The 144179-nt window shown below is 38.9% G+C and overlaps 1 pseudogene; it reads right to left on the reverse strand.

Annotated features, from left to right (window-relative positions):
- Positions 1–5748: 5748 nt before the first annotated feature.
- LOC149194348 (SART-1 family protein DOT2-like) lies at positions 5749–67378 on the reverse strand (annotated as a pseudogene).
- Positions 67379–144179: the final 76801 nt, after the last annotated feature.

The following is a 144179-nucleotide window of genomic DNA, read 5'->3' on the forward strand; positions in this document are numbered from 1 at the left end:
TATGATCAATAGAGTAATATCATACACAATATGTGACAACTGATAGTCTTGTATTCCATAATAATTATCTTCTTACCTCGCAATATGTTTCTACTCTTGTCTATAGCATTTCAATATGGATGGTTGTTTGCAAATAGTCTGGTATGGTGATGTTTTTGAACCACCACAAAAGTAACTAGAGCTTGATAATTTGGTGCAAGAGATGCACAGGCATGCAATTACCACCACATAGATTCAACTCACTGGATGGAGATAATCGTTTCAATATGGATAAGATGGATACATGGATTTTCCCACAATTAGAAAAAGAAAAGGATTTTGAACCATGAATTTTGAATGTAACAATACAATGGTTCTCTTATAGTTATAGATAAATAGTGACTTTGTACAAAATAAGGCATAACAAGGATTTTAAGAGGATCTTCCTCAAACAAGAAATAATGAAATTTGATCATTTGCAAAAATTAATCTTAAAAACATAATTCTCTTTATGCATATCCCCCACCTTATGAGGACACTTATTTATCTCTAAGACCTTAAGCCAATGAATACGCTTATTGATCCTACAGTGAAAAAGTATGGTGCATCTATTTATTACATATGGAATTTGGGGGTTCTTTTCTTGCCATTTTTTCACAAATTATAGTGCATGATTCTTTTTTCATTATTTTGGATGGTGCATGAGCATGTAATCATGTAGACATGGTGTAAACAAAAATTTCATTGGGCTAAGAAAGTTATATGGTTTGGAAAGACACTACTAGTTCTCACAATGAAAACTTAACAACTAACAATTAACTCTTCTCATGGAAACTGACAAATTTATAATCTCCCAGCTTTCCCTATTTGTCTCCTACTTTTATCTCTACAAAATTTATCCTTTTTTACTTCATCTTTACATAAGGAAATGAAATTTCAAGTCATTATATATTGTCTCGGTATGTGTTATAAATTGTTTTTGTCACAGGCTCCACAATTATGCCCTCACCTGCAGGGAGTATTATATAAGTCTTCGATTTCCCAAACATAAATTATGAAATTCTCTTGCAAGAATTCAAGAAAATAATAATTTATACATATCTAAAATTCCATGAAGACTTACATGTATTTTGGAAGGGTGAACTCAATAAAAGTATCCATAATTGATGGAAAAAAATGCATGACTATAAAAACTTTTTGGAAGGGCAATTGATACCTCAACCTCATTAGTTTTGTCTATAAAAATCATCTCCTGAATATCCACATACATCAAATTTCAACTTTCAAAGAAATTCAAATATTCAGAAAAGATGTCATACCTTGTTTATTTGGAAAATTTGTATTCAACTATGTTGTCACCCTAGTCACAAGAAACTGTTTAATATATCCTGAAAATCCTTCTAAACTTCCCATGTATAAAAAGCCATTCCCGACTAGTGGAATTGGTGGGTTAGAGGAAAAAAATTCAATACTAGGCACTCTAAAACCTTGATTGAAACTCATGTTTCTCATGGATGAGACATCCAATGAGGATGGTTGCATTAACACGGGCACTTCCATGACCCTTTCAACATGATTAATGTAAACAATTGGGTCTGTTTTTAATTGGTTACTTCAAATGCAGAGCATAAAAAGCATTGGATCACAAAAACATGTACATACTAACAAGGAGAACATAAGCTAGCTTTGAAATCTTACTTTCCAAAATTGTCAAGTGAAAAATGTGTGATCTTGTGTGTAAGTTGAGTAGAGAGCCCACTAGAGACAACATAATTTTTCTTTCTTGTTTGAATTTGTGGTTGTTGATATATGATGAGTGTGAGTACACTTTTTCAATAAGATTCTTGACACATTAGTTGTTATATCATTAAAAATTTGTGAAAAATAAACTAAATGAAACAGCTAAACAATTATGAAAAGCTAGTTCCATGCCAAATCCTAGTTGAACGCATCAAATTATTTACAAAATTCATGTGTTCAAGTATGGAAAAATTGAACATAATCAGGGTTGGTTAATTACTTATCAAGCTCAAGTCTTGGTGCCTCTACTTTGTAATTAAATAGAGATAGGATAATACCTAGTGCCCTTTCCATCACTATGAGGTGGTGTTTTTTTCCAAGTAAATGGTTGAATAACAAGATCTTCTCTTTTACTTTCAACCATATGTAGCAATTCCTGAAAAGTTCATTGTTTTCCCTCTCTAGTCTTTTCCACACTATAAAATTCAGTAACAATTTTCATGTTAGGTTTAATGACACAAGTAGAACATTTAGGTTTTTAGAAGACTGGAAATTTTATCGATCATGCCTTAAATACTTTTATCTACATGTTACTCATCCTATTAATCCACATTAAATGCTTTTGCGCCAAGTTAATCAATAACAAACAAATCAATTCCTCAACTTTAATCACATTGGTTGAATTTTGCACATTCATTACCTATTCTACTAGTCTTCCAATTTTTGTTTGTGTTTGTGGCAATAGTGCACTTTTTGCAAGTTAGGTTCTTGTGATGCCCAACCTTGTATGAAGTTATGGGAAAAGGAATGTAATATGTGACAAATGAAAAGGGAGTAGAGCTAGAATAGTTAAATGACTATTAGCTAGACCAAAATAAAAAGGAGATATTTCAAGTTGTAGATAATTCATTACATAGGTTAATAAGTATGTATTCATACATAACTTCCAAAGCATATTATGTATGAGTGAAAATGTGTAAGCATAAAAATTACAAAAGTTATTTTCTAGAAAAAAATGTGATGCTTGACAGCTATTAGACATACCGCTTGAATGTGATTGGCAACTCCAATAGAATCCATGCATAGGGGGATTACATTTCCCAAAAGGAAATTAGCTACATTAGTTCCTCGGCCTATGATATCTAGCTGGAAAAATACATTAAAATCACATCACTTTCACAATTCCATTCAAAAGAATTACAATACTATAATATCTTCAGCTAATTTTTGTAACAATTTTACCTTTGTAAACATACCTATAGCTTGGTGCTCTGCCCTGAAGATTTATGTTAAAAAAATAGAATATCCCAATTTACTATAAATATAATAATGAATATTTTTCCATGAAACATCTAGTAAAACATCCATCAAAGCATATATGTCAAAACGAAAACAACTAAACTCACATCTCTTTTTGCATCTCAAACACCCTACAAATGTACTTACCATTAGGATCAACAATTCTTGCCATATGAAGTGCATCAAAATTTGACAAATCTGCATTTGCAAGTGAAAATGATAGAATTATGCATGTTTCATGCTTGATGTATGAAAAAAACATTGCTTTAATCTGAGCTTCAATATTAGAAGGTTGATCACCCACTAGAACCTTTGTTATACCAGGAAATTCCACACGAGTTATATTAAGAACATTTGGAGAAAACATTTTCAATTGAATTCTCTTATTTGAGACACCCTTGTTTGCTCCAACTTCCCCATCTATTTCTGGTTGCACCATTCCAACAGTAGGCCTCACCATTAGATCAACCATCATGTCCATGAGTGGAATACCTGTTGCATCCAAAGTTGAGAATCTCATATTTGATCACCTCCTCCATGAACTAAAAAATGACAAGTACACTCTCTTGGATTTGGAAATATTGATGGAGAAGCACCTGGAGTAGAAAAAAAATGATGATCTAATCTAGGCTTCAATATCGAAAGGTTGACCACCCACTAGAACATTTTTTATACCAAAAAGTACACAATAATTATATTAAGAACATTTGGAGAAAATCATTTCAACCGATTTTTTTTATCTGAGACGCCCTTGTTTACTCCAACTTCACCCTCTGTTTCTGATTGCACCATTCCAACAACAGGCCTCACCATCAGGTCAACCATCATGTTCATGAGTGGAATACCTATTGTAGCCAAAGTTGAGAAGCTCATATTTGATTTCCTCCTCCATGAACTAAAAATGACAAGTACCCTCACTTGGATTTGAAAATATTTATGGAGAAGCACCTGGAGAAGCAAACAAACGATGGATGGAATACTTTCCATCAAAATCATCATCCACTTGTCATTGGGTGCAACCCAATCCCAAGGTTGAGAGACCCTCCACCTTACACAAGATTTTTGTAGTTGTGTAGTGTGTATGTCTATCCTGAATATGACTATGTTTTAATTGGTTTAGGCATGGCCTTTTTCCATATGATTTATTTTTTCACTTAGTAATTTAGTTTTTCATAAGCCCTTGGGGATTTGACTATCCTAATTTTGACTAGCATGTGAGGCACTACATTATTTTTGGCTTGTGGACACTGCTTTGTGGCCCACTCCTTTTTGTTTGAATTTTTCTACATTTTTCTTATAATGTTTCGAGGAAGCATTTTATCCTAGAAAAAAAGGATAATGTGGTACATAAACAACAATCCCACTAATATCAGGCTCAACTAAATTCTCAACTTCCATTGGGACCACTACATGTAGATGCATGTCCTACTAGCACAAAGTCAAAATGATTTCTTGATCATTAATAAATTTGTTCATCCTATTTAGTGTTCACCCAATCCTTCATATAATTTGTGCCCCATACAACACTCTATAGGAAACAGATGTATTTTGCATGCAAAAGCACAAATATCTGCCAGGTGTTTTCCAATTGATCCATAGAATGATAACGAAATTCACATAATAAAAATAAATGGCACAACTGGTTTAATTCTAATATAATGAAATGAGATGTTGTTAGTTCATAAGACACTAAAGAAAAGGTGAAAAATGGACAAGATTTCCTATACCAAATGTTAATTCAGTAATGTTTCATCCACTAGATTCTAATGTTTGTAAAAACAATAGTACAAAAATGCAGGAATTATATAGAAATATATAAGGGAAAATTCTAACTTGCTTATTTCCATTATGACTTCCATACGACCCCACATCAAATACCAATAAAATTAAAATTGATATTGAGAGGTGTTATATAAGAAAGATACAACCATCTTTGAGTAGTATGTTTTTTAAAAAATGTCACCCATCAGATTAAGAAAAACATTACTTTTATTTTAAAAAAGGAGTCATGATAGTTTCTATAGAACCTGACAAGCCTATGGAACATTTTCAAAAATGCATATCACCACCAAACCACAACTACCTAATGTTGAGAATAGACAAAATGATACTAGCAATGTAACCTGGGTAAAAATTTTATTATATAAATGTACTTCCAAACTAGATCTTGAAAACTTAAAAGGTGAAGCATCGATATGGAGTCAAAGGTTACAAAATTTTTCTAAAAATTCCCAGTAAAATTGGTCATGTACATGTGGATATTTTTATTTCTTCTCTTTGTCCATAGAATATCCTATAAATGCATGAAAGGAAAAAAATAGTCTACACCATAACAATTTCCTCAAAGTTCAAACTTCAAACAGAACTCTCTCCATAATATCTAAGTTAAAATTGATGCACAATATCCATACATATGGCCATTGAGAATTTCAACAAAGAAAAAATATTTTATATTCTCTATACATAATATTAACCTACAATATCAACATTTTGACACCTTATTTCCCACCTGCTCGATCTGTGATAGCCCATAAACTCATTTGAGAAAATACGGTCCCACTCAACACAAATAATGATATTATTCTTGAATTTTGAGCTTGCTATTGGAATAAAAGCTAAGAACCTTAAGGACCATATCATATATGAGGACTTCAAACACCTTTGCCAACAGTAGTATTCATGGCCCTAAAAAACTCAATCTTCATGAAAGAAGTGCCAAGTCTAACTATATCATGTCTTTGGTTTTTTCATAGGACCCATCGTCCCAGTTTCATATTTATGCTTGATTCCTAAGAAATTCTTAACCTACAATGCAAAAAATCATGTCACGTATTTGCAAAACTAGAAGACACAACATATAATGTACTACATAATTGTCATGAACAAATTTCATCTAAAGGAAGGAAAGAGGAAAATTATATTCAATTCAATGCTAACAACCTTCCCGTCACCAAGCATTAGAGTCAGGCTTCCTAGAACCTCCTTTTCAACAGTAGAAAACCCACTTCTTGTGTGACTTTTTTTCCTATAGCATTAAAATACATGGACAAGGTTGTACATTAACATAAGCCAATACCAGTGAGATAATTCTCAAATTAAAAGTACTCGTGCCTGAACTAAAAAGAAGATAAGAACACCCAAGTTTAATTTGACCATTGAGAACAATATAAGGAGTATGTAATTTTGCTTGGATGTCACACATTTTTTCCATGGACATCAATTGGGTGTCCCCGATATTCATTTTCTTAAGCTTCAATTCCTCCTGATACTCTTTCATATGTTTTTCTTCTTTCATTATTCTAGGGCCTTTTCCATGCAACTTACGTGACAACTTATAAAAAGCTTCTTTAGGTGTCGTCTGCAAATATATATGGAAAGGAAATGAATTTCTTGTTTCTATGAATAGATATTAAAGAATTAAACTAGGGTATTGACATGCTGAAGCACAAGACAACTTTAAATTTCAAACAAAGAAACTTACAATATGACCTAACTCATCTAAATGGTCTAATTGTATCTCTTTTGGTCCATCAGTATGTCGTAGTCCAACAGGTTTTCTTTCTTTCATCTCCATATTCCTTCCGCCCCATTCCACATAGTCTTTCAATGAACCCCTTTCCTTCAATAGTTGCAAGGTCCCAGCCAAACCTTTTCCTAAAGAATCTTCTTTAATTATGTAATCTGTCATTATTTCTTCATATTTTGATTTTTTATAACTGACATCTATATCCATTTCCTTCACCTTAGTCTAACCACTTATGGTTTTGGTAACATCATCTTGTTTGACAGGACCTGAACCCTCATCATCCTCTTTAAAGACATCTTCAATTACAGGCTTGTGAGTGTTCGACTCAATGAGCACAAAATTAGAATTATAAAACAATGAGGTAATACAATGACACATCAATTAAAAAATCAAATATCTACTATAACTATGATAACTACATGAGACAACTCAATACAAAAATAAATTTAAGAACTCATATCATTATTTATAACTTCCTTTTTTTCCCACACACCTTCATCAAGCTGTAAACTCCACGCAAACTCCTCCATCTCCATAAATATAACTTTATTTTCCTACACTTTGTTTGATGATTGAACATTTCCTGTGCCTAATTTGCATCTACTGCTAAATGAGCTACTTCCTGGTGGATAGACCCACTACTTTGTTCTTACCTATTCAATGCCACTTTCCTGGCCTTCTCTAGTGACTTGTAAAGATCTTCATCCTCCACACTAAAAACAACATCTCCATCTTCATTGACCTGCATTGCATCTGACGACTTCTCATCTCAAAGCCCTCTAGAAGCCACTTTTGCTTTATTATATGCATTTTGATATGCACTTTTCCTTACTTCAACTTTTGCCTTTTCTGCATTTTCCCTGGAAAACCTTCGTTTTTTATCATCCCTAGAACCAAGATCCCCAACACCAAATCCAACAACAATTTCTTCTTCTTCCAGTGCATCAATGTCTATTTTATCCTTCTTACAAAAAAATTTCTTCATCTTAGGTTTCTTGAATTGAAGCATTTCCTCTTGAGTGTAATAATAAAAAATAATTGTTCTTGGTTGTGCCCGTGACTCTTTAGCTCAGTTAGTCATAGTTTCACCTTGCGGTCTCTTCTGTATCTAGAGAGACAATATTACACACACATAAAAGATAATATCAACATTTGACTTTTTTAAACAGAAAAGTTTACACAAACATAATCGGTAATATCAACATTCAACAACACTTTAATCCTCCTTAAACTAGTGTGGTAGCATTCTTCAAAACTAACATGAAATATAAAACATGATTAACAAATGTCTCATTAATAGATAAACACCAAATAAAAATTATGATGATAAGGTTGCAGGAGCTTCAACCAGCCATGAATCCAACATATGTTTACAATTAGGTGTCCATCTAGTGTCCCTAGGGTCTCTTTCAATAGGTCTAATGTTCATATATAGCTCTTCCTTAGACGATCAAGGATATTTTAAGGAGAAAATGTCTATTCCCAACTTCACTCATTTTTCATTGTTCTTTAGGTGATCAAGTGCTCAAAAAATAGCTCAAAATTAAAAGTTTTCGAATTAGTGTGGAGCCTAGACGATTACGTAGTGCTCATCATCCTGAATCTAGTGCAATTCGTTTCACACGAAACAAACACCGTATGCTCCCAGAATCATGTTTTGTTCACTTTCCCAAACGGGGGAATTTTTGAAAAAAATTAACATCCCAGACAGTGGTTTGTACTACTAATGTGGTGCTGACTGTGCAGGATGAGGTGGCAGAGTTGACTGGTCAACATCCTCTAGCGAATTGTATGATTCCAAGTGGCAGTTATGGATTGGGTGCATTTGGCGATTTCTTATTGGTCGAAAGGTGGCCAACCATAGGTTGACACGTGGCCCATCCAAAGGCCACCACGTGGCAGTCTAAGGGCCACCAAAATTTTGTTTGATGTCTAGGAAGAGGCAGTGGGGGTTGAACCCACAACCTCCAAGCACATAACCAACACCTCCTACCAATGCACCACAAGAATGGTTCTTATTAAACCATGGGTTCAGCTTATATTTGAATACAAAGAGCACGCCAATTTCGAGAAGGGGCCAACCCACGGGGTCTTTCCCTTGGTTGCACAACCATCACATGAGCACCAACCAGATGGGAATGGGGGCTCGGACAGTGAGGGCAGGCTGTTGGTCTTAGCCTCGGGCACGTGGCCCCCCACATGGCCACATTTTTTAGAAAAAAGCGTTAGAGGACATTTAACGCATCTAGCAAATTTGCCTGATTTTTGGCGAAATTGATGCTCTGTTAGAGTGTTTTGGGGAAAATTTGTAGGATGGTGCCAAATTTTGGGGAATTTGCGATGTGATTAGTGGGATATTGGGAAAGGCCATAAGTTCTTCAGTTTTTTACCAAATCAGGAGCAAAAAGAGGCTACACAAGAATTTTTGGGCATTCGAGAGCCATTGGAACAGGATTCAGATCTTTTTGAGCATTAGAAACATATGTATTGACACTTTTGAGAATAATAGAGAGGGCCAAGCCATTGTAATATGGACCAAGGAGTCGTAGCCCAGGAGGGGTGAACTCCTTTATCATGTGTTGTTTTTATACTATTTATGAAAAGTTTAATGTTTGTTATATGTTGTTGTTGTGTCACTTGTTTATGTTAATTTGCACATAAAAAATACATAAAAATAATCAAAAACCCATGTTTAAACTTGCAAATAATTTCATAACTCCTCGAGAATATTTAATATAATTTGAAAAGGAATTTTAGCACGGCAAAACTAATTTTCTTAATCAAATCAAGTTTGGTATCAGAGCTCTTAGTTTTATTTTTGCAAGAAGGATTTAACTATTTGCAAGTGAATGTCATGCTTACAAGGCTGAAACTCAGAAGAGGAGAAGGGAAGATGGTTGAAATCCCTGAGGTTGGGTCAAGGGGAAGGAGGGAAAGGTTGGCACAATCTCCACCACTATTTCTTCCTCTAGTTGTTGTTGAGACTCCATTGAGCATGTCTCATGAAGGAGATCCTACAAACATGACAGCGGATGAGAAGGCCTTTAGAAAGGCCTTCTTTGATATGAAATAAATGGTGAAGGTCCTCTATGAAGAGAGGAATACCATACTACAAGGTGAAAGCTCCAAACCTCCCAAAGGAGAAGTTTCTTCACGAGGAGGAGGTAATGGAAATGGAGGTAAACCTCCACCCTCTCCACCATCTTCTTCATATTCTTCTTCATAGGCATCTTCGCCCTCTTCCACTAACATAACCCTTACTCATACTCATCAACTGATCTGGAATTTATCCAGGATAAAGAATGAAAGGTATTACAAACTCAAGTGCATGGATGTGCCTATGTTACTTATCCAACGAATTGATAAGATTGCTAGAATACATAGACCCTGAGGAAATTATAGAAAACATAACAGTCAAACATGTAAACAAAACAAGTTTAATAAGGAGTTCACCCAATGCTCCTAGGTTATGTCTCCTAGTCCAGCCTTTTAGTGGTGGCCTCTCTATTATGTTTTCGATCAGAGTTTTTAAAACAGTGAGCTCGATTCGAGACTCACTAAACAGAATGAAGTCAGTAGGAATGGAGTGCACAGACTCTCCTTACTGAAACTCGACCTCTGAGGGTCATAGTAGTAGGACAGGCCTATGCCGAGGAGTTTGATTGAACATCTCAAGCCTTTAATGGAGTACACAGACTCTCTGACTCTCTCTAGCTCTATCTGGCTCGATGCTTCCTTCAGGTCATCTTGGATTCTACTCTCTATTCTCTACCATTAGCTTTTTGCGTCTCTTCATTGTCTACCTCTGTCTTTTGCTTCTGTCAGTTCATGGCTTTAAAGCCAGTCTGTTCTTTGACTGCTCGTTTCTGCTTCCCAGCCTTCTGGTTTCCTTTCGCCTGTCTGTTCGAATTCCTTTGCTCTGCGTCATCATCACTGGGTAATGCCTCGCAGGGAGGTGGCAACTTGTTTTCTAACGAACTAGGTGTCAGATTCCGTAAATCATATTTGAATGGTCGTTAAATCTGTTTGCTTCAAGATCGCCTGCTAACATGAATTGTTTGCCAACTCATCATCCACGTTGGACTTCAAATCCCCTATCATCTTGCTTTTTTGACCTGTCAAATACAGTCAGTCATTGGGACACATCTCCGCCGTTGATCTGGGCCCCCCAAATCCTACGGTCATCCTTCATATCAGGCGGACAAGTCGCACGGTGTTTACGGGTGGGCTCCAGTATTGTAGCAATAATGCTACAACTCCTGGAACTCCCTTCTTTAATTTTATCAACCCGGTAGTTCGTAACAAACTTGGAAGCGACGATGTTGTATGCACAAGTACTAGCTCTTGCCGCAACTGTCACTTGGTCAGCTGGCACAAGTCCACTAGGAGCTTAAGCCAACTTCTATGAGCTCTTAGAAGAAGCTTTTTAATTGATGGATGAAAGCTAACTCGAAGGAAGCTAATCTAATTGCAAAAAGAAACTGAAAGCCAAAAAAGAAACGCAAACCCTAATTCTACCAGCTAGTCCTACTGACGCAAACGAGAGCATGCAAACTACTGAAAGAGATGCTATTACTTCTATGAAGGTAAAATACATGTGTCTAGACTACCACTATCTGAAGAAAACATCTTTTTGTATTTTTGATTAAGTTGTTAGAATTATCATGCATGTACTTTTAACTATTTTTTACTGTGCAGAGGTGGATCAAGGAGGAGAAATTCTTGGGAAAGGTTGGGAAGGTTCATAGAGGGTCTAAGGGGTCCCTAACACCCTTCCAGAGAGTCTCACAAAGTTTGGCTGCCAAGAAACCGTGTTTATGAGCTTCTACAGGAAGTCTGCAGGGGTTCTACAGGATGTTCAGAATTTCTACATGATGTTCTGTAATTCTTTTACGGGATGTTTTGAAATTGGATTTTGGAGGATGGGTGAGTGAGGGTAGATGCATGAATGGATATGGAGGTGAAATAGGGGTGTGAAGAGGTCCAGGACTTGGGGGATGGAGTTGAGGAGAAGGTGTAGATGGTGAGATTTGTTCAAGGAGGGATGAAATGATGTTGCACAAGAAGATGAGAATCATGGCAAAGTAAGCGAATGAGGTAAATGTAAGGTAAGGGTTCTAAGTGAAGGATGAAACAGGTAGGTTGGATGGGGTATGTGCAGGTAAGGAAGGGTAATAGGTACTCTGCAAGTGGTATTTCAAACTGAACAAACAAACACTTATAAAACCTATGACCTAGTTACTTTACTCTATTCTGACCTAAGTAACAACAAAAGGAAATGAACAAAAGTTTATTCGAAATGAAATGCATGAACTAACTTATGCCACTAAGAAATCATCAACTGAAGCATTTAAATACTACTAATATCAGCATCTACAAAAGAGGATTCCAACACTAAGAATTGCATGGCAAAGCAAAACAACGTTTTTGTTGGCAGCAAAGTCACATTGGTCCCAGCTCATGATTCCACTGAGGGGGAGGTGAGATCCAAGGTGTTTGGTAGCCTTTTTCTTGTTATTATACTACCAATCTATTCTAACCATGAGAAGCTACTTTAACCATCAAAATAAATCCAAATAACAAAGCAAGATTTAAATACAAATAGCAGATTTTATTCTAAGAATGCAACAAAAACACATAAAGATAATCAAAGGAGGTATTGGGCGCTTGAGATAGGCCCAACCCCAAGAGCTACAGCCTCCTAAGAGAGATTTAGAGTTGGTGAAAAGCTGGATTCATCTTTATTGATCAAGAAATGAAGAGTTACATCAAAACTGTCCACAAGGAGAACTTGAAAATGAGCTGACAGCAAAACTAATCTATTGCCTAAAAATTGAACTACAAAATGACTACAACAAGACTATGAAATGACTAAATACCAGCTACAAAATGACTAACCACTAGCTAACCAAAATGAGGCCCTAAGCCTTCTTATTTATACAAATTGAGGACCCAACAGTCCTCCTAAACTTTAGGGACTCGGCTGCCCAAAACTTGTAGTTAACAGCAGTCCTACTTGACTTGCTTCGCTGCCCTTGTGCTGATTGATTTGGTGGCCCTTGAACTCCGAGCTGATGGTGGAGAATTTGAGGTAAGGGCCCATAAATGAAGGGAACACCTTCCTAAAAATACTCTCCACGAATTTGGCTGCCAAGTGCTCATTTCAACCATTGACTTTGTCTCCAAATTGACCAAAAAGGCTACACAAAGCACACATTATACTTTTTGGCGTAATGACTAACCCAATTCACTCTATTAGCCTAAATATAATCAAAAACATGCAATAAACTAATGAGAATGGTGGATTAAGTCGAATTAGGAGGTTGAATGAGCCCAAATAATTATCCTTTTTTGGGGCTCATCATCACCCCCCTACTGAAAGTGTTGCTCATCCTCTGAGCAACCAATCTATCTCCTCACCTTTGATGGCCCTGGTGGCCTCCCTGTCATGCCAAGCTTTTGAAGTGATGCCCTCTTCTTGGTCATGAAACCATGCTTTTCTCTTTGCTTCTTCCCACTGCCTGTGCTTCTTTTTCTAGAGTATCTGCATGCCCTTTCTTGCCTTAAAATATAGTGGAAGCTCCCTCTTTCACTTCTCCTTCAGCTTGGGAGAGGTACTTAGGGCGGCCAGCACAGTTGCTGCCTCCCTAGCTAGGATTTCAGCCAATTTCTCCTTATGCTTCCCTTTTTCAGGACTTCCTGTAGAAATAGTTCTCTGTCTTCCTATAGAAACAGTCTGTTGGCTTCCTGTAGAACCAATTTTCTCTGATTTGGCGTGCTTTGGTGGGGGTGCCTTCTCCTTGACTTGTGATGTGGTTGCTTTGGGTGTATCCCTACTTGTTTGGCCTTTTTCAGTCTTCTCTGCTCTATTCTGAAATCTTTTTTTTCTTGGGTGTTTGTGCCATTGTTCCTCCCACAGTTTTAGGCTTCAGCAATTTGGCCTTTGCCCCTTTTCCTCTCTGTTCTTGCCTTGCCTGAATGTCTTGCGTTTCTTCATCATTGGTTTTCTCATATTTTTCAATGTGTTCTTCTTCCTTGCCATCCTTTATTTTTCTTCAGCACTTCCACTAACTCATCAACTTTAGTTCTTTGAGTATCCAGCCTTGTCCTCCCCCTCTCGCTTTTATTTGGCTCCTTGTATTTCTCTTGATCATGTAAAACATCCCACCTATTCATTGTATGACTGTACTATGACAAGACACAAACTTACTATTCCTGGTTGGTTAATTACATGCCTTGAATGGTCCAACCTACGACTGATTTCCACCTTACACTTATTTCATCTCATTAGTCTTATGGTTTAAGTCGCACCAATGTTTGCTAAACCTTCATTTGTACAATTTTGGGCACCTTCAATTAATCCTTCTTGCTGTAGCTGGTTGTCAACTGCCAAGCCTGATCCGTCACAGTAAATAAATTTTGCGTTCCCAGCCTGATCACTTTTATAAGCACTCTCAAAGTATTGTTCCCCTGTTCTCGATTTAGACAGCTTCAAGCTAGCTTGGATCTGTGACATAATCTTCATGTCTCTCCTTTGATGTGAGACTCTAATTCCATTCTCAAAGTCCCTTACCAACTTTAAGATTTCCATCCCTTTACAATCCTGGATCACCTGCATCAAATTTTGATATGATACCTTACTCTGTCTTAACAATTATGTTCATGCATGCAAAAGACCCTAACCAAGTTTTTTCTTCGGTTCTCTTCTTTTTTGGTAGAAAGAGATCTCAAGGACATTAAAAATGCTTCAGCTATCTGGTTATGAGAGGAAGAGTTTTGCTTCTACATATAGAGGAAAGAGACCAAGTTTTCTTCTTAGGACACATTCAGATATGCAAATTTTAAAATTTTCATCCACAAGCTGGCTCTCACAGCGGCATATGCCTTCCTTATAAGAGAATTTTAGACCGGAAACATGGAGAGATGCAGAAATGAGAAATTCCATGCAACACACAATCACACTGCTATTTTTGACTTACAGGCAAACTGGTCTCTAATTCTCCTGCTCTAGATAGTTCAGTTCACCACCTTTCAAAATATACATCATGAATGGAAGAGTGTTTTCGATCCTACCCTTCTCGGAACTCCAAATCTAACGAGGGAAAGCTCAGGTTTCTTTGTTCCAGAACGCTGTGCCATACTTCCTGTAGAAGACCCCTCCCGTTTCCTGTAGAATGTTATTCTGCCTTTGATTGAGCCCGATACACTAGAGAAATTTGAACCAGGCCGCAAAGCTCAGTGGAGGACAATAGGTTAACCAATCGTGGGAGCAAAGGACGCATACTTCATCTAAGAATGCTGCAAGTGTAAATTAATCAGCGGATGGTGAGAGTCAACCGAGCATTTTTAATTGTGGCGTGATTTGTGGTGAGGTGGCAGAGACATGCGTTGGCCCATGCAAACTGTTGGTCCCCTGCAGTGCTTAACTATTTTTCTCTGCCTGTAATTTCGTCCATCAATCATGCTGAAGTTTAACTGTCCATTACTACCTGTTTTCTAATTCCCTCTTGAGATGGCTGAGCGCACGTGTCTCATTCACCCACTGAGTGCTATTGAACTGGATGACAGTGTTCAGTTAGTTGGCCACTGATTTTTTTAATCTCGACCATCTCATTGCTCATGCAGTTTCTAAATTACATTCATGCAATCAAAGGAATGAGTTTCAGTCACATACCTGGAAGTCCAATGGCTGCTGTGAGCTGCTGTGGCCTGTCATTTGCTGCATGCACTGGTTTTTGCGGTTGCATGTGGCTTGGCTGCTGATTTTTTTGGTTGTTTTCCTTATGCAGGTGTCCTCTGACCAGATCTAAGCTACAAGCATTTGTTTCCACGTTCAAATCTGCAACTTCATGCTGCTGCTGCTGAATTTCACAAGACCAGAACTTGTTTTCGCCATTTCTCCCAAACGGTAAACCGGATTGATCTGAAACTTGCTGAGCGCATTCCTATCATCATTATGCACCTCCCATAGCAAAATCGTGATCAATGGATGCACGGATTTCGAGAAAAATGGAAAATGGCTGAATATTTCAGAGAGATTTCTCGGAAACCATGCATCAGAATTGGCTGAAACTGCTTGGGTAGGTTACCATCACTCATATGCATATCCCCATGAAACAAGTTTTGAAACGGATGCACGGATATGGAGAAAATGCAAAAATGGTTGATGGTGATGGAGGCTGATTTCTTGGAAACCGTGCATCGGAATTGGCTGAAACTTCTCAGGCATGTTGCCATCACCCTTGTAAAATTTCTCATAAAACGGTTTTTCAAATGGATGCATGGTTTTCAAGTTATGGCAAAAACAAATTTTGTTCTAGGTATTTTTGCTTCAAGGCATTTTGCATTTTTGTTGCATGGTATGAAAAATGAATTTGGGCTGTGATGCAGGTATGGAGATGATGGAGGAGGAGTTGGAAGATTGCATGAGGACTTCTGAACCTTTGAGGAAGCTACCATGTTCACCAAACCACTTTTTTCAATCCATTTTTAACTTCTTGTAGTTCCTATAGGAACTTCCTGTAGAAAACACAGTTTTGAGGAAAGAAGCACAATGACATGAAAAAAAATGATGGAAAATGGGTGAGGGACGGAAACATGGATACTTGCAGGCATAACCAATAGATTCCAAGCTTTAGATTCCCTTCCAAAATCGAATCTGGCTCGCTTGAAGGTTCTACAGGATGTTTCCTATAGAAATACAGAACTTCCTGTAGAAGGCACAAAACTCCCTTGGACTTGGTTGTGAGTGATCGTCCTGTCTTGCAACGTCCTTGCTGCAACCTGAAATTAGCCAATAGAAATTAGTTTTATTTCTCTTTTTCTTTTTCTCTTCTTCTTTTTTTTTGAAAAACAACTAGGGTGCCTCATGGAGGTTTTCACCCTAATTGTCTGCCTTGGGCGCCTCCAAGGGAGGTTTTCACCCAAGGATCTTATTCCCTTTTATTTTCTCTTATTTCCAACCCATTGACCGCCTCATGGAGGTTTTCAATCAATGAGACAATCTAAGGCGCCTCTCAGGAGGTTTTCACCTTAGATTTTTATTTTCTTCTTATTTTCATTTTTTCTCTTTTTTTTTTTTTTTTTTTTCTACCCTACCCTACTTGAAAAACAAAATCATTTTCAAGTATAAAAATACTTCCAATGGAGCCATGTGCACATCGATATTAGATAAAAAATGATGTGAAGGCTCGAAATGCATGCTTGGACAACTATCCGGACTTTAGAGACCAAATGATCTGACTTTGAAGGGATCACACATGGCTGAGGAAGAGAGTACCGCTGCAACTTAGTCACCTTCTGAAACCATATCTCAATATAGCTTTGATATCCTTCGTCCTTTTGTTGATCTGGATCATTCTTCATGTCACCTTCTATCATGACCTTCTCATCTTCCTCTTTTTGTTGATCTTTCTCTTGAGTACATGGAGGATTTGATGGTAACCATGAAGGAACTCTCTCGATCTCTGATTCTGATCTCTTCTCTTCATCAAGTGCAGCCCATGGTTCTTTGATCTCCTCTTTGGAATCTTCTTTTTCCTTTGGTCCTTCAATGTTGTCAATATAATCTCTATTTTGCAACACTCTTCCTGAGCTTTGGTGAACATCATTGAGCTCAAAAGGAGTCATTTGCACATGTTGTGCCTTAGCTTTGCAATTGGGTTGAGCTACTCCATTGTATGGTTTTGGAAATGGTACGGGTAGTTGAGTGGAGGTGTGAAATTGAGATGGAGATGGATGGCATTGTGGTTGGGTAGGAATTTGGGGTTGCCTTGGTGGAGGAGGAGGCGATGGTTGTGGATGAGCAGGTGGTGGAGGAAAATGAGCGGGATGAGAGTTGTACTGGGGCCTCCACCCCCGATGAGGTGCATTCCACTGAGGTTGTGGCTGAGCATAAGAGTGAAACGAATGAGCAGTTGGTTGGGCATAATATGGATCTATGAAGGAACAAGGAGGAGGTGTGAACCAGGAAGGATGAGCAGGGGAACCACAAGAAGGCATGAAAGTGGCTTGATAGGGGTCATAATAGGTCTCGAATGTCCCTTGCAATTCCTGCTGATAAGATCTAGGTTCATGTGGCCTCCTGTGGTTCATATAATAGAGTGATTCAGTGGATCCTTTGGCTCTCTGATATGCAGCTTTGATTTTGGGTAAGGAAGGGCACTGATCTGTAGGATGGTATTCTTCACAGATGAAACACACTTCTAGGGAGTGCATTGAACATTCGTTCCTAGGATGCTTTCTAGTGCACCTGGGAAAAAAGATGACCAAATCCCTCTTGGCTTCCTCTTGCTTCTTTTGGATCCACAGGGTATCCAATTGCATGGCAAGAAACTGCCTCATATCACTCTTGAAATCTTCTATCTGATCTTCAAATTCGTCTTTGGACAAGGGACTGCTCCCAACATTTCTGCTTGTAGCCATTTGCTCCAGAGGAATGGTTTCTTCTTCTTCTTCCCTTGAGGTTCTTCAAATATGTCTTGTTGTCCACCTAAGGGTTCTTTAATCACAGCCATCGAAGAAGAGAGAATGTTGGCTGTGTGAAGCAGTGGGGGTGTTGTGCAATCATTTTTCTAACTTATCTCTACTCCTACAAGGCATGAAATGAAATCTTTTTGGTTGATTTTTGCTTTTTTTCTACTTCTACTTGCAAAATTGAAATAAATTGAACTTCAACTAACTATCTTTCTAAAATGAACATGCGGAATTGAAATGAAAGCAGGAAAGGACTAATCTATTTTGCTCAAATGAAATTGCAGGAATGAAATGCTAGTCTACGCTTGCGGAATTGAAATGCTAATCTACGCTTGCAGAAATGAAATTGCGGAATTGAAATGCTAATCTATGAAAGCGGGAAATGCTAATCTACTTTTGCATAAACGAAATTGCATAATGGAAATGAAATAAACTACTTAGCAGAAGATTGTAGTGGAAAATAGAAGAAAAGCGGCAATCACCAATACTCTGACGCTTCCCCGACAACGGCGCCAAAAAGATGGTGGGCTCCAGTGTTGTAGCAGTAATGCTACAACTCCTGGAACTCCCTTCTTTAATTTTATCAACCCGGTAGTTCGTAACAAACTTGGAAGCGACGGTGCTGTATGCACAAGTACTAGCTCTTGCTGCAGCTGTCACTTGGTCAGCTAGCACAAGTCCACTAGGAGCTTAAGCCAACTTCTATGAGCTCTTAGAAGAAGCTTTTTAATTGATGGATGAAAGCTAACTCGAAGGAAGCTAATCTAATTGCAAAAAGAAACTGAAAGCCAAAAAAGAAACGCAAACCCTAGCAAACCCTAATTCTACCAGCTAGTCCTACTGACGCAAACGAGAGCATGCAAACTATTGAAAGAGATGCTATTACTTCTATGAAGGTAAAATACATGTGTCTAGACTACCACTATCTGAAGAAAACATCTTTTTGTATTTTTGATTAAGTTGTTAGAATTATCATGCATGTGCTTTTAACTATTTTTGACTGTGCAGAGGTGGATCAAGGAGGAGAAATGCTTGGGAAAGGTTGGGAAGGTTCATAGAGGGTCTAAGGGGTCCCTAACACCCTTCCAAAGAGTCTCACAAAATTTGGCTGCCAAGAAACCGTGTTTATGAGCTTCTACAGGAAGTCTGCAGGGGTTCTACAAGATGTTCAGGATTTCTACAGGATGTTCTGTAATTCTTCTACAGGATGTTTCGAAATTGGATTTTGGAGGATGGGTGAGTGAGGGTAGATGCATGAATGGATATGGAGGTGAAATAGGGGTGTGAAGAGGTCCAGGACTTGGGGGATGGAGTTGAGGAGAAGGTGTAGATGGTGAGATTTGTTCAAGGAGGGATGAAATGATGTTGCACAAGAAGATGAGAATCATGGCAAAGTAAGCGAATGAGGTAAATGTAAGGTAAGGGTTCTGAGTGAAGGATGAAACAGGTAGGTTGGATGGGGTATGTGTAGGTAAGGAAGGGTAATAGGTACTCTGCAAGTGGTATTTCAAACTGAACAAACAAACACTTATAAAACCTATGACCTAGTTACTTTACTCTATTCTGACCTAAGTAACAACAAAAGGAAATGAACAACAGTTTATTCGAAATGAAATGCATGAACTAACTTATGCCACTAAGAAATCATCAACTGAAGCATTTAAACACTACTAATATCAGCATCTACAAAAGAGGATTCCAATACTAAGAATTGCATGGCAAAGCAAAATAGTGTTTTTGTTGGCAGCAAAGTCACATTGGTCCCAGCTCATGATTCCACTGAGGGGGAGGTGAGATCCAAGGTGTTTGGTAGCCTTTTTCTTGTTATTATCCTACCAATCTATTCTAACCATGAGAAGCTACTTTAACCATCAAAAGAAATCCAAATAACAAAGCAAGATTTAAATACAAATAGCAGATTTTATTCTAAGAATGCAGCAAAAACACATAAAGATAATCAAAGGAGGTATTGGGCGCTTGAGATGGGCCCAACCCCAAGAGCTACAACCTCCTAAGAGAGATTTAGAGCTGGTGCAAAGCTGGATTCATCTTTATTGATCAAGAAATGAAGAGTTACATCAAAACTGTCCACAAGGAGAACTTGAAAATGAGCTGACAGCAAAACTAATCTATTGCCTAAAAATCGAACTACAAAATGACTACAACAAGACTATGAAATGACTAAATACCAGCTACAAAATGACTAACCACTAGTTAACCAAAATGAGGCCCTAAGCCTTCTTATTTATACAAATTGAGGACCCAACAGTCCTCCTAAACTTTAGGGACTCGGCTGCCCAAAACTTGTAGTTAACAGCAGTCCTACTTGACTTGCTTGGCTGCCCTTGTGCTGATTGATTTGGTGGCCCTTGAACTCCGAGCTGATGGTGGAGAATTCGAGGTAAGGGCCCATAAATGAAGGGAACACCTTCCTAAAAATACTCTCCACGAATTTGGCTGCCAAGTGCTCATTTTAACCATTGACTTTGTCTCCAAATTGACCAAAAAGGCTACACAAAGCACACATTAGACTTGTTGGCATAATGACTAACCCAATTCACTCTATTAGCATAAATATAATAAAAAACATGCAATAAACTAATGAGAATGGTGGATTAAGTCGAATTAGGAGGTTGAATGAGCCCAAATAATTATCCATTTTTGGGGCTCATCATTTACCTATCTGATGCAGACGGTTTTCTCTCTCTTCCGCTGGATGCGTGTCGCTCGATGTGTGGCATTGGCGGGACTTAGTCAAAAAGTGCTTACCGCCTCGAAGCCTTCTAATATCCTACCGATTTTGGGGAATCCTACGCTTCGGAACCGAAACAGTTACTTTTCCAAATTTTATAGCGTTTTCGGGTTTGGGCACTTCGGGGCTCTCCTTCACTAAGGGGGATTCCCTGCAATACACGATTAACACTTAGCGCTAATCGTGTATCAGATTCCACCTCTGTTTCTTGACCTGGCATTCGGTTTTGCTAGTTTTGCGCCATTGTGCTTTACCATGGGCCAACGGTCTATGCGCTCAACCGAGGGTCCTCGTTGCTCTGCACTGGCCACAACTGCAATTGTTATGAGGATTGCTTCTGATAGCTTCGATCTTTTCTAGGACTTGAAACTTTTAGCATAATTTGAAACAACCATGAAAACTTAGAGAGTTTTTAGGATCCAATTCGGATCACAGCCGTCCCACTGAAAAAGATTTTGGAGCACCAAAAATTGGTTTTCTTTTAAACATCAATCAAGTGAGGGTATTGCTTCCTCGCTTGCTCAATTTCTATCCATTTCTCACTACTTGGCTTTGAACCTTCGAGTCTAATCCTGAGGTACTCGACATTTCCTCTGGGTGTAGTTCTTACCTTCCTGTCTAGAACTGTATCTTTCTGCAACTCATTAAGATATTCAGGTAACAGATCATCAATAGAAGGCAATTGACTCTGCTCTTTGGTATCTTCAATTAATGAAGGTTTAAATAGTCTGATACCACTTGATCTGGAATTTATCCAGGATAAAGAATGAAAGGTATTACAGACTCAAGTGCATGGATATGCCTATGTTACTTATGCAACGGATCAATAAGATTGCTAGAATACATAGACACTGAGGAAATCAGAGAAAACATAGCAGTAAAACATGTAAACAAAACAAGTTTAATAAGGAGTTCACCCAATTCTCCTAGGATACTGTTGATGCCTCAAAAATCGTTGCAGCAACAATGGGGGATAACCACCCGGTCCGGACCTTAAAGCAGCTCCTTTTTCGTTTGGTGTGGTGGCTCTGACTGGTTTAACTAGGTCCAGTTACCTTCTTCCTATAGCTATTGGTTTATGATGTATCTTTCACTACCAATAGTTAGGGATATCAGATCACTTCGTCTTGCTGATCAGGCAAGAGAATGACCCTTAAGCTGATTTGGGTTCAGCCAAGCCACAACTAAAGTTTTTCCTCCTTGAGGAGAGGACTTAAAAGAATGTAGAACTTACTCTAAATGCAAGCTTATTCTATGATACAAGCAAAAGAAACTAATCTAAATCCTATCTTAATTAGGCAGATATAGATCTAACCCAATTAAGAGCAAGATAATTAAAGTATTGGGATTTAAATATGTCTTGTTTATAATGAATATCAAGTTAATGAAGTAGTTCAATTAACTGATATTATGATTACCAAAACACATCCTATTAAGACCTCTTAACTGAAATAATAAACCAACAACATTCAGGAAGTAGTTCACAAAAATGATATTAATTATCAAATCAGTAAATCCGATAATTAAACAATAATATGTGGAAATAGTTCACAACACATTACCATTCAATAAATCAGTTTTATAAGACAGATTTCTGAGTAAATAGTTACTCAGAAATCAGATTTTAATTCATAAGAACAGAGATATCTAATAACAATATTGAGACAAATTATCCATATTGACAATAGTGCACAAACATGAATAAAATGAGACATTCCTGTTACCATAAAATGAAACTAATATTTGAAAGAATAGTATTAGAAATACCAATTTATTGCATCAATTTCTCTGATCTTGGTCTCCAACAGTCCTTTACATTGCTTGAAATTCTGCCTTCAAAACTAGAGTCACAATAGTGCAAACTCTGGCCCCTCATACATAATTCAAGATACAAAAGAAAAATCCTCAATAATCCCCAGATCTGAGATTTTCTCTCCTCTCTCCTACCACTCTAAATTCCTATTACAGTAGTGCTTTTAGAAGTCTAGAATTGCAGAGGAGAGCCACGCCTTATTATATTTTGCAATCTATTACTTATACTATTTGTGAAGGAATTCTTGAGAGGAAAGTTTAGTGAAGAGAAATCTGCCAAATCCAATTTTATTTGTTCAAAAATCTTGATCGTCAATAGCTGGAGCATTCTCATTGATTGAGATCATTTTCTCCATATTTCTTCCACTGTTTTCCTGCAAAAAGAAATCAAAATAAATTAAGATGCAATTAAAATATCATTTCTGGCAATTAAATCAAATCCAATCAAATTCTATTTAAATAACTAATTAAACATAAAATATAAGCTCTCTATTGATGTTTGGGGTGGTTTAATTGGCCAAATATATTATTAACCAATGGATTTGGCATTAGAAGAGGCTTTGGATAAATGAAAATGAAGAAAATAATTCAGAAAATTGATTTTGTTTTTAAAATTCGGAGCTTGATTTTCTGCCTGATTTTTGACCCAATAAATGATTAAATCTGTTAGTGAAATCTTCTCAAAAATATTCTCCTTGATTTTCTCTTTCCAATGAGCCGTCTTGGGCCTCATTTGGCCAAGTATAACTCAATTTATGAGTCTCCAAAGTTGATAGGGCAAATCTGACATGAATTTGGAAATTCTGTTGCTGGGCTAAAAATATTATAATTAAAAACTAATTCTAAATTAGTCTCTAATTAATTTTAATTTAATTTCTAATTATAAACTAAACTAATTATTAATAAACTATTTATTAATTAATATCTAACTAACTATTATAATTAACTAATTACAAACTATATATTATTAATCTAAATAATAATTACAATTTAATTTATTTAAATAAATTATATTGCATATATTAATTAATTTAAAATTAATTATTTAAACTAATAAAAAAAAAATATAAACTACCCTCCACTTATTCGTTCCATTCCTTTCTTTATTCACTCACTCATCGTAAGAGTGAGTTGAAACTTTAAAACAAAGTTTATAAAAGAACTTTTGCTTAAATGACTTAAGCCATTCGGCGATCGGGGACATGAGTGTATTGGCGATCGGGGACATGAGGGTATCGGCCATCGGCATCGGAGGTATGGCAGGTATCGGGATTTGTTAATATGTGCGATCAAAATTTCCGATGCGATCTACCGATTGCGAAATAAGTTTTATATATATATTTTTTATATATTAAATTTTAATTTAATTAAATTAATTATATATTAATTAAATTTAATTAAATTAAGATTTAATATTATTTTTTATTTTAGTTAAGTTGTGAAATTATTAAAACTACAGCCACTTAAAAAAAAAAAAAAACTACAGCCACTTGAATGTTATGGGTTTTTAAGATTAGTAATTGATTTGGAAATTGGAGTATATTTCTTAAAATCCCGATAATTAATGATTTGACTGCATAACTAAAAATGGAAAAATGTTAGTAAAAGCTCGCTATGGGTTAATATTTAAAATGAATGCGTTATTGAACTAATTTATTTACGAAATGCAATATTATACAATTTATGCATTTTTAACCCAGGCCAGATAAATGATGAGACTTCAAAGGAGTGTCATTTGCAAACCAGTTGACCAAATGAGGCGAAACAAGCGTCAATGGGAAGCTTATAAAAAACGATTCTAACAAAGCAATCAAAACAAGAATCCAAAGAAAACAAAAAATTAACAAAAGCATAGGACAATCAACTAAATAAAAATCCAAAAAGGTGTTTAGCCAAAATTTTAATAGAAAGGGTCCCCATTATTTGAAGTGAACACATCAATAATGGGGGGGTTATGTTTTTACCACAACAATGGCGACACACGGGAGAAGAACCAGTTATCTCTCTTTGATATGAATGAGATTTTCCTAAAATTAAAGTAAAAATAATTAAAGAAGAGAGAATTATTTTTTGGAATGTTTGACTAGGTTCATTAATCTTCATAAAAACAAGAATCATCTAACTGTACTTTTTCTCAAAATTTCTCATAAATTAAAATATTTCAAAACTCTATATCAGTCCTTAATTAGTTGTAGAGATAAAGCAGAGGTCACTTTACAGCTTAGCTTTTAAAATATACTCCTTTTTCATAGGTAGAGCCACTGCTGCTAGCAAACATCTATAGTTTCGACAGAGTTACCTTTTAATCATAAATGATTCAGAATCCCATCTATTTAAGAATTATTGATCTAGAGATAAATCCATTTATATATGTTTATTTTCTTTGAATTTTTATTTTTTATTTTTCTTAAAAGCCATTGTCCTGGTTTGGTGGCCAGATAGTTGACAATGCCATTCACTGGTTATAATCGGACTGAACAAGCTGGTTCGTGATGAGACCCCTTGTCTTATAATTGTTTGCAATCATAAGCCATTACCCTGTTTTGTTTAGAAGTGTTGGTAATGTCAGCCTATTTTTCCCCTATGATCATGGTAAGCAGGCTCATGATGAGACCTCTTATCTTTTAAGTTTAAATATATTTCTGGATTATACTCTAGAAAAATAAGATTCTTTGGGACAGGGAGAATCATTGACTCCTTAAGAGTTAAGAATGACAATTTCAGAGTTAAAGGTGCTTTGCTGTAAAATGTCTTTACATGGTTGTAAATAACTTTTCTTGACTGATAATAAAACTTTGAAAGATCTTAATAAAATATTGAAATCTTAAAATAACTACAATTTGATGAAAAAGAATTTCTCCAGATTTTATGATACTTTGCCAACTTCTCTTGATTGGTAATCTCTTCCTTAAGTATGTCTACTTTTATAATAAGAAAATCAAACTTTACTAAGAGATTTAAGAAAACGCTAATAGGTGACTATTAACAATTTTTCTCCATGAATGCTGACCATAGTTAGGTAACAAGAAGGCCTTCCATATAAATCACGGCAAAGTCACCAAAATCAAAACTAAAAACCAAAAGAAAAGAATTCTTATGCTAAAGTGAGAAAAGAAATCAGCAAACAAAACAAAAATGAAGAAATTTTTAAAAGTGGAAAGGAAAATCCAAGTTTCAAAAGATAAACTCAAACAAGAATGTTTATACCAATGTCTCAACAATATGAAGAAAAAGAAAATAATCGTGTAAGCAATCTTTCTTATGTCGAGATTTAGGAAAATGATACCTTGCAGGGTTGTGAGTGTTTTTAGGCTTCAGTGATGATAAAATTCAGTCATAATGAAAACTTTCTGTCTGATGTCAATCTTCTTATTCCAAAGCATCATTTTAACCATTTTCTAAAAAGGAATACTTAAAGAAACAGATTAAAAGTTCAGAAACATCCTAGTGTAACTGTTTCGATGAAGATTATCGTTGCTTGTTGAAATAAAGCCAGGAGAAGAGTATGGACTTTGAAAATATGATCTGGCAGAGGATTGAAAGATTTTATGAAGCGCTGCAAAATAGATTCATATATCAGAAAAAAAAAACTGAAACTAAAGTAACGAAATGGAAATTAATGAAAGTGGGCACATGAATCTTACCATTGGATAATTGCTTTTGATCTTACCTGAAAAGTATCAATTTCTACAAACTAGTTGACTTCTTATTTTAATTATCATTTAAAAAACATGAAGAAGTCAAATTAACCAAAATCCTTATAACCCAAAATCATTATTTATTTTATTTACACTAAAGCAAGCAGTAAAATGTAAAAATGAATGCTTAGTGCTCAAGGGAATTGAAATTAAAAGAAATGCATCAGAAATGATAATGAGAATTTGCAGTAACGAATGTTTCTCAAAATATTATAAATTTCATATAAACTCCATGATTTTATAAATTGTCCAGAATCAAGACCAAATGGAAGATAATAAAATTTAAATATGAAGATGAGAGGTCCTAAATTCCATTTTTAATTATGGAATTATATATGAAACTAAAATGTATGAGAAATTGAAATGATTTTTTGAATGCTGCAAATTTGTCATCAATTGCTTTTTTCCCATAGTGGTTACCCAGGCTCGCTTTTAAAATAACACATCGTTGTGTCGGATGATTCACATAACATGTTTCTTCACCATGCTTTAAGTTTAATTTGCAAGACTTCACTTTTGTTGCTATGCCATATATCGATTAAATTTTAATGGCTCAAAGGCATGCATTGGAAGCTATTGCATCAGTGGTTGAAATATCAAATTGCAGATATGAGATCATGCGAAGAAAATATGTGCGATGAGACGTAGTGATCGCACTATTGAAAAACTGTTATACCACGAATCGGGGACAGTCATGCTGCAATTTGGAGATCGCGCACTGCATCTTGCGATTTGTATTTTGCACATTACGCATTGCAAATTTGGAATAGTGATATGGCCATAAAAATGTGATGAAGCGATTTGATATCGGTGTTTCGGAATATCGAAGAATAATCATGTTGGAAATGGCAATATCGGCGATGCGATGGATGATGCAGCGAATTGGCAATCGGCAAACTTTGGGTACCCGATGTAACACAATATGATTCTTGTGATGCCGATATGCAATGAAGAGTGGACCCGATAAATTTATGATGGGATTTTAATAACATATCGGATCCGAGACATCGGCCCTTTTAAAGTTGTGCTCCTACCATTATTGTGATTAAACGGACGCGATATTTTTTTATGAATTTGATTTGAATTTCATATCGGGTCTGGAATTATGTGGTCATCGCAATATCGGTAAAGTCGATTATCAGAGATCGGCGATTCACGATAATGGAAGTATACTTCAACTGCAAAGCTCTGATATGCGAAACGTGATATGGCATATGAGTAAGATAATACATCGAAGGTCTTTGATGAACAATTTGTTATCAAAAGAAATGCTAAGAACTACTTCCAATGAAATTTTATGATGCAAATGGTCTTATGATATTTCTTGAAATTTCAATTGGGTTTTCTAAGTGAATAAAAACAAAGTTAAAAAATGCTTAAATTCTAATGAATCAAAAGTAAAATTTCCCTGAACTTGTTGCAAATTCGAAATGGGTTTACTGTTTACTTCAAGTTTTTGAAAACAAATAAAAACCTGTAAATAAAACAGAACATGAATAAAAAAATAAACTAAGAAAAAGAGATGAGGACGAATTTGTAAATGCGTACCTGGAAGGGAATTGTCTGCAGATTTTACCTTATAAATCTTCAAATTCTTCCTTTGATTTATCAAAATTTTTCCTTCGTTGAAAATCATCTCATTATTTATTCTAAATATAAGTGTGCAATCAGCCTAAATAAAATCTGTTTATTCATGTTCAGGAAATATAAACTTTACCAAAAATAAATATAAAAATAGGCTCCCCTTTTGAATTGAAACAACAATTTATTATCTCTGCTTATTCTGAATAACTTGAGAAGAATCCGTATTGTTATAACGACTGTTCAATAATGCCTTTAGTAAATGAATATGATGTGTTTTGTAGCATCAAATAATAAACTAAAGATCAGAATGGGATAAAGCCACTAATTGTGGAAAAATATCAAAACAAATTTGAAGGTGTGCACACAGTAGAATGGACATCCTTAACAAATTTCGAGGAATATGAATTTCATATGATTACCGCAAAAGATTAGATTGACTACTAATGATTGAGTTAGAATTAAGATCATCATAGACAGTCATACATTTCATGGGATAATGAGATCATGAAGCTCTTATATCCTTAACCTTTATCATATAAATTCCAAAAGAAAATCTTAGAAGGAAATCTTGAAATGAAGAAAAGTGGCTTTGAGGTGATTGATGCCAAGTGCAACCTTAATTGAATTTAATCAAGACATTATTCAAAATAAGCAGAGTAGAGGTATTGCTGCAAGAAATTTAAAAAGGAAATCAAGAATTAAAACTTTCTGATGAGGAGAAAATGTTTCAGTGAACATGCATGAGAAGGTTGATTGCTTTGTTTTATTTTTTAATCTACAAAACTGTTAAAACAAATTAACTATACAAAACAAACTAACTAAATTAATTCTACTCCTATTCTAACCATATACATGAAAATGACTAGGTATAGTCATATTTCCAGTGTAGCCATTTTCTCATTTTAATTGCTGCATGTATGTACAGTTCAAATGTTAGTAATAAAAATACAAATCTAACTAAACTGAGGAAAATAAATATGAAATCAGAATGTAGAGTTATTGTTAGCAACTTAATTAAAATCTCTTTCTCTTGAAATTTCCTTTCCAATTGAGTACCAATTGGATCATAGAAATCTAGATGGATTTCCATTAATGATTGGGAAACGTTCAAAAGAGGAGATGACAGGCCGAATTGTGGATATGAGTTTTCAAATTCAAAGGCCTGGAAAAAATTGTTAGTGTTATGTACAAATGTTAATCTATTAAAAACCTCCTTTGAGAGAAAAATTTCCAAATATTTTTCAGTTGAATTAATGAAAAATGGATGGAAATCTTTCAAATGAAATGGAAAATTATTAATTGAATTAGAATGTTGGGCATATTGTAAAAATACATTCTCTTGTTGACATTGCCTTTGAAAAAATAGAAGCTTTTGATAAAACCTTAGCATTGATTGAAATTCAAATATTAATATCTTTTGATGCTCATGATTATAATATGAAACTTCAATTTCCCAATCGGGAAATGCATCAATTGAGTGTTTGATAGTAAGGTGTTTAATATGCCAGCGAAAAGTGTGAAAATTTTGCAAAATAAAATCAGAAAATAAATCTAAATTTAAACAAAATAACTGTGAAAGAAAAACTAAAATGAAATCACTATTTGTACAACTAATGTTACAGCACAATTGGGATTGTTTTGAAATAATTTCTCTTTCACAAGGATTGGCTAGATTTATGAAATTTGGGTAATTTCGAATTCCAACTTGTGAAATAGAAAACGAATTATGATTATGAATAGGAATGGGAGTTTGATCCTGATATGAATCATAAATTGGAATGTTTTCTTGAATGGTGAAATCATGAAGATAATTTGCTGCTCTAAAATGAGGATTAGTTGGGATAATTCCTAAATTGAAGCATTCCTCATTCTCAGATGTTATTTGAATTTTCTCGTGAAGATTCTCTTGAGAGGAATAGAAATCAATATTCTTAATGTCAGAGTAATTATCATAAATGACTTCACAATATTCTCTGCAATTCCCTTCTATCTCATCCAATATATCCAAACAAGGCGGAACAAGAATTTCATGTTCATTAGTGGCAAAAGAATGATCAATAATTGTTTCTCTATCTTGATAAAAACTTAATGGTAATTCATTTAGATTAGCCTCTGTATTTTCTGAAATATCATTAATACCAAGAGGGGAAAAATTGCCATCATTAAAAATATCAGGATAAAGGGAAAAATGTGAACCTAAAACAATACATTTAAAACTGTCTCTGTTTGAGAACTCTTATGCATTATGCTCATTGTAAATTTCAGATTGCAAATCATTCCTTTGTATGCTCATGCTTTCTTGAAGAAGGCTACTTTGCTGCTGTGATTTCGGCATTTCCTCATTATGGAGAAATTCAAAAATTTGTACAACAGTTTGCATTTTATTTACTTTGATTGCTGCTTGTACTTGCTGATTTGTGATTTGATTTTCCGAATTTACTTCAAAGTAGCTTTCAGATTTCAAGGCGGATTTTTCTCCAAAATTGTTGTTGTTGTCTTCTTGCATTTGAATGGAAATATTTTCCAAGCTTTGTAAAATCACTTCGTCACATTTTATTTGGACATCCATATTGAAATTCTCATTTACATTGGAAGGGGATGGAACAAAACTTGAACTAATCCTTCTTTAGCTCTATCTGGCTCGATGCTTCCTTCAGGTCATCTCGACTTCTACTCTCTATTCTCTACTATTAGTTTTTTGTGTCTTTTCGTTGTCTACCTCTGTCTTTTGCTTCTGTCAGTTCATGGCTTTAAAGCTAGTTTGTTCTTTGACTGCTCGTTTCCACTTCCCAGCCTTCTGGTTTCCTTTCGCCTGTCTGTTTGAATTCCTTTTCTCTGCGTCATCATCACTGGGTAATGCCTCGCAGGGAGGTGGCAACTTGTTTGCTAGCAAACTAGGTGTCAGATTCCGTAAATCATATTTGAATGGTCGTTAAATATGTTTGCTTCAAGATCGCTTGCTAACATGAATCGTTTGCCAACTCATCATCCACGTTGGACTTCAAATCCCCTGTCATCTTGCTTTTTTGACCTATCAAATCTAGTCAGTCATTGGGACGCATCTCCGCCGTTGATCTAGGCCCCCCAGATCCTACGGTCATCCTTCATATCAAGCGGACAAGTCGCACGGTGTTTACCTATGCGATGCAGGTGGTTTTCTCTCTCTTCTGCTGGATGCGTGTCGCTCGATGTGTGGCATTGGGCGGGACTTAGTCAAAACTGCTTACCGCCTCGAAGCCTTCTAATATCCTACCGGTTTTGTGGAATCCTACGCTACGGAACCGAAACAGTTACTTTTCCAAATTTTATAGCGTTTTCGGGTCTGGGCACTTTGGGGCTTTCCTTCACTAAGGGGGATGCCCTGCAATACACGATTAGCACTTAGCGCTAATCGTGTATCAGATTCCACCTCTGTTTCTTGATCTGGCCTTTAGTTTTGCTAGTTTTGTGCCATTGTGCTTTACCATGGGCCAACGGTCTACGTGCTCGGCCAAGGGCCCGCATTGCTCCGCTCTAGCCACAACTGCAATTGTTATGAGGATTCCTTCTGATAGCTTCGATCTTTTCTAGGACTTGAAACTTTTAACATAATTTGAAACAGCCATGAAAAATTAGAGAGTTTTTAGGATCCAATTCGGATCACGGCCGTCCCACTGAAAAAGCTTTTGGAGCACCAAAAATTGGTTTTCTTTCAAACATCAATCAAGTGAGGGTATTGCTTCCTCGCTTGCTCAATTTCTATCCATTTCTCACTACTTGGCTTTGAACTTTTGAGTCTGATCCTGAGGTACTCAACATTTCCTCTGGGTGTAGTTCTTACCTTCTTGTCTAGAACTGTATCTTTCTGCAACTCATTAAGATATTCAGGTAACATATCATCAATAGAAGACAATTGACTCTGCTCTTTGGTATCTTCAATTAATGAAGGTTTAAATAGTCTGATACCACTTGATCTGGAATTTATCCAGGATAAAGAATGAAAGGTGTTACAGATTCAAGTGCATGGATATGCCTATGTTACTTATGCAACGGATCAATAAGATTGCTAGAATACATAGACACTGAGGCAATCAGAGAAAACATAACATTAAAACATGTAAACAAAACAAGTTTAATAAGGAGTTCACCCAATGCTCCTAGGATACGTATCCTGGTCTAGCCTTTTAGTGGTGTCCTCTCTATTATGTTTTCGAGCAGATTTTTTACAATAGTGAGCTCAATTTGAGACTCACTAAACAGAATGAAGTCAGTAGGAATGGAGTGCACAGACTCTCCTTACTGAAACTTGACCTCTGAGGGTCATAGTAGTAGGATAGGCCTATGCTGAGGAGTTTTCTTGAACCTCTCAAGCCTTCAATGGAGTACATAGACTCTCTGACTCTCTCTGGCTCTATCTAGCTCGATGTTGCCTTCAGGTCAGCTCGGCTTCTACTCTCTGTTCTCTACTATTAGCTCTCTGCGTCTCTTCGTTGTCTACCTTTGTCTTCTGCTTCTGTCAGTTCATGGCTTTAAAGCAAGTCTATTCTTTGACTGCTCGTTTCCACTTCCTGGCCTTCTAGCTTCCTTTCCTTTGTCCGTTCGAATCCCTCTACTCTGCGTCATCATCATTGGGTAATGCCTCCCACGGAGGTGGCCACCTATTTGCTAACGAACTGGGTGTCAGATTCCCTGAATCATATTCAAATTACTGTTAAATCTGTTTGCTTCAAGATCGCCCGTGAACACGAATCGTTTGCCAACTCATCATCCATGGTGGACTTCAAATCCCCTTTCATCTTGATTTTTTGAGCTATCAAATCTTGTCAGTCATCGAGACGCATCTCCACCATTGATTTGGGCCCCCCGGATCCTACGGTCGTCCTTCATATCGGGCGGACAAGTCGCACGGTGTTTACCCATCCGATGCGAGTAGTTTTCTCTCTCTTCCACTCGATGTGTGTCGCTCGATGTGTGGCATCAGGCGGGACTCAGTCAAAACTACTTACCACCTCGAAACCTTCCGATATCCTGCCGATTTTGGGAAATCTCGCTCTACGGAACCGAAACGGTTACTTTTCTGAATTTTATAGCGTTTTCGGGTCTGACTAAGGGGGACGCCCTACGATATGTGATTAGCACTTAGTGCTAATCACGTATTAGAATCCACCTCTGTTTCTTGATCTAGCCTCCAGTTTTTCCAATTTTGTGCCATTGCGCTTTACCATGGGCCAATGGTCTGCGCGCTAGGCCGAGGGTCCTTGTTGCTCCACTCTGGCCACAACTGCAATTGCTATAAGGATTCCTTCTGATAGCTTCGATCTTTTCTAGGACTTGAATATTTTAGCATAATTTGAAATAGTCACGAAAACTTAGAGAGTTTTTAGGATCCAATTCGGATCATCAACATACCTCAAAAGGAATTGGTAAATCACCCTTATTAAAAATTGATGTTAAATTTGAATTGCCCATGTATAAGGGTGAAGTTAATGCAGAGAAGATTGACAATTGGGTTCGACAGTTGGAGATCTATTGCAGAATTCAAAACCTTCAAGAGGATGACATAAAGATTCAATTATCTTCCTTGAGGATGGAGGGTGCAAAACTAGTATGGTGGGAATCAAAGACACAAGAAGAGATAAAAAAAAACATGGTAATATCTCAATTTCTTGGCTTGATTTCATTACTGCAATTAAAAGAGAATTCTACCCTCTAACTCATATGCAGAAAGCCATCATGAATTGGCAGAACTTTAGAGAATTTAAAGGTCAAAATGTGCAATATTACACCCAAGAATTTAGAAAAATGTCTCTAATGTTAGGTGTACATTTTCAATCACAAGACACATTGTTGAAGTACATAGGGGGATTTCACAATTAACTTAGGCATACTATCCTTATGTTTAATACCAATAATATAGATGAGGTGTGTTTGCAAGACACTCTTCTTGAGGCAAGAGGGAAAAACACTCCAGAAGAGGGTAGTAAAAATCCATTTAAGAGTAAAGGAAAATAAAAGGGTTTCAAAGGGAAGGGAACTAAAAATGCATCCATTAAGAAGGAAGGAGAGAAATTAGCATGCAAACATTGTTTGAAAGAGGGTCATGATGAAGCTCATTGTTGGAAGCTTCATCCCGAGATGAAACCAAAGAAATTCAATAACAAGGGAAAACAAAAGACAACTGCAACCACTCAACAGTTTTGGGATCTGATTCAAGTGATGAAACTAAAATTACAGCCATGGGTATGAAAGGAAAATAATCCATTGCTAGCACTAGTACTTCAAATTCACACAATGAAACTCCAAATAAAAAGAAGAGGATAAACCTTTTTCACATAAGGGTGATCTCAAAACATAGCAAAATTGATACTCTTTTTTATAGTGGCTCTCAAGCCAATATCATCTCTGAAAACATTGTCAAAAGTTTAAACTTGGAAACCATTCCACATCATATACAATATCCATTAGCATGTGTGTGTGACAATTCACAATTGCAAGTAACTTGAAAGTGTAAACTGAAATTCGCCATTACTGCAATTTTCATAGATGAAGTGGAGCTTGATGTTGTCCCATTAGACATATTTGATATAGTTTTGGGCAGCCAATATATCTATGACAAAAAAGCTATCTTCCATAGACATGAAAATAAATACCATTTGCTCAAATATGGAGTAGAATATATTGTGAGAGCTCATAGCAAGAAACTAAATCTTTCACTTGTTAATGGGGGGCAGATGAAAAGACTAGTGAATTCAAGCAATAATTTTGTGCTTCTAATGATCAAACTCGCGAATGATGTTGATAATGAAGCTTTTCAAGGTTTTGATTCAAGATTAAAATTTGAATTGGTTGATGTTGTTAACCAATATGATGAGATGTTTTAGGAACCAAAAGGATTTCCTCCCAAGAGAGGAATCCAACATGAGATACAGTTGCAGCAAGATAGTCCTATTCCTAACATTGGTATGTACAGGATGTCAGTGATGGAAAGTGCATAAATTAAAAAACAAATTCAAGAATTTTTGGATAAAGGGATCATCAAGCCAAGTTTTTCGCCATGTGGTTGACCTATTGTTTTGGTGCCAAAGAAGGATGGAACATGGTGCATGTGTGTGGGCTTCCGTGCATTGAACAAGATTACGGTAAAGAACCGTTACCCACTACCTAGAATAGTTGATTTACTTGTTCAATTGAAAGATGCAAATTATTTTACTAAGTTCAACTTAAGGAGTAGCTACCATCAAATTAGAATTGTTGAAGGAGACATTTGGAAGACAACATTCAAAACAAAACAAGGTTTGTTTGAATGGCTAGTTATAACTTTTGGTTTATGTAATGCTCCTACTACCTTTATACGTGTGATGAATGATGTGTTGAGGCCATTTCTTGAAGAGTTTGTTATAGTCTACTTAGATGAAATCTTAATTTTCAGTAAATATTATGATGAACATGTCATGCATGTGAGAAAAGTACTTGATGTCTTAAAGAAAGAATAGTTGTATCTAAATATGTCATAGTGTGAGTTTGGAAAAACTTCTTTAGTTTACTTGGGTCATATTGTTGGAGGAGGTGAGTTAAAAATAGATCCCTCCAAGGTTGATGTCATTTTAAATTGGCCAAGGCCCAAGATATTTACTGAGGTAAGAAGCTTTATGAGATCATCCCAATATTGGAGGAAATTTATTTCTAACTTTTCTTCTATAGTAGCTCCTTTGCATGCATTGAAAAGTGTGGAAAACGTTTTTCAGTGGGGAGACAAACAACAAAAGACCTTTGATGCATTGAAGGAAAATATTAATTCATATCCACTACTTTCACTTCCAAACTTGAGACAGTCATTTGAGATCCATATTGCTACTAGTGACTACGCCATGGGTGAAATCCTCATGCAACATGTTAAGCCTATCTGTTTTCATTCAAAAACTTTCAATGGTGCAGTGATTAATTATCCTACATATGACAAGGTATTGTATGCATTGTTCCAAAGTGTGAAAAAGTGGAAATACTACTTGATGGGTAAGGAAACAATCATTCACACTGATCATTAGCCATTACAATACTTGCAATCTCAATCTAAGTTGCATCAATCAAGGCACTTTCGATGGATGGGTTTTCTTCAACAATTCCACTTGGGAATAAGGTGTAAGAAAGGTATCTACGATAAAGTTGTTGATATGTTTTCTAGGCATATTATTAGTGCAACTACTTTACTGAAGCATAATTTTGTTTTCCATGAAAGTTATATTGAGAAATATGCATTAGACAATGACTTTTAGGATGTTTATGCAAGCTTGAGTCAAGGTAACCAAGTAGAAGAATTGGATTATCATTTGCATGATAACTTGTTGTACCATCTTGGCAAGCTTTGTATTCCATAGGGAGAAAGAGTCAACATCATAAGAGAGTCACATACTTCTCTTATTGCTAGTCATTTCGGTGTAAGTAAGACGGTGGCACATTTAAAGAGGTGTTGTTATTGGCCTTGTATGCTTGAAAGTTTGTCGCATTTTATTAAAGGATGTTCAGTATGTGCAGTCAGTAAGCCTAACAAAAGAAGTTCCTTCACAATCGTGAAAGAGTGTTTCTATGGATTTTGTAGGAGGTCTTCCATTGTCAAAAAGAGGTCATGATTATTTGTGTGTAGTTGTGGATAGGTTCAACAAAATGTGTATTTTGATGCCATGTAAAAAGCAAATTACAACTAAACAAATTGCTCGGTTATTCTTTCAGAATGTATGGGTGAATTTTGGATTGCCCACATCCATTGTTAGAGATCGAGATTCTTGCTTTGTTGGGAATTTTTTATCAATCTTGTGGGGATTCACGGACACCAAACTGAAAAAGAGTACAACATTTCATCAGCAAATAGATGGTCAAACAGAGGTGGTGAACAAGACAATGATACATCTTCTTCATGGGTATTGTAGCAAGCATCCTAAGTTTTTGGATGAACATTTGCCCTATATTCAGCATGCTTAAAATTGGGCCGAGCACTCTTTAACTCAAACATCGCCATTTTAGGCATGTTTGGGATACTTGCCTAAGTCTCCTTTGGATTTCGTTTTTGGAAAAGATGTTACAATTGATGGTCATAGTGGCATAGACAGAGAAAGAAGGTTCATTGAACAAATCCAATTGGTACACCAAAGCGTTCAAGAACATCTTGCAAAGAGCCCAAGCAAGTACAAAGCAAGGCACAAAAAGCATCATGTAGATCACAAGTTTTAAGTCAGTGATGAAGTTTGGATTCAAATTATCAAAGAGAGGCTCCAAGGAGAAGGTAAAAAGCTAAAACCAATTAGATATGGTCCATTCATAATTTTGGAAAAGATTGGTAACAATGCCTTCATGTTAGATTTGCCTCCATATATGCAAATTTATGTTGTTGTTAATGTTGATAACTTAAGGTTGTATGAGCCTCCTTTGGTTGAAGATCAAGGAGAACATGTCCAAATTCCTTCCATTGAGGATTTTTTTCCTAAAAATCTTTATGAACTACAGAAAGACACCATTCTTGACAAAAGAACAAGGTCTTCAAAATGAGGGAATGTGGATAACCTTCGAGTGGGGCTTAAGTGAACAAATCCTTCTGAGGCTAAATGGATCGAGATTGGAAAGGTGAGGGAACGGTACCCTCACTTGTTGGACAACTGAAAGTGATATTTTGGGGTCCAAAAGGCTTCCATTGGGGAGGAATGATCAGGTGCTAAAAAAGAGCTCAAAATTCAAAGTTTTTGTATTGGTGTGGAACCTAGATGATCACGTAATGCTCATCATCCTAAATCTAACGCAACCCGTTTCGCGTGAAACAGACACCATATGCTCCCAGAAAATTGTTATGTTCACTTTCCCAAACAAGGGAATTTTTGAAAAAAAATTGAGAGACTAGTCAGAAATTTGTACTACTGACGTGGAACTGACTATGTAGACTGAGGTGGAAGAGTTGACTGGTCAACATCCTCCAGTGAATCGTATGATGCCAAGTGGTGGTTCTGGATTGGGTGCATTTGGAAGTTTCTTATTGGTCGGAAGGTGGCCAACCACAGGCTAACACGTGGCCTAGCCATAGGTTGCCACATGGCAACCTAGGGGCCACCAAACCTTTGTTTGAGGTCCGAGTAGAGGTAATGGGGGATGAACCCATGACCTCCAAGCACATAACCAATGCCCCCTACTAATGCCCCACAAGAATGGTTCTTATTAAACAATGGGTTCAATGTATATTTGAATACAAAGAGCGTGCCAATTCTGGGAAGCGGCCAACCCATGAGGGCTGGCCCTTAGTCGTGAACCCATCACATGACCACCAACTAGATGGGAGTGGGGGGTTGTTGGCCTTAGCCCCGGGCACATGGCCCCCCATGTGGCCACATTTTTCAGAAAAAAGGCTTTAGAGGACATTTAATGCATTTGACAAATTTGCCTAATTTTCGGTGAAATTTTCACTTTGTTAGCACATTTTGGGGCAAAATTGTAGGAAGGTGTCGGATTTTGGGGAATTTGTGGTATGTTTAGTAGAATATTTGGAAAGGCCATAACTTCTTCATTATTTTACCAAATCATGAGAAGAAAGAGGCTACACAGGCATTTTTGGGCATTCTGGAGCCATTGGAATAGGTTTCAGAGCTTTTTGAGCATTTTAAACTGATGTATTCACACTTTTGAGCATAGTAGAGAGGACCAAGCCATTGGAAGTTGGACCAAGGAAATGTAGCCCAGGAGTGGTGAACTCCTTTATCATGTGTTGTTGTGATACTGTTTATGGTGATGTTAATGTCTGTTATATGCTATTGTTCATTCATTTGTTTATGTTAATTTTCACATAAAAACACTCAAAACGCATGTTTAAACTTGCAAATAATTTCATAAATCCTCAAGCATATTTAATATAATCTGAAAAGGAAGTAAAATTGTCTAGTATGTATGATATAGCAATCTTAAATCTATTGATATCCCTGGAAGATGGCGCATCTGATGAACCCGCACAAAGGATTAGGTTAACTAGGGTTTCACTGCAGGTTTCTCCCAACCGCAAAGGTGCCCAGCTAACCGACATTCCCTGTTTCTATGTCGTTGTCATCGGCTCCTAGCGGTCGCGGTGTCGGGTGAGTTGCCCAAAAATGGAGGACTGCATGGATACTAAAGCGTTGGATTACTCCCTTGACCTGTATCCTAATCAACCTACATTTTGCAACCCTAATCTTGGCCTTGCATCTTCTGGTTTTTTCTTGCAACGCGTATTAGAGCCCTCGTGCACTAACCCGGTGGTCTCGCTTCCATCCTTCTGTGCATCTCCTCATACCTCTGAACCACCTCCTCTGGATTCCTCAGGACTGGACTACCCCCCACTCTTTCCTGGAACGCTGCATCTTCTGGCTGTTATCACTCTGCCCTCCCCATCTTTCTAGCCTCATCCATCCGAAGCCCTATCGAACCTGTCAAACCCTAGGCATTTCTCGGCCCCCCCTACTGGGTTTCTACATAGCTCCATCCCATCTTCTCAGGCCCCTCCACCCTCTGGTTTCTTTGGAACTTTGGTAATTAGGGTTAGACTGACCATTCAGTTAAATTAGGAGGGCTGCAAATTAGCGGATCCACTACAGAAACATCCATCTGTGCCGAGGACTGGAAAAAGGAAGGAAAGGCATATTAAAAATTTGTCAAAAGACCTCACAATCTCGTCCGGGGAAGATATCACGATGGGTGAAGTCACGGATAAGGCAGGCTCGGTCCTGGTAGGGCACGGTAGGGATAGGGCTGACATAGCCGATAGATTGATCAGTTGGGTCCAAGAAATCTGGGGCAACACCCTGTTATAGACATTTTTGGGCACTACAACCCTGAGCATGAAATGTCCATAAACTAAGGGCTCCTAAGTCCCTAAAAGTGTTTTTCTAACCCCTAAAGGAACAAGGTCAACTGATTACAGCTTCTCCCAGAAGTTCTCCATGAAAAATTGCTCAAAACTGGTCAAAACAGGATCATTTCAGCTGCTCCATAGGCAAAGTGCATTGCATCTCACCTAAATACACTGTGGGGGTGCATTGCATTTCAAAAAACCCTTCTATGGGGTGCGATGGGTGAGAAATGACAAATGGCAGTGTCATTCCGCGAGGTGGAGAGGCATGGAATCTTCCAGAAACTACTCCTGTGACACTTGCCTCTCTGAATTCGACCAAAGATGAGTAAGAGATCATCAATCTCCAAACGGAAGCAAGAACTATCAGAGGGAAGACACTAATCAAATCACAAGCTGACTCATCCCCCTTATAGATATCTATATATGGATCCCTCATCCCAGAGATCCAGAGGCTGGAATTTTGGATATTATAAGGAATTGTTGTTGGTTTCTTGAGACAACATCATAAGTGTTGGGTGACCTAAGCTTTGTATGAGGTGAAGAAGGGCTTACTTGCTAAGAGGATGATGCTGGGTCAGAACAACTGGTTGTAACTCCCTTGGCTCTTTCTCTTTTATCAATAAAAGCTATTCAAGTTTTCCTCCATACTCTTGTGTCATTTATGTTTTATGCATTTGTATGGTCAATTTACATCTGATCCTAGATTTTTTATGATTATAGATCCATGTTCTTATATAGTGTCATGCTACTGTGATCCTATAGGTACTCTGTGAAGCTGGGCATACAAGGGAGCAAGTAGCGAAAGGCTATCAAGAGAGAGAGGAATCGAACTAGGAGATTAGCGCAAGACAGAGGTTGGTCTTCTTTGTTCTTCTCTCATCTATATTTCATAAAGGAAAAACGAAAGTAGCTTTACTTTGTTTGCTTCTAAGGTAGCTACCACACCTTAGTGGGATAAGCAGTTCTGTGTAGACACTTTTCCCTGTAACAAAATGGCGTCTCCGCTGGGGACGAATTAGTTTGTTTGTTTATCTTCTTTGTTGTCTATTTTATAAACTTACAAACGGAGCCTGAAGTCGAACCAGGTAGCTTTCGAACTGCATTTGCTATGCAAATGCAAAGTAGATAAATGTCGCTTCAGTCAATCTCCGGGTTTTGTTTATAAATTAAACAACTGATTTACAAACTATCTGATTGCCCTTGTGGTAGCTCTTGGAACCTCCTTAGATCTACCCCTGATTGTTGCTTTACTGATTGCCATTTTCTCGGCCAAAACCCATGAACTGAATTGCAAACTGTGACCCGGAACCCAAGAAAAGTCTCGTCTCTAGCCCAGCGCAGGTACTGTTCTGTGAATCTGAAATTGAGCGCACTTCCCGAGTGTAGTAGGTGCACTGCATTTCAAATTCCCTGTGTTACAGGTGCGCTCATCAGACTAGGCATTGTTCAGTTTTGGTTTCTGCGATTCATTCTTTTCAGTTCTATTCATGAATTTTGCTACCCGTAATCAGTATATCTTTGTTTGAAACCCCTTTTCCTTGCTGTTATTCTGCCTCCATTGTGCAAAAGAACTGTAACTGTTTTTGTGTATTTGTTGAGTCATTTTCAGTTCTTCTTTCAAAAAAGTAATGTAATTGTATTGTCGTCCTTTGATTTGAAAGTGTCTCAAGTGTCATTTTCAGTCATAGGAAAGAGTTTGGTTGCTGTAGATAGTCGATTACCCTGTTACTATTGTATTTGGTTTGAATTTGTAGTTTTTCTAGTGTCGAAAGAAAGTATTCATTTCCGAATCATAAAGTGTTGTGATTGTCTCCATTTTTTATTTCGAAAAGAAACTTGTTAGTAATTGTCGCTTGAAAAGTAATTCAGATTTGTGCATTAGCTTTCTTTTTACCATTCACATACTAAGAAAGCCGAAAAAAAATACATGCATGTGAATTTGCATTTAGACTGTTTGATTGGTTTGATTTAGGACAGTGCATTTAGTGTGTGCTCTTTGCTCTTTGTGAAAGAACACTGTCTCTCTTTCCTTAGTAGCTAGGATTTTCGTTGCACAAAGAAGATAAAAGATTGTTTATCATCTTAGATTGCATTTTAGGAATTATACATCTACATCTCGCAGTGAACCTGAAAGGAAAATTTCCTAAGAAAGATCAACTATAAAATAAATTTAATGAATCTAACAATGCTTTGGAACCTAACGCACAACATCTAGAAGTCTAGGCTAGAGACGTATTCCGGCATCATAAAGCCTGGTAACTATTGTTCTCACTGGTGGTTGGGTGATTCCTCCACTTTGAGACGATAAGTGCCAGTACGGACTTGTGCTCCCACGTACCGTCGAGTATATTTTGGGAGACCACAATAGGCTTAATCCTTTATCCATAGGAAGTCGTGTTTGCCGCCCTATCGATCGCAATGCACTGAACACAGCATTCGGAAAGATTGACTGTCGTACCGTAAAAAGTATTCTGCAGTTTTGCGATTGGTTTGGTAATCCCTCTAGCTATATTTCCCGAGTATTGCCTTTCGTTCCTTTTCAGACTCCTTAACGGAAAAGGTCCATCTGAGAACTTGTCACTTCAGTCTCATTAAAAATCGAAGGCGACTAGAGTCATCTTTTGTTTTTTCTCGACTCTTAAAAATTGAAAAAACAAGTTGTGTCAAAGCATCTAAAATTCATCTAATTCAGAAACATACTTCCCCTTGATTTTTTGTTGATCGAGTAATCCGCAATCATGGAAGAAAGTCAATTGAAACCCCGTCGTTCGCGGAGGCTTACGAGTCAACCGTCTTTGTCTCCGGAATCGAAACTATTACGGACAAAGCGAACTCGTTTAACGAGTTCCAAATCTCCTGGTAAAGTTAGAACAAGTGTTCCAACAACATCAAAGACTCCAGTTACTCCAAACGTTTCTGGTATCCCTGCCTTTACAGAAGAAGTTCAACAGCCACAAAAGGACAGTAGTACTAATCCTAGTCTGATGGTAAACACTTGTATCACTGAACCAGTTCCATCTACAACTGGTTCGGAGAGTGTTGTTCCTCAAACATCAGTCGCTGCAGATTCCATACCTTCTTCGGCACCAGAAATATTCTACGGACCTGACGGTCTACCCCTTCCACCTGGTCTGATTGTTATAGAAGAGATTGTGGAAGATAATCCATCTAGTACTCCATCGCAATTTGGAGTCGGGATCACTCAGTATCCTTCTTCATCAGAAATTAGTCTACCGCCAGCGGAAGTGCCTATAGAATCGCTAGGTAATCTTTTGGATAGACTAGAAATGTCTAAACAACCGTCAACATCTAGGACTGTGTCGTCTGACACAGCGACGACAGAGCTTCCTGCTATCACTCCAACAATGTTTGCTGGTATACCATCTGTCCCAACTAGCTCTCAATCACTATAAGGAGCCCACTCAGGGGCTATTTCGACAGTATGGTCTGTTCCTGTTTGTTCATCCGGAATAATATCCAGAAACTCTTATGTTGAGTCTCAACAAATTGATCCATTTGGAGGTCAATTTGGGCAGTCCGGCCCTCAAGGGCAAACCAATCCCTTAAGTACAAGATTACCATCATATGGGGAGCAGTATACCCTTTCATTATCCCCTCCGGGAGGACAGACATACCGGAGTTCACAACAAAATTCGGGTTATGCTGGAATTACGTCAAGCGGTTGGGTAACAATACTACCTCAACAACCAAGATTTGTATATTCGATGCAACAATGCTTACCCATATCAAGTATACCAACTACACCAGCTATTGTGATGGTGTTGCAAGTTCAAGCACTACCTGTTGTATGCCAACCTCAAGTTTCTCAGGTTGTAATGCAACAACCTCTTGAACCTACAACTCAACCACAATCGCCGACTGGTGGAATGACACAGGTTCAAACGGGTACAATCACCCCTCATCTTGGTCAAATAGTTAGTATCGGGAAACAGAACATGGATTCACAACCATGGCTAGTGCAATACCAACAACTGCAGTTCCAACAAGTATACCAAGGTTCTGAGCAACAAATATTTACAAATAGTGGGCAACCGTATATGCAAAATGGTCAAAATCAACCATTCTACAATGTTCATGCCCACCAACCTTACCAGAGTTACCAGCATCAAATGCATTATGCTGGTATGCAAAGACCAATTGCTCAAGAAATCCTATCTTATCCTGGGTATGCTTCACCTAACCTGAATCAACAGTTACCCTTCGTGGCGAATTTAGAGTTATCTGATTTAAATCGGTTAACAAACGATCCAATCGCTTACGCCCCTTGGTGGCCAGCGATTCCGCATAAACTTCCATCAAATATTCCTAAATTTAATGGAAATCCGGGTGAAGATCTGTCGAATCATGTGATGACCTTTCATCTGTGGTGTTCATCAAACACTTTAAACGATGATTTGATTAGGCTTCACCTTTTTCAGAGGACGTTAACTGGTCTGACAGCAAAATGGTATATCGAATTGCCTAGAGCTTCATTTGACAACTTCAGTACCCTAGCCACAACCTTTTTAACCCATTTTCAGTTACCGATAAGGTACAAAACGGGAACGAAACTTCTTACCAATTTCAAACAAACAACGGCCACTCACATATCTGATCATATACATGAATGGCGACGTCGTCGTAGAATGGTAAAAATGTATGTTCCCGATCAGCTTTTAGCTGAATGGTTTATTAAGTCACTATTGCCTTCCATCACAGAAGATGTGGCAAAAGGGGGAGTCGTCACCGAAGAGTAGGTTATCCCTCGTGCACAATATTTGGACTTGATTTACACTCAGTTTGGCACGCTCTACGATAAAATACCTGACACTCCTAGACCGGAATTCTCAGTCCCTCCTCCTCCTAAATCAAACAATGACTCTCATGTCGGCGATGGTGTGATTGGAGCAACAGACACGAAATCGACAAAGGCTACATCTAAAAAGGCCCGTAAGATTTCTGGTCAAAATGAAAAAGAGGAACTTCTTGCCTCGGAAGTAAATGTCGTATCGACAGACAAAGACAAAGAAACCAAGCAACCAGGGGGCAAGAAGAAAAAGAAAGGGAGAAAAAAGAAACAGGATGAGTCATCTCCTGAAAAACCTTCTGCAAACCCTTATGGGCAAAGGAAACCCCCTACGGGGTGTCATATATGTGATGAGGATCATCGGACGAGAGATTGTCCACATAAAGTTGAAATTAAGAAACTCTTTAAGAGTTCAAAAACCTCAGCATTTTTTACTGATCCGTTTCCAAACCCGGGAACCAAACTGGTTGCTAATGAAAATGCTTCCCGATCCCAAGTGCTTATGTTGTCTATCTCAAAGCAGAAAAATAATGCTTTGACAAGGAATAAAGATTACGGGAATCCACATCTATCGAATAACAAGGTTAATGAACGACCCAGTAGTTCGACAACAACTTTGACCGAATTTGTGCCACCCATCATTCCTGAACCAATGATAAACCCATCTAAGGGAGTAGTACACAAATCGACATTTAATCCTCGTGCAAAAGTAGCACAGAATTATAATATAGTAGAGGACCTGGCCCAATCGTTGTCCGCTATGTCGACACTTGAGGTATCGCAAATTGCCTCTCCCAAAAGCAAGATATATTATCATTAATAGGTGGGATTGACCCAACAGATTCCAATCTTGTATCCTTTAATAAAAAAGGATATGACCCTCAGTTACCAGCTCAACTAGCTTTCCTGATTCAAGTGAAATCCCTCAACAAAATTGTTCATCGAACAATTATTGATGAGGGGGCATCTACATGTATTATGTCGATGAGTTACTGGAAAAATTTAGGCTCACCACCCTTGTCGCGATCGTCAACAATGTTAAAGGCATTTGATGGACGATCATACACTCCATACGGGATTTTAAGTAACTTTCAAATTGAACTAGGGTGAAAAACAGTAGAAATTGATGTTGAAGTAATCGACGGAAGCCTCAATTACAACATCCTATTGAGAAGGCCCTGGATATATGCCATCGCCGCAGTTGTGTCGACCTACTTCAGGAAGATTGCATTTCCCTTTCAAGGAGGAATTACAATCATCGACCAACAAACATTTCTCCCCAACAGTTCACAAGTTACGGGAAGCATTCCAATGATCCATGGAAGCAATCATTCGCTTCAAAATATCGGAGTAGGCCACCTAAAATACCCTGCCTTAATGGGTACTTTTTCCCTACCGCCTCCGAGAAATTTGGCAGAAGTGGCCACGGTGGGAACCTGCAACATGATATCTTCTAAATTTAGAAGATTCCTTAACATTTTGTCAGCATGGATCATCGCCCTAATAGAAATATTGTAGCAATCAATTTTCTTGGCCTGGGGGGAAAACTCAAATCAACGCTCATCGAGTGTTTGGATAGATAGGTCTAAGGAATATGGCACCTCTTCAGATCCTTGGTCACATGTACATTACACAGATGAAGGAATTGTTCAGTCAATGATGATTGATGGGGCACCGTGGGAAGATTACCACCATCGTTCCCATCTTCCGAATTACCACGAAGATTATTCCGGCAACCTTAATCATCCTTCAGTTTTTGATTTTCTATCAAATACAGTAAATACGGTGGATTCCCAGGATGGTTCTTATCTCGTGTCGACCTCGTTAAAAAAAGAAACAAGGAGTCGTGAGGATAGTTCTTTTACTGTGTCAACCTCATTAAAAAATGAAACAACTCCCTTTCCAAATCGAGTCTTTGATTACGATCTCGTAAAATCAAAGTCGAGTCTTTCAAAGATCTCGAAGGTAAACCTTCATTCCAACCACCGAGTTGAATGCAATGAAGATTGGGGGGCATGCACCTCTATTTGTGTTATTATGTTGGGGGCATGCAAACTTATCACGAGCAGTGTTACTGCAGGGTTCAAGCTCGTTAAAAAATAAACCCGCCACGAGCAGTGTTACTGCAGGGTTCAAGCTTGTTAAAAAATAAACCCGCATCGAGCAGTTTTAACGTGGACTTCATGCTCATTAAAAATAAATATAAGCAATGAACAAATGTTTCCCCCAGCGTTTAAGCTCAGTAAAAAATGAACCAAACCATCGTGAATGTAGTACTTCAGCCTTTAAAGCCTTGGTCGTGTTCTCATCATCACCTCCACTCTGTATTGGCCGATCATTCACCTCCATTCGATTGTTTACCCCTTTTGAGGAACAGCTGCAAAGAGTGATCCCACTAGACATCCTTGTAACACTGCCATGATTGGAAAATTCCAAACCTTACCTGGAATCAACTGCTACCCAATTTTATCACTCGTTCCTCAAAAGACGAGTCTCCTTTAAGCTCTTTGCAACTGACTCGTAAAATATGAAAAGATTGTCGAGCCATTGGCCTCTCCAACTCATTAAAGGGACTGGAAGTGCTATCCCTCCTTTAGATTTTAATCTTTTTGGACCTGAGGGATTATTACACAAAAAGATCGAGCGCTTGTTTTGTTCGGCTCGTTAAAAGTATCGAAAATTCATCCCTTCTGTATTGTTTTATACTTTTTCGGACTTAAGGGATTAGATGATGAAAAAGGAATTTTGGAGTTTCCTTTATGTTCCTTTTCAGACTCTCTAAAATTGAAAAGGACCAAGTTATCTTTGTCGTTAAACTCGTTAAAACTTAATAGCGACAAACTTGTCCATCGCAGACAAGAACGAGTTTCACTATCGCTAGGCTCGTTAAAACACAGCGATGGATTTTTCCGAAGGGAAAATTACAGAACAAGCATATGTTATCCTCCTCAAGCTTGACAAAAATAAAGAGGTATTGGTCAGCAATGACTGGGGAAAAATTGGGAAGAAAACTTGAATAAACTTTGTTGGTAGCAAGTCGCTCTTGAACATGACACTTTCACTCTACATCCAAGTCGGGTTGGGTTGTTTCATTCATCGGTCACATCACCATGGTCCCATCACATCATCCACATTTGGGGTTAATGCTACCAATCCATCATGTCAGTGTCGCCAATATGTGCAAGAGAAGTCATTCAGAGAATTCACCCGTGTCTCACCCGCTACAATACATTTACATTCCATTCTTTCATGACCGCCACCCTGAACCTTATGTCATCAGATCGTTTTCACCTCCATTAAAATCATTTGCTATGTTCTGTGTCATTGATGTGGGATTCATTAAGGCCCTCCTGTGATGGATCACTTCTTGTCGACATCAGCTCATTATTCAAGAAGTCGATCTAGGAACACCCCGTTCAGTACTTTGAAGCTTGCATGCCTCAATGGCAAGTTTCTCACTTCTGGCGACAGGTTTACATCAATGAATTTCGATTGAAAGATTTTGTGTGGTTTTCGACACCAAGTCCTTTATTCACACCACGTGAATTGTACTACAGTACCTTGAGGGTCATTATCATTATCGGTGATTCCTCTCGCGCCTGTTAACAGCTTACATCATTGGCTGGTAATCAGGCAATGTCTTTCCATGTTCGACTCCAGAACATCTCTCACATGGATAGACTTGTACTTCGAGTGAAGATCGAACGAGATTGAAGACCTGGATCTAGTTTCATCCATCCGGGCTGCGATATATATTCAGGGAAATAAAGACATCAAATGTACATTATTGCTGCACAGATAATCATCCAATCAAAGGGATGATGACTCTACCAGAATCATCAGTCTACACTCAGACGATTGTCTGTCCTATGTACATGAAAATGAATTTATAAAGTTGAGTATGGGAACGCCCGCCTCAGCTAGATCATGAAATTATTATGAAGATAATGTATTGTATTGTATCTTATTACAGGTCTCCTCCCAGCTTGAAAGAACTTTGGATCCTCATAATAAATCATTTCACCCGACATCAAAAGATTAACGACCTCATGCTTTATGGGGAAACTGTTATAGACATTTTTGGGCACAGCAACCCCAAGCATGAAATGTCCATAAACCAAGGGCTCCTAAGTCCCTAAAAGTGTTGTTCTAACCCCTAAAGGAACAAGGTCAACTCATTACAACTTCTCCCATAAGTTCTCCATGAAAAACTACTCAAAACTGGTTAAAACAGGATCATTTTAGCTGCTCCATAGGCAAAGTGCGTTGCATCTCACCTAAATACACTGTGGGGGTGTGTTGCATTTCAAAAATCCCTTCTATGGGGTGCGATGGGCGAGAAATGACAAATGGCAGTGTCATTCCGCGAGGTGGAGAGGCATGGAATCTTCCAGAAACTTCTCCTGTGACACTTGCCTCTCTGAATTCGACCAAGGATGAGTAAGAGATCATCAATCTCCAAGTGGAAGTAAGAACTATGAGAGGGAATACACTAATGAAATCACAAGCTGACTCATCCCCCTTACAGATATCTATATATGGATCCCTCATCCCAGAGATCCAGAGGCTGGAATTTTGCATATTGTAAGGAATTGTTGTTGGTTTCTTGAGACAACATCATAAGTGTTGGGTGATCTAAGCTTTGTATGAGGTGAAGAAGGGCTTACCTGCTAAGAGGATGATGTTGGGTCAGAACAACTAGTTGTAACTCCCTTGGCTTTTTCTTGTTTATCAATAAAAGCTATTCAAGTTTTCCTCCATACTCTTGTTTCATTTATGTTTTATGCATTTGTATGGTCAATTTACATCTGATCCTAGATTGTTTATGATTATCGATCCATTTTCTTGTATAGTGTCATGCTACTGTGATCCTACAGGTACTCTGTGAAGCTGGGCGTACAAGGGAGCAAGTAGCGAAAGGCTATCAAGAGAGAGAGGAATTGAACTAGGAGATTAGCACAAGACAGAGGTTGGTCTTCTTTGTTCTTCTCTCATCTATATTTCATAAAGGAAAAACGAAAGTAGCTTTACTTTGTTTGCTTCTAAAGTAGCTACCACACCTTAGTGGGATAAGCAGTTCTGTGTAGACACTTTTCCCTATAGCAAAATGGCGTCTCCGCTGGGGACGAATTAGTTTGTTTGTTTATCTTCTTTGTTGTCTATTTTATAAACTTACAGACGGAGCCTGAAGTCGAACCAGTTAGCTTTCGAACTGCATTTGCTATGCAAATGCAAAGTAGATAAATGCCGCTTCAGTCAATCTCCGGGTTTTGTTTATAAATTAAACAACTGATTTACAAACTCTCTGATTGCCCTCGTGGTAGCTCTTGGAACCTCCTTAGATCTACCCCTGATTGTTGCTTTACTGATTGCCATTTGCTCGGCCAAAACCCATGAACTGAATTGCAAACTGTGACCAGAACCCAAGCAAAGTCTCGTCTCTAGCCCAGCGCAGGTACTATTCTGTGAATCTAAAATTCAGTGCACTTCTCGAGTGTAGTAGGTGCGCTGCATTTCAAATTCCCTGTGTTACAGGTGCGCTCATCAGACTAGGCATTGTTCAGTTTTGGTTTCTGTGATTCATTCTTTTCAGTTCTATTCATGAATTTTGCTACCCGTAATCAGTATATCTCTGTTTGAAACCCCTTTTCCTTGTTGTTATTCTGCCTCCATTGTGCAAAAGAACTATAAATGTTTTTGTGTATTTGTTGAGTCATTTTCAGTTCTCCTTTCAAAAAAGTAACATAATTGTACTGTCGTCCTTTGATTTGAAAGTGTCGCAAGTGTCATTTTCAGTCATAGGAAAGAGTTTGGTTGTTGTAGATAGTCGATTACCCTGTTACTATTGTATTTGGTCTGAATTTGTAGTTTTTCTAGTGTCGAAAGCAAGTATTCATTCCCGAATCATAAAGTGTTGTGATTGTCTCCATTTTTTATTTCGAAAAGAAACTTGTTAGTAATTGTCGCTTGAAAAGTAATTCAGATTTGTGCATTAGCTTTCTTTTTACCATTCACATACTAAGAAAGTTGAAAACAAATACATGCATGTGAATTTGCATTTAGACTGTTTGATTGGTTTGATTTAGGACAGTGCATTTAGTGTGTGCTCTTTGCTCTTTGTGAAAGAACACTATCTCTCTTTCCTTAGTAGCTAGGATTTTCGTTGCACAAAGAAGATAAAAGACTGTTTATCATCTTAGATTGCATTTTAGGAATTATACATCTACATCTCACAGTGAACCTGAAAGGCAAATTTCTTAAGCAAGATCAACTATAAAATAAATTTAATGAATCTAACAACGCTTTGGAACCTAACGCACAACATCTAGAAGTCTAGGCTAGAGACGTATTCCAGCGTCGTAAAGCCTGGTAACTGTTGTTCTCACTGATGGTTGGGTGATTCCTCCACTTTGAGACGATAAGTGCCAGTACGGACTTGTGCTCCCACATACTGTCTAGTATATTTTGGGAGACCACAATAGGCTTAATCCTTTATCCATAGGAATCCATGTCTGCCGCCTTATCGATCACAATGCATTGAACACAGCATTCGGGAAGATTGACTGTCGTACCATAAAAAATATTCTGCAGTTTTGCGATTGGTTTGGTAATCCCTCTACCTAGATTTCCCGAGCAGTCCCTTTCGTTCCTTTTCAAACTCCTTAACGGAAAAGGTCCATCTGAGCACTTGTCACTTTAGGCTCATTAAAAGTCGAAGGCGACTAGAGTCATCTTTTGTTTTTTCTCGACTCTTCAAAATTGAAAAAACAATTTGTGTCAAAGCGTCTAAAATTCATCTAATTCGGAAACATACTTCCTCTTTATTTTTAGTTGATCGAGTAATCTGCAATCGTGGAAGAAAGTCATTTGAAACCTCGTCATTCGCAGAGGCTTACGAGTCAACCGTCTTTGTCTCCGGAATCGAAACTATTACGGACAAATCGAACTCGTTTAACTGGTTCCAAATCTCCTGGTAAAGTTAGAACAAGTGTTTCAACAACATCAGAGACTCCGGTTACTCCAAACATTTCTAGTATCCCTTCCTTTATAGAAGAAGTTCAACAACCACAGAAGGACAGTAGTACTGATCCTAGTCTGAGGGTAAACACTTGTAACACTGAACCAGTTCCATCTACAACCGGTTCGGAGAGTGTTGTTCCCCAAACATCTGTCGCTGCAGATTCCATACCTTCTTCGGCACCAGAAATATTCTACGGACCTGACGGTCTACCCCTTCCACCTGGTCTGATTGCTATAGAAGAAATTGTGGAAGATCCTCCATCGCAATTTGGAGTCGGGATCACTCTGTATCCTTCTTCATCAAAAATTAGTCTACCGCCAGCGGAAGCGCCTATAGAATCGCTAGGTAATCTTTTGGATAGACTAGAAATGTCTGAACAACTGTCAACATCTAGGACTATGTCGTCTGACACAGCGACGTAAGAGCTTCCTGCTATCACTCCAACAATGTTCGCCGGTATACCATCTGTCCCAACTAGCTCTCAATTGCTAGAAGGAGCCCACTTAGGGGCTATTTCGACGATATGGTCTGTTCCTGTTTGCTCATCCGGAATAATATCCGGAAACTCTTATGTTGAGTCTCAACAAATTGATCCATTTGGAGGTCAATTTGGGCAGTCCGTCCCTCAAGGGAAAACCAGTCGCTTAAGTACTGTATTACCACTGTATGGGGGGCAGTATACCCTTTCATTATCCCCTCCGGGAGGACAGCCATACGGGAGTTCAAAACAAAATTCGGGTTATGCTGGAATTACGTCAAGCGGTTGGGTACCGATACTACCTCAACAACCAAGAGTTGTATATTCGATGCAACAATGCTTACCTATGTCAAGTATACCAACTACACCAGCTATTGTGACGGTGTCGCAAGTTCAAGCACTACCTGTTGTATGCCAACCTCAAGTTTCTTAAGTTGTAATGCAACAAGCTCTTGAACCTGCAACTCAACCACAATCGTCGACTGGTGGAATGACACAGGTTCAAACGGGTACAATCACCCCTCATCTTGGTCAAACAGTTAGTATCGGGAAACAACACATGGCTTCACAACCATGGCTAGTGCAATACCAACAACCGCAGTTCCAACAAGTATACCAAGGTTCTGAGCAAAAAATCTTTGCGAATAGTGGGCAACAGTATATTCAAAACGGTCAAAATCAACCATTCTACAATGGTCATGCCCACCAACCTTACCAGAGTTACCAGCATCAAATGCATTATGCTGGTATGCAAATACCAACTGCTCAAGCAATCCCATCTTATCCTGAGTATGCTTCACCTAACCTGAATCAACAGTTACCCTTCGTGGTGACTTTAGAGTTACCTGATTTAAATCGGTTAACAAACGATCCAATCGCTTATGCCCCTTAGTGGCCAGCGATTCCGCATAAACTTCCATCAGATATTCCTAAATTTAATGGAAATCCAGGTGAAGATCCGTCGAATCACGTGATGACCTTTCATCTGTGGTGTTCCTCAAACACCCTAAACGATGATTCGATTAGGCTTCGCCTTTTTCAGAGGACGTTAACTAGTCCGACAGCAAAATGGTATATCGAATTGCCTAGAGCTTCATTTGACAACTTCAGTACCCTAGCCACAACCTTTTTAACCCATTTTCAGTTACCAATAAGGTATGAAACGGGAACGGAACTTCTTACCAATTTCAAACAAACAACGGCCACTCACATATCTGATCACATACAGGAATGGCAACGTCATCGTAGAATGGTAAAAATGTATGTTCCCGATCAGATTTTAGCTAAATGGTTTATTAAGTCATTATTTCCTTCCATCACGCAAGATGTGGAAAAAGGGGGAGTCGTCAACGAAGAGCAGGTTATCGCTCGTGCACAATATTTGGATTTGATTTACACTCAGTCTGGCATGCTCTACGATAAAATACCTGACACTCCTAGACCGGAATTCTCAGTCCCTCCTCCTCCTAAATCAAACAATGACTCTCATGTCGGCGATGGCGTGATTGGAGCAACAGACATGAAATCGACAAATTCTACATCTAAAAAGGCCCGTAAGATTTCCGGTCAAAATAAAAAGTAGGAACTTCTTGCCTAGGAAGTAAATGCCGGATTGACAGATAAAGGCAAAGAAACCAAGCAACCATGGGGCAAGAAAAAAAAAAGGGAGAAAAAAGAAGCAGGATGAGTCATCTCCTGAAAAACCTTCTGCAAACCCTTCTGGGCAAAGGAAACCCCCTGCGGGGTGTCATATATGCGATGAGGATCATCGGATGAGAGATTGTACACATAAAGCTGAAATTAAGAAACTCTTTAAGAGTTCAAAAACCTCAGCAGTTTTGATTGATCCGTTTCCAAACCTGGGAACCAAACTGGCTGCTAATCAAAATTCTTCCTGATCCCAAGTGCTTATGTTGTCTATCTCAAAGCAGCAAAATGATGCTGTGACAAGGAATAAAGATTACGGGAATCCACAGCTGTCAAATAACAAGGCTAATGAACAACCCAGTAGTTCGACAACAACTTTGACCGAAGTTGTGCCACCCATCATTCCTGAACCAATGATAAGCCCGTCTAAGGGAGTAGTACACAAATCGACATTTAATCCTCGTGCAAAAGTAGCACAAAATTATAATATAGTAGAGGACCTGGCCCAATCGCCGTCCGCTATGTCGACACTTGAGGTACCGAAAAATTGCCTCTCCCAAAAGCAGGATCTATTATCAATAATAGGTGGGATTGACCCAACGGATTCCAATCTTGTATCCTTTAATCAAAAAGGATATGACCCTCAGTTACCAGCTCAACTAGCTTTCCTGATTCAAGTGAAAGCCCTCAACAAAACTGTTCATCGAATAATTATTGATGAGGGGGAATCTACATGTATTATGTCGATGAGTTGCTAGAAAAATTTAGGCTCACCACCCTTGTCGCGATTGTCAACAATGTTAAATGCATTTGATGGACGATCATACACTCCATACGGGATTTTAAGTAACTTGCAAATTGAACTAGGGGGCAAAATAGTAGAAATTGATGTTGAAGTAATCGACGGAAGCCTCGATTACAACATCCTATTGGGAAGTCCCTGGATATATGCCATGGCCGTAGTTGTGTCGACCTACTTCAGAAAGATTGCATTTCCCTTTCAAGGAGGAATTACAATCGTTGACCAACAAATATTTCTCCCCAACAGTTCATAAGTTACGGGAAGCATTCCAATGATCCATGGAAGCAATCATTCGCTTCAAAATATCAGAGTAGGCCACCTAAAAGACCCTGCCTTAATGGGTACTTTTTCCCTACCGCCTCCGAGAAATTTGGCGCAAGTGGCCACGGTGGGAACCTGCAACATGATATCTTCTAAATTTAGAAGATTCCAGAACATTTTGTCAGCATGGATCATCGCCCTAATAGAAATATTGTAGCAATCAATTTTCTTGGCCTGGGGGGCAAACTCAAATCAACGCTCATCAAGTGTTTGGATAGATAGGTCTAAGGAATATGGCACCTCTTCAGATCCTTGGTCACATGTACATTACACAGATGAAGGAATTGTTCAATCAATGATGATTGACGGGGCACCATGGGAAGATTACCACCATCGTTCCCATCTTCCGAATTACCACGAAGATTATTCCAACAACCTTAATAACCCTTTAGTTTTTGATTTTCTATCAAATACAGTAAATACGGTGGATTCCGAGGATGGTTCTTATCTTGTGTCGACCTCGTTAAAAAATTAAACAAGTAGTCATGAGGATAGTTCTTTTACTGTGTCAACCTCATTAAAAAATGAAATGACTCCCTTTCCAAATCGAGTCTTTGATTACGATCTCGTAAAATCAAAGTCAAGTCTTTCAAAGATCTCGAAGGTAAACCTTCTTTCCAACCACCGCGTTGAATGCAATGAAGCTTGGGGGGCATGCACCTCAATTTGCGTTATTATGCTGGGGGCATGCAAACTTATCACGAGCAGTGTTACTTCAGGGTTCAAGCTCGTTAAAAAATAAACCCGCCACGAGCAGTGTTACTGCAGGGTTCAAGCTCGTTAAAAAATAAACCCGCATCGAGTAGTTTTAACGCGGACTTCATGCTCGTTAAAAAATAAACATAAGAAATGAGCAAATGTTTCCCCCAGCGTTTAAGCTCAATAAAAAATGAACCAATTCCCGGTAAATAACCATCGTGAATGTAGTACTTCAGCCTTTAAAGCCTTGGTCGTGTTCTCATCATCACCTCCACTCTATATTGGCCGATCATTCACCTCCATTTGATTGTTTACCCCTTTTGAGGAATAGCTGTGAAGAGTCATCCCACTAGCCATCCTTGTAACACTGTCGTGATTGGAAAATTCCAAACCTTACCTGGAATCAGCTGCTACCCAATTTTATCACTCGTTCCTCAAAAGACGAGTCTCCTTTAAGCTCTTTTCAATTGACTCGTAAAATATGAAAAGATTGCCAAGCCATTGGCCTCTCCAGCTCGTTAAAGGGACCGGAAGTGTTATCCCTCCTTTAGATTTTAATCTTTTTGGACCTGAGGGATTATTACACAAAAAGATCGAGCACTTTTTTTGTTCATCTCGTTAAAAGTATCGAAAATTCATCCCTTCTGTATTGTTTTATACTTTTTCGAACTTAAGGGATTAGATGACGAAAAAGTAATTTTGGAGTTTCCTTTACGTTCCTTTTCAGACTCTCTAAAATTGAAAAGGACCGAGTTATCTTTGTCGTTAAACTCATTAAAACTTAATAGCGAAAAACTTGTCCATAGCAGACAAGAACGAGTTTCACTATCGCTAGGCTCGTTAAAACATAGCGATGGGTTTTCCCGAAGGGAAAATTATAGAACAAGCATATGTTATCCTCCTCAAGCTTGACAAAAATAAAGAGGTACTGGTAAGCAATGACTGGGGAAAAATTGGGAAGAAAACTTGAATAAACTTTGTTGGTAGCAAGTCGCTCTTGAACATGACACTTTCACTCCGCATCCAAGTCGGGTGGGGTTGTTTCATTCACCGGTCACATCACCATGGTCCCATCACATCATCCACATTTGGGGTTAATGGTACCAATCCATCACATCAGTGTCGCTGATATGTTCAATAGAAGTCATTCAGAGAATTCACCTGTGTCTCACCCGCTACAATACATTTACACTCCATTCTTTCATGACCGCCACCCTGAACCTTATGTCATCAGATCATTTTCACCTCCATTAAAATCATTTGCTCTGCTCAGTGTCATTGATGTGGGATTCATTAAGGCCCTCCTGTGACGGATCGCTTCTTGTCGACATCAGCTCATTATCCAAGAAGTCGATCTAGGAACACCCCGTTCAGTACTTTGAAGCTTGCATGCCTCAATGGCAAGTTTCTCACTTCCGGCGACAGGTTTACATCAATGACCTTCGACCGAAAGATTTTGCGTGGTGTTCGATGCCAAGTCCTTTATTCACACCACGTGAATTGTACTGCAGTACCTTGAGGGTCATTATCATTATCAGTGATTCCTCTCGCACCTGTTAACAGCTTACATCATTGGCTGGTAATCAGGCGATGTCTTTCCATGTTCGACTCCAGAACATCTCTCACATGGATAGACTTGTACTTCGAGTGAAGATCGAACGAGATTGAAGACCCCGGATCTAGTTTCATCCATCCGGGCTGCGATATATATTCAGGGAAATAAAGACATCAAATGTACATTATTGCTACATAGATAATCATTCAATCAAAGGGATGATAACTCTACCAGAATCATTAGTCTACACTCAGACGATTGTCTGTCCTATGTACATGAAAATGAATTTATAAAGCTGAACATGGGAATGCCCGCCTCAGCTAGATCATGAAAATATTATGAAGATAATGTATTGTATTGTATCTTATTACAGGTCTCCTCCCAGCTTGAAAGAACTTCGGATCCTCATAATAAAGCATTTCACCCGACATCAAAAGATTAACGACCTCATGCTTTAGGGGGCAACTGTTATAGACATTTTTGGGCACTGAACCCCAAGCATGAAATTTCCATAAACCAAGGGCTCCTAAGTCCCTAAAAGTGTTGTTCTAACCCCTAAAGGAACAAGGTCAACTGATTACAGCTTCTCCCAGAAGTTCTCCATGAAAAACTGCTCAAAACTGGTCAAAACAGGATCATTTCAGCTGCTCCATAGGCAAAGTGCATTGCATCTAACCTAAATACACTGTGGGGGTGCGTTTCATTTCAAAAAACCCTTCTATGGGGTGCGATGGATGAGAAATGACAAATGGCAGTGTCATTCCGTGAGGTGGAGAGGCATGGAATCTTCCAGAAACTTCTCCTGTGACACTTGCCTCTCTGAATTTGACCAAGGATGAGTTAGAGATCATCAATATCCAAGTGGAAGAAAGAACTATTAGAGGGAAGACACTAATCAAATCACAAGCTGACTCATCCCCCTTACAGATATCTATATATGGATCCCTCATCCCAGAGATCTAGAGGCTGGAATTTTGCATATTGTAAGGAATTGTTGTTGGTTTCTTGAGACAACATCATAAGTGTTGGGTGATCTTAGCTTTGTATGAGGTGAAGAAGGGCTTACTTGCTAAGAGGATGATGCTGGGTCAGAACAACTAGTTGTAACTCCCTTGGCTCTTTCTTGTTTATCAATAAAAGCTATTCAAGTTTTCCTGCATACTCTTGTGTCATTTATGTTTTATGCATTTGTATGGTCAATTTACATCTGATCCTAGATTGTTTATGATTATAGACCCATGTTCTTGTATAGTTTCATGCTACTGTGATCCTATAGGTACTATGTGAAGATGGGCGTACAAGGGAGCAAGTAGCGAAAGGCTATCAAGAGAGAGAGGAATCGAACTAGGAGATTAGCGCAAGACAGAGGTTGGTATTCTTTGTTCTTCTCTCATCTATATTTCATAAACGAAAAATGAAAGTAGCTTTACTTTGTTTTCTTCTAAGGTAGCTACCACACCTTAGTGGGATAAGCAGTTCTGTGTAGATGCTTTTCCCTGTAACACACCCTAAAAGAGCTACCGGAGTCCAAGTTCTCCAAAGGGGCTGGTTTGCTCTGCACTTCTCCAAGGGAGAGTACACAGATTTGGATCTTCCAAGATTCTGGCACATTGAGATGGCGTTGGTCCTTCTAAAGCGATGGAGCCCTCTTTTCGACCCTGAACGAGAATAGATAGGGGCGGGACCTATCTGGGTAAGATTTCCAGGACTCCCATTACATTTTTGGTCTGAAGATGTCTTTGTCAGGATTGGGAACACTCTGGGTACATATCTTGACTATGATCAATCCTATGTTCAATCCAATAATCGGATGATGGCTCGCATCCTGGTTCACCTGGACACGAGAGAGGGTTTGGAGGAGAAAATCACCCTAAAATGGAGGAAATATACTAGGATTCAAATCCTGGACTACGAAGGAGTCCCTTTCCACTGTAAGCAGTGCCACAAAGTGGGGCGCATCTTCAAGGATTTCCCTCTTAACAAAAAGACAGAGGATTCCCCACCAGCTTCTACAATATCAAATGGTAAGGCAGCTTCCAATCCTGGATGTGCCCCAAATTCGGCCCCTCGAGCTTCAACTTGGGAAGGTACTTCTACAGCCACTGAGGACTCATGCATGGCTCCATCACCTCCAATGACTCAATCCCGAGCTGTTGCCAAGGCTGTAAAGAAATCAGGTACTTCCTTCTCTTTCTTCCCTATTTCATTTGTTTCTGTCAATCACAGTGCATTATAGGACTCTGCATTCATTGATAATATTTCTCCCTCCATTACATGCACTATCTCCTTGCCCCCCCCCCTTATTTCCACCACTACTCCATCTGTGCCTTCCCCTACAGCCTCACCTCATTTGTCCTCCCTGGAGCATTCGGATCCACCTCACCCGTATAACCTTTGATCTCGCCCTAACCAGGAGAGCTATACCCCTTAAAATTTAGTTATGGGCTCCTCTATCACTGAACATGTGCTCCAATCTACTTGTGGCTGAAAATAAAATCTTAAAAAATCCATTCAAAGGGTTGGGGCTGAAGTTGTCTCTGGAAGACAATCCACACTTGAAGGGGTTCTTAGAGCTGTGAACACCCCTGGGAAATTTCCACCATGAAATGGCTTTCTTTTAACTACAGGGGTATGGCTAGTGCCTCCAAAAAACTAGCACTTCGTAGGTTATTTGATGAAGAACCTTTGGACATCATAATGCTGCAAGAAACCCTAGGAGATGCCGACATAATCAGCAATACCTTATCTTCCCTTAAACCTGGCTGGCATTTTATCTCCCTTGATGTCGCGGGTAGATTAGGAGGCTTAGCCATCATATATAACCCTCGCTCCATTAAAGTTACTACATCTTGGGGAGGGCAGGGTTTCTCAACATGGAAACCTTCTTAGCTGACCTAGGGTTAATCATTAGGGTTGTCAATGTATATGGCCCTTGTCAGCAGAGAGAGGGGTTCTAGCAGCATTTCCTTAACATGGAGCTCACTTTGAAGGATAACTTGATCATCGATGGAGACCTCAACTTCTCCATTGGATTTGGGGAATTGTGGGGTTCCCATGCTCAGGTTGACCCCCTATATAGATTTTTCATGAATTCCCTGGAGCAGCATAACCTCTCTGATGTCCCCATGATCAAACCCGTGCCCACCTGAAGGAATCAAAGGATAGGGGAGGCAGCTCTGGCAAGAAGGCTAGATAGATTCTTAATCAAGGTGCCCATGCTACAACACCTTCATCGTTTCAGATAATGGGTGGGCTATGGGGGTATCTCTAACCACTCTCCCATATACTTGGAGATCCTTGGGCCTGAATCAAAACCAAAGGCCCCTTTCAAATTCAATCATATCTGGCTAAAAGATCAGGATTACTACAAGATGATCTCTGATTATTGGAGGGCAAAACCTCTCTCCAGACAAAGATCATTGGCTGAAGGGTTCTATCGTAATCTCTCTCAACTCAAACAATTATCCATTACCTGAGCCAAAGAGAAAAAACAAAGGAAGGAGTAGATTCTCTTGCAGATAGAATCGGAACTAAGTATGCTTATGGATGACAACAATAAGGGGTTCTGATCTGGAAATGACAGAGATCATCTTATTATGTTGGAGAAACAAAAGGAAAAGATTTTGAAGGACAGAGAGGAATCCTGGAGACTTAAAAGCAGGGCTATTTGGCTATAGGCAGGGGATGATAACACAAAGTTTTTCCAGAGCTATGCTAAGGGCAGAAAGGTATCAAACACCATCTGGAATTTGCCCAGACCTGATGGAGGAGTGGCTGACACCTTCAAAAATCTATCTCTCCTTGGTGCCTCTCATTTCCAAGACCTCTACAAATTTCCCACTGAGACCAATCTAGCTTATATAATTAAAGTGGCAGGCCTTTTCAACTAGTTTGTAGACAAATAGCAGGCAGCAAAGCTCAACTCACCTGTCACCTTAGCTGAGCTATAAGAGACACTGAAGTGGTTTAAAAAAGATAAAATCCTAGGCCCAGATGGATGGTCTATTAAGTTCTACTTGGCATTCTATGAGATCTTGGGAAAGGAACTGCTTAATGTATTGGAGGAATGCAGGTCCTCTGGCAAATTATATGATGCCATCAACTCTACTTTCATTGCCCTCATCCCCAAATCGGACTCCCCTTCATCATTCAATGACTTTCTTCCTATCTCCCTCTGCAACTGCCTCTACAAAATCATCTCCAAGATCATAGCCAATAGGATCCGACCTATTCTCTCTCAGCATATCTCCCCTAAGCAATTTGCTTTTCTTGAAAATCGCCAAATTCATGAGGCCATTGGCACTATGCAAGAATCCATTCACTCTATCAGATCCAAGAAGTTAAAAGGCGTCATTCTAAAGATTGATCTAGCGAAATATTTTGATCGAGTTAGCTGGCTCTACATCAAAATGCTCCTGATTCATCAAGGCTTTCCTCATCTTTTTACCACTTGGATCATGTCATGCATTTCTACTACCACCTTCAATGTCCTCATAAATGGATCCGCCTCACACTTCTTCCATGCTGAAATGGGTCTTAGACAAGGTTGCCCCCTATTGCCTCTTCTTTTTCTTATTGTCATGGAAGGGCTTAGTCGATTAATTGCTCAGGAAATCTGGAATGGCTGGTTTTATGAGCTTAAAATTGTTGATCACTGCTACCGGCAATTGGCATGCTGGCAAGTCAAGGAAAATCCACCATTACCCTGGCTCACACTTCCATCCATGAATCCAGGTTTGCTCAGCTACATTTTCCCTACCACATTACTCCACTTGATTAGGGCTTCAAATATCTCGGGTTCTGGATCAAACCCCTGAGTCAGAAAATCGTTGATTGGATCTAGTTGGTCATCAAACTAGAGAAAATATTAACGAACTAGAGCCATCATTTTTTATCCTAAGCAGGGAGGCTAGTGCTAATTAAATCAGTCCTAGAGGCTACACCGGTCTTCTCGATGGCCCTAGCTTGGATTCCCAGAAGTATCCTTGCTCGCCTATAACAAATCTGCAGTAGATATCTAAGGAACGGGCACCAAGACAAGAAAAGTTTCTCCTGGGTCAGCTGGAATAATATTGCATTCCCCAAAAAGTGGGGGGGATGGGGATTAAAAGACTTACCACTTTTTTCATAAGCCCTGGCTGCCAAAATGGGTTGGACTCTCCTCTCCAATCAAAACCTTTGGACCTCAATAACATATCACAAATATATATGGCCTCTTCAAGTGATGGAATGGGTCAAGATGCCTCGATGGAAATCTACAGGTACTTCAACTGTTTGGAAAGACCTGATAAATGCTCTTTTGATTGTCTGAACCCATCTAGCATGGCGAATAAATGATGGATCCAAAGCACGCATTGGATTAGATCCCTGGATATGGGGAGAGGAACATTTCCAGCTCCCGAGGGAGCTAATACATCACCTAAATCAAAGAGACACATGACTCTATTTGGGCATGCTTGGAAATCTGCAGATGATCTCAATATCCCACTACAGTGGCATCAGTTGTGGCATGACTACATCATTGCTTTAAGAGAATCCCATATCAGAATTAAGGAAGGGCCTGGTGAATTAATGTGGTGCCTCGCAAACAGTGGAATTTATTCCCCAAAGGATGGATACCTAGGTCTAATAAACAACAGAAAGCCTAAGCAAATTAGTGACTGGTGGCAAGGCATATGGAAAATGAATTCACCACCGAGAACCAAACTGTTCTTTTGGTGCGTTCTCAGCCACAAAGTCCCCACGGGGGATGCACTAACTTGAAGATCCATTCATGGACCACACTGGTGTGTCCTCTGCAAAAAATCATTTGAAACTATTGAACATCTCTTCATAAAATGCAAAGTTTTGATAAATATATGGAGATCCATTAGACCTGGAATTCATTATACGGCAACTGGGAAGGAGACAGCATAACACAACCCTGGAAATCCTGGTACAAATCTCACTAGGGTTCCAATATGCTCTGCCTCCCCTTGATTATCTGCCGGTCCATCTGGCTAGCCAGGAACAGGATCAGTTTTTAAGACCGAACAATCAGGTGGCAAATCATCACTGCTAAAATTATTTCTACATATCAAGAGCTCCCCGAATTCACTCAGCCCAGGTTGCGTAGACCAATTGCACCTGAACCTATCAATCACTCCATTCCTTGGGCCTTCTTTGATGGTGCGGCCCAGGAACATGGATGTGGGGGAGGATTTATACTACATCTCATTGGTCAGCACCATTTTAGAGTAAAGATGGGACTTGGCGAAGGGACAAACAACTATGCTGAATTAATCTTCCTTCGTCATTTACTGCACTTTGCATTAAGTCATGATTGCATTAATTTACAAATCTTTGGGGACTCAAATATCAGCATAAATTGGTTTAATAATGTTACCTCATGCCACTCACACACACTCAGGAGCATATTGGATGAAGTTAACATTTTCATATCTCAGTTTTACTCTATCACATGTCGCCACATTTACAGGGAGTATAATGACAGCACTGACATGCTTTCCAAGGAGGTCACAATACTCCTCAGAGGTCAGTGGATAATACAGGAGCAAAGGGGTACAAACCAGTACCAATTTTACCACAGGCCTTACATAGACCAGGATTATCATAGGGCGGGACAACCCTAATTTTTGTTGCATAATAACATAGGACTATTTACTCTATTTATATGTTTTGATGTATATATGCAAAACTGTTAAAGGTGTCACCTTGCGTGGTGTAGATATTGTAAAAAGCTCTGGTGTTTTTCTTTTTTCAGAACTTAATCAGGGAGTCACCCTGTGTGTTGTACTTGAAATTTTTGTTTTTCAACAGACAATTTAGGAAATATCCTGAGAATATTTTTTGAGATAGATGCCTAGATTAGATGAAAATCAAATGAGGCATATGTTGATAAGCATCTACTATATGTATTTTTTCACAATCTAATGAAAGATTACTATTTTTCCTTGGGAAAAAGATAATATGAAAAGGAATTTTATCACAGTGAAACTATTTTTCTTAATCATATCATTAGGATAGTTGAAAATAGGAAAGGACTCCATAATCAAGTTGAATTAGACGTTGCTTAAGTTTGGAGCATTTCTCACAATTTGTGTCAGTTTGAAGATTTCATAGGATTGTTTCCAAAGGAACCCTCCAATGGATTGTAAAGGAGTGGGGTAACTTGAATCTTAAGACTTTTTCCTTATTTTGTTGTGGAAAGTGTTTTTTTGTTTGAAAATAAGGAATATCAGATGATAGTCTTGGATAAGGTCCCATGACTCTGAGTTTGTGCCAAGTTGTGAAGCAAGATACATCCAAAGGAAGAAAGCTTTCATGGATAAAAGAAGCAATGACCCTCATTTGGGATCTTCTTCCAGAAGGATGGACAAGGGTAGAAAAGATAGGTCATAAACAAAAGAAATCAAATGAAACATGCAAAACCTAAAGAAACTTGACAATAAAAAAGGAAGAAGGGGATGAATAAAATATGGAATACTCTAGAGGTAGAACTTCTGGAGTACATCTATGACATCACATCTAAAACACACCTCTTGGATATGATCATTAGAGCCACAATCCTCTATTGGTCTAAGGTTTGGGAAACAAAATGATTCGAGTTCACTAGGCTTGAATGTAATGAGTACAATTTCTTATGTTACAATGTTTTCATTAAATGCATGCAGAAGATCCTTAGTCCATCATCCAAGCAGATTTCAAAGAACATACTGTGTACCTAGAGACCATTTTTTCAGATCGGTCTCTTCCTTTAGTGTTCGAACCCTTGGGGATTCTACTTCAAGGAAACCATAGTACCCTTATCTTGCTCTCTATTATTTAGAATTTCCCATTTCTACAAGCCCTGCTATGTTGGTTTAGTGTTGATTTTATAAAGCCTCCAAGGTGCTTCAATCTATGGCCAACTCTCTTGATTTCCTCCCCACTTTCAAGTTCTTTATAGACACTTTGGGCCACTTTGGAATTTTGTCTAAATAGGACCTTGACAGGGTAATGAAAGAGGACATTGATAGAAAATCCATCCAAATCACTCTATTGCACCTCTTTGGGGCCTCAACCCTAAGATAATTTTCTACTTTGAGCACTTCCTGGAGTTGGCAGATCATGCCCATTGTGACAGATAAGGTAGGTTTCCTCCGCACTAATAGATTGTTTCTTGGATTCTCCTCTAATTGATCGACACTCTTGCAAATCCATTATTCAAGGATCATGATCTGTACTCCCTCATGGCAGGAATAATTCATGGTGGGAAAAGGAAAGGAAAATAGTTAGGGCCTCCCCCAAATGCCATTTTAATATATCTCAATAGACTATAGATAAGATGTTACATGGAAAACAATTTATGCATGACAAAATGTAGCATTGGAATGGTATCAACTCTGAGGTGATTGACATGGGGATTTCACTTACGTATTCAGTTCATTTAAAAGTTTCATGAATGTCCTTTTATTTATTTCTTTATGACTCGATTCTTAGCTATTATATATTTTCTTGTTAATGGAAGCTCAAAGATCGAAGTTTCTTTTGCATTCCCACTTTTGAACTACACAAATTTTATTTTATTTTATCCCCATTGACCCACTTTTGTGATCATTTATTGGAAATTAATAAAATTATCTTATATTATCTTTAATTATCTAGAAATTTTTAAAGATTTTGCAAGTGAAAAACTTGGAAAAATTATTTTTACAATGAAAGAAGGAAAAATAACCAGGGCTATGAATCCTATAGAGGACCTTCTTAGTCAGCAAACAACAAAACAATCCTTTAACTTTACTGTTCTTCATAAGTAAAAAAAAATTCTTCATAAAGTTGTAGGCTGCTGTGAAATTTTGGTATATTTTATTGCAAATTCTGAACATAAACCTTTCCTAACAAGTAGAAAGCAGGAAGTCTCAATAATCATGGTCAGCTAGTCATTGAGTAGTTTTTTAGTATTGAAGCCACTGGTTAGCTAACTGTAGAAGTGCCAATTCTATTTCCAGATTCTTTAGCTAATAGAAGTAGTTCCATTTAAAACACACACACACCTTCCTACTATAAAATTATTATGAAAAATCTGAATCCAACGTACCTCATCTAGTTTGTTCTAGGATTCTTCATTTATACCTCACATTTGATCTATAGTTACCCCATGAAAATAAAATTGCAAAATTTTTATATAAACTTGGTACAAAATAAATGTTAAAGCCTTGGGTATCTTAGAAAAAATGTGAACATATTAAATATCTTAACATTACTACATAAGAATATCAAGGGAAAAACTTGCCTCCTCCTTAAAAGGGTCGTCATATTGAGGAAGAATTGATTGCACAGTATTCATATCATTTTGAATTTTGTCACAACAAAAATAGTGAGAATTTTGTAAGCTAAATATTAAAACATAATTTAGAAAATTGATTATCCAATAAATATCTACCTTATATGTCTTCATAGATCCCAATTTTCTTTTTAGCTTCTTTGTAGGCCTCATTTCTCGCATTTTTCTCTCAAATTTCAATGTTTTCAAGCATACCAATTGTTATAATAGCATGACAACATAATTAGTGAATCTTCAATCAACAAACATAACAGAAAGATGGATACAAAGACCATATTAGGTAAATTAAAAATTTAGGACTTGGAAGAAAAACTCAACATACCATCATTAACATCATCACCAGCAAGAACATTTGGATCCTTAAGTATCAATAAAAATACCCCTCCTTCAATTACTTTATCAAACCCATTAAGGACCTGTAGTCCTATGACATCCTCTACATATCAACAACACTACACATTTTTTAGAGCAAGGTGTTGACCACATAACATGGATATATGATAGATTGATATCATATCAAGTATACTACACACCCATCTACTAATTTTGGAGGTTTTAACATCTAGTGAATCCATCCACTTTTCTCTTATTTCAACACATACCAAACATATCCTAGAAATGTAAGATTCATAAATATAGTGAAGTAGTAAGAATACAAAAAAAAAACATTTGCAACAACTGAGCAGAGAAGACTATAGAAAAAGAGTTTAAGAAATAAATTATTACTTCCACTATGCACTGCCCTTTCTTCATTGTCACTTTTTATATCCTCAACATTATCCTAAGTAAACGAAGCACCCATATCAAATAAAATTTTATATTCAAAGCTATAAGTTGAATAATGATTATTATAACAAGAAATTGAAAAATAAGATATAATATCATTATAATATAAACAAAAGACACTCATGTGTGCCTCAAGAGGTTACAACCCTGCTCCTCAAAATCCTAGCAAGATGTGTTGCTTTTTCCCTCACAGTATTTTTATGCTCCTCAATTTTTATACTCTTATTTACCCACATTCATTGCCACATCGACAAAAACGTTGATAGTCAATTAGGTTTATCTCGAGTGGTTGGGAGGAATGATTTTGTTATCCTCCCCACCCAGGTTCAATCCCCAAAGTAACATGTTGAGTTTATAAAGATTATATTGTTTTAATGGCTTCAAGAATTGTTGTTTATTGACCATGTGCCCTTAACAGTAAAGTTACATGTGCTAAGGGATCTCTTAGTTACATATAAGAAACATCGATAGTCAATTGGGTTTATCTCAAGTGGTTGGGGGGAATTATTTTGTTATCCTCCCAACCTAGGTTCAATCCCCAAAGTAACATGTTGATCTCATAAAGAGTATATTGTTTTAATGGCTTCAAGAATTTTTGTTGACCAACCATGTGCCCTTAACAGTAAAGTTACATGTGCTAAAGGATATTTTAGTTACATATAAGAAACATTGATAGTCAATTGGGTTTATCTCGAGTGGTTGGGAGGAAGGATTTTGTTATCCTCCCCACCCAGGTTCAATCCCAAAAGTAACATGTTGAGCTCATAAAGAGTCTATTGTTTTAATGGCTTCAAGCATTGTTATGGACATGCCATGTGCACTAAAAATTCTAGGGTTTACCGTGTGTACCATCCTCAAAACGAGGGGAAGTACTTAGGGGTTTTCCCCGTACAATTTTATAACGTAGAAAAAGATATAAGTAACGTCGATACCAATTAGAGAAATATACATAAGGTTTAAATAGTGACAAAATATTGGTACAAGAAATACAAATCCAAATCTAAGATCAAATGGCAATCAAGCAGATACATTTTATTGCAAGTAATACACTACATTTCAAGGGTATCAGTAATCCATTATTTCATGTTGTATCTTCAAGTATAAGTTACTCTACCCTTGACAAAATTGTTGTCTTCATTAAATCTAAGCCTCGAATGAGAGAATATGCTTCATTATTTATAAATATCTCAAAAGAGTGAAGCTACAAACACAAAAATAAATGTATAACGAGAATAATCAATGTTATACCACTTCTCTATCTCAAGAGATGTTTGCATAGTACCATTGAAATTATTTTTTTATCTATGATCTCCCATCACTTTAGAGATATCAGAAAAAAGGATTCAAATCTATCAATAGAAGTGTGGTATTACCTCATAAACAATGCCAATTTGTAAAAGATAAAGGAACAACCTGCATATATGGAAACTATATAGTAGAAGAGAGGATATCTATAAAAAAAGTGGTTAGTATGACATATTTCTTCCCCAATTATGTGACAGAAGCTAAGAATCAAATTAACCAAGGCCACCTCTAGGGAGTAGGTTTAGGTAGCCCTTCACAATTTTTTAAAAGGAAAAAATCCCTAGGATTGTTGGCCTATAGAGTTTTTCTTAGGCTTTTATGATACTATTGAAGAGGATCTTATAAGGGTCATTGAGGATTCTAGATAAAAGGAGAGTGTTGGCAACCATTAATGCTATTTTCATTTCCCTAATCCCAAATACTGAGAACCCCTCTTCCTTTAATAATTCAAGACAATATCTCTTTGTAATTGAATTTACAAAATTGTTGAAAATATTACTACTACGAGGATTAAAAGGATACTCAATCTATGTTGATGAACAATTTGAGTTTTAGGATGGAAGGCGGATTCATGAGGCATTTCGCATAGCCCAAGAAGGATTACATTCTATTAAAGATAGCATCCTTAAAACACTAGCGGTCAAGGTTGACCTCTCGAAAACCTATGATAGGGTTTGTATGTTCTACTTGAGGTTGATGTTAAAACATCCTAGTTTCTATGTTCCTTTAATCACCTAGGTGATGGGTTGTGTATCTTCTATTTCTTTCTCAATACTAATCAATGTAGCAACCTTTGTTTCCTTCAAGCCTTTTAGAAGTTTAATACAGGGTTGTCATGTATCTCTTTTTCATTTCCTTATTTTTCTTGAATGCCTAAATAGGGCTTTAATTGATTCTACAAGGAATAGATAATTTAAATAAGTGAAAATTAGGTATCATTTTACTTGTCCCATCTAGTGTTTGTTGATGATAGATTAATCTTTTGTGATGGGTCAAGAAGGGAAGTGGAGAAACTCAAAGAGATTCTGGAGTTGTACTTTGTTGCTACAAGGATGTTGGTTAAGGTTAGAAAGGCTACCATCTCTTTTGTAGGGATGGATGCTACAAGCTTGGATCATATCGCTACCCTTTTTCTTTGTAATTAGGGCAACTTGGATGGGGAGATAAAATATTTAAGTTTCTTTAAAACATAATAATGATCTTAAACAAGATTGGAATTCATTGATTATTAAGTTTGAGAATACCATATCGATTTGGTGGCACAACTGATTATCTAGGGGTGGTTGCCTTGTATTGGTTAAGGAAGTTCTAGAGGCTATTCCAGTTTATTGGATGTCACTCTCCTAGATTCCAAATAGGATTTTGAAGTAGTTGAGGAGATTAAGATTTAGGTTCTTTGGTCAGGGTGCAGGAAAAAGAGGGGTATCCTTTGGGTAAAGTGGCAAAAATTAGCTATTCCAAGAGCCCTATGTGCTTGGCGACTCAAATATTTTTTGCTTTTCCAAAATTGTAGCAGCCAAAATTGTTTGCAGTCTTATTTAAGAAAATGTCTATGGTGTCAAGTTGTTTATCAAAAATGCATTATATGTTGAAGACTGGATTAGAAAGCCTAAAAAAAGCTTACATAATGCTTGTGTTATTTTGAAAGAAATTGTTTTGGCTTTCCAATTAATTGGGGATGGTTTTGAGCGAAAGGTGGGGAACGAGGCTAGTGTTATTTTGGGGGAGGATCCATGGGTTGGGAGTGGTATGGACTTTTTTCTTCTGAATCGTATGATTTATTTATTGAGGGACATGATACTTTAATCTTTCTCAGATTGAAATTCATAATCTTACTTCTATTTGGAGTTAAAAGGTAGCTTTCATTAGATTTTAGAGGTTACGATGCTCATTCCTATGGCGTTTTTATGGAAAGACTCAAGTCTAGCAATGTTAGATTGAATAAGAAGATAAACAAGCTCATATGGTCAAAGAACATCTCTGGGGTTTATACCCCAAAAGCTAAATATATTTCTATTAGTTTAGATGGGGAAAAGAGGAATAATGTGTGGTGGAGGAGGAGAGTTTGGATATTTAAATATCTATCAAAGGCTTGAATTTTATGTGGTTTGCGCTAAACAAAAAAAAGTGACTTGGTATAATCTTCTGAGAAGGAATAGAGCAATACTCGATAGGTGTATTTTATGCAAGGTATGTTAAAATACCAATAAACATCTTGTCATGGAATGAAACTACACTATGAAATTTTAAATGGAGATTAAACATTTGTCTAGGTTGTAAAATGTATGCATTGGTGGCACAGTTGAAAATGGTCTAAGAGGTTTGTGTCATAACTCTTTAGTGAAGGATTACAAAGCACTTCCCCATATCCTAGCTTGGGAATTTAGCAAGCTAGGAATGACAACTTATTTAAATATAGGCAAATTATTCTTATTCAATGTGGTTTTCCTATTTGATGTGGTCTCAATTCTTTAAAATATTTTTCCTCAGACGACAGTACCTAATCCTCCAAGGTATATTGTTGTAGAAGTGGCTAAGTATGGTGCATGGGCATATTTTGACGATGACCCTTGGTTCTATGAGTAGGGAGAAGTGTTTTATACAATGAATCTCACAGCATTAACTTTAGAGATGGATAAGGGCATAAAACCAATTATCATGTTTGGCTAATGGCTCTAAAACTTATCAAAAATAAAAATAGGGTGTGGACTAGTTGTGGTCCACACAGTGATGCTACATTCCTGGCTTCCCATTGCTATTACATTATATGGTGATGAACCCTTTGAAACCAACTTCACTGCACCATTAGGAGTAAATTCTTTACTATACAAATATCAATATAGCTATGAATAAGATCAGAGTGGAAAGACAAATAAATTACAATCAAAGAGATAAGATATTATTGTAGGTTACTTAGTATTACATCAAAGGATAAAATGCATAATGTAGTAGAGACATACAAGACATTGAGACCAGAAGTAGCCAAGGAAGTAGCCAATTCACCCCTTAAGAATACACCCTAAAATGTGTGCAGGATGGTCAACTTGGCCATTTTAAGTTACAACAAGCTCTACAAATGGAGTGACCTTAAATAATGTGCTAAGGTGCTAACTAGGGGAGCACTCCTTCAATCTAGGTGATTCATCACTCATCATAAATGAAAACCAATTACAAGCTCAAAATAGAAAAGGCATCTAAGGTTCTTTCTCCAATGACCCAACTATCTCTCCATACTCTCACCCATATCACTATTAGTAAGTCAACATACCCCCAATAGATCAGGGTGAACTAGCGCATACTCTCCAAGGAAGTAACCAATTCATCCCTTAATAATACACCCTAAAAATGTGTGCAGGATGGTCAACTTGGCCATTGTAAGTCACAACAAGATATAGTAAATGGAGTGACCTTAAATAATGTGTTAAGGTGCCAACTAGGGGAACACTCCTTCGGTCTAGGTGATTCATCACTCATTCTAAATGCAAACCAATTACAAAGTCAAAATAGCAAAGGTAGCTAAGGCTCTTTATCCAATGAACCAACTATATATCCAAGAATAGGAAACAATGGCTAAGGGTGCAATAAATAAACTTAGGTTACTATAACTACCTCCCCCTATAAATGCATCAACCACAAAATAAAAAATAAAACAAATACATTTGTTAGGAAATGAAGCAACCTAGGATTGTGTGCCAAGTGGAATCCCCTTTAAAACATACCTCTTGACCATGGCAAGGAGTTTCACCCTACACAATGAGGCCCAACGTATTTTAGGTCATAAAATGCTTCTCTAGAATAGATCCCTCTTTGTACAAACAAATCAGATGAAGGTGAACACAAGGAATAATATGCTACTTGTTGGATGTTTCTTCTCAAATCTACACTTATCTCTTTCTTAATTTCATGAGTATCACATTAGAGAAGGGGATATACTTACTAATGAAAATGGATTCCATTTATTGTTATACAATAGCAACAACCTTATACCAAATAGGCCTCAAAACTTTACATCAGATCACCATCTAAGACTGCCCATCATATAGAATAATAGCTCTAGAGGGAAATTTTCCTATCATGAATAAGCCACACCATGAGGAAGTACTTATGTGTTGTTTTATATTCATAAGAATATTGATATGGGAGTGGACCATCCTTGAAATATGAGATAACTAATATCATCTCATTAGTTCTTCCAATGTTGCTGCTCGGGGTCTCCACATCATGTTGCATCATACTTTCAAAAGGTAGAGATATTTACTTCCATTATGTCCCTTCTTCTAGAGTTTAGAAAGTTTAATAAACGGGCTGAACATTAGGTGAGTATGTAGGTGACAACGACTACAACAAAAAAGGATAACATTTCCTTCTCTAAGTCCAAATAAATATGCAATTATCTATGTTGATATGAATATTGCATGTAGTGCTTAGAGTCAAATTTAGCTATTGATTTCCTTTTTGGTGTGGATTGCACTTATGCCTTCCTATCTAATGTTTAGAATGGGCATAAGCTCAACATATTAACTATTTTGATTGCAAAATATCAACTTTTTCTAGGCCTATAATACTTAACATCACAACCAATAAACTTACATCCATATGTTATAGGCTTGTCCTTAGATTTTCTCAATGATAATACACAATAATAAATTTGATTGGATAATTCAACAAGTTGTAGATAGCTAGGTTAGAAAATTTTCTAGAAATCAAGGTATTTGGGATGCGACTCCTAGATTGTGCCCCTCGCATTGTTGGGTATATTTTTTTGTGCTACAACAAAATCACACACTTCTTGAGATAAAATCCAAAAACTCATGTGCAAAACCCACTATATAAAATACCAGAATATGGTTGTTTTTCATATGGACATAATATTTGAAGCCTTTATATGATAAGTAAAACCTCCTTTTGAAATATGCCAGTGTATTTACATTCTCTTAAATTATGCTTAGGCCAACTTAACTTCCAATGGACTAAATTTGATAAAACAAATGAGCTCATGGCATAAAAAGAAAGGAAATAAACATATCTGCAACATATTTCCATCGTAAAATCCTCTATAAACAATCCCAAATGTGTCCTGGGCAACCATAGTCATGATATCCAATTTTTTTAGGTCAATTTCCCACTCCTCCCTTGGATTCTTGGCTTATGATTTCATCCATAGCTTGCTCAGACATCTATCTATATTTTTCATATTGATTTGATTTGTTCTGAAAAACTCACTTTTCTTTGGACTTCGTAAGACTTCCCACTACTATTAGCATTGCCCTTCTCGACTTCCTTTTCCTCTTGAGGTTTTTAACCCTTGTCCATTGTGAGCAATTGATCCTACAACCCAATCTAGAACCCAACTCAAGGATCCACACCTTCCTCCTCCATTCTAGAGAAGAATCTCTATGAGATTACGAGCAAAGGTAATTGGCCATTCATTGTTATTTACCCTTTATTTTCCTACTTGAAAAAGATGATATGTTTTACATATGGATAGGTACTCACACTCTTCCATTGTCATCATTGAGAGAGAAACGAACAACTACCAAACGCATCGAAGATGGAAAGAGGGGAAAGATGGGCTTTTCTGGGAAGAACAAAACCATGAACCTTTACTCCGCCTAACTTGAATTTTCTTTAAATGTGACTGTGCTCATTTATTTTAACCAACAAATCCATCTTACAGACCAACTTGTGAACTCTTATTTTAGTAGTCACTTTTGCTTTGATGGAAATAAAGGCATAGAGTGGGATATTATTTTGAGTTCACTACGAGGAGAAGGAAGTTTAGTGATTAGCGACATTCTTCCTATGTTTTATATGATTAATTATTGTGAAAAATAACTTAAACCCTTTTCCTTAGTGGGGAATTAAATTTTAATAGGTCAATTTTAGATTTTAGAGTAGCCGAAAATTATATTTTAACAAATTTTCAATTGCCATGGTAGTTGATGTAGCCACTATTGAGGTTAACTTTTCTTTTCATTTGAGAAAATGAGGTCACTTGACATAGATGTTATATCTAATGATATTGAAGGCCCAAAGAGTGATAATTTTGGCCTGTGGGCATCAATAAAATCTATAGAAAACCTCCCTAATACAAGCATAGTCATATAAGGAGGGAAAAAAGAGATGAGGTTTACACATAAGGGGAATATCCACTAAACCTTAAGGAAGTCGAAAATATCCTCAAATAGGTGAATAATGTGATCATTAAACTCAACTAATTGTAGGTAGCGCATTATTTTCGAAGAACTTCACTTAGAGCTCAAAATACCTTATTAGAAGCTACTCATAGTTTATTTTAAATTAGTCGTTCACGTTAGTCATTTTTAGTTGTATTACTTATTAGCAAGTCATATATTTTAACATGGGACTAAATAAATCATTTATGTTAGTCGTTTTTAGTTGGGTCACTTAAGATTGCTTATTTTTGGTAGTATTTCACTTGTAAAAGTTGCAGTGACTAACTTTTTTACTCGCCTAGTCACTAATTTCTCATTTTCTACTAGTGTCTCAACAAATTTTCAAAAAATTTAATGCATTAAGTCATATCTTCTTTCTTGAAAAAATTTGTTGTCAAATCAAATGATTCATGTCGAAATATTTCTTTGAAATAGATGATTAACAATTATATTTCTTTTCTGTCACTTAAGCTACATTTATAAACAAAATTTCATTTATTTTTAATAAACAATATTATTTCTTTCTAATTTATTAATATACAAAAACTTTAAAAAGATAATATTAAAAACATGTATTAAGGCTTATCGAAAGGTTATCCGGCCATTAATCTAGAGGGTTATTCCATATTAAATAGAGGAGAGTCTAATCGTGCATCTCCATTGGGATTAGCCCTTATTGTTAAATCATAAAAATTCAGCCTTGTCAACACTACGAAAGTAAATAGTTAGAACCAATATTTGGAATTAACATGAGAGAAAACTTTTATTGATATTCAGAAATAGGTGCACAACATTTGCTTACCTCTTCAAGTGGAGAAATACGACATGAGAAGATCTCCAAATACAATAATATTCACTTAACAACCAACTACATGCCTTCTACTACGATATATGGTTTCTAATTAACCAAAACACTAACCACCTAGTGGACCTTATTGATGAGGCCTCAACCACTAACATAATGCTTTGTCTTTAATATGGCCAGTTACATTTATTGGTTTCACACTCTACTAACTTGTGGGGTCTTATTTACTAGAGATGACCCCATTACATTAAGTAGTAATATATTCTACTAAGTAGGAGAGTTGAGGTGGGACCCTAACACATCCCCTTTTGCTATCTAAGTTGCCGTACTCTTTAATGTCCATTTTGTTTCTTCCTAAGATAACAAGACCTTCATAACTTGTTCCAAATTATTTAGGACAAGTGGATCATCTTAAGAGAGAATACCACTTCCATTTGGCTCATGTATATGGGGAATATGATATTTAATGAGAACAAGATTCTAGCTAGAATTCCTATTATTTTGTTTGGCTCCAACAACAATCACTTTCTTTACTCTTTATAAGTTTTCACTAAATTGAGACATTACTATTCCATCAATATTAGGATTGAAATCAATATGTTCCTTCTTGAATAGATTTTTGAACTCTTCCTCTTGTAACCAAAATGAGTTAAATGGGGTTTGATGGTTTTTCTCCAACTAAAGGAATTTTGAAAAGTGTTATGAGAAAGATGTGCTGCAAGCTAAAATCTAAACCTATAAACTTCCAATATGATATTGTTTATTATGATAATTTTATCAGGACATTTGGATATTGTAAACACACCCTCTTACCTGTAGGAGTGTATTTACTATGTTAACACAACTTCCTTGGTACAGTCAAGGAAATGGGGTATTTTTTTTTACTTCTTCTAAGTTTCCAAAACTCAATTTGGATGTCACCATCATATTTGTCTCGCCGAGAATTTTCCAGTGTATGGCTCGATACCATGCAAATTACATTACTCCTAGCAACACAAGTGGTTGTATCGTTCCCCCCACACACACATATGCAAATATCCAATATGGTGGTGCCTACATATAATAATATACCTAATATATACTGTTGTGTCCCTTCACCATCCGACGATCCCAATCAACCAACATGGTTAGTGACTATTGATCAACCCCCCCGCCCCCCCACCCCCAGTTGACGTCATGGGGAGGTGGCGCTATTCGACATGAACCATCGGATGATTCAAATTCTTAACCATTAGATCAATATGAGTAAGTCCCCATATTTATGTGAACATCGTGAATTGGCGTATATTATATATTTATAATGCATATTGTTGGTAGGTGTGCCCTGAACTACATGAGCTATGTTATGTATTCCATTATAATATATAGTATGTACAGTGCGAGTGCTGAGACATATGTATATATATGAGTTCATATATAATTACATTATGTGGATGGAGTCGCAAGGCATGGGCCGTGTTGACCAGACAAATGGACATAATTCTATCAAAGTGATGCGCCACGTAGATGCCATGTGTAGGGTATGTGGGCGCCACATGGCAAAAAAGGGAAATTAATAATGTTAAATAAATAAAACTTTGAGAAGGTGTAACTTCAAATCCAGGAGTCCGAATTGGATGAAATTTTATATCATTGAGAACATCTCATTGAAACAAATTAAAAATAAAATAATTGTCCCACTTCTCTAACTGTACCTGAGGAGTTAGATTAGTAAGTGAATGCTTCACTTAGGGAAGGTGGGGTGTTTATAGATATCCCCTCGTTTTCTAGATTATTATTCTATTTTGTGAGAAAATTATTCAAAGGTCTAACACTACTTAAGTTATATCCTCCAATTTGTAATAAAAAAATTTGTTGATCAAAATTCATTTAACTAATACCATGTTGGATTTAGTAATTAATAATTGGTGATTAGTAATTAGTAATTTTATATAGTATTCATAATATCACAATAACTTTTTAAGATAACCAAAAACTGTCTCTACTCGAAAGATGCTATTTATTTATTATTTTATGCATTTCTTGATGCTATTTATTTATTATTTTATGCATTTCTTGATAATATCTTTAGTTTTTCATTTTTATTTTTCTTTGATAAAAGTTTTTTTTTTCATAGTTATATCTTCCAATATTATTGATTAATAAATCAATGGTTCATAGAGCTATGTCTCCAAAGATCATTAGTTCGTCATTTCTCAATCCTCCTCTAATTACTTCGAGACTCCTAATGATCGAGTAGTTGTTATCTCTCAAATGGTATAGTTCTTAGGATCCCATGTTCATTCACAAACGCACTTCCTTCTTTAAACAAAGTGTTTATTTATCCATGCCTTGAAATATTCATATTGCTATTAGGTTTAGAAAAATTGAAATTCAAACCCTCTATCCACCGTCTTCCGAAGCTGAGTTATGAAGAAAGCGTGCAGCCTTTACAGAGGAAAATGAAAGACGCGGACAGTTCGAAAAGTATTCTACAATCGCAGAGAAAACAAAACGGAGAGAAGAAAAATCGCCATATGACCCTGTCTGAGATGACTAAACTGGGGTCATACAAGTGGGCGGCCGACTAACTTGAACACAGAGGAGAAAACGCCTTCACAGAGGAAAATGAAAGACGCGGACAGTTCGAAAAGTATTCTACAATCGCAGAGAAAACAAAACGGGGAGAAGAAAAATCGCCATATAACCCTGTCTGAGATGACTAAACTGGGGTCATACAAGTGGGCGGCCGACTCACTTGAACACAGAGGAGAAAAATCGTCATCTTCACCTATATTTGACTAAACTGAGAGCACACAAATTGATGGGTGATTTTATTTTTTGTTAGGTTTCGAGAAGTGATGGGACAAGATATCAGAAAGATTTTCATGGGATTTGAAATAGTGTTCAAATTAATCGGCAGGTCGTGGACAAGGGGCATAGAGGTCACTGTAGTGGGGTGGACAGAGGATGAAATTGTTTAGTATATATAGACAGAGGGAAGGGTACAGAACGCACAGAACTCAGAAATCGAATCGGGAGAAATGGATCACAGTGCTCCTCTTCTTGTTCTCATATTATTGTCTCTCTGTTTGCTCGTCTCTGTGCCTGCTGCGCTGTCTATTAATTACTCAACCTCCAAGCCATATTCCCATACCCATGCCCATCAATATCTGTATGACCCCATTCCTGGTGGATTAACTTCACTTCAACGCCATTCCGATGCTGAACGCATGGTTGAAGAAGCTGATTTCAATTTATCAGCAATAGACACCCCCGAGAAAAGGGACCTCCATGCTCTCTTGTCGTTCCGAAAGGCCATCACATTGGATCCAATGGAGAAGTTATCCGACTGGACGGCCGAGAACTCTGAGAATATATGCTCCTGGTCTGGCATTCGCTGCAGACAATCCACCAGAAGGATAGTGGCCATAGACCTTTATTGCTTCAACTTGGAAGGTACCCTTTCTCGCTCTCTTGCCAATCTGTCTTTATTACGCACTCTCAGTCTCTCTGTTAATAGTTTGACAGGAAGAATTCCTCCTGAATTTGGTGAGCTTAAAGAGTTGCAAGAACTTGAACTGCGGGTGAATTTTATCAATGGTTCTATTCCGGTGGAATTGGGTATGTTGCATAATCTGCAGATCTTGGATCTTTCTTCTAATGGTTTGACTGGAAAAATTCCCCTCGAGCTTGGCCAGCTTAAAGCGCTGCGAATCTTGAACCTCAGCGGGAATAAGCTTGGCGGTGTTATTCCGCTCGAATTGGGCCTTCTGCAGAAGCTAGAGTACCTGAACCTCGGTTTCAACGATTTCTCAGGCAATTTACTTAATCTCACAGGGGGTATAGCTAAATCCCTTGTCAGTTTGACGAAGCTAAATTACTTAGATCTCTCCAGAAACATGCTCACTGGCAGTATACCTCAAGCCATCGCCAATTTGACTCAGTTGAACAGATTATATCTTAATTCAAACATGCTCACAGGTCCCATCCCTGTAACCGTTTTTAATTTGAGTGAATTAGTTACCTTAGATCTCAGTCATAATAGGTTAAATGGTATAATCCCCGAAGCTATTACTAATTTGAAAAAGCTAGAAAATCTTATTCTCTCAAACAATAATTTTACAGGCACAATTCCTAAAACTATAGGGAAACTTCGTTCATTGTATAACTTATATTTGGACTCAAATAAATTCACTGGACATATTCCGTATAGTATAGGTGAGTGCAAAACTCTTAATTCACTAAATTTATATGATAATAATTTTTTTGGTAGTGTTCCTGAGAGTATTAGTGGTATGGTTGCACTTCTGGTATTAGATATATCCGAAAATAGTTTGGAGGGACCCATTCCTAATGGTATTGGCAATTGCACTTTTATAAATATTTTCTCTCTTCATTCTAATAAAATTTATGGAACATTGCCTGCCTCTTTAGCTAATTGCAAACAACTTCAAGTATTGGATTTAAGTAAAAATGAATTCACAGGTGGTCTTCCCGAATATTTCACCTCTTTTTATGGATTGAGATTACTAAGTCTTAGTTATAATAATTTGCATGGTTCTATTCCTCAAAACATCACAAATCTTGTCAATCTGTGTTTGTTGGATTTATCCAACAACAAATTTAGTGAAAGAATTCCAACACATCTTGAAAGACTCTCGGGATATATAAATGTGTCAAATAATTATGTAGTTCCTGGAGAAATGGAAATTGTCATTAAAAAATATACCTATAATTTACCATATTTGTGGCCTGCATACACTATATTGGACTTGTCTTGCAATAATCTCATAGGAGAAATCCCTGCCAACATAGGAAAGATGAGTGGCTTGCGATTGTTAAATTTATCTGGGAATCAGTTGCAAGGGAAAATACCTACAGCTCTTGGTGAAATATCTACTTTGGAGGAATTGGACTTGGCAAATAATAATTTGAGCGGACCTATCCCTCAAGAGCTCTCTATGCTAAATCAGTTAAGCATTCTAAATGTTTCATCAAACAACCTCTGTGGACGAATCCCAACTGGGACACAATTTTCCACTTTCAATGTAACTTCATTTCAAAATAATAAGTGTTTATGGGGCTGCCCTTTAGATTCATGTACTAAAAATGAAAGACCAATGGGAAAAGATGATGGTCTTGATAAAAGTAGTGATGTAAAGGTGGGTTGGCTAAATCATGTGGAGGAAAATATATCATTAGTAGCATTGGGAATAGGAATGGGGATTGGATTTGGAGGAGTGGTCACTATCTTTATATTTTATAAAAGAGCCAAATATTGGATACTGTATCCATATATTCCAGAACCTGAACCATTTTTTGGAGAATATAGTTTTCCTACATAATCCGCACTTGAGTGCATGGTCACGCGGCCGGGGAGGACGGTTTTCTCGCACCCGGTCCGCGTTCGAGCCCCAGTTGTAGTGCTGCCGCGGCAGCACATGTTGATTTGATTATGATGTGATGCTTGTACATATTGTAAATATTGATTATCGGACCTAATATAGCTTCTTTAGGGGACCTCGTCCCCCATTTTAAAAAAAAATAGTTTTCCTACATAATGACAACAAATGTTAGATTCTATTATACCAAAAGATAACGTGTAGAGAATCAAATAGCTATACACTCCAAATAATATTTTCAAAATAGTTAGAAAAAATAACAAAAATGCTTAAATGGAGATATATAAAATTAATGTTGCATGACTTGAAATCCATAATGCACTTATGAAGCGATACCCATAATTATCTATCTATTTTTATGTCTATTGTTTTATATCTTTAGTATGCGTGTGCTGAATCATTAAGAATATTATTTTTGCCTGTAAGGTCATATGTTCCAATCCAAAGAGCATAGTGTGTATACACTTGGAAATAAAAATTTTGAATATGGTTTAAAAGATGAAATGTATGAAAATGAATTATTGGTAAAATTTTAGAAAACCCATTGTTTTGTGCAAAACTTCTTTTTTTGAAAATTTATAATTTAGTTTTCTATATTTTTTAAATTATGAAAGTCATTGTATCGTTGAAATTATAAGGCCTTTTATTAGTGCCATGTAAAATTATCTTAATATTATCAAGTAATGTTGATTTTCCATGACACATGAGAATCTGGGTTTGGTCTTAGAATCTCTGACACAAACAGGCTCAAATGCCTCAACCATTCTACTTTGCACAATAGAAAAATACACATCAATGAATCAACTAGAGCACATGAAAATTTTTAAAATTTTCAAACCTTCCTTTGTTATATTAACAAGCTATAATACAACAGTTGAGGAGGGCTCCCTTACGGGGATCATAACCCTCATACAATCACTGATACAAGAATACAAACTACTGCTTGGAGTCAATCACTTTGACTGCCAATCTACCTTGAACAAGGCAACACTTGACCTACTTGCTGATGGTGGCCACACATAACTCTTTCAGTCCATGTGTCTTGAACACATCTGCTGGTACATCTGCTCCCAATCTGTGGCAACAACAATCTGCCTCTATCAATGGATCTACTCCTTTAGGTCACTAAACACGCTCATCTACTGTTTTCCCTCTAGCTGATCATTAGTCCATCAATGAGTCAACTCATAGGGACCTCTATGAGTTTTTCACAACTCCTTAGCTGCCCACTGCAGCGTCATAGTCCTTCAAGAATGCAACCATTTGGTACTTCTTCCCTCTATTACCTTACTGTGCTGCTCCGATGAAGACAAAATTAGGTCATGGAGGCTGCCCACTATGACTCTCTGACAATTCCTTCTCCAACAGTCAACTTAGAGCTATCAATTTGGCTCTCTTGGTTGCAGTCCCTGAGCTCAACCTCTCTGCCTTTCCTAGCAAGCTTGTAACCCTTCACAAGGTCTGCACTTAGAGCACAATGCTCAACCTTCTAACAGTCCTCCATCCTATACCTAGGCTGCCATACATTTGTCCCAAATATGGACTCATTCCTGCACTGCTTCCATCATCAAATCTGCCCATCTTCAGTCATCTCCTTGACCGATCTAGGGCCCAAAATACTGCACTCACCTAGGGATTGTAGATCTGGCCTTTAACAATGATTAGGCTGCCTCCTCATCATTGTTCTTGGGCTCCATTATGCAGCCAAATACTCTGCCCTTAGACCTAGGGCTTGCCCTCATACTTCAGTTAATACTTGCCTGGTCTATGGATGCAAAAACACTGTGGTTTAACTCAAACATTTACGTGTACCATCACCACACAATTATCTACATGTAAGAAAAATCACCTTACATTGTACTGAGGTATGTCCTAGCCTCACAAGATCTTGAATCTATGGCAATAGATCTGAGTTTTTTGGCCCTCCGTAGAGCATCAACAACAACTCTAAGCGTGCCCTAATCTTAGCCTCAAAGCTCCTCCAAACATGTGCAAATATCAACTTAAGGCTTCATCTTTCTATGCTTCATCTTGATGAATCTTGATCCCTTTACACAGTTTCCAGATCTGGAGTAACAACCCTCTGTCCAGCAACCAAAAAGGGCTTCGATTCTTCCTCAAGTCACAGAAGATGGGTCTGCCTTATCTCAGAGATTTCTGCTAATTCTTATGCCCAAAACCCTTTACAGACTTGATAAGAAACTCACCTACTCGGCCTTATTCAGATCACAGGAGCTCGTCCTTCTCAATATTCTGATTCCACTCCTTTGCCACTGCATTACCACAGAATTTTCTTTACCTAAGATGATCTGCTCCTGGATGGATCTTACTCTTCACACCTCGAAATTCTACTCTTTAGATCTGCCTCCTTGCAGCGTAATACCATACCTGAGCACCCCTATAACTCTTGGTGTATACCTACAGGTTTGCCACCTGCTCATATCTACTTGTAGTAGCCTATTTAGTTGGCCGAATAGACCTCGCTCCCATTCGCCGTGCTCTAAGAATATGCGGCCCTCTTTTCTGCATTCAAATTGGCCTTACAACCTTCTTCCTTTTGCGGACTTGGGTCACGGCTCCTCTTCCTTCTATTACAGAAACCCGAGGACCATTTCTAGGTCTCTATTCCACTGATCTTAGGCTAACCACTTCAGATATAGGCGTCCTATTCTCGGTTGCCTGAAACAAAGGAAACCTCCTTGAAGCGTTAGCAAACTTGGGTTTGGAAGACCTCCCTTCTTTTGTAGCGGCTCCCTTGAGGCTTCTTCACACTTGGCCAACTATGTCATGGAGAGTGACTTGCCATCTTGTATCTATCTAAATTTCCTCATAGGCCTTTTTCAATAGATATCTCTAAGCCTTTTTGGAACGGAGTTGTCTATAATGCGACTTTTTGGAGATTCCGGTGACCGAATCCGGCGGAGGAAATTGAGATTAAATCATGATTTGTTGCAGTTAAAATGGGTTTTTAACTGCATATTTGGATTCATCACCCTGAAAAACCCCTGGGACGCTTTGATTGTGCAGAAACTAGCTATCAAACTTGCGATTCCAATAAATTGCTACCGGATTTTCACCGGAAAAACCCGCCGGAAAAGCTTTCAAAAAGTCGCGTTATAAACAACTGCTTTTGGAACCCTCTAGATCTTATGGGTTTTGATCTTTTCTTATAATTATGATTTAATTTTCCTTTTTAGAATTTTAAACCCCATCTGCATCTAAAACACCTTCACTTGGGTTCTTTGCCCACAAATCCCTGACCAAACTCACACAAACCCCAAATCCAGGCTTGTGGAGTACCTCCCAAGCTACACAATTCAACAAGCAATATTTTTTTTTAGATTGTAGGTCTCAATCTTTACAAGTGCACCACATACACACATGAATAGTTAAGGCAACATTTATTTTATAACAAATATGAGTAATTATTTCATTGAAATATGCGTGTGAATGCAACAAATACTCAGGAAATCAGATACATTGAATTTCTGGCAAAATCTCCTCATAGGAATGATTGACCCAAGTTACAAAGAGGTTACATTTGACACTAGCTTCTATAGGTGACCGACATAAAAAAAACTTGCAAAATTGTCCAAGTAAAGAAAATTTATAGTACAAACACATTAGAAAGGAGAAGAATGACAATAATCCAAAGCATCTTCTACAGGTCAATTAAGGTTAAGTAGTAGGTTGTTAATGGGCCAGCTAGAAGCACTATTATTTGCATATTGATTTTCATTGATCGTGAATTGCCACTTCAGCTCATCCAACTATCAACAAAGATCATCAATTTCATCCTCTTGGCTGGTTAAGCTTGCTTTAAGTGTTTGAATCTCATCGAGGAGGGAAATAAAAGTTCCCACTTGCTAGTGAACTTTCCACTTGATGTCCATGTTGTCCAACTATAGAGCTTCTAAGCATTGGGTGCACTGTCCACAAATGCAATTACCCCCTACAATGGTAGATTTAAATTTCTTGGCTAATGATAATAGGGAAAAAGGAGCCAAACATTTGCAAAGATAGGGAACATGTGGTTCGTGTTGCTTTTCCATGATACTGGAGTCTAGGTTAGAATCTTAGAATCACTGATGCTACCAATCTAAGTATCACGACAAACTACTTTGCACAAATATAGACAACTTTTTACAATTTTTACAACCCAACTTCGTTATATCAATCAAACTGGTAATACAACTGTCTAGGGATCCCATTCCCGGGATAATGGCCCTCATACATCCACTAGTATAAGAATACACAAATAAGATACATTAATGATCTAGCTAATCTAGTCAACAATCACAACTTCTTTACAGTTGTATCCTGAACACACTATAGGTCCTTTGCTTCCATTATGCAACACTGCCTTTATCAATATACCACTGAAATCAACTTTCCAATCTTTTGAAATATGTGATTAGGTTCGATCTTCATAGTGACATATAATCATAATTTTATGTATTTGATGTAAAGAAAAATTTAAAATTATTATTCTCATTCTTTAGGCATGGCTTTCATGCTCAAGGTTATTTGATTTATAGGTCAAGCACCCACTGAGTGCGTCTAGGGCTTGTCGTTGGGTCAACAAGTCAATTGAATCATTGTCATGTGTGGAAGACCCTTTTGGTCGTATTGTATATTGTAAATAAAATTTATTTAAGTAAAAGTAGAGTCAAATACCCTCCAAGACTTTGTCATAGTGCTACAACAAGTTGACCTTCAAGAGATGACAAGTTGGCCTTCCAAGAAGAACAAGTTGGCCTATTAGGGCTCTCAAAGAAGCCTACAAATAGAAGCACTTGACCTCATTCAAAGGATATCAATCAATCATTAAGAAGTTCAATCACAAGGCAAGAAGAAGTCTTATATCAAGCGAAGAAGGAGGAGACAAGAAGAGAGATAATCGAAGTATTTCAAGGACTGTTTTGGGCTTTCTTTCCTCACATGTGCAAAGTTAGGGCATCAATCTTGCTGCATCAAGTACCGAATTGCAGTCACACTAGGAAGCCAAGATTTGTCTCTAAAAGAAGTCTCCCTTGCAAGCTGAATTACCTAGGAGAAGAAGCCATCTCAAGCGAAGAAGAGAGAAGGGTAAAAACACCATATTCTCCCACACATGTAGAAACTAGGGTTTTTACAGTAGTTGAAATTGTAGTCATAAATGCAGGTCTAAAGTTGAGGTTGAAAAGGAGAGTTGCAGCAGTTGTGAAACTGGTTTGACATGCGTTGAATTTCCTAGAAGAGTTCTTCAAAGGAGAATTTTGACTTGGTATTGGAGGGGTCTTGGTCAATGGTCATAGGTCTTGGAGTTCATCATTTGAAGTTATATAAGAAGAGAAGAGTTCTTGTGGGTTTTCCTCTCAAGAGGAGAGGTTTTGGCCCTGATTGATAACCTATATCTTGTGTCCTTTTTTCTCCTTTCTCTTTATTGTTTGGTAGCTTTTTTATGATAAGAACAATAATTATAATCAAGTGAAATAAGAAGTTAATCAAGTTAAGTAAGAATAAATCACAAGCAATTATCAAAGTAAGAGAAATCACCTAATCTAGCTACTCCTAGATTTGTCAACATGGTATTAGAGCTAAAGTGACAAGACAAGAAAAGGAAGCTTGAAGAAATGATCTAAGGAGCATCAAATAGGACTACCCATCTCATCACAAGGATCATACCATCTAAAAGAAACTACAAAAAAAAAAGACCTCAAAGACTCTACTTTCAAGAAGGAACCTACCTCCATTCAAGGAAAGAAGGACTACACATTTGGAACATCTTGAAGTATCCATATTCCTCGCTTCTACATCCCAAGAAAGAAAGAAGAAGCATTGCCATCATCATCAAAGGAATCAAGGTGAGACTCCCTTTCTTTGAAGAAAGGATCACATCTCAAGCATATTTGAAGAAAGACATCTCTAGAAGAAGAAGTATTGTCATCTTCAAGCCAGAATTCATCATCAACTAGCATCAAAATCAAGAAAGGCATCAAGTTGAAGATATCATCATAGAAAAGGCATCTTCATTTGACAAGTAAGTACCTTTATATCTATGTTTGAATCTACTATCAAAATGACTTCATTTTGCAAGGAGAGCAACAAACTGGTTGGGTCATCAAATTTCCTTGTATGGAAGAAGAGGAAAAATTTGTTCCTCATAGAGAATGAAGTTATTGGACATGTTAAGGGTTTGATCGCAAAATCACCACAAGAAGAAGCTCAAGCTCTATCGAAATATATGAAAGGGGAAATAAGGGCTCAAAGAATCCTTATAGAATCAATTAAGGATTCCCTCATCCCTTATGTAGTAAAGTTGGAGAAATCAAAAGAAATCTATGATAAGCTAGTATAATTGTTCTCTGTAAGCACTGCAGGAGAAGTGATATCTTTGAGAACCAAGCTATACAAGATGAAGGTATCAAAGGAAGAATAGCCTCATACCTTATGAAGGTATCACAAATAAGAGACCAACTGCAAGAGTTAGGGGAAATAATGTCTGATAAAGAAATGACCACCATTGTGCTACCTGATTGATGGGGAACTTTGTATCGAGTATCTATGGAAAGAAGGAAGCCACCCCATTCAGTGAACTTTGGTCATTAAGTAATATTTAAGAAACTAGGTCGAAGGAAAAAGTGATGTGGGATCAAATGAACAAGTTCAAGCATTTACTGCCACGGCTAGGAGAAAAGGAAAGTTTGGAAAGTTTGGTCCTCCAAAAATGAAGAAGATCGATATGTCAAAGATACAATGCTACGAATGTAACAAATATGGGCACTTTAAAAGGAATTGTCCAAAACTCAAAAGGACAACAAGAAGAGAAAGGAAAGAAATAAAGCCCATATCACTGGAGAAGTACAAGAGCCTAAAAAGAAGAAGACAAAGATGGAAGAAGTGAAAGATATCTACTATGATTGAGATACTCTCCTACACTTAGTTCTTTTCAAGGTTATAAAAAATAGTATTCACAATGGAAAGCATCACAAGAATGATAGGATGTATTAGAGTTGAAATAGAGATGACATCATTATAAAAGCATGGAAGGATAGTGGTGGCCTCCAGTATTGTAGCAATAATGCTACAACTCCTGGAGCTTCCTTCCTTAATTTTATCAACCTGGTAGTTCGTAACAAACTTGGAAGCGACGGTGCTGTATGCACAAGTACTAGCTCTTGCCACAGCTGTCACTTGGTCAACTGGCACAAGTCCGCTAGGGGCTCAAGCCAACTTCTATGAGCTCGTAGAAGAAGCTTTTTAACTGATGGACGAAAGCTAACTCAAAGGAAGCTAATCTATTTGCAGAAAGGAACTGAAAGACAACAAGAAACGCAAACCCTAGCAAACCCTAATTCTACCAGCTAGTCTTACTGATGCAGAGATGGGAATGCAAACTACTGAAAGAGGTGCCATTACTTCTATAAAGGTAAAATGCATGTGTCTAGACTACCTCTATCTGAAGAAAACATCTTTTGTATTTTTGTTTCAATTATTAGAATTATCATGCATGTGCTTTTAACTAGCTTTTTACTGTGCAGAGGTGGATCAAGGAGGAGAAGGGCTTGAAAAAGGTTGGGAAGGTTCAGAGAGGGTCTAAGGGGTCCCTAACACCCTTCCAGAGAGTTTCACAAAGTTTGGCTACCAAGAGATCGTGTTTATGAGCTTCTACAGGAAGTCTGCAGGGGTTCTACAGGATGTTTCAGAATTTCTACAGGATGTTCAGTAATTCCTACAGGATGTTCTACAATCGGATTTTGGGTGATGGGTGAGTGGAAGAGGCTGCATGGGTGGATAGGGAGGTAGGAGAGGGGTTTGTAATGACTTAGTGACCGAGAGATGAGATGATGAGGGGGTGTGCTAAGCTAGTTTGTCTGAAGGAGGGTAGAGGGAATGGAAGGCCGAAAAGGGAGGATAACGTGGGCAGTAGAGTAGCTGAGAGACAAGGGGTCTAATTAGGAGATGAGCAGTTGGCCTGGGCAAGGCTTAGAAGGATGAGAAGGTGAGGGAGTAGCACTGCACAGTGTAAACTGAATCAAATCATCCACGTCTTGCACATAATCAAAACATTCCTAACTGTTTAATAGAACCAATGAACAACAACGTTATTTCTAAGGAAAACCATGTATGGCACTGAAGCAAAGAAACATTCCAAGAGGTCTGAACGCATGGACAACTTCTTCAAACGAAAATATTGCACCAAAGATTGCATGAGTACATAAACCAATGTTTTTGGTGGGTAGCGCTGTCTGCAATTCCAGCCCCTAGAAATAGGTGAAAATGAGTGTGCAGGCAACCCTTTTCTGGAACTTTTATCAACTCCAATCTCTTCACTCTATTCTAAACAGCTGAAGCAACTCTATCTTCTAACAATGACCTACTTAACCACACCAAGAAATATAACTCAACAAACTACGTTTCAAATGCATGTAAAGAAAACCATAATGCTGAAAGAAAAGATAAAAATACAGAAGAAGGAGGCCTTAGGCTCTCAGGTTGGGCCCAACCCCGAGAGCTATGGCTCCTTTAAAAGCTTAGAACTGAGATCAAATCTGACTGCTTTTCATTAAAAAATAATAATCATAAGTCAAAGAGCATGCCAACAATGGCTACAAAAGAGCAAAACCAAGCTAGCAGCTCGTAGTGCAGAATGTGCAACGATGTTTCAAAAGTTCTTTTCGAAGGCTAAAGCCTTATCATTTATACATCACAAGGCCCTAAGCTATCCTCCTAAATCAGTGGGACTTGGCTGACCAAACTAGGAGTGAACTGCTGCTTCCTCAAAATCCGTTTCGCTGCCTTCTAAATCCGGTTGTGGTGGCTGTTGGAGCTCGGAGTTGGGGGTGAAGATCCCGAGGAGGGCCATTTAATGCTGGACAACCCTCCTACGAATCCTCAACCCCATCTTGGCTGTCTCTTGGTCCTTATCTGCTCGGTTTTGTTCCAATCATGTGTCAAAAAACCTGAAATGAGCACGTGTTAGCCACCTAGGAATAGTGACTGCCCTTATTCGTACAAATGACATAAACATACTAAAAAATGATGCATAAGTTATGAAAAATGAACGATTGAGCAAAGGTAGTTAGGCCAAATGAGCCCAAAATGTTACCAAATTTGGGGCTCATCATCACCCCCCAGCTAAAATGATTGCTCATCCCTGAGCAACTAATCCAGCTCCTCGTCCTTCATTGCTTTCACCGCCACCCTCACATCCCAGGCTTCTGAAGTGGTCTCCTCCTCACTGGCATGGAACCCAGCCTTCCTTTCCACTTCTTCCCACTGCCTATGCTCTTCTTTTTCTGTGCTGCCTTCCATCAATCCTAATAGCAGAGGTGTGCTTAGCTTGAGGCCAATCCAGCTGGCTTGGAGGTTTTGTATGGACTTCTTGTAAAGGGGCACCCGTGCTAGAGCTTCCCTCATTCGAGTTGGAGTATGATATTCTCTGATTTTAAGGCTGTGGGACAATGTGTTCCATCAGCGGGTGCAAGCATGAACACAGTTGTCCCCTAATAGTCGCTCCATATCCTCGAAATGTGCTATGGCCTGTGCCTGCTGATCCATGTATTTCAATAAAGTTTGAGGGTTGGTGGCTAAGTGTTGGTGGGCCGATATCAATGCAGTGGGATCCCCTGGCTCTGCTCTAATCAGCAGTGGCTCATGTAATTCTCGGTCCATGACCTCTTTGACCTCTGCTGCCCTCTTTTCTTCATGGTTCAACCATGAGGCAAATGCCATCAACTGCATATCCCCTACAACTGTGTTGGGATCCCATGTAGTCACATTAGGAAGGGCCAAATTATGGAGATAGAACTCCGAGAGTTTGGCCTTATCCTCTGATGAACTGCTATTGCATAACGCTGTGAACTGCTGGGGGTCTTGGAGTTGGGAGATACCCCTCTGTGCCAATGCATTAATCTGAAATTGCAGCCACTGGTCTCGTAGGTACATGCCATAGGATTTGGCCGGCTGTCTGCATTGTAGAGCATCCATGGCCCAACTGGCCATGCAAGCCAGTTGTGCCTCTTTTTGCTGCAACTGCTGTTTGAGAGCTTGTATCTCAATTTGTGCTTGCAGTTCCCTTTCCTGTAGATGCGAAGGTGGCTCCCCAAGACCAACTTGCAGTCCTTCTCTGCCTTAATGTTCTGCTGTAGTGTCCCCTGGGGATGTGCCCTTTTCCTTCTTCAGTTCCTGTAGCTGCAGTTTAAGTTTCTCGTTCTCTTCCTATAGGAATACCCGCTGACAGTTTGCCACATGTTTGGCCATAGCTAATTCTTTTCTTGCCTCCTTGAGTTGTTCCTCCAAGGGGCCTATATCTGCCACTCCTTTTGATTTAGCTATTTTCATCCACGTGTGGGTTCTCACTCTTTCTTCCTCCAACGCAAAGAAAAGCGGCACTGTGAATTTTTGTGGAATAATTTTCCCAGCCTCCAAAAAGTTATAATACGAGCTCAAGCTTGGCTGGGGACTAGGTTCCGGAATATGCTCTTTCTCTTCTTCCCTCGGTGGCTCTACTTCGTCTTCCCTAAGTGGTGATGAGGGTGCCTCTCCCTCCATCCTCTCTGTCTCCTTAAGCCAGGCTAATGTTTCCTATAGAACGGCCTCAACATCCTGTAGCCGAGCTTTCGAAGCCAACCTGTCCATTTTCTCCTTCCAAGTAGTTGTCTTCAGGCTCCCCCGCTCATAAGTGACTGATATTTTTGAGGGGGACCTCTCCCTTGGCGAGGTAGGGGTATCTTCTATAGTAATTGGGCTGCTGGATGGAGGTTGGGGCCTGCCTGTTTTGATTCTCACACTTCTCCTGGCTTTGAAATACAGAGGGATCTCCATCTTTCGTTTTTCCTTCAGCTTAGGAGGTGTACTAAGGGTGGTCAGCACGGCTGCTGCCTCCCTTGCAAGAATTTCGGTTGTCTTCTCCTTTGGTTTTCCTTTCTCAGGGCTTCTTGTAGAAGGCCCTGTATCAGCTGATTTCTGGCTTCCTGTAGAAGCCGTTTTTGGTTTTCCTGTAGAAATAGGTGGCATCGTTTTAGCTTGTTTGGCTGAGGGTGCTTTGCTTTTTGACTTGGTTGAGGCTACCTTCGAGGTGCCTTTGCTGACGTGGACTTGTTCCGTCCTTTCCACCCTACTCTGTAGCCTTTTCTCTCTGGGTGTCAATGTGGATTTTTCACCCTCCTTTTCGGCAACCTGGGGTTTCTCTTGCCTCCCCTTTTGTTCTTTCTTCGGTGCTTTGGCTGCGGGTTCTTGGCCTTTCCCTTTCTTCTCTGTGTGTACTGACTCCTTCTCCTCGCTGCTGGAGGAGGTGAGCTCCTCGGTCAACATTTTGATATTGCCATCCTTAGTCAGATTTCGGAAGGCTTCCCACGAGAGAGGGACTTTGTAGGTGTGGAGTGCATCCTCCACGAGGAGCTTAATGTGCCCATGATGGGCTACCTGGTCTGGCGTGCCCTCTTGTAATTTGGTGGCACATTCAGTCATGGACTGCAGGAGGAAGTAAGGAATACTTAGCTTGTTTTTTGAAGGTAGGTCCATTTGGTGCCTCAATTCTGTGAGCAGCCGGAAATGGTACCCATATACGATGCTGAATCGTCCTTCGCACATGATATATTTCATAATTTGGAGGCTGACCTCACTCCAAAGTGACTGTAGGCTAGCTCTGCGAACCCCGTTCTTATCCTCTGAGAATTTCTCCTCCGGTGGAAAGAACTCCTTTTTAGCCTTCTGGCCTAATTTTCGCTCCTCCTTATCCCACGGTACCCCCATTGGGAGATCAGTGACTCTGCTGATGAACTGTGGGGTGAGTCTGAGATTCAAACCCCTGAAATTGACAACGGCCAGCGTTTTTGATTTTGGCTTCAAAGCTCGCAGGAACTCCTCTGCCACCTCATCATCATAACCTTGAAGCTTGTCGCAGAACGACATCCATCGCGCACGAGTGAACAGTTCTACCACCTCTGGGTTTTCCCGTAGCTTCTTTGAGTCTGTCGGTTCCTTTCTGATGAATCCACCCGGCATGGTGAAAGCCTGCTATGTTAGCCGGAGGTGGCGGGTGCGTATCAAAAGATGGCCTTTCGGATTGCTTGAGACAGAGCGCAGAACTACGCCTCTGTCATGCACACAATTCGTGAATTCTTGGCTATCTACAGATGAGCCTTGACAGGGGCTCAATTACAAACCACATCCTGTAGAAAACCCCGCATATACTACGATGACAATTTTCATGCAAAAGGAAGACGACGCTTGCAATTTTATGCTCAGACTGTAGTTTTACATTTTTGAGGACGTCGACTTCGCCACCCTTCAAACCAATTGCATGGGAGGAACAGGTTCAGGCTTACCTTTTCCAATTCGCCACCTTTGACGTGAATAGATCAATTTTCCTCCGTAGCGGCGAGCTTCCTGTAGCGTAGCTTCCTGTAGAAGTCGCGCACAAGTTCCGGAGAGCACGTCAATGGTTCTGTGCCTTCTGTGCCACCACTAGACGTCTGAACGAGCCAAGGACTTGGAGTAACGAGCTTCAGAGAAATTCGGACGCTTACTCGACTGCAAAACGGCTGGTGATAAATGAGTGGAGTGACGATCTAGCCGGTGGATTTGAATCCCGACCGAACTCGTGGCGCGGGGGTGAGCTGTCCCTACCGGGCCGTTGGACGACGTCACCTACTCATTTCACTGCAAGTCTCCCTGACTGCCGCATCATTCCCTGCAGATCTGCCGCCGCCATTTCCGTTAAATCGCCGCTTCTCCCCGACTCGACGCTTCTCACGTGTCCATTACCCGTTTTGCTTGCCACGACCAACACTTTCCAAATCTGACGAGACCATCTGACTGGTCATGGTGGCCAGTTGAATGGCTACCCGACTGCTCAACCCATTCATTTCCACACTTGCAAACATTTCAGAGCATTGTTCATGTAATTTGACGAAAAAAGGGTGAGGCACTTACCTGTGCGGCCGTGACGTTATTTTCAGGTTTCAGGACGAGGGTGATTGGATTTTCTTGTTGCTGCTTGATGCACAGGCACAGGGGTCCCTCCTTGCAGACTGCTGTTGATTACGAAGCTTTTTACTTGGCTGCAGGTGGTGCATGTGCCCGCTCTATGTGTTGCAGGCGCCTTGATGGTGTACACTCTAGCTGGATGAATTGCTACGGGATTCCTGTAGGATGTCCTGTAGCAGTTTTTCCTCCTCGGGTGCATGCTGAAACGGTGGAGACGGTGGCATCACAGTCACAATCGCAGGGCTCTCGGATGGCTTTGATAAGTAGTGCATGGTGTCTCTGCATCATTTTTTCCCATTTGAGAATCGCTTCCTCTGATAATGCAATGTTCTGATTTGACTCTGCAGGTATTTCCATTGCATGGCAACTAGGGTGGTAGAAGGAGGCGACGACAGTGCGTGATGGAGAAAACATTAGCTTGCATGCCTCTGTGTCGGACCTCGGGCGTTAGATCTCCCCACACAGTTGGTTCTGGGCCGTCCAAAGATTCTACAGGAAGTTTCCTGTAGAAATACAGAACTTCCTGTAGAAAGTCCTGTAGCTTCTTGTAGAAGGCTAAACTGTGATCAAATCATGCCCAGACCTTGGAAGAGATGAGTGTTTCTGGAGGGAGTGCTGGTGAGGTCACCTGGTAGCATAGTAGGGACCCTTGTCTTCGAGTTGAGGGGCCTCTTTTCCTGCATGGAATACCTGCAACCTGCATGCATTGCCACATCTTGAACTTGTTTTCCCTGTTTTTTTTTTTTTTTTTTAGTTTTTTTTTTTTTGAAAGACAGCAGGGGCACCTCCATGAGGTTTTCCCCCTTACCATCTGCCTTGAGCGCCTCAGAGAGGTTTTCACTCAAGGGTCTTTTTCAAACATTTTCAGAAAGACAGCAGGGACGCCTCAATGAGGTTTTTACCCCTACCATCTGCCTTGGGAGCCTCAGAAATGTTTTCACCCAAGGATCTTTATTATTTTATTTTATTTATTTATTATTATTATTTTTTTAAGATCTTCAGGGTATGCCCAAAACAGAGGCAGAACCCTTCTCTATGACCAGCACCGATTTTTCCACAGTTTTGATGAATTCTTGCCTTGAAAGAGGTTTTCTGTAGATCTTTAGTCGATGCCCATTGACAAGCATAGGGATGGCCTCCTCATCAATGGTCCAAATAAGAACAGATCCATTGTCATTACATTTTTTCACTGCATATGGTCCCAGCCATCCGGTTCTCAGCTTCCCCTTGAAATCCTTATGCCTGGAATCATACAACAACGCCCAATCTCCTGGCTGAAATTGCTTGTCATTGAGGTGTTGGTCATGCCACACCTTCCTCTGAAGTTGAACCACTTCTGAGTGGAGAAGGGCCTGCATTCGGTGCTCGTCCAATCCATTCAGCTGCAATAACCTTTCTTGTTGGGCATGGCTGAGATCCAGGTCCAGTTGAGCTGCCATCTTCAAGGTGTTGTATTCGAACTCAATTGACAGCAAAGCTCTCTTCCCATAAGGTGTGAAGCCGGTTGTGGTCTTCCAAGTGGTGTTGTAAGCCCATGTGGCCTCAACCAGGCGATCTGCCCAATCTTTCCTGCTGCTGCTCACCACCTTAGTCAAGATCCCTTCCAATGCTCTATTGGTGACTTCCACCTGCCCATTTGCTTGAGGATGATAGGGGGTGGAAGTCCTATGCTTGATTTTGTGATGAGCAAGTAGGTCTTCAATTAAGTTGGAGGTGAACTGGCTTCCTTGATCGGTGACTAGCTCTCTTGGGTAGCCAAATTTGTAGAAGATGTTTTCTCTTAAGAACTCGGCCACCTTTTCTTCTGTCGCTGCTTTGATTGCCTTGGTTTCTGCCCACTTTGTCAGGTAGTCTGTGCACACAATGATGTAAGACCTTTGCCTCGAAGGAGGATTGATTGGACCCACAAAATCCATACCCCACTTCTCAAATGGCTCAAGAGTCACTTGAGGTTGGAGAGGCATTTCGTCCCTTGGAGTCAGTTTCCCCATCCTTTGGCATCGGTCACATTGGCTGATATACCTTCTGACATCTTGATGAAGCGTGGGCCAATAGTAGCCTGCCTGCAGGATTTTGAAGGCAGTCCTTTTGGCTGCAAAATGTCGTCCACAAGGCCCGTCATGACAGGTTAGGAGGATATCAAAGACTTCCTCCTCCCTTACACAACGCCTTAAGATCTGATCAGGGCCAAGCTTGAACAGGTTGCCCCCGATCCAAGTGAATGAGGCACTCTTCCGTATGATCCTGCTCTTCTCTCTTGAGGATAGGTGTGGAGGAAACTGTGCCGAGACAAGGTAGTTCGCTATATCAACAAACCATGAAGAGAGTATTGAAATAGCAAACAGATGTTCATCTAGCATCTGGTCATCCACTGTTCCATCATCTCCTGCAGGTACATCCAATCTAGACAAAAAGTCAGCAACAACATTTTCTTTACCTGGCTTGTCAACAATAGTCAAATCAAACTGCCGCAACAAAAGTAACCATCTAATAATACGAGCATTCACATCCGGTTTATTCATTAAATATCTAATTGCATCATGATCAGTATGTACAAATGTTTGATATCCAGTGATATAATGTCGAAATTTGTTCAGTGCATGGACCATGGCCAAGAATTCTTTCTCAGTTACAATGTAATTCAGTTCTGCCCTGGATAAGTTTTTGCTGACAAAGTAGATGGCGTATGGAAGTTTTTGTTCAACTTTTCCTAAGGCTGCTCCTATGGCTTTGTTCGAGGCATCAGTGTGGATGTGGAAAGGTAGGGCCCAGTTTGGACCTCTCAAGATTGGGGCAGACACCAACTTGTCCTTTAATTCATTCAGAGCCCTCTGACAATCGTCAGTCCATTTAAACTCAACATCTTTTTCCAAGAGGCTAAACAATGGCGAGGCTAGCTTGCTGAAGTCTTTAATGAATCTCCTATAATACCCTGCTAATCCTAAGAAGCTTCGAACATCTCTTACCTTCTGAGGAGGTGGAACCCTCTTGATGAGAGCAATTTTGTTAGGATCCACCTGTAACCCTTGGCAAGAAATGGTATGGCCTAGCACGGTCCCTTCAGTGATCAAGAATTCACACTTTTCAGGACTAAGGGACAGGTTCATCTCAATGCACTTGGTTAGGAATTTTCTCAGATTGGACAATGCTTCCTGGAAGTTGGACCCATAAGGAGTGAAGTCATCCATATAGATTTCCACTGAATCATGGACCAGCTCAGAAAAGATGCTCAAGACGGCTCTCTGGAAGGTGGCAGGAGCATTGCATAGTCCAAAGGGAAGAACTCGGTAAGCAAAGGTACCCCAAGGACAAGTGAAGGTGGTCTTATCTTGGTCTTCCGGGCTGATTTGGATCTAATTATACCCGCTAAACCCATCTAGGAAAGAGAAAAACTTCTTTCCTGCCAGTCCATCCAACACTTGATCTATGAAGGGTAGAGGAAAATGGTCTTTCTTGGTGGCCTTGTTCAGTTCTTGGTAGTCCACACAGATTCTCCACTTCCCGTTTTTCTTGGGAACCAACACCAAAGGGGATACCCATTCGCTATCCGAGATGGGGTAAATGAATCCGGCATCCAACAGTTTTTGTAATTCCTCCTTGACGATGTCCTTAAGGGCTGGATTCATTCTCCTTTGGGGTTGCCTAACCGGTTTATAGTCTTCTTTGATGTAGATGTGATGGGTACAGACCGAAGGATGGACTCCTTTCATCTCCTTATAGCTCCAAGCAAAAGCATCTAGATGACTGGCCAACAGACTACACAGTTCTTTTTCCTGGGAAGGAGATAGGGAGGAGCTGATCTTTAACGTTCTCTCAGGGCCGAACTCCACATTTTTGACTCTGGGAGCGACAGGGTTGGTCACACAAAGGTCCACTAAGGTGCTGGCTTGGGCATCCTCCACCAATTCTTCTAAGGACAATGCACTGGGAGGTGGATTCTGGATCAAGGTCTCAATCAAATAATCCTCGGTTGGGAGGCCTCCCCTAGTGGTGTCTAGGGTGCACAAAGGTGTTGAGTACACCTCATCCTCTTCTCCTTCCTCCAACCAAAGTGGTAAGTCATGCTCTAATAAGGGTTGGGCAGGAGGGTACAGGACTAGCTGCTTGGACATAGGACCATTTTTGATGGTCATGTTTCCTGCACGACAGCTTATGTAAGCATCTGCAGTGGCTAACCAAGGCCTTCCCAAGATAAGAGGGTATCCAGTAAGCTTTGCCTTTGGTTGCAGAACCAGGAAGTCTGCAGGGTACTCCCAAGAGTCAACAGAGACCAAGACATCCTCTACAATCCCTTCGGGAGTCACGGTGGAGCGATCTGCTAGTTGCAGGACTGTCGAGGTCTTTCTCAAGGAACCCTGAAGGTTGAGTTTGAGCATGGTATCTCTGGTCATCACATTAATGGCAGCCCCCAGATCAATCAATGTGTGTGGTATGATGGTGCCATTGATGTGGACATCAACTACAGGACTCCCAGGATCCAGATACTTTGGGCAGATGGCCTGCCCCAACATAAGATCAAACAGATCTCCTATGACATTGATGGTTGAAGCATCTCTTTTTCACCTGCCTGGGTGTCTGAAACACTTTTCCTTAACCAGTTTGTTGTATATCGGTACATCTTTGATGGCTTGGAGAAGTGGTATTCTCACACACAACTGTTTGAGTTCTCCCAGAAGCTCATCCTCCTCTGGGTTGGGTTGTGTGGTGGCCGTTAGTCTCTCAGGAAAGGGTGGAATGGCCTTTGGTTCACTTTCCTGTTTATCTTCCTCATCCTCCGGGGGAGGAGGTTGGCGATCCGGAAGAGTCTTTCCAGATCGCAGATTGATCTCCTGGATCTCCATAGCATAGGTAGGGCATGATGTTTCCCCAGTATATACCTGCTGGGCCTGTCTGTTGTTGGGGTTCGGGTTCGGTTGAGCAGGCATTTGGGGTTGCCTTGGAGGAGCAGGAGGTAATGGTTGTGGTTGAGCTGGTGGTGGAGACAAAATGGCGGGAGGAGTATTGTACTGGGGCCTCCACCCCGATTGAGGTGCATTCCACTGAGGCTATGGCTGGGCATGTGAGTGAAACGAAGGAGTAGTGGGCTGAGTATGGTACTGAGGCGCGTAAGACCATGGAGGAGGTATAGACCAGGAAGGATGAACAGGGGGTCCCCAGGAAGGCATAGGAGCGGATTGGTTGGGGCTGTAATAAGCTTGGGGTGTCCTTTGCATCCCCTGTTGGTAAGGTCTAGGTCCATGTGGCCTCCTTTGGTTGAGGAAATAGAGAGGTTCAGTGGGCGCTTCTGTCCCTTGATACATGGATTTAAGCCCAGGTAAGGTCGGACATTGGTTTGTGGGGTGGTCCTCCTCACAAACAAAATATACCTCAACCGAATGTAATGGGCACTCGTTCTTAGGGTGTTTCCTTGTACACCTAGGGCAGAAGATAGCCAAAGCCCTCTCAGCTTCCTCTTTCTTTTGCTGGATTCGGAATGTATCAAGTTGCATGGCGATGGTCTGTCTCACCTCACTCTTGAGGTCCTCTAATTGATTTGCAAACTCATGTTTGGAGAAAGGAATACCAACTAAGAGGAGGTTTCCTCTACCTCTTTTTCGGGCTGCCCTAGAGTGGTTTCTAAACACAGTCTTTATGTCCTCATAAGGTAGTTGGTAAATATCTCCTCCAGCTAGCATGTGAAGGGTATCTAAGAGGTCTTCAGGGACTTCTCGGAGCAGGACCAACTTGAGGGATTCAGGGTCAAGTGTGCACCTGGTCCGTTTATAGCTAAGTTGGAACCTTTCCTCGTAATCTTCTAAAGACTCATCATTCCCCATGGTCATCTGAAAGATTTCTCCCTTGGTTTCCTTGGACCTACAATAGTCCCGGTATTTGGTATTGAAAGCTTGCTGCATTTGGGCCCAAGTGGTGATACTGTTCCCAGGTAAACCCATGAACCAGCGTAATGTTGTATCCTTAAGGGTAGAGGGGAAGAGTTTCAGTTTTTGCTCATCCTCGGTATAGTCATAGGTGCGACAAAGGACGACAAACTCAAACAGGAAGGTATTAGGGTCTTCAGTAGTCAGTCCATGGAAGTGAGGTAAAGTGGAGGGGCTGATGTTTTTTATTTTCATGTCTCCATTAGTCTCTCGGATGGGGAAGGCACCTTCGATTCTCTCATCTTCTCTCCTATTGTCAGCCATAGCTTCAGATGGAGTGTTTTCTAACTCTTCTTCTGCTATAGGATCTTCGTATATCTCAGGAGGTTCGCCTATAGGTTCTTTTGGATCACTGTCACCAAAAAAGAGAGAAGGGTGACTTAGTGAAGTGGTGGGGGTGTTGGGTAAGAATTTGCCTGTTTTATCTCGATTTCTACAAGGCATGAAATGAAAAGACTTCTAATTGCTTTTGTTTTTTCTGGTACCTGCAAAACTAAAACAGATTGAACTGCAACTAACTATCTTGCTGAAATGGAAATGCGGAATTGAAATGAAAGCATGAAAGAACTAATCTATTTTGCTCAAATGAAATTGCAGGAATGAAATGTTAGGCTACGCTTGCGGAATTGAAATGCTAATCTATGCTTGCAAAAATGAAATTGCGGAATTGAAATGTTAATCTATGAAAGCAGGAAATGTCTATGCTACTTTTGCAGAAGGGAAATTGCAGAATGGAAATGAAATAAACTACTTAGCAGAAGGCGAGAGTAGGAAAATAGAAGAAAAGCAACAATCACTAATACTCTGATGCTTCCCCGGCAACGGCGCCAAAAAGATGGTGGGCTCCAGTATTGTAGCAATAATTCTACAACTCCTAGAGCTTCCTTCCTTAATTTTATCAACCCGGTAGTTTGTAACAAACTTGGAAGCGACGGTGCTGTATGCACAAGTACTAGCTCTTGCCGCAGCTGTCACTTGGTCAGCTGGCACAAGTCCGCTAGGGGCTCAAGCCAACTTATATGAGCTCGTAGAAGAAGCTTTTTAACTGATGGACGAAAGCTAACTCACAGGAAGCTAATCTATTTGCAGAAAGGAACTGAAAGCCAACAAGAAACGCAAACCCTAACAAACCCTAATTCTACCAACTAGTCTTACTGATGCAGAGATGGGAATGCAAACTACTGAAAGAGGTGCCATTACTTCTATGAAGGTAAAATGCATGTGTCTAGACTACCTCTATCTGAAGAAAACATCTTTTGTATTTTTGTTTCAATTATTAGAATTATCATGCATGTGCTTTTAACTAGCTTTTTACTGTGCAGAGGTGGATCAAGGAGGAGAAGGGCTTGAAAAAGGTTGGGAAGGTTTAGAGAGGGTCTAAGGGGTCCCTAACACCCTTCCAGAGAGTTTCACAAAGTTTGGCTACCAAGAGACCGTGTTTATGAGCTTCTACAGGAAGTCTGCAGGGGTTCTACAAGATGTTTCAGAATTTCTACAGGATGTTCAGTAATTCCTACAGGATGTTCTACAATTGGATTTTGGGTGATGGGTGAGTGGAAGAGGCTGCATGGGTGGATAGGGAGGTAGGAGAGGGGTTTGTAATGACTTAGTGACCGAGAGATGAGATGATGAGGGGGTGTGCTAAGCTAGTTTGTCTGAAGGAGGGTAGAGGGAATGGAAGGCCGAAAAATGAGGATAACGTGGGCAGTAGAGTAGCTGAGAGATAAGGGGTCTAATTAGGAGATGAGCAGTTGGCCTGGGCAAGGCTTAGAAGGATGAGAAGGTGAGGGAGTAGCACTGCACAGTGTAAACTGAATCAAATCATCCACGTCCTGCACATAATCAAAACATTCCTAACTATTTAATAGAACCAATGAACAACAACGTTATTTCTAAGAAAAACCATGTATGGCACTGAAGCAAAGAAACATTCCAAGAGGTCTGAACGCATGGACAACTTCTTCAAACGAAAATATTGCACCAAAGATTGCATGAGTACATAAACCAATGTTTTTGGTGGGTAGCGCTGTCTGCAATTCCAACCCCTAGAAAGAGGTGAAAATGAGTGTGCAAGCAACCCTTTTCTGGAACTTTTATCAACTCCAATCTCTTCACTCTATTCTAAACAGCCGAAGCAACTCTATCTTCTAACAATGACCTACTTAACCACACCAAGAAATCTAACTCAACAAATTGCGTTTCAAATGCATGTAAAGAAAACCATAATGCTGAAAGAAAAGATAACAATACAGAAGAAGGAGGCCTTAGGCTCTCAGGTTGGGCCCAACCCCGAGAGCTATGGCTCCTTTAAAAGCTTAGAACTGAGATCAAATCTGACTGCTTTCCATTAAAAAAAAATAATCATAAGTCAAAGAGCATGCCAACAATGGCTACAAAAGAGCAAAACCAAGCTAGCAGCTCGTAGTGCAGAATGTGCAACGATGTTTCAAAAGTTCTTTTCGAAGGCTAAAGCCTTATCATTTATACATCACGAGGCCCCAAGCTGGCCTCCTAAATCAGTGGGACTTGGCTGACCAAACTAGGAGTGAACTGCTGCTTCCTCAAAATCCGTTTCGCTGCCTTCTAAATCCGGTTGTGGTGGCTGTTGGAGCTCGGATTTGGGGGTGAAGATCCCGAGGAGGGCCATTTAATGCTGGACAACCCTCCTATGAATCCTCAACCCCATCTTGGCTATCTCCTGGTCCTTATCTACTCGGTTTTGTTCCAATCATGTGTCAAAAAACCTGAAATGAGCACGTGTTAGCCACCTAGGAATAGTGACTGCCCTTATTCGTACAAATGACATAAACATACTAAAAAATGATGCATAAGTTATGAAAAATGAAGGATTGAGCAAAGGTAGTTAGGCCAAATGAGCCCAAAATGTTACCAAATTTGGGGCTCATCAGATAGCTAAAGTATAAAGTCTACATGGTTGTAGCAATCATCATGATAAAAAGAAAAGTGGCTCATGGCTTCTCCATTGGAATCATATAAGGACAACTGAAGTAGAAATATATATGATTGGAGAATTGCATCTAGCATAGTAGAAGATAAAGAAACCATAATACATCATCATCATCATTAGGAAGGAGAATCTGCACGATGAGGATAAGCAAGATCCTCCACTGGAATCTTCATTAGAAGGTTCACCTCTACTTGGAAGAAGCAAGTGTCTCATTGATAGTATACGATCCACCTTGTGTGGGATCCATTGGTAAGGTATGACAATGAAGATGTGAAACATGTTGAGTTGTTTGAAGTACTTCATCTTCAAGCAAAGGAAGTTTATAGAAGGAAGTCTAGATGACCAAAAGAAAGGAAAGGTATATATATATATATATATATATATATATATATATATAAAGTCATGCCATCATATAGATGCAAATAACATGGTTGAATGTTTGATCTCATAAGCATGATCGAAGAAGAAGAATCTCTTCAATTAGAATGAAGCATGAAGGCATAAAGACAATGTTCCTTGAACTCTTCTTCCATAATATGACCTCATATGGAAGATGAGGTGGTTGACAGTGATGGTTCCTATGATGAAGGAACTATGCATAATAATTCTTGAGAAAGAAATAGAAGAAGATTTCATGAAAATATGCAACTATAGTAAGATAAAATAAGTAATCAATATTTGATAACTAGAAGAATTAGCTATGACATCTCCATGGAGAAATATGATGACCCTGATAAAGTCTATAAAGGAAGAAGTCTCTTGGCATTGAATGTCTTAGAGATGTGTTCATGAATGTGAAAGATGTTGATGTTAAAAGAAGAAAATGTCATGATGAAAGGCTATCATAAAAGGTAACTTTGATTTGATGTTCATTTTGATTTTTGAACAACATCTGGTTGGGTTGAAACAGGGCTACCAAAAGAGAGTTGTAGATGTCACCTACAACTAGTATTCATGTGATTGGATGGAAGATCCTGAAATAAACATGACTTGTAAGAGGTAGTTGTGTGAAGAAAAACCATATATGGATTAGAAGATCAATTTCCGATAAAGAGAAGGATGACATGACTATAGGTTCAACACTATGGTTCATTTAAGGGAAAGTGATGGAGAATATGGCTAATGCACTACGATAAAGAGATGATGAAAAAGGCTCCATGATGAAGAAGTTGAAGTTCATGGCATTGAAAGGAGGAGCCCTACTAGTAGCTGATAGTACCATAATCTCCACCAAAGAGTAGATAGTTGTTGTTAGAAACAAGTCCCTAGTTGAGAGGGAGCTTGGGAAAGTCTCTGGTTAAGAGAGAGCTTGAGTATATTCCTTTATAGGAATGAGTATATCCTCCCTACTTGAGAGAGGTAGATAGACACAACATTCTTATCTTCATGTTATGAAGAAAGAATGGAGGATGGGGTAAACATCTAAGATTGATTTCGATACTCTTTGAGGATGTGGTAGGACATCCAATAGTAAGCGTAGTCAAAGAGGAAAATTCCTTGAGGATGTGTTATTCCAAGACAAGAATTGTCCTATAAAGACATACCCTTTGAACACCCAAGTGGGGTATGTGCCTTGAGAGATAATGATGATGGTGTCTATCAATCATTGGTCTCACCAACATTGTGCTCTGGGTGGAGAGATAGTGTTGTTAGTCAAGGCCTTGCTATGTGACAACACTGGTTGGTATGATGAGATGCAATAAGATAAGCTAAATTAATAGCTTATGAGATGGCTTACCAATCCGAATCTTCTTATGAGAATTATTCAGTTTGAGAATGTCCAAGTATCATGTATGGATTATGAATACCTCCCCAGTTAAGAGGGAGTGTTGAAATGTGTAACTAGGTTTGGTCTTCATAATGACATATGTAATCATGATTTTATATATTTGATGTAAAGAGAAAAATAAAATTATTATTGTCATTCTTGAGGCATGGGTTTCATGCTCAAGGTTACTTTATTTATAGGTCAAGCACTCATCGAGTGCTTCTAGGGCTTTCCATTGAGTCAACAAGTTAGTTGAATCATTGTCATGTATGGAAGACCCTTTTGGGCATATTGTATATTGTAAAGAAAATTTATTTAAGTCAAATTAGAGTCAAAGACCCTCCAAGACCTTGTCATAGTGCTACAACAAGTTGGCCTTCAAAAGATGACAAGTTGACCTTCCAAGAAGAACAAGTTGGCCTATTAGGGCACTCAAAGAAGCCTATAAATAGAAGCACTCAGCCTCATTCAAAGGATATCAATCAATCATCAAGAAGTTCGATCACAAGGCAAGAAGAAGTCTTATATCAAGCAAAGGAGGAGGAGACAAGAAGAGAGATAAATCAAAGTATTTCAAGGATTGTTTTGGGCTTTCTTTCCTCACACATGCCTAGTTAGGGAATCAATCTTGTTGCATCAGGTACCAAATTGTACTCACACTAGGAAGATGAGATTTGTCTCTAAAAGAGGTCTCCCTTGCAAGCCAAATTACCTAGGAGAATAAGCCATCTCAAGCTAAAAAGAGAGAAGGGTAAAAACACTATATTCTCCCATAGGTGCAGAAACTAGGGTTTCGCAGTAGCTAGAATTGCAGGTCCAAAGTGTTGGAAATAATACTGAGAGGGGGTGGGGTGGTGAATCAGTATTATCAAACTAATAATTTTTCATTTCCATAATCAAATTCATATACGCTACTTCAGTTAAGGGAACTCGCATGTACACACAACTACGTTTAGAGCAACTAGTGTATATCCATCAAACTTATGATTCAATTAATTCATCATATATTGATCTTTAATCAGTGTATCAGAACCATATAAATAGTAACTAGGTGCAGTAAAAACAGAACAGATCATCACACATAAGAAACACACATGAACACTAAGATATAAGGTGGAAACCCAATGTGGGTGAAAACCACCTACTGTAATCGTCTCTATCTTCTTTTAATAATAAGAGAATTATGTTTACAATTTTTGTAGTGGTGCAATCTTATACCTACAGAAGGCTACAAACTTCTCTCGTTCTCTAGCTTCTACTGGAAGGGAGATACAACCCCCTAGCTCTTGTACTAGCCAATACGTTTACTAGTATGTAGGCGCCGACCTACAGAAGGCTACAACCTTATCTCTTCTTCCAATGACCTTGTTTCATAAATTTTCAGATTGGATCCATCAACAACATCATTCAATCATCAAATATATCTTCATCAACCAATCTCCTTTTGAACCAACCACAACTGAATCAATCAATCACTCTGATCATTCAGAATGCTGTCACCAAAATACAGTAACCAGAACCCAAGCAATAACCCAGAACACTGCAACAACAACAGAAGCAACTAAAACATATTTTATAAGGTATACGCTACTTCCATGTGTTAAACTTGTGTGCATATGCGCTTTCCTCAAAGCGAACCAGTGCACAGATCTGCAAATCAAATTTATGATGTATACGTTGTTTTGATATGTAGAACCAGCGTGTATATGCTCATTTTCTAAAGTGAACCTATGTATAGATCCGTAAAAGATGATTTAAACATAACAACAATTCCAAACTTCAATCATACCCAGATCATCATATTTACAAACTACAATATGCGCTAGTTATTCAGATACATGATCAAACCACATAAAGATAATTCACTTCAAGCCTTAAGATCCTGATACATCATTTTGTCTTATCCTTCATCAAGCGCTAAGGTTTTTCCTTGGTTCAGATCAAGCACGACATCATAAGCCAATAACTTGCATATTAGATCTCACACTATATCAGATATTCGATACTTGCACACCCTTAAATAATGGTCTTCTCCTCCTTTTATAGCTCTAGGCCTTTCTCAATACCATGGTCCAAAACCATTTAGGATCAATACCTTGGACCAAATACCTGGGGTCAATACCTTGGACCCGATACCTTGGACCAATACCATGGATCAAAATACCATGGACCAAACATTTAGTTTTCCAAGGTATACGTGCTTTTCCTTTTGTGAAAGTGCGTATGTACATATACGTGACTTGTATACAGTAAACCCATGTGTATATGTGGCTTGGTCAATGGTGAACTTGAGCATACCTCTCTTTCTTCATTCTGTGTAGTCTGATCTGTAACTCTGTGTTGTTAACCTGCAGTACTGTGATCTGTCATCTGAGTGAGTTGCTTTCTGAATTGATTCCTTGAAGCTGCCCTGCATTTCATCACGTTTGTAAACACTCGTTTTGTGCATTTTGTCACATCTGATATTCCTTCTGTAGATTCATTTAGTTGCCATATACAAGAGAGTTGTTCTACTACAAGTGGGTTGCCATCAAGTACAATACATATATCATAATGTCAACAATCTCCCCCTTTGGACTTGATGGCAACAACCACACCAAGTCAATCTCCACCTTTGACATCAAGGGCAAAGGGTCATGCTCCCCCTAAGTGCATGTTGAATTCTCTGATACGCTGAAGTGCTGATTGAGCTCCCATGATCGAATTCATGCTCTCCTTGAGCATAAGAAAAGTCTGCAAAAAGATGTTCTAAAGAAGAACATGACGCTATACATACATCACAAATGATATTCCTATCACCAATGACTCATACATGCATCCATCTCCCAGCCAAGTGGGGATATACCAAATTTGACTCATCCGCCCAACCAGGTGGGGATATATCAATTGTTTACGAAAAACAAGAAACATTACATCATTCATCCCATGCATAGTGGGGTTACAAATTAGGTCTTTTCATGTCTGTTACATTAAAAGATATACATGACATATATAACAGAGACCAAATGTCTTAAACAAGACCATGATAGTCATCAGTAGCTATCATCAGCAGCATTTGTCAACAGTATCCAGGCCAACAACCTGTATATGTCCATCAATAGTTCCCAACATATCATCAACCATGTTCTCCTCCCTAAACTTGTGCCACATGTTCACTGTCAGATCTGACCATTGCATATGTCAGTAAGAGATATCAAAGCATTATCATCAATACATCAAGTGATCAACAACACTATGAGGACCAATATTTCAGCAGATTGAAATCATAGAGTAGATAATTGACAGAACCATAACAGACCCCCTTTTTCCTGAGTCTGGTCCACTGTTTTTCTTCAAACCAACATATATGCGACTGTGTCCATAGAAACTCGTGTATGTATGCGACTACACTTCATGAAACTCATGTATAACCACCTTTCTCTAAAAATAGGATTTAACAACAGGATGATGCAAAAACTACTCCCAACTTTTTTCTGAGATATTCAAATGTCTCTCTGGGTAGTGGTTTAGTGAACATATCAGCAACCTATTCTTTGGAGGGAAAATACTCCAATTTGACTTTTTTTTCAAGCACTTGTTCACGTAGGAAATGATATTTGATGGGTATGTGCTTGATCTTGGAGTGCATGACTGGATTCTTTGAAATACTGATGGCACTTGTATTATCACATAGAATGGAGATGGGTGGAGTACATGTGATATGAATATCTTGCAAGGTTTGCATCATCCAAAGTAATTGTGTGTAGCAAGATGCAGCAGCCACATATTCTACTTCAGCTGTAGATAATGCAATTGAACTTTGTTTCTTGTTGAACCAAGACACTAGCCTAGAACCCATATAGAATGCACTACCACTAGTGACTGTTTTTTCATCAACACTTCCTGCCCAATCCACATCTGTATATGCATGGAGTGTAAGATTTATATCTCTAGGATACCATAAGCCAAAGTTCTGTGTTCCTTGAAGATATTCAAAAATTCTTTTGACTGCCTGAAGATGTGATTCCTTTGGATTTTCTTGGAACCTTCCAACTATTCCCACTGCATGCACGATGTCCGTTCAAGTACTTGTTAGATAAAGCAGAGTGCCAATCATGGATCTGTAAGTTGGTTGATGTATCGCTTCTGATTCATCATTTGAGTTGAGACTACATCCTATTACCATTGGAGTACATACTGGTTTAGAATATTCCATGTCGTACTTTTTCAGGATCTGTTTGAGATATTTGGTTTGTGAGAGAAAAATACCATCTTTATTTTGCTGCACTTGTAGACCAAGAAAGTAGGTAAGCTCACCAAGCAAGGACATTTCAAATTCTTGTTGCATTACTGAAGAAAAATTTCTGATTCATGGATTCTTCGTTGCTACCAAAAATGATATCATCAACATACACAAAAATTATTAGCAATTTATTAGTGTCCACCTTTTATATAGATTTCTATCTGCTGACCCCTTTGAAAAACCTTGTTGGTGGAGATATTTGTCAAAACAGTAATACCATGCCCTTGGAGCCTGTTTTAGACCATAGAGAGATTTTATGAGTTTGCATACAAGTTTTGCATCATTTCCAAGAATGAATCCTTCTAGTTGTTCAATATAGACTTCTTCTTCTAAGTCTCCATTAAGAAAGGCATATTTTACATCCATTTGGTATAATTTGAATTTCTAAAAGCTAGAAAGAGCAAGAAACATTCTAATGGCTTCAAGTCTAGCAATAGGTGCAAAAGTTTCTTCAAAATCTATACCTTATTGTTGAGCATATCCTTTACAAACAAGTTTGGCCTTGTTTCTAATAACTTCTCCATTTTCGTTTAACTTGTTTCTGAATATCCATTTAGTTCCTATGATATTCTTATCATGAGTTCTAAGAACTAATTCCCAAGTATTATTCTTTTCAATTTGCTCAAGCTCTTCATTCATGGCCTTGACCCAACATTCATCTTTGCATACTTCATTTACATTTTGAGGTTCAGTGGAAGATAGTAATGCTAGATAGCTTGAAGCTTCGGCAATGGTTCTTCTAGTCTACATACCTGCTCCTTTTTCTCCTAAAATTTGAGCTTCTGGATGATTTTTCTGAACATACCAAGATGGTGTCTTTCTTCTATCGTTATTGTTGAAATTTGATACCAGAGGACAGGTGGTTCCCTTAGGCTTTGATCTTTGGCCTAGGGAAAAGTGTCCAAAAGAATTTAATTTTTCTCCTAAAGTGACTTTATAATTTTATAAAGTTAAATCTAATTTAAAAGTGACTATAAGTGATAAAGTTACTAAGTCTAATTTTAAAGTGACTTTTATAAAGTCAATGAAAAATTAGAAAGGAAAAGTGACTTTGGAAAAAAATGACTAAGTGGGTCTTTATTAAAGTCGGGTGAATTAAAAAATAGAAAGTGAGATTTAAATGAGCATTTAATCTCAGCCATTGATCTAAATCTATTTCAGCCATTGGATTTAGGGATCACCCAAAAGTCACTTGGATCACCCAAAAGTCACTTGGGGTTAGATTAAAGGAGGAAAATGAGGAAAAGGTCATTCATTCTTTCATGAGCAGATTGTGAGAAGGAGAGCAAGAGAGCAAGAGAGATTTCTGAGCAGGGAGGAGAAGGAGACAGCAGCTTGGCACACATTCCAAGGCAACATTTGAACAGATTTGTACAGCTGGTTTAGCACATAGTGAAAGGCATATTTTGGCACGATTTTCGAGGAGTGGTTTGTACAAAAATCGAGGAGCAGTTTGCTGATTTTTTTGCACGCAAAACGAGGGTCGTACAGCGCATTTAATGCTAGCCGTACAACAACATTTAATGCTAAAAGTGGGCATGAAAATCGAGGAGGCCGTACAACATTTATTGTTGTCCTGTTTGCTGTAATTTCTAGATTGCTGTGAGGCACGGGAAATGAGATAAGTTGTAAATTTGTTTGCTGAATATTTCTCACTGTGAAAAAGACAATTTTCAGAAATAAAGAAGAGCTCTCGAACTGGTTTTCCCCAAGAGTTGTAGGGGGTTTTTCCAGGGTCAAGTTGACCAAAAATCTCCGTGTTTAAATATGTTTTAATGGCTGTTTATTACTGCTGATTTTTATTTCTGCAATTTCCAGCATTCTGTAAAATTTCCAGAATTTGTGTTTTCAACAAATTTATTTTTTTCCAGCTTGTTAAATGTATGCTTATGTGAAAGGGCATTTAACTATATGGGAGAAATAAGGAGAAACTGAAAACCGGGGTGGGAAAATAGAAATTTCTACATGGTATCAGAGCTTGAGTGCTGAAGGGTAGTTTGGGACAGCAAAAGGAAAAATTATAGCTGCTGATTTTTCACTCAGAAAATTCCTGCAAGCTGATTTTTTCATAAACAACAGTTTTATCTTTACCACAACAGTGCTATTTTTTCAGTTTTAGGACAACAGGATGTCATTGGGATTGAGGGTGGAGGATAGGCTGGATGGGCATATAAATTACAACGTTTGGAAGGAGAGAATGCAGAGTATCTTTGATGAGGCAGAAGTCTGGGATATCATGATGCATACCACACAGAACCCTGTTGTTGTGCCTACTAATGCTACTCAGTTGGCTGAGTATAATAAAAAGAACAACAAGGGTAAGAGGCTGATTCTAGACGGAATCAAAGACCATTGCATTCCTCATGTGAGAGGAAAGAGCAATGCCCATGAGATGTGGACAACATTGTCCAATCTCTACCAGAGTACCAATGAGAAGCGGAAGATGGTCCTGAAGGAGAAGCTGAAGAACATTAAGATGGGTAATGATAGTGCAGCTAGATATCTCACAAAGATTACTAATGTGAGAGATGAGTTGGCAGCGATTGGAGAGGCCATTCCACCCACTGAGTTGGTGCAGATTGCAGTGAATGGCCTTCCCCGTTCATGGTTGAACTTTGCTGATGGGGTTTGTGCACGTGAGACGCTTCCCACATGGGAGAGGTTTTGGGATGATTGCATTCAAACAAAGATCAGGAAAGGTTAGCTTGGGGCAGCCAAGCCAGTTGAGCAGGATGAGGATGTAGCACTGGTGGCAGGAAGCAAGAAAGGCAAAGGAAAGAAGTAGGCTTCCACAAGCAGTGGTGGGGGCAAAGGCAAAGGTAAAGGTAAATAGGGGAACACACAGAAGGACTATTCCAAGGTGAAGTGTTGGAATTGTCAAAAGATGGGACACTATGAAGTTGTGTGTCCGGAGAAGAAGAAGAAGAAGGGGAAGAACCAGGATGTGGCAGCTTCAGCAAAGATTGAGGACTTTGCAGGTCGTTTTGACCGAGAGTTTGCGTTCACTACATGTGAGTTCTCTAGTGCAGGATCACCTACCACATAGGTTCAGAGGGAGCATGCTTTTCCCTCGATTAGCGGAGCATCTTCAGGTATCTGGTATGTGGACAGTGGGGCTTCACGTCACATGACAGGAGTCCGTGAGTACTTCTCAGAGCTTTTAGAGAGTGGCACTGATATAGAGGTAGTACCCGGTGATGACAGAGTTGTTAGAGCAGTCGGGGTGGGGACACTGACATTTCAGAGGGATTCCAAACCTCCCTTGAAAGTGTCAGATGTTCTTTATGTGCCAAGGATGAGGAAGAACCTCATCCGTCTCAGCTTTGGAGGACAAAGGATATGAGGTACTGTTTAGGGGAGGACAGGTGTTGATGTATCCCAGGGGCACTCCAGCTGATTCAACTAGAGTGATAGGTGTACGCCATGCAAAGGTGTACAAGTTTGCATTCCAAACCCTTTTGGCATTGAGCAGTAGTACCGACAGCAGAGCTAGCAGTTCTGAGTTGTGTGAGATTTGGCACCGCAGGATGGGACATATGTATCATGGAGCCTTGAGGACATTGCGGGAGATCACTACAGGTGTGCCTTTCAGTACTGATCACTTTGATACTTGCAGAGGTTGTGCGATGGACAAGTTTGCCAAATCCCCTTTTCCCAGCAGTGAAACAGAGCGACTTGGATACTTGATTTGATTAATTCCGATGTGAGCGGTCGGATGTCTCATGTTTCCTTGAGTGGATATGAGTATTATTTTTTATTCATTGATGATCACTCCAGGAGGACCTGGATTTATTTTTTGAAGACCAAGAGTGAGGTCTTCAAGCGGTTTCAAGAGTTCAGAGCTCTTGTGGAGACACAGACAGGTCGAAAGATCAAGTCCCTGAGGTCGGACAATGGAGGAGAGTACACCCTTGGAGAGTTTGTTGACTATTGTGAGGAAGCAGGCATTAGGAGGGAGTTCACTGTTCCTTACAACCCCCAGCAGAATGGGGTTGCAGAGAGGAAGAATAGATCCATCATAGGGGCTGCCAAAGCCATGTTACATGATCAGGGGTTGCCATTGTTCTTGTGGACAGAGGCCTACAACGCAGCTGTTTACTTGCAGAACATGAGTCTGCATCGTGCCTTGGGACACATGACTCCGGAGGAGGCTTTCTCTGGGAAGAAGCCTGATATTGGTCATCTTCATATCTTTGGATGCATTACATACTCTTATATACCCAAGGAGAAGAGGACCAAACTAGAGCCCACCGCAGAGAAGGGTATCTTTGTGGGCTACAGTGAGACCTCAAAGGCCTTTCGGATTTACATTCCTGCACAGAGGAAAGTTGTTGTCAGATGGGATGTGAAGTTCGAGGAGGACAAGGCCTTTAGAAGGTCACGGGAGTTAGAGTATCTAGATCAGCCAGACCCTCAGCAGCAGTTGAGTCAGTCGCAGGGATCCAGTGGGCAGGGATCAAGAGGATTAGGAGGATCAGGAGGTACATCTAGGAGGATGTCAGGTCCGTCAGTGAGCAATGGCTCATCGAGCCAGAGGGGTGGTGCTCCAGGCAGCATGTAGAGCAGTTCACAGAGCAGTTCACTAGGGAGTCCACTGATGGACAGTTCACACGGTACCTCAGCTTCTACAGGTTCAGGTGCAGGCAAGAGGACAACAGATAGACAGTCAGGAGTTCAGGCTCCTGATGATGATGATGAGGAGGAGTTTCATTCTCCGGTGGGAGAAGTGCGCTCAGGGAAGAGGAAACCCAAGTGGCTTCAGGACACCTTGAGAGATGCCTCATCTATTGCTGAGCCAAAGAGGCCGGTTAGAGAGAGTAGACCACCTGAGAGGTTTTCTAGCTATATGGCGATGGTTACCAACATCCTTGACTCTGAGCCTTCTAGCTATGAGGAGGCAGCTAGCCAGCAGGTCTGGAGAGAGGCCATGCAGGAGGAGTATTCTTCTATCATGAAGAATGATGTTTGGGAGGTGGTGCCGAGGCCTGAGGGCAAATCCGTGGTTACTTCCAGATGGATTTACAAGGTAAAGCATGTTGTAGATGGTAGCATTGAGAAATTCAAAGCAAGGTTTGTGGCTAGAGGGTTCTCCCAGGTAGAGGGAGTTGATTATGAGGAGACCTTCGCTCCCGTGGCTCGATATACTTTGATCCGCTCCATTATATCGATAGCATTAGAGATGGGTTGGAAGATCCACCAGATGGATGTGAAGACTGCATTTATCAATGGCTTCATATAGGAGGAGGTGTACATTGAGCAGCCACAGGGCTTTGAGGTGCATGGGAAGGAGTCCCATGTGTGCAGACTGAAGAAGGCCTTTATGGCCTGAAGCAAGCTCCCAGAGCTTGGTACTCCAGGATAGATATATATTTGCAGGGGATGGGTTTCACAAAGAGTGAGGCAGATCCGAACCTTTACTTTATTGTGATTGGTGAGGAGCCTCTCATTCTGGTGCTGTATGTGGATGACTTGGTCATTACAGGTGCAGAGAGACTCATAGAGCACTACAAGAGAGATCTTGTGACGAAGTTTGAGATGAAGGACATCGGCTTGATGCATTACTTTTTGGGCTTGGAGGTGTGGTAGGAGGAGGGGCATTTCTTCTTGGGGCAGGGGAAGTATATTGTGGACATCCTTAGCAGATTCCACATGGAGGATTGTAGACCCATGTCGACACCAATGATCACCAACTGGAAGAAGCTTCATGCTTTGGATTCCGAGTTGGTGGATCCCACATTGTACAGGCAGCGGATTGGTTCCTTGATGTATTTGGTCAACACTAGACTAGATATCTGTTTTGCAGTCAACACGATGAGTCAGTTTATGTGTGAGCCTAGGAAGGTTCACTGGGTGGCTGCAAAACACATTTTGCGGTACTTGCAGGGGAGTGGATTATGTTCTGGACTACAGGCAGGGAGATGGAGTGAGATTGGCAGGATACACTGATTTTGATTGGGCAGGTTGTGCTTCTGATAGGAAGAGCACTTCAGGGTGTTGTTTTGGGTTGGGTTCAGCAGTAGTGTCATGGTTTAGCCGGAAGCAGCAGTCAGTAGCACTGAGTTCAGCGGAAGCAGATTATATGGCAGCCAGTCTAGCTAGTTGTGAGGCTATCTGGCTTCGCAAGATGTTGTTTGGCTTATTTGGTCAGCCGTTGAGACCTTCAGTGATTTACTGTGATAATCAGAGTTGCATTAAACTCACGGAGAATCCAGTATTTCATGACAGGTCAAAGCATATTGGGATCAGATATCATTTCATCAGAGACTATGTTCAGAAGGGAGTTGTGAAGCTTGAGTATATTTCCACTGATGAGCAGGTTGTAGATATTCTTACCAAAGCCTTACCACGGGGCAAGCATGTCTACTTCAGAGACAAGATGGGTGTGGTGAGGAACACCTTCCTCGGTAAGAGGGAGTGTTAAAATTTGGTACCGGAGGACAGGGGGTTCCCTTAGGCTTTGATCTTTGGCCTAGGGAAAAGTGTCCAAAAGAATTTAATTTTTCTCCTAAAGTGACTTTATAATTTTATAAAGTTAAATCTAATTTGAAAGTGACTTTAAGTGATAAAGTTACTAAGTCTAATTTTAAAGTGACTTTTATAAAGTCAATGAAAAATTAGAAAGGAAAAGTGACTTTGGAAATAAATGACTAAGTGGGTTTTTATTAAAGTGGGGTGAATTAAAAAATGGAAAGTGAGATTTAAATGAGCATTTAATCTCAGCCATTGATCTAAATCTATTTCAGCCATTGGATTTAGAGATCACCCAAAAGTCATTTGGGGTTAGATTAAAGGAGGAAAAGGTCATTCATTCTTTCATGAGCAGATTGGGAGAAGGAGAGCAAGAGAGATTTCTGAGCAGAGAGGAGAAGGAGACAACAGTTTGGCACACATTTCAAGGTAGCAGTTGAACAGATTTGTACAGCTGGTTCAGTACAGAGTGAAACGCAGATTTTGGCACGATTTTTGAGGAGTGGTTTGCACAAAAATCGAGGACCAGTTTGCTGATTTTTCTGCATGAAAAACGAGGGCCATACATTGCATTTAATGCTAGCCGTACAGTAGCATTTAATGCTGAAAGTGGGCACAAAAATCGAGGAGGCCGTACAACATTTATTGCTGTCCTGTTTGCTGTAATTTCCAGATTGCTGTGAAGCACGAGAAAGGAGATAAGTTGTAAATTTGTTTGCTGATTTTTTGTTAAATATTTCTCACTGTGAAAAAGACAATTTTCAGAAATAAAGAAGAGCTCTCGAACTGGTTTTCCCCAAGAGTTGTAGGGGGTTTTTCCAGGGTCAAGTTGACCAAAAATCTTAGTGTTTAAATGTGTTTTAATGGCTGTTTATTACTGCTGATTTTTTATTTCTGCAATTTCCAGCATTCTGTAAAATTTCCAAAATTTGTGTTTTCAGCAATTTTTTTTTTTTTTTTTTTCCAGCTTGTTAAATGTATGGTTATGGGAAAGGGAATTTAAGTATATGGGAGAAATAAGGAGAAAATGAAAACCGGGGTGGGAAAACAAAAATTTCTACAGTTATCTCTTCCTCTGGTGCTTCATTGGTTTCTTCTTCAAAATCAGTGTGATTTGATGTGGGAAAATGATCCTCATCTTCTTCATAATCTTCAATTTTTATCTATTTTGGATTTTTGCATGCTTCATCAACCGCAACATCAATACTTTCAATAATTTTCCCAAGTCTTTTATTGTAACATTTGTATCCTTTACTTCGGGAAGAGTAGAGTAGCCAAGTAGAATACCTTCATCTGCTATGGGTTCAAACTTACCAAGTTTTTCATTAGTCCTTTTGATGTAACATTTGCTTTAAAAATCTTTGACCTATTTTACAGTAGGAGTCTTACCATACCAAAGTTCATGTGGAGTTTGAGTACTATTTACCTGAACATTTGCTTGGTTGAGAATAGTGACAGTGGCGAATGTAGCTTCACCTTAGAAGGTTGCAGGAGTTCCAGATTCATCTAGCATAGCACGAGCCATTTTTGAACAATTATGTTCATTTTTTCTACCACTCCATTTTTTTGAAGATTCCTTGTGGTGGAGAACTGCCTTTTTATTCCATGTTGTTCACAGAAGTCAAAGAATTCGTTTGAGGTAAATTCCCCTCCTCGATCAGATCTGAGGCATTTGATTTTGCGATCTGATTCATTTTCAACCAAAGCTTTGAAGGCTTTGAACTTTTCAAATGCTTCATCTTTATGCTTTAGAAGACCTATCCAACACATTCTTGAAAAATCATCAATGAACAATATAAAGTATTCTTCTCAACGAGGTGACTTTTTTCTTGATAGACCACATAAATCAGTATGAACAAGTTCAAGAGGCTTACTAGCTGACCCTTCCTTTTCGATGAATTGAGATCTGGTTTGCTTACCGAATTGACATGATTTGCATATAATATTGTTAGGAATGTTGATATTTGGAAGATCACGAACAACCTGGAATTTGCATGCTTTTCTTATTTGAGAAAATTTTAGATGTCCCAATCTTTTGTGCCATAGCCAGTTTTCATCATTTTTGCTTAGATAGCTTTGTTGTTGTCCTCCCTTAAGTATGTATAGGTTGTTTGGAGTTCTTGTCCCTTTGATCACAATTTCTCCTATATCAAGCTCATGAACATCACATCCATTTGATCAAAACACTACTTCATTTCCTTGATCACACATTTGACTCAAACTCAATAGATTATGCTTTAAGCCATCAACATACATAACATTCTCAGCTTTAACTTTTTCTTTCAAGAAAATAGAGCCTTTACCTTCTATGACAGCAGGAGTGTTATTTCCAAATGAGACACTCTTTTCCTTTTCTAAGGCATTATATGAGTATGAGTGTAGTTTTTCTCTGTCACCTGTCATGTGTTTTGAGCATCCACTATCGATGTACCATTGGTTTTTTTGTCCTTCTACATACAAGGCTATACCACATATTTCTGTTTGTTGTTATTTCTTTCTCCATATTTTGGGATTTAATCGAGTTTGCTCCTTTTGAGTTATTTTCCGAAATTTACTCCATTTAGATTCTTCATGACCAAAGTTGTTATAGATTGAGCATTCTATTTCATTTTCAAGAAGAGAAAAGTTATTATAGGAACTTTTCTCGATCCCTGTCACATTCCTTTGATTTTGTACTTCTCTAGTGATGACAGTTTTGTAAGCAACATATTGAGCAGCTTTGTGTCCAAAATTATGACATGAGAAACATTGACCATTAAAGAAGTTCCTGTAATTATCGAATCTACTGACCTGTTGATTGTAGTTGAAGTTCCTCCTACTGACCTGTTGATTGTAGTTTCTATTGATATTCTTTGAAGCAGATTGAGTACGATTTACCTGAGGTTGATTGTGGCTTTTGTTCATCCTTGAAGTAAATTGAGCCTGATTTACCTGGTGATCTACTTTATGCCTTTGCTGACGATTGTCGAATTGTTCACTGCTCTTTGTTGCATCAAGATAGCTTTTAGTGGAGGTTGACGACTTCTGTGATTGAGATGTTTCTTCAGTATATCCAAGACCTGTCTTTATCAGAGGAGAGTGCTGCACTTTGATAATTTCATTTAAGGTTTCTGATCCTTTAGCAAATCTAAGATTGAGAGCTTTTGTTTTCTCAAGATCCTTTCTTAGACCCACAATTTCACATTCTAGCTTTTCATTGTTTTTTTCTCTTTCAGCAAGTTGGTATGTCAAGGTATCTATAATCATATTCTTTTCTTCTAAACAGATTTTGAGTTTAGATATTTCTTCATAAAGGTCATCTTCATCTAAATCATCCAAAAAACCATCATCTTCATAAGGCATCATAAGTCTATAGTCATTACTATTTTCTTCTTCATCACTATTGGATAAACCATCGCTATCTTCATGAGTATAGTAGCTCTTTTTACTTACACTTTGTTTTCTATTCCATTTTACAGTTTCCTTCCCTTTATCATATTTATCTTTATGAGGACATTTGGCAGCATAATGACCGACTCTACCACAGGCAAAACATTTGAAAGGTAGTTTACCTCTGAATCTATTGGAACCCCGTTGAAGATTCTTGACAAAGTTCGCTTCCTCTTCTTCTTCTGAAATATGTCTTGATTCATTGAGTTCTTCTTTTCCTTTTGTTGAAGCTTTAAATGTGGCTTCTCTCATATCTGATGGACCTCCTTTTCTCATCTCAAAGGCAGTTAAGATTCCGTGAAGCTGTGTCATAGTAATAGTCTGTAGATCCTGCTTTTCTTCTATGGCAGATACTTTTGATTCAAATTTAGCAGATAAGGATCTTAAAACTTTTTCAACTAAGGTAACTTCCTTTATCTCTTCACCCAGATTCTTCATGCAATTAACAATCTCATCTATACGTAAGAAGTAACTAGCTACACTTTCATCATTGTGCATCTTGAGAGTTTCATATTGAATTCTAAGAGTTTGTAGTTTAGCATGTTTTACCTGAGAGTCTCCTTCGTAGCTTAGAACGATTTTGTCCCATATTTCTTTGGCTGATTTGAGCTGCATAACTTTGACAAACTCTGATTGTGACAGACTTCCCAATAATGTATTGATAGCCTTGGCATTGGTTTCATATTGCTTTTTACCTGCTGCATCTATAGGAATTGCTGATGGAAATGTATATCCTCCTTCCACAATTTCCCAGACATCTGTTCCAAGAGATTGAAGATAGGTTGTGGTTCTTACCTTCTACTAAACAAAGTTACTCCCATCAAATTTTGGTGGTCTGATGGATCGCCCACTTTCTTGATTACTCATGATGATGGATCTTCCTTCAAACCATCAAGCTTATTCTGAAGGACTTGCTCTGATACCAATTGTTGGAAATAATACTGGGGGGGGGTGAACTATTATTATCAAACTAATAATTTTTCATTTCCATAATCAGATTCACATATGCTACTTCAGTTAAAGGAACTCGTGTGTACACATAACTACGTTTAGAGCAACTAGCGTATATCCAAAAAACTTATGATTCAGTTAATTCATCATATATTGATATTTAATCAGTGCATCAAAACCATATAAATAGTAACTAGGTGCAGTAAAAACATAATAGATCATCACACATAAGAAACACACATGAACACCAAGATATAAGGTGGAAACCCAATGTGGGTGAAAACCACCTGCTGCAATCATCTCTGTCTTATTTTAATAATAAGAGAATTATGTTTAAATTTTTGTACTGGTGCAGTCTTATACCAGCACGCAGGCTTCTACGTGCAGAAGGTTACAACCCTCTCTCACTCTCCAGCTTATATTGGAAGGGAGCTACAACCCCCTAGCTCTTGTACTAGCCAATATGTTTACTAGTATGTAGGTGTCGACCTACAGAAAGCTACAACCTTCTCTCTTCTTCCAGTGACCTCGTTTCATAAATTTTCAGACTGGATCCATCAACAACATCATTCAATCATCAAATATATCTGCATCAACCAATCTCCTTTTGGACCAACCATAACCAAATCAATCGATCACTCTGATCATTCAGAATGCTATCACCAAAATACAGTAACCAAAACCCAATCAATAACCCAGAACACTGCAACAACGAACAGAAGCAACTAAAACATATTTTATAAGGTATACACTACTTCCATGTGTCGAACTTGCATGCATACGTGCTTTCCTCAAAGCGAACGAGCGTACAGATATGCAAATCAAATTTATGATGTATACGATGTTTTGATATGCAGAACTAGTGTGTATACGATCCTTTTCTAAAGTGAACTTGCGTACAGATATGTAAAATATGATTTAAACATAACAACATTTCCAAACTTCAAGCATACCCATATCATTATATTTACAGACTACAATATGCGTCGGTTATTCAGATACATGATCAAACCACATAAAGATAATTCACTTCAAGCCTTAAGATCCTAATACATCATTAGATCTTATCCTTCATCAAGTGCTAAGGTTCTTCCTCGGTTCAGATCTAGCACGACGTCATAAGCCAATAACCTGCATATTAGATCTCACGCTATATCAGATATTTGATACTTGCACACCCTTGCCTAATGATCTTCTCCTCCTTTTATAGCTTTAGGCCTTTCTCAATAACATGGTCCAAAACCATTTAGGATCAATACCTTGGACCAAATACCTGGGGTCAATACCTTGGACCCGATACCTTGGACCAATACCATGGATCAAGATACCATGGACCAAATACTTCGAACCAAACATTTATTTTTCCAAGGTATATGCGCTTTTCCTTTTGTGAAAGTGCATGTGTATGTATAAGTGACTTGTATACAGTAAACCCACGTGTATACGCGGCTTGATCAACGGTGAACCTGTGTATACCTCTCTTTCTTCATTCTCTGTAGTCTGATCTGTAACTTTGTGTTGTTAACCTGCAGTACTGTGATCTGTCATCTGATTGAGTTGCTTTCTGGACTAATTCCTTGAAGCTTCCCTGCATTTCATCAAATTTTTAAACACTCATTTCATGCATACTGTCACATCTGATATTTATTCTATAGATTCATCTAGTTACCATATACAAGAGAGTTGTTATGCTACAAGTGGGTTGCCATCAAGTATAATAAATACATCATAATGCCAACACAAAGTTGAGGTCAAAGAAGAGAGTTGGAACAGTTGTGAAGTTGGTTTGACTTGGGTTGAATTTTCTAGAAGAAATTTATTCAAAGGATAAGTTTGACTTGTCCTTGTTCAAGGGTCATAGGTCTTGGAATTCATCATTTGAAGTTATATAAGAAGAGAAGAGTTCTTGTTGGTTTTCCTCTCAAGAGGAGAGGTTTTGGCCCTGGTTGATATCCTATATCTTGTGTCCTCTTGTCTCATTATTATTTATTGTTTGGTAGTTATTTCATGATAATAACACTAATTATAATCAAGTGAAAGATGAAGCTAATCAAGTTAATGTTGGCATTATGAGATAAGTGTTGTCCTTGATGGCAAACCTCACTGATGACAACTCATAGTACAGAAGGTCAGCAGCAAGCAATTGATGATCAGACTATAAGAAGAAGAGAAAGTTCATACACGCAGGTTCGTTAAGCCCAAGTCGCGTGTACACGCAGGTTGGCTTCAGCAAAAGCGCGTGTATGTGGAAAAGTACCTTTGGTCCATGACGGTTATTCCTTGGAAGTTGTGCCTATGGTTTTGGACCTTGGCGTCTCGGCGGACGTGTTGATCCCTAGTTTTGAAGTTGATGGTATTGGATTTCTATGGTTTTGGCTCTTGGTATTGAACAAGGCCTAAGGCTATATAAAGGGAAGGAAATCATTAGGCAAGGGCATCTGAAATGTCTTGAATATCTGATGAAGCATTAGATCCAGTATGCTGGTTATGGGTTGATGATGCATTGCTTGATCTGAGCTAAGGAGAGATCTCATCGGTTGATGGAGAGCAAGATCTAAGGAGAGATCGGGATCAAATGGTTTGAAATGAACTATCTTTATGATGCTTATTCTAGATCTACATACTGACGCATGTATTGTTCTATAAGTGTTATGAGTATGACTGATGTCTGGTACAGCTGCAAGTTATGAGAAATTATTTTTAGATCTGTACGCGGGTTGGCTTTGATAAAAGCGCGTATACACGCGGGTTTGATTCATCGAAGTAGCGTATACATTGTAAAGCTTGATATTTGAAGTTGCAGATGGATCTGATGGTTATTACAGAGTTCTGTGTCTGCTCTGTGTTCTGGTGACTGTTGTTAACAGGGTTTCAGTGATTCAGAGTTTGATGATTGTTTTGAGCTTCAATGATAGTTATGGGTCCAGTATGAAAATTGGATGAAAAGTGGCCTTACAGATTATGTGTTGTGCTTCAGTGTATCCAGTCTGAAAATTGATGAAACGTGGTACCTGGAGGTGAGAAGATTGTAGGCAAGCACCTACGTACTAGTATCTAAGCTAGTACAAAAGCTAAAGGAGATCTTTGGAGCATTGTAGCAGGTAGCAGCCTGCGTACTAGTAAATGGATCGGCTAGTACAAGAGCAAAGGGGGTTGTAGCTCCCGTACTGGTATAAGACTGCACCAGTACAAATATTGTAAAAGGATTTTCTTATTAAGAAGAAGATTGAGATGACTTGCAGCAGGTGGTTTTCACCCACATTGGGTTTCCACCTTATATCTTGGTGTTCATGTGTGTGGCTTTTTATCTGTTCTGTTATACTGCACATGTTTACTGTTAATATGATGAATAATGTCCTGATGCACTTAATTGAAGAATAAGCTAACTAAATTGTGAGTTTTCTGCTTATACGCTGTTTTACTTCGTCACAGTAGCGTGTACACGCTGGTTCACTTAACTGAAGTAGCGTATATGTTTCTGGGCATTTGAAAAGTTTGATTAATCTGATAATACTGATTCACCCCCCCTCTCAGTATTATTTCCAACAATTGGTATCGGAGCAGGTCCTTTGATAGAAGCTTGATCGCTTGAAGGAGATCCGTGGATCAATGGGAAAGAAGCTTAAGAAGAAAGCTCATAAGAAGAAGAAGACATCTCAAGAGATCTATGACAGTGGGAGAGTCGATTGGGGATTAGGTATAAGAAGTTCTTCAGATTCAGAATTAGATTCAGAATCATTATCAGGTATGAATGTATTATCCTCTGATGTTCCTGCTATATTTCCTTGTGAAAGTGATGGAAGTGATAGTGAAACTACTGAACATGCTTTTATGGGTGAGCAAGAAAAATGTCAAATAGAGGCAGTATTTAGAAGGCTTGCAGACAAAGTTAAAGATCAACAAGATCTATTGAACAAAAGGGAATGTGCTTTCAAAGAAGAAGTTACCAAACTAAAGGCCCAACTAGAAGAAGGAAACAAGGAAAGAAAGCTACTCAAGGACAAGGAAGACCAATGTCAAAAATTGCAGCATGAAGTGACATCATTAAGAAAAGAAGTCAACGAAAGAAGCACAACCATCAAGAAACTCAAAGATAGATCCAGCTACTATGAAAATCTTGAAGCTACAATCCCCTCACTAAAAGGAGATCTTGAAGAATCAAAGAAGCAGAATACAGATCTACTCCAAGCTATTGCAAAACAAGAAAACGAAGTCACCAGCTTAAAATCTCAACTAGAATGTGCCTTCCGAGTTCGTCAAATGCAGCAGGATCTGAATGAAGAACAAGAAAAGGAGATTCTCAAACTAAGGCATCAGTTGGAAGAAGGAAGGAAAGATGAAGAAGACATGAAGAAGCAATGTCTAGAAAAGGAGGAACAACTTCAAGTTGAGGTAAATATCTTGAAAGGTAAAATAGAAGAAAAGGATAAGCTTTTACGATTTCAAGATAGTTCTAAAGTCTTGGATGATATTCTTAGTAGTCAAAGGTCTCCTGCTATCAAGACTGGTCTTGGTTTTCAAGAATCTGTTGAAGGTGAATCTAGTTCACAAGGTGAGGCAAGGAACTCTAAAGAGAAATCTAAGATGATCAACAAGGAGATGAAAGGTCAACCCCATCAACAATCAAGGAAAGAAACTCCTCAAAGAAAATCTTTTACTCCTCCTATGAATAATGTTGAATGTTATGTATGTCATAATCTTGGACATGTTGCAGCTAGATGTAGAAGAAGAAGAGTTCAAGACCATTATGCGGACAGGTCATCTCAATCAAGGTACTTTAATGGATATTGCTTTGCGTGCAATATGTATGGTCACAAAGCTGCTGATTGCTACAGGAGGAATATGAAACATGTAAGATGTTATACATGTAACAAGCCTGGACATATAGCAAAGGAATGCAGGAACAAAGGATGGACATCACACCAAAAGAAGAAAACCTCATCACACTTGAAGATATGGAGGAAGAAGGAAGTACAGTCAGCACAATGTACTGAGACACAGCACAGCACAGACATATCAGACTCAGGGGGAGCTGAAGGTGTAAAACTTCAGTGTTCTGAATCTCATATGCAAGTTCCTTAAATGGAAGTCGCGTGTATACGCGAGTTAGACACTGCAAAGTCGCGTATATGTCAGTCTGAGGAAAAGCAGTGGGGACAGGATCAGAAAAAGGATCTGATATGATTCAGTCTATTATTTGCTCTATTGGTTACAGTCTGCTGAGGATGTGTGGAAATGATTTGTTACTTGTATGATGTCTAGAAGTGTTTTTGATCCTAACTTGAGGATGATGATGTTTTGATGCTTATTGCTGATATATATACATAATCAGATCTAACAGATGGCACAGGTTGAGGGGGAGCATATGCCTTTAGCAATTCAATGTTGGCATTATGGTTAATAATCCTTGGTGATGATTCTTATATGGCTAAATGATATATCTTGCTATTGCACTCATGCGGATAAGGATTGTTGCTGATGATGATATCAAGAATCTTTGTCAAAAGAATTTGAGCTCAAGATACTTAGTGCTGATACATGGATGACTACTCAAAGTTGCTTTATTGAAGACATGGTGATGAGTTCTTATCTATATGATGATAGGTTGATCCTTACATATGTTAATTAATGCAGATGTTCCCAAGTAATGATACTTGGATCATGTAGAGCTTGATGAAATGGCTATGGTGGTTTCACACATGATACAATGTGAATGATTCTGAATTCTGTTCAAGGGGATGAATTGATGCAGACATACCTTGTTATAGGTTGATGACCTATTCTCTACAAGACATTTACAGGTTGATGATATGGAAATTTGTGTACGCGTATTGTTTAAAGGATATCCGCGTGCATACGCAGTTTTACAAGGGGATAGTCGCGTATATGGTGTACGCGTGTTGCGTAAGGTATATCTGCGTATATACGCTTGTTTATGTGTATACAAACGCGTATATGGAGATTTGAAGGAAATCAGCAGGGACAGATGTTGGTTGCAGAAAGTCTGATATAGGTCTGACAGAGATCATCTGGCACAGGTTCAGGGGGAGCAGATAATCTTCCAATGATGCATTGTTGGCATTATCTTAGAAGCCTTTGGTTCTAGTTCACAAGTTGTTGTTGATTTCAGGTGAATCAAAGTCAGAGGAAGAACAAAAGGATCTCTTGGTTGCTGATCTGAATGCTGATTGACAAGATGCTGGCGATATCAGTTATTTGTGACTTTCATAAGTCTTGGTCTAGATCTATTGTCGCTATGTCATGTATCTCATTTATGGTGTCAAGGTCATGTAACGGCCTATTTTGGTTTCCCCACTATGCCTGGGATGATTGATGCAATATGATTGGTTGTCATATGTAAACTTTTGATGTATCCCCACTTGGTTGGGTGGATGAGTCAATTTTTGTATATCCTCACTTAGTTGAGAGATGGATGTATGTATGAGTCTTTGGTGATAGGAAGGTCTTTTATGATGTATAGAGTCATGTTCTTCTTGAAGAACATCTTATGCAGATCTTGCCTACAGTCAGGAAGAGCATGAACAACACACTTCAGCAGTACAGAGACTTGGCATGTACTCAGGGGGAGCATTGACAGATTGTTACACCTTGGCATATACAAAGGGAGAGATTATTCAGAGATTTCAGCAGGTACTCAGGGGGAGTATGGACAGTGGAATGATTCAGCAAAGGAAGAGAATATCTTGGTCCACCCTTTGCCCTTGATGTCAAAGGGGGAGAGTGATTTGGTGTTGTTGCCATCAAGTCCAAAGGGGGAGATTGTTGGCATTATGATGCATGTGTTGTACTTGATGGCAACCCTCTCATAGAAGAATATCTCACTTATGTATAACTGGGTGAATCTTCAGAAGAGATATCAGATGTGACTAATGGAGGACAGCTCAAAGGAATCAGATGATGAATCTTCAGAAGAGATATCAGACGTGACTGATGGAGGACAGCTCAAAGGAATCAGATGATAGTTCTAAGTGTGACAAGTTAGCTTTGCCATCAAGTCCAAAGGGGGAGATTGTTGGCATTATGAGATAAGTGTTGTCCTTGATGGCAAACCTCACTGATGACAACTCATAGTACAGAAGGTCAGCAGCAAGCAATTGATGATCAGACTATAAGAAGAAGAGAAAGTTCATACACGCAGGTTCGTTAAGCCCAAGTCGCGTGTACACGCAGGTTGGCTTCAGCAAAAGCGCGTGTATGTGGAAAAGTACCTTTGGTCCATGACGGTTATTCCTTGGAAGTTGTGCCTATGGTTTTGGACCTTGGCGTCTCGGCGGACGTGTTGATCCCTAGTTTTGAAGTTGATGGTATTGGATTTCTATGGTTTTGGCTCTTGGTATTGAACAAGGCCTAAGGCTATATAAAGGGAAGGAAATCATTAGGCAAGGGCATCTGAAATGTCTTGAATATCTGATGAAGCATTAGATCCAGTATGCTGGTTATGGGTTGATGATGCATTGCTTGATCTGAGCTAAGGAGAGATCTCATCGGTTGATGGAGAGCAAGATCTAAGGAGAGATCGGGATCAAATGGTTTGAAATGAACTATCTTTATGATGCTTATTCTAGATCTACATACTGACGCATGTATTGTTCTATAAGTGTTATGAGTATGACTGATGTCTGGTACAGCTGCAAGTTATGAGAAATTATTTTTAGATCTGTACGCGGGTTGGCTTTGATAAAAGCGCGTATACACGCGGGTTTGATTCATCGAAGTAGCGTATACATTGTAAAGCTTGATATTTGAAGTTGCAGATGGATCTGATGGTTATTACAGAGTTCTGTGTCTGCTCTGTGTTCTGGTGACTGTTGTTAACAGGGTTTCAGTGATTCAGAGTTTGATGATTGTTTTGAGCTTCAATGATAGTTATGGGTCCAGTATGAAAATTGGATGAAAAGTGGCCTTACAGATTATGTGTTGTGCTTCAGTGTATCCAGTCTGAAAATTGATGAAACGTGGTACCTGGAGGTGAGAAGATTGTAGGCAAGCACCTACGTACTAGTATCTAAGCTAGTACAAAAGCTAAAGGAGATCTTTGGAGCATTGTAGCAGGTAGCAGCCTGCGTACTAGTAAATGGATCGGCTAGTACAAGAGCAAAGGGGGTTGTAGCTCCCGTACTGGTATAAGACTGCACCAGTACAAATATTGTAAAAGGATTTTCTTATTAAGAAGAAGATTAAGATGACTTGCAGCAGGTGGTTTTCACCCACATTGGGTTTCCACCTTATATCTTGGTGTTCATGTGTGTGGCTTTTTATCTGTTCTGTTATACTGCACATGTTTACTGTTAATATGATGAATAATGTCCTGATGCACTTAATTGAAGAATAAGCTAACTAAATTGTGAGTTTTCTGCTTATACGCTGTTTTACTTCGTCACAGTAGCGTGTACACGCTGGTTCACTTAACTGAAGTAGCGTATATGTTTCTGGGCATTTGAAAAGTTTGATTAATCTGATAATATTGATTCACCCCCCCTCTCAGTATTATTTCCAACAGTTAAGTAAGAATATATCGCAAGCAGTTATTAAAGTAAGAGAAATCACCTAATCTAGTTGCTCCTTGATTTCTCAACACAATCTGCTTCTAGTTGATCATACGTCCATCTATAATCAACACATAGGGTATTCACACTCACTAGATGCTCCTTAGTCCTTCAAGGGCACAACACTTTGAGTCTTCTTGCCTAAAGCTGCTCCTCAACTACCTAGGGACTTCTTCCCAGTATTGTCTTCTTGCGCTACTCTAATGAAGACAAATATAAGGTAGGATTTCTACCACCTATCATTGTTAACCATCCTTCTCCAACAATGAACTTGGTCTATACAAAAATTCTCCTTTTGTTGATCAAACCTTGAACTCCATAATCTACCACTTCTAGTAGCAAGGCATGTACTTAGGGCACACTTAATCCACTCCCTCGTTTCCCTTTAATAGTCCACAAGTGTCCAATAAATATGTCCAATCTGGACCTCATCCAATAGCAACAAAAATCAAGATAAGCACAGCCACACATACCTCTTGAGCTAGTGTAACAAAGTTGTAGGTTCTATACTCTGGTTATGGCTAATTTCAAGCTGCTACAACACCTAATTCCATCTTCACAACCCCATTTTTAGCTGCGAATTCCATCAACACTTAGGTTGCTACCATTCGCTGGTCCCTAGGCTTGATCTACACCCTAAATATGCCTCTTGGCCCCCTGTTTTAGGGATGTACAATACCTGCAACCTTCCCGTTCCAAAATTCTTGAGTTATGGCCCATTATGGGCCCATTCTAGAGAAGAATAACCACCATAAACCACACACAAAGAAGCTCCAAGAGCCCATAAATATTCAACCTGTTCTCTATACTAAATCTACCTAATCACAATGGAAGAATAACCAAGAAGAGTGTCTCTCCTTCCCTCGTTGAGCTTCAGACTTCTGTGGCCTGTTTCAAAGGTGTGATACTATGAAGTTTGTTTCACTTGGATGTGTGTGAATATCCTCACACTTGACCTTTATTTATATGCCTCCATGTGGTGTCATCTAACTTGTCTTGGGGCACACTAATCATCAAGTCAACCTACTCTCTATGCCACAAAACCCAGTAACAACATATAAAAATTCATTTCTCCATTTCTAGACCTCATATTTCGATGATTTTCACTACCCCTAGTTCCTCTAGAGGTCCTCTATCATCTCCATTAGTCAAACCAATTAAGTCAACTTATTTTTGACCCAAATCCTTTGGGTGCAAAACCCCCATGCTTGAGTTCTTAGCGCATAAGTGCCCTTGTGATGCCAATTCCTCCAAAACCCACTAGCCTAGGGTTTGGAGTACCTCTCAGGCTACAAATCTCAACACTCCCTCTTAGTGAGGGAGGTACTTCCAACAATAGGAGGTCTCCATCACCACCATCACCAGCGACACTAGCCCATCTCGCATCCATCATTGCAACATACTCTATAGAATGAACCCTACAATCTCGATAGTGAATTTGCCTCATCTCATATGAACTTGAAGACCTCAACACTTCCATAGGGTTTCTATCTTTGAATCTAGACTCCCTCTAATTTTATACAATCTCCATTGGCTCAACCTTTTACTGATCTCGTGTCCTACAAGGTCATTCTGAGTTATGGTCGAACACGGGCCATCATTACCGCAACCCATTCCTGTAAGCACTCATCCTCCTAGATCAAACACAACTTGTGCACATCCCTCCTATCTCGAATATGAAACATCATTGTCCACTGAAGAAGCTAGCCTTCCAACATCCTGTCCATCACATGAAGCAATATTGATCATACCAATCTCGCCCATGCTAAAGAAATCCTCAAGTTGTCCCAATTATCCATGGCATAGCATAGGAAGTCCATGATAAACAATATTCCCTACAACAAGTTGTTGTTCACCAAGCTCAGCACCAATCCACCAGAACTCCCAACCAACCTCACTGCAAGCCAGTCAAGACCACATCTCCACGTCTTTACCTGAACCCTCTGATCCATGATCTATATGACCTCAATTCTCTCTAAGGTAATTCGTTGTGCACACTATGATTCATTAACCCTTCAAAGTAGCTCTGATACCATTTTGTTTTTCCATGATATTGGAGTCTAGGTTAGAATCACTGATGCTAGCAATCCAAGTGTCACAACAAAATACTTTGCACATCGGAACAATAAATAGTAGTAAATCAACACGTGCACAAATATCGACAAAGTTTTACAATTATTACAACCCAACTTCATTATATTAATCAAACTGATAAATACAATTGTCTAGGGATCTTGTACCCGAGATAATGGCCCTCATACATCCACTAGTACAAGAATGAAAGAACAATATACACTGACGATATAGCTAATCTAGTCGACAGTCACAACTTATTTGTCGTATCCTGAACACACTATTGGTCCTTTGCTTTTGTTTTGCAACACTGCCTCTATCAATTTACCACCTCCTTTAGGCCATTAAACTTGACTCTCCAATCTACCCTATAGTTGATCATACATCCATCTCAAACCAACACATAGGGTCTTCATGCTCACTAGCTTCTCCTTAGTCCTTCAAGGCCACAATACTTTGAGTCTTCTTTCCCACTGCTACTCCTTAGCTGCCTAAGGACTTCTTCCCACCATTGTATTCCTACGCTACTCCAATGAAGACAAACATAGGGTAGAAGGTGTTGAAAAGTGTAACTAGGTTTGGTCTTTGAAATGACATGTGTAATTGTGATTTTATGTAATTGATGAAAAGAAGAAAAATAAATTTATTATTGTAATGTTGTCTCATGGGTTTCATGAGCAAGGAATTTTGTTTTAGTGATGGTTCCCATTGTGAGCCTTTAGGTTTTGTCATCTAGTATAAAAGTCAATTTGATTCTATGTCATGCTTGAAGGACCCTTCTTGGGCATGTTACATTTTGTATGAGTCATTAGATAAGTATAATTGTCCCTCCAAGGCTTGTCACAAGTCCTCCTTCAATTAAACCTGCAAAAGGAAATGAAGATGGATATAGAAAGTAATGTCGGCCTATTATGCATGGACTAACCACTATATATAGAGGTGCTCGGCCTCACTTGAAGGAGATCATAACAAGCATCTGAAATATATAATAAGTGCGAAGGAAGCAACCTATATTCCAATGAAGAAGTGGAGGAAGAGTAGCCGCAATATCTTGGACCTATTTTGGATGATTCCTCCCACATGTGCGAAGAAGAGGAGTACAGGCTATAGGAAAGAGAAGCCAAATAGTTAAAGTTGTGTTTCAAGACCGAATCAAGGAAGAAAGGAAGACAATCATCAGGACGAGTTGTAGTAGAATGCTATTCTATCCAAGTGAAGGATATCAAGATATAAAACAAGGTCAAGTGCTCCAACTAGGGTTTCTAAAGGAGGGCCGAACGAAGAAAATCTCATATAAGGGCTAAAATTTGAAGATTAGCCAAGGAAGGTGGGAGGCGGAAGGAGTTTGACCATCATTGACTCTAGGAAGCATAAGGTAAACAAGGAAGCCTTTGTGACTTGGTCTTGGAGTGGAAAATAGGTCAAGGGTCTTGGTCTTGTTATTCGTCAAATGGAATCTCTATAAGAAGAAGAATTTGTTTGGGGTTTCCTCTCAAGAGTGAGAGGTTTTGGCTCTGGCTGATAGCCTATATTTTGTGTCTCTTTTCTCTTGATGGTCTATACATTGGTAGTGCAATTCCCTCCTCCAACGTCTACCCAAGTAACCATTCCACCTGGTTAAACATGCAATGAGAGGCTACTATGATTGGATTCGACCTCCTATGTGACTGTAAGGAAGTGGAATCAACTGAACACATCAACCAACCTATCCACATTAGCAAAAAAACACTCAAGAGACACGTCAACCACTCAGACATCTTGTCCCTCAGGCCCACTGATGTTCTGGACATCTTAGGCCTCAGTCGCTCCCATACTATAGGCAAGAGAGCGTCCAGAAACCCAAAGTTTCTCTCACAGGCTTGCTTGCCAGCGACAAGAGACTAAATTTGTCAATGTTATGCAAGCAAATCTGGGATTTGAGCCACTTTTTCAGGACCAAAGTCGAGGTCACTACTTAGAATGGAATGATAACCCGAGAATAGTAAAACAATAGGGAAATAATGATGCAAAATAATAAGTTGAACAAGAACTTAATTGGATCCCTACTAGCCATGACAGGAATTTTGTCAAACATATCATTAACATGTAACCTACAGGTGTGAACAATAGAATTAAGTGTAGGGATCTCATACTTATCTGAGAATCGCTATGAAACATTGTTCCCTCATGTCATTTTCTGCAATATCATCTATTAGGCATAGATACATTATCCGTTCATTTACAATTAAAACATGCTAAGAGCCATAAATAGCTGCTGTCATAAAACATACATATAACCAACATAATAGGGACAGAAATATCATAAGCATATCCACCATAAAATCCACATGTACATCAGTACATTTACACATGAAAATCAAGGGAATAAATTTCTCATTAATGAATGCAATAAACCAATCGGAGATGGGACTTCCATGCCCCACCTGACCATAGAATGGCTGAGCGAAATCTCTCTTCAACCATTCACCCTCGTGCCATATTCCAAGCATGATGTGGGACTCAAACCAAAAGAACCAACCAAGGCATAACGAGGCTAAACCACCTCACCCTCACCAATAAAAACTAGGCTTTACCATAATTCGTCCTAGATCACTAGGCCAACACAATGAACACATCATAACAGGCTTTATCATGATCTCCACCTATTCACTAGGCCAAAAAAGTGTGGATTCCACTAGATTTCTCCACTTACACCGTGAGGAATTTTTCTATCTCCTAGTCTCTTAGGCTTTACTGCAATCCAAACCTAAAACACTAGTCCCTAAAATGAGACCCACTCTCCGGGCTTTACTGCATATCCTAAACCCTGGATTACTAGGCCCAACGGAGAGAAAACCACCTCTTGGATTTGCTGTGTATCCTGCCATTCACTGATAAGGATTCCTAGGCCCACCCAAGCAACACAATCCTGGCTTTACCGTAACCCATAGTCTGGCTCAGGGGTGACTAGGTTGGTTCAGGGACCACTAGGTCATGTGCTCTATCATTCAGAGATCGACCCTACTTAGCTTCGAATCCATCCGGTAGTCCAACTTAACCAAAACATGAGAACCCCATTGCACCATGGCTATCTGGAAATGGCAAGACTAGGCTGAAAACATTGTTACACTTGGAAAAACCTGTGCCATAACAACAAAAGAACCACATGCAATACCATGCATGCCAAATCTAGCAAGGAAAATACACATGAAAATCGATACATGTAATGAATCATGCTGTAGTTGCTTGATCTTGCATTTCCTTGCTCGATCTTTTCTTCCTTTTGCCTTCTTTTCCTTTCTTGCTCCAACACCAAAATGCTCCAAGAAAATTCTAAGTGTCCAAGAGAGAGAGAGAGAGAGAGAGAGAGAGAGAGAGAGAGAATAATGAGAGATCTCCAAAACTCAACTAAAAAAAGGTTACCAACTAATCCTTAGAAGCCTTTTTATGATTGAGGCCTCTATTTTCTTCATTTTTGATTATTTTCCTTCAATTTCCTCCTCACATGCAACCTGTGACCTTTCACCTCCCTTTTCTCCTAATTTCCATTATTTTCATAAATAAATGTGCCAAAAATGCCATTTTTCCTTTCCAAAGCCTTAGCCAATTCCTTTTCCAATTTCCTTAGCCATAAAAAGTCAAATGAACACCCACTAGGATGTCTTGCCTAACATTAAGCTTGGAATAAGTGTCCCATCAATAATGGTTATTATTTTTGCCTTTATTAGCTTTTATTACATAGAATTTTCACCAGGGTTGTTACAGAACCCTTCCCCTTGGGGAACACCTTCCTTGGTGTTAAACCACACCAAGACCTCAGCAAAACCGATGAAAAGCAAACATACTGCCCATGGAGCTTTATAAAATAGCTTGATGCAGTATTTACAATGATCAACCTACTGAAAAGAAAACCATCATGACAACATAACAACTTGAAAAAGTAATAACATGACACCCATACTGCTTATTGGAGCTTTATAACTTATCAGATGGCAGTATTTACATCCATATGCATATGTACATATAGCAACATCATCAAAACATATGCCAAAACATATGCCAAGACATATACCTAAAACATCATACCAAAACTGCTTTGCTTCAACCGACAAACAAGGAAGGATACATAGCCCGCATGTGATACGCCTTCTCCCATATAGCTTCATCAGGCCCAAATTGCTTCCACTACACTTTAACTTGCTCGATTGCTTAGTTCCAAAGCATGAGCACCTTTTTCTGCAATATACACTGAGGCTGTGGCTAGAATTCTCCATCTGGTCCCACCTGCAATATAGACCAGTCAATCACATTATCAACATCTTTAACATACTTCTTAAGCAATGATACATGGAAAACATCATGGACTTTCACTGTCAGAGACAGTGCAAGTTGATAAGCTATTGGCTCAATTATACTAAAGGGTCCACAAAAACCATGGTGTTAGCTTGGCACATGATCCAATCTGCAAGGAGCTCTTCTTTGGTTTGATACACAAGTACACCTATTCCCCAACCTGAAACTCCTTGAACAACTTGTTCCGATCTGCATAACTATTCTACCTATCTTGTGCTTCCTTTAGATTCTTCTTTTAACCTGCCTTGTTCCATGTCTGCCAACATGTCTGGTCCAATCAACACCCTGCTAATCAGATCGCTCCAACTGATGGGAGTAGTGCAACTCCGCCCAGACAATGCCTCAAAAGGACTCATCCTCTATGAATCCTGATAACTGTTGTTATATGCAAATTATACCAAGGGGAGATACTCTTCCCACATCGATTGTTGATGCATCACATACATCCTCAACATGTCCTCCAATATCCTATTTACCCTTTTTGTTTGTCCATCTATCTGCGGATGATAAGTTTTACTGAAGGCAAACTTTGTGCCCAAACCTGAAAATAATTCCTTCCAAAACTTGGATGTGATATTCGCATCCCTATCTAACATAATCTTCTTTGGAACACCATGCAATCTGACCACATCTCAGATGAATGCTTGTGCTACATCGCTCACTGAGAATGTAGACTTCATTGGGATGAGTGTGCAACCTTTATCAACCTATCCATAATAACCATGATGGAATCATGTTGTGTCACCATCTTCGGAAACCTTGTGATGAATTCCATGGAAATGACCTCCCATTTCCACTCTGGAATCACAATCGGTTATAGCATTCCACCTAGATGTTTGCATTCTGCCTTCACTCACTGACAATCAAAACATCTCACCACAAACTCTGCTACATCCCTCTTCAAATTAAGCCAATGGTAAAATCTCTTCACTGTTGTTAGTGTCTTCTGATAGTCTGGGTGACCAAAATAAGGCTTTGCATGAAACTCCCTCAAGATCACCTTTTATAAATTTTACAACCAACTTTGTTATATTAATCAAAATGATAATAAAACTATCTTGGGCTCTTGTACCTGAGATAGTGGCCCTCATACATCCACTAGTACAAGAATACAAGAACAAGATACATTGATGATCTCGCTGATCTAGTTAACAATCACAGTTTCATTGTCGTATCCTGAACATAGTGCGGGTCCTTTGCTTCCATTATAACACAATGCCTCTATCAATATACCATATCCTTTAGGCCACTAAACTCGACTCTCAAATCTGCTTCTAGATGATCATATGTCCATCTACAACCAACACATAGGGTCTTCACACTCACTAGATACTCCTTAGTCCTTCCAGGCCATAACACTTTGAGTCTTCATGTCCACTACAAATCCTCAGCTACTTAGGGACTTCTTCCCACTATTGTCTTCCAACGCTACTCCAATGAAGACAAACATAGGGTAGGAGTGCTGCCATCTATCAATGTCAAAAATCCTTCTCCAATAATGAACTTGGGCTATACAAAATTGCTCCTTTGGCTGATCAGACCTTGAGGTCCATAATATGCCACTTCTAGGAGCCCTAGTGTCCTTCCTAAAGTCCACACTTAGGGCACACTTGATCCACTCTCTCACTTCCCTCCAATAGTCCACAAGTGTCCAATACAAATTTCCAATCTAGAACTTGTCCACTAGCAACAAAAATCAGCGTAAGCACAACCACACATACCTCTTGAGCTAGTGTAACACTGTTGTGGGTTCTATATTCTGGTTAGGGATGATGTCAACTTTCTAAAACATGTAATTCCATCTTCAAAACCCCTTGTTCAGCTGTAACTTCCCTCAACACTTAGGCTACTACCCTTTGCTAGTCCCTAGGCTTGATCTACACCCCAAATAGGCCTCTTGGCCCCATGTTTTAGGGAGGTACAAGACCTTTGGCTTTCTTGTTCCAACATTACTGAGAAGTAACCTTTTTTAGAGGAGAATAACCACCATAAACTACCAGATCTAAGAGCCCATAAATATTTGATATGTTCTTTGTACTAAATCTGCCCAATCATCATGGAAGAATAACCAAGACAAATTCCTCTCCTTCCCTTGCTAGGATTTAGACTTCTACGACCTATTTCAGAGGTGTGATATTATGAATTTTGTTGCAATTGGATGTGTGTCAATAGACTCACACTTTAAATTTATTTATATGCCTCCATGTGGTTCCATCCAACTTGTCTTGGGGCATACTAATCATCAAGCCGACCTACTCTATGTGCCACAAAACCCACCAACAACATATAAAATTTCATTTATGCATTTCTAAACCCTAGATTTCGATGATTTTCACTACCCCTAGTTACTCTAGAGGTCCTCTAAGATCTCCATCAGTCAAACCATTCAAAATCTACTTAGTTTTAACCCAAATCCTTTGGGTATAAAACCCCCATGCTTTGGTTCTTAGCCCATAAGTGCCCTTGTGATGCCAATTCCTCCAAACCCACTAGCATAGGGTTTGGAGTACCTCCCAAGGTATAGATATAGACACTCCCTCTTAGTGAGGGAGGTACTTCCAACACTATTAAGTATCCATCATCATCACCACTAATGACACTAGCCCCTTTGGTGTCCATCACTGCAACATATTATAAAGAATGAACCCTACAATCTTGGTAGTGCCTCTACCTCATCTCATCTAAACCTGAATAATTCAAAACTTCCATAGTGTTACTCCCTCTGAAGCCAGACTCCCTCCGAGTTTATACGATCTCCACTGGCTCAACCCACTATTGATTTCATGTTCTACAAGGTCAATCAGAATTGCAGTCGAACATGGGCCATCATTACCGTAATCCAATCCCATAAGCACTCATCCTCCTGGAAAAAACACAACTCATGAAAATCCCTCCAATCTCAAGTATGAAACATCGCGATCCAATGAATAAGCTAGCCTGCTAACATCTTATCCATCACCTGAAGCAATCTCGATTGTACCAATGTCATCCATGTGAAATAAATCATCAAGTTGTCCTAATGATCCATGGCATAACATAGGAAGTCCATGATCAACAATCTGCCCCACAACAAATTGTTGTTCACCAGGCTCACCATCATTCCACCGGAACTCCCATCCAACCTCATTAGTAGCATTAGTAGCATTTGGAATTGGAATGGGGATTATATTTGGAGGAGTGGTCACTATCTTTATATTTTTTAAAAGAGATAAATATTGGATAATGTATCCATATTTGGAGAATATTGTTTTCCTACATAATGAAAACAAATTTTATATTCCATTATACCAAAAGATAACTTGTAAATAATCAAATGGCTATACACTCCAAATAATATTTTCAAAATAGTTAGAAAAGATAAAAAAAATGCTTTAACGGAGAGAAATATAAAATTGGTGTTGCATGAGTTGAAATCTATAATGCACTTATGAAGCGATACTTTTAATTATCTATGTATTTTTATGTCTATTATTTTATATCTTTAGTATGGGTGAGTCTAATCATTAAGAATATTTTTTACCTAGAAGTTCATATGTTCAAATCCAAAGAAGGTAGTGTATATACATTTCAAGAAATAACAATTTTGAATATGGTCTAAAAGAACGAAATGTATGAAAATGAATTCTTTGTAAAATTTTAGAAAACTCATTGTTTTCATGCAAAAACTTCTTTTTTGAAGATTTATAATTCAATTTACTATATTTTTTAAATTACGAAAGTCATTATATCCTTGAAATTATAAGGTCTTATATCAGTTCCACTTAAAATGATCTTAACATTATCAAGCAATGCTTATTTTCCATGGCACATGAGAATTTTATTTTGGTCATAGAACCTCTGACATAAACACACTTAAATGTATCAACCATCATACTTTGCATAAAAATACACATCAATGAATCAACTAGCGCACATGAAATTTTTTAAAATTTTAAAACCTTTCTTTGTTATATTAATAGGCTATAATACAACAGTCTAGGGCTTCCGTACCAAGATCATAACCCTCATACAATCACTAATACAAGAATACAAACTAGGGCTTGGAGTCAATCACTTTGACTTCCAATCTACCTTGAACAAGACAACACTTGACCTACTTGTTAATGGTGGCCACACATAACTCTTTCAGTCCATGTTTCCTGAACACATTTTTTGGTCCATCTGCTCCAAATATGTAGCAACACCAATCTTCCTCTATCATCGAATCCTACTTCTGTAGGTCATCGAACATGGCTCACCAACTGTTTTCCCTCTAGCTGATCACTAGTTCATCAATGAGTCAAATGATAGGGATTTCTGTGAGTTGTTCACAACTTCGTTTGTGAAAAACTCCTTAGTTGCACAATGTTGCTTCTTAATCCTTCAAGAATTCAACCCTTTGGGACTTCTTCCCTCTATTTCCTTCCTATGCTACTTCGATGAAGACAAACTTAGGGCCTGGAGGCTTCCCACTATGACTGTCAAAATTACTCCTCTAACTGTCAACTTAGGGCTATAAATATGGGTCTCTTGGTTGTAGTCCCTGAGCTCAACTTCTCTACCTCTCCTAGAAAGCTTGTAACCCTTCATAAGGCCTACACTTAGACCACAATCGTCAACCTTTTAACTGTCCTCCATCCTGTACTTAGACTGCCATACATTTGCCCCAAATTTGGACTCATTTCTGTACTGCATCCTTCACTACTTCCATCTTCAAATCTAGCCATCTTTAGTCAGTTGGAAAATATAACTAGGTTTCATCTTCATAATCGTACTTGAAGTCTAAATGTAATATATTTGTCAAAAGAAAGAAAACATAAATTTTATTATTGATTTAATTGACTTGTTTAAAGCATGGGTTTCATGCTTGGGTCAATTGTTATAGGTCAAGCCTCCATTGTAGGCTTTAGGATTATTTATTTGGGTCAAACTCAATAAGTTTGTTTGGTCAAATACTCCTCCATCAAGTCTCCTTCAAGTAAGCTTCAAATAGATTATCCTCAAGTCGACTTCACTTATCAGAACTCAAGTCAGCCTGACCATAAAATGGAGACACAATTGTTCATGATGATCATTTCATCTCATTTATTATGGACATACAACTATGTATACCTATGAGCTTCACATTACATCAAATAAGAAGCTCAGATTTTAGAGAAAGTTTCAGGTATCTCTGTGGAGAATTTCGGTGATCTCTGGACATAAGTTCAGACAAGGTATTTCGGAGTTTCAGTGATCTCTGGACATAAGTTCAGACAAGGTATTTTGGAGTTTCAGTGGCATTACAAGGATGAGTTTATATGATTTTGGTATAAACATAGTTCCAGTGATGCTCCCATAGTTCGATGTTCTCACAGCTTGCTATTATGTTCAGTAGTATGTTCCCACAGTTCGGTGCTACTTCAATTTTATATTACCACAGTGAGGTCATGTTGACAGTGTTGGAAGTCCATCAACCAAGGGGATCTCACTGATATGAAGTCCCAACTAGACCTCACACTGTTTGATGTAGGATCCCATCTGGTATAAAGGCTCAATTTCCATATACTTAGAGATCTGCCTTGGCTCTAGCTGTTAGTACATGAGAGTGTTACGTTGGTATCTTAAAAAAGTGAGGTGAGTATGCCTGGTGAATGCGTAATGTAAATGTGTCTAGGTTCTCTTACTGCAAAAGGGGGAGAATAAAGTGATCCTCTAAGTGCGAGATAATAGTACCACCTAGGAAGAGACATAAGTGAACCTGGAAAGTTTGTCCAGCATCCAGCGGAATAGTCCACAATGGATGTGGCAATCGTAAAACCAAAGTACAAGGGAAGACTCATGCACCATGTACCAGAGTAGTCCACAACAGATGTGACGGTCATTATAACCAGCAAGTGAGGAAGGTATGTCTAGTATCCTACGAGTAATCCATAAGGATGAGACAACATCGATAACCAATACAATAAATTCCCAACAAGGTAAGTACTAAAACAACCGAAATAGTTCAACTATCTTAGTACATGTGAAACAAACATGAATTACAAATTCCGAAAGAATAGTCTTACAAACATCCAAAAAACATGCATGAAAACATGTTGGCCTGAACATGCTTATGTATTAAGAAAAATTTCTAAGACACATATGTACATCATACATCACTAGCCCCAGTAGTGGGACATTGGAGCCACTCCTCGCTCCTCAAATAACTGACTGAAAAATATTTATGCTTCATGGGAGGAGCCAAGGTGAAAAGTCCTTTGCTCATACAATGAGGGGGTATATATAACCAAGGGTGATGCTTGACCCTTGTGACTCTTTGACTACCCTCATGATTGTTCAACTTCCTATGAATTTTCAACTGACATGACTCTTCATATTCTTGTGTGTCCATTTGACTTCCACTTTATATTACATTTGATTTATAATAAACATGGCTCATAATAGTGATGTGGCTTTTGACAACTCATGGCATGAATTGACATGACATTGTTGACATGAACTAGCTTAATTAGGTGGCAATGTCAAGCCATTGTTGTTTCTGAGTGATATATGTGTTCATGGATGTGCTTTCTCTTCTCCTCTGCATAGCTTGACGATGCGGGGTATGCAATGATCTTTGGTCTTGAGAGAGGTGGTTGCATGCATCTGTTCCCTTACTTGTGCTTGATAGGATCCTTTGTCCATCTAGCTAAAGTGAGTCTTTTAGCATGCTCACCTCTCCTTCTCCTTCTTCATCATCTCGCCATGATCTAACAGTGTACCTGTTCCTGCAATTCACTCATGATGGGATGACATCAAATCCAAAAACTCCCTAGTCTAAGATGATGCACTGTTATCCATGGACTGGGCCCGGGATAGGTGATAGGATGGGAAAGAGGGCCCAGTAACTGTGCATTCCGTAGTTTTAGGTGATAGGGAGGATGATTGATCATTGAGATTGTGCAAAGCACAACTTAGGCTTAGCTGAGGAACTCCTGAGCACAGTCTTCATTGCTGGGAAAAATTTCACAAAGGCCACTAGGAGACATGACTGCACAATTGAGATCATCAGTGTTAGTTGGAAAGTGGGACCTTGGGAGGCAGGTCTACATAGCTTTCTGAGGGAAGGAAGGGTTGTTTGGAGAGGTACAAGAGAGGACATTTTGTGTAGTTTATGAGATCAGTGAGTCCCGGTTGAGGGAGGACACTGGGGCACACTTCTGTGTAGTTATGGGAGGAAAGGTAGGCTTGGATATCTGCACATTATGGGGTTCCAACAGGCAGGGAGGAGGGTTGATGATTTATATTGAAAAATGTGTAGTTCAGGTCAGGCTTGAGGAAGCTACTGTGAAATTCTGAGGAGGAAGGAAGTATGCTGAGCTCTGGAATTGTGCAGTGCAACTTCCCTGGGGGAAAGTCTATGCACACTACGCAGTTCTAGGTAGAAAATTAACATCACTGAGGGTTGATACTACACAGTGTGCAGCTCATTCATGGTCCAGTGAAAGATATTTTTCCAATCGGAAGGATTTTCAGGAAAATTCTTAAGCGTGGGAGGTGAGTGAACTTGTGAGTAACTTGACATTGTGATCACACACTTAACATACTTTGATGACATGACAACATAGACCACTAGATCAAAAAAAAAAACCATTACCCTTCGTGGGACTGTCTAGAAATAAAAGGGAAGGGTGACACTTGAGAGAGAATCTAGGATGACCATGATGACACTTGTGTGAAAGTGCTTAAAGCTTTGTGTATGAGTGCGAAAAGTGTTTACATGGCTAGGAAAAAATTTATACACAAAGACCAACCTTCGAGGTCACCAGAAAGGCTCGAAAACATGACATAACAAACAAACATGCCAAAAGACAACTATTGATCCAATAAGCAAAAGGGACCAAGATCCTTAGAGGAAACACATGGAATCAAGCACAAGGGAGAAAGATCAGTGCTTTCAACCATGCATGTCATTGAAGACATAATGATATGACAATGATAAGAGGTCCTTCATGCTACATTAAAAGGTGTATTTCAAAAGATGTGTTTTGTTTTCCATACCTAACCTCCAAAACGTTATGCATCAGATGGAGTCTTCATGTGGTCCCGATCTTCTATCATACCCTGGGTTCCTTTGTCTCCTTATCTTTCTCCTCATTTCCTTGAGATTCATATAGCATGTCTTCCTTCTTCATGTCCAATGAGAGACACAATTGTGCAGTTTAAGTGGGTAGTGACTGTTGCAGGATGAGGCCCTGGGAGGACACAACTGTGCAGTTTCAGGATGCAAGGATGACTGGGCAGCTAAGATGTTTGAGGGACAGAAATATGTAGTTTCTAGATATAGTGGGTTCTGGCCAAGGGAAGGACACTGGAGGAAGCCATTGCATAGTTTTGGATGCTAAGGGAGGCTTCAATATTTACGCATTGCGAAGGTTCCAACAGGTAAGGGAAAATCTTGAAGGTTGCAGATGCGAAGTGTGCAGGTTAAGAAAGTTGGATGAGGCTAGGTTTCTAGGGAAACTCCAGAATCTGGTTAAGTGTGGGACTAGTAGAACCAATGTGAACAGTGATAGAACTTGACTATGATCACACACTTGAAAACTTAGTGATACAACGTATGTAGAATTTCCTACAAGTTCTCTACAAATATACCTCTGAGATCTATGTAGAAAATTTGACTGCCAATTAACTCGATAATACAATATACCAAAGCAAAATACTATAATCTACTTCTACTATCAAACATGCGGAAGCTTAATAGATTTTAGCAAGATCAAGCAAAACACATATAACCATAAGCAAAATCAATGCACATGAAACACAAAAGAATACTCAGGGTAAAGCCTCAGCTAAAAACCCCACTATCTGTATTATCATACAAGTGGAAATATCTCAAGATTACATACAGCTTTAGCTCTCACAGCTAGCCAGCACTCAGTACAATCCTCTTAGAAGCTCACAGGTAAAATAGACTTCTCAATAAGTCCTCCACACTGCCCTCCAAGCTCCTATTTTCTAGCGCAATTTTTCCTAAGTGATCCTACTGTTACCATGTGTAACACTGATCACTCACACTAATCTTACACCCTGTAAAGCTACGCAAATCTCAAGGAATGAATTCCTTCTACATACAAGAGTTTTCCTTATAGGAAAATTCTAGCAACTGATAGTATACTATCCCTGTCTCCAATTTCAACTAGGTCTTTCTATCAATAGACATGCATGAGTTATTTACAAGAGAATCTTAAGTTATCTGGAGTACACTAGTTTGATGCATGCATGCATTAACTGACTGAAATCACAATTAGTTCCTCAAAATGTTTGGAACTAATTTAACTGGACATAACTTAGTTAACTGAGCTAACTAATTACAACTCAATTACAACTCATCCTTATCTCCTTAATTAAGGGATAATCTCCTTAACTTAAGGGATAACTATTACATGACTTCACAAAGACTTCTAGCTTGAATTTCTCCAACTAATTAACTCAAGATGAATTAATTACTTATTTTTCAAGCAGTTGGTGAGACTAATTTCGAATTTTAATTCTCAATTTTAATTCAAGGACAAATTAAAATTGGAATATTCTTGTTGCCACATTTCAACACTCCCTCTCAACAAGAAAGGGATTATCTGCCACCCCAATCTTGTCCCTGTGGAACTCGAATTTACACTTTGACAATGCCTTAGT

This window comes from Pinus tabuliformis, chromosome 2_2 (assembly GCF_031772625.1).
Source record: "Pinus tabuliformis cultivar Carrire ecotype Pingquan chromosome 2_2, CPIR1, whole genome shotgun sequence".
NCBI lineage: Eukaryota > Viridiplantae > Streptophyta > Pinopsida > Pinales > Pinaceae > Pinus > Pinus tabuliformis.